Here is a 144,179-nt window from a genome sequence, read left to right on the forward strand (position 1 = left end):
ACACGCATTCAACCCTTCTCGTGACCAGGGTTGAAATGCCAGGTTGCTCGACCCGGTTTATTTCAACCTGGCCCTTTCACACTGCACAGTAACCTGGATTGCTGCGCGTTCGCGTGGAGCAAGTGTAAAAGGGGTATAACACATATACTTCAGTGCTTTGCAAAGTCTCTAATCTGCACTGGCATATAATATTTCTGACACTTAGGATAATTAGTGCTCTCAATGTTATATTAAATTATCAATGGATCTTTGCATAGTTAGTTACTCTCTAGGATGAATATAAACTATATGATTGTCTTGTGGTTTCCACTCACAGTCGAATACAGTTGCACCTTTGCACTCCAAGGGCTCTATTTACTACAATCCGCATATTGAATGCGGATTGTAGTGTGATATTACCGAGTGAATTCGCATTGCGAATTCAGGTAATATCACAGGGATTTACTATAAATCCCTTGCAGGGACAGAGCTTGCGATAAAGCTCTGTCCCTGCGGATCCCATCCGCACTCTAGTCGCGGTATTTTCGGAAAAAATACCGCGACTAAGAGCACGCGCATGCGCCGACCGACCACCGCTACTACCCCCCACCGACGCTAAGCCCCGCCCCGGCGCTAAGCCCCGCCCCCACGATCGCGGACCCCCGCGACCCCCCCTCCCCCCCCCCGTAACCCCCCCCTCCCTTCATTACACTTACCTGCATCCTCCTGGCCTTCTCTGGGCTTCCCGATCAGGTGATCTCCCATACTGCACTGGGGCCCGATCACCTGATGACCGGGCCCCAGTGCACTGTGGGAGACCAGCTGACCGGAGAGGAGCCATCACCGGAGCCCCGATCACCGGTCCCTGGATTCAGGTAAGTGAAAAAAAAAATGTTTAATTTTTTTTTTCTTTTTTTTACAGCAATCAGCTTGCGGTCTCTTTAGACCACATAGCTGATTACTGGTACCGGCTCCCGCCTCTGCTCTCCCGGTTAGAGCAGAGTGGGAGCCCGGTAACCGGGGGAGACCCTGGATAACGCCACCTCCAGGTGGCGTTATTATCACAGGGCTTCCCCCGGTATTTTTTTTACAATTTATTTTTAGTAACTTGCACACAGATCACATTTCCCATTACAATTATGGGAAATGCGATCTGCTTTACTAAAAATAAGTGATACTGGGGGTTGGAGTAGAATTTTACTAATTCTACTCCAATTGCCCTGTAATAAATACAGGTGAAACTAAAATAATGTGAAAAGGGTGTGAAAACACCCTTTTTCACTTTATTTTAGTAAAAATAATGTTAATAAATAGAGCCCCATGTCTCATAAAGTAGTGGAAGCATAGTAATTATGATGTATCATAAAGCCAGCAGATGTAGAAGCCATAGAATAAACCTATGAGCTGACTTGTGGCTCTGAAATCCTCTATACTCTATCTGCAATTGTAGTAAGATATTTTTTTTATTTTATCCCTACTAAAATGTCTCTCCTTTAATTAACAACACTTGTAGTTCTATTTAGAGCTGCTGTAAACTCTGTGTCTCCTGCTAAATGGATAATTAGTGCTGCAGTAAAGTTTAAAGTTTTACTAGTTAAAGTTGAACTGCATTAACCCCTGAAATTAACAGTTTCCCTAGTGACGGAACACCAGAATGCTTGTCACTGAATTATGCAGATACCCACCAGCCTGTTTTAAGACGCCCACTTGTGCACGTCATGTCCAGGAAGTGTATGCAACCATCGGTACATCGGATGCTATCGCAGCGCTTGAGGTTGACCAAACCCTGCCGCAAGCACTGCGAACACTTCAGTGTAAAAACAAGCCAGGTGACGTGTACTATGATGCTGTCTTATAATTATGCACACCTCTAAAACGACGTTGAGATGCTCAGGCACGCCGGCGTTTGCACCTTCACCCCCCCCTGTTTTTAATGGCCAGCCCCTGTTACCACCTACAAACGGCTTCCCCTGTCACTCACTCTGCTGGGCTGTCTATGCGCTGCGAGCGAATGCATTGTGAACTTTCGCTAAGGTATGCACATGCGTACAATGCAGACACTCTGCAAACCATCGGCAGCAGCGAGAGAATGCATCTTAGCGAGCGGGTCTGAATGAGCTCCAGAGTTCAAAACCAAATAAGGATAACAGAAGTGTAATAAAAAAACTAAATACATGTGCTAAGTGAGGACATACTTCAGCTCAATACTGGATATACAGTATCAAAGAAAAAGCTGATGAATGTGCACAAATATCTTTCTTTGGAATGGGTGTATAAAGGGTGAACGGTGGAATAAGATCAGAGAGACCTGGAAACTGGTGAGCCTGCCTGAAATCAACTACTAAAAACTGCCTCCTTTAAAATCTCCCATGGCAATCATTGGCTCTACAGCAACTGTCACTCACCAAAGGCTCACTTATGCTTAAACCTTAAAGCAACATGACATTGCCACAAAATGGGTACCATTCGTCAAAATCTCTGGGTTTAACCTCCATCAGGCTTAATTACAGCCTTCTGTCATCCTTGCAAATACAATTAGCGCAAATACATTTCTATTGAATGGCTGTGTAATGTGTTGTTGAAACAAAAATTTGTGTTATTGTGAAAAAAAATTCCAAAACACACCATAAAGCAATGGAAATAAACAAATATTTAAGCTCTTTGTTGATGACTTTTTGGTATGGTTGTTTTGCTTGAATGCTTAGTATTGTTGTGGTGGTAAAGAATGGCAGTGTCACACTCTGCTCAAATTGTGTAACTTACATTACCATTTGCTGCAGGTACGGATTTCAGCCTGACCATGCACTGACATGAACATCATGCACTATGGGCCTGATTCAGACCCGCTTGCGAGCATTGAGCGCTCGCAAACTCGTCGATGTTGGCCCAGTGCACATGCGCACGATGGAGCCGGCTCCGTCGTGTGCATGCGCAAGACCCGGATAGCGACGGGCAAGCCGTCACTCCGGGTCTCGTACCAAAGGGGGCTTGAGTGACAGCACGTCCCCTTTGGTGGGTGGGCCGGGGGCGGGGCTGGCCAGATGGAGGCACTCCCATGGGAACGCCTACCGTCTAGGGCTGGCCCCACTGACATCACAAGTGATGTCACTGGGAGTGCTTTCGGCTCTGATAGAGCCGAAAGCACTCTAGGGCTTGCGGCAACAAGACCCTACCACAAGGGTCTCGTCGCAAGTTCGATGGTCGTGATGGTCTTGACCATTGCGACCATCTTCCTGGCCGCTTGCTATAGCTGTGGGTGGTCACCCACAGCTATGCGAGCGGCCAGGAGGCCGCTCTAAAACACCAGAGGGCCGGCCCTGATTCAGAGCAAGCGCTCTGTCAGAGCGTCCGGCTCTGAATCAGGGCCTATGTCAGCTGCTAGCATTCTTCCAGTGGGAGTGCACCTGCCTCAGCTGACCTCAGCAACCTATCAGAACTGGCTGCAGATTCATATCCCCTGTGAGAACTCCCACTGGTGCCAGAGCAAAGAGTTGCTTCCCAGTGTTAAATTCAATCCTGTTGCTCCTTTGTGCAGAAAACCATCACTGCCATCTGGCTCAATATCTACAGTTCCTGTGTCCTGATCCTGTGTGCTGCTGTATTCCAGTTTAGGAATCACATGCTGTTCCAGTGAATTTACTCAGCAAACATCAGTTGCAGTCTATTATCCAGCTCAGTGAAATCACCAGCTGCACTGATTAGAGGATTCCTGCAATCAGCTTCTGCAAGTCTGTTCCTGACCCTGGCTTTGTTGCTGACCTGCTTCTGTCTAATCCCTGGTACTGCATTTGGCAATCTGGTTTGACCTTGGCTATCCTCTACGACCTGCACACGTCTGCTCCCTGGTACCTTGTTGTTCGTTTGGTTCTGACCCGGCCTGTTCACGACATTGAAAGTCTTCTCCACTCCATCCAGAATTCACCAGCACCTGTATAGGGGAACCTATTCTGAGGGCCGCGACCTGTGTGACGCAGCCTAGCCCATACCCTCTTGCGAGTGTCCCTGGTGAACACCGTCGGCACATTAGACTCCGTGCTTCAGAAATAGGTCACACCAATCCCCAAATACGGTTTGCCGTCATTTGCCATCCGAGAGTTGTGACAGGCAGTTTTGCTGTTACAATACTTTTATTGTTCGGTAAATAATGACAGTGATGCTTATGATGTTTTAATTGTTCTGGTGCGCTCTCCTTTTAAAATTTGATTTATGCTAATACTACCCTGCCAGGGATCGGTAATACCTCCCAAAATGAAGGTTGTTCACCAGTGTTTGAGTTTTTCTATATGTCTGGGGCTTCCTTGGAGGTCCTTCGCTACATCACCATACTTTGGGCCTGATTTTGAGTTGGACGCAGTGACGACAATGTCTTTAATGCTGTAGCTTCTGCCCCTTTATGCTAATGCCGTATTTGAGCAATTTTAGATGCTGAAATACAACTTGGTTCTTATTAGACGCCACCATCGAATGCACCATGCAAACTTGCAGCAGCCCCATGCTAGGTGCAGATTTGCCGCCTGAGTAGGGCCTCTAATGTGAGCTATAAAGCGTCTTTGTATGCAACCACTTTCAAAGGTACGTCCACGACACTCCCAAAGGATGCAGCATATCCGTTCATCAATTAGCCACCTCCATGTCACCTCCCAGTCTCTGCCCAGCAACTCCCAATACATTTCTAATATATTTCAGAGACCGTGGGACTGAATCAGCACTGAGACTCTGAGCCATACATGCCTACCCTCCTGGAATTCGCGGGAGGCTCCCCTCGCACCCCCGGAAGGGCAGGCACTTCTACCGCATTCTGGCCATTTCCTAGTGAAGTAGGCAGAATGGGTAGAATTTCCACAGCGATCGCGGGTCCCCCGTGTAGGGGACGGGGCTTAATCACGCGATTCTCCATGAATCACGTCATTTAGCCATGCCCCCTATTTAAATGATCACCAATCATGGTAATTTACCGTGAAGGGGGTGGGGCTTAATGATGCAGTCAGGCCCCGCCCCCATCACAACCCACCTATCTCTCCTCCCCAGGCATCTCCCGATGAAGAGACAACAAGGTAGGCAAGTATGCTCTGAGCACTAATAATCGGGACACATACTTGATGTGACTTAAATACTTGTGCAGTAGAAAAACATCGCACCACTGCGAACTGATATCGGCCGTATGTCTGTGCATTCATGGATCAGTGCAGTCGCTGATTCGCACATGTGGGGAGTTCTGTTCATGTATGGGAACTTTAGATCCAACAGAGCGTGCTTCAGGATGACTAATAATTAAAATAAAATTATGGTTTATTGTTGGTAAAACTGGCAGATGGCTAAGGGGCTAATGCACGTAAGCATTGCAATAAAATAACCACCATAGAAGTGACTATGCTAAGATTAAAATCTGGAGAGGCTCACACCACAAAACAAACACCTACACACCTATATCATCAGGCTGAAGTCACATGGTACCAGTGCCAAGTCTGTGCAAAGGTTTCAAAGTAAATGCAAATGCCCATTGCTTAATGGAAGGTCTGCCACAACAGGAAATGTGAATAAAAGGTGTTTATTCCATGTTCCGGAACAATACAAGGAATATGAGTCAAATGCAAGACATAGTTCAAGAACATACATTTGAAATAACAGCTACTTACTGTGAGTAACAACTATAATGTAAATCAGGAATAACAGCCACATGGGAAATACCCAGCACTGGGCAGGAGGCATGGTGGAGGTCCAACACATATAACGTAAACCAGGGGTCCACTAGTAATGTAGGAACAATATAACAGATGCTGAACTAGAGAATGCTACTACAGATTTAGTATTTGTATAGATTAATGTCCTGTTTGTTGTGTCTGGGACATTGTGAGAGCTGTATAGCAATTACTGTCAATGTGTCAATTCTGCAGAATTCAGTGACTATTTGGATCATGAAATAAAGTGAAAAGCAAAAGATCGTTGCTGACCGAATTTCCTTTATGGTGCTGTCATTCTTTGCTAGGAAGAGCTATCACTAACAAAGAAAAAATCTCAACCCTTTCACATTGACCAGATGAGTTGTATACATTCAGAACTATGGGCATTCAATCAGTGGTATCACTAGGAGGTTGTTGGCCTCACCGGGTGACACCATCCAAAGGGGTGACACCAAAATAGCAGAGCTGCTATTTTGGTGTCACCCGCTCGGATGGTGTCACCAAGTAGCGGTGATAGCGGTGATGGATGACGCATTTTACCAACAATAAACAATAGTTTTATTTTAATTATTAGTCAACCTTGAGAGCTGGGGCGAGCCCCCCAGCATGATGAGAAAGGGGGTGTGACACACAGTCACGCTCCCCAATGGCATTCATCAGGGGGGGTGGCTTCACGCCAGGGGTGTGCATAGCTGCACTAAAGAGACCTTCTAGACATTATTCCGCTATGAGTGGCAGCTGGATTCCCCCTTATCTCTTCATTGGCTGCAGACCACAAGGACTGCACTACAATTGCATCTACAGTGGAGAGGCGCGGGTCTTGTCTCCTGGATGACCTTACAGGTGAACCTCCTATATCACACATGGATTTGTGGTGACCATACCATACAGTCATTTAAGTGTTTATTTACAAATAAATTTAATAACAAGCTTCAAAATAATGTAACTTTTTATTTATATATAATCGTACACAGTTTATTTTATAAAGTAGTGTTGTAACCCATACAAATCAATTCATATACTGTATATTATGTTATTATTATGAACACAGCAGTGTTCACATACAGCACATTATTTCAGCACAGCTCTTGAATAAACCCCTTGGTTTAGATTATGAATACAACAAATATATTGCTTGGTAGAACCATATTTTGGAAGAGCATATAGACAATCATGTTATAGGATGACTGTGCAACAAGTATTACTAAAAGGCAGTTATAGACCGGCTTTGTAAGGGTAACACATACATCACCAGCATGTACAGGCATGAGGTAAGACTGCCCACATTGCCAGCTGTTCCAGAACTGCTTCACCATTCATTCGAGGAGTGTGTATCAAGCTTTGGAGAGAGACGTGTGGGGAGGGTGGTTCTTTATGGCAGATATATTGACGATTTGTTTTTTTTACTTGGGATGGGGATGCACAATCTATTGCAGCTTTTGTTGATCACCTTAATCACAATCATTTTGAGTTAAAAATAAAATTCACGATCACTCACAATTCACAATCCATTAACTTCTTAGATATCGCACTAACCATCCATAATGGCCACTTATGTTAAGGAGGTCTATTATGGTAATTAACCTAACTATACAAGTAGCCATTATAAGCCCTGGAAGGATAATATCCGGAAGGTCCAGTTCCTCTGCTTGAAGAGGAACAGTTCAACAACTGAAACCTTCCAAAAACAAGCACTGGGATTATATATATTTAGGCCCTCATTCAGAGCCGTACGCTCTGAGCAGAGCGCACGCTCTGAATGAGGGCCGGGCTCCATTTTCATGGAGCGTCCTCCTGGACGCTCGTATAGCTGTGGGTCACCACCCACAGGCTATACGAGCATGCATTGTGATGGTCGCGATGGTCGAGACCATCGCGACCATCGAATTTGCGAGCCGGAGCCTGCGGTTGAGGTTTTCAACCGCAAGCTCCGGAGTGATTTTGGCTCTATCAGAGCCAAAATCACTCCCACTGACATCACTAGTGATGTCAGTGGGCCGGCTTCTGACGGGAGGCGTTCCCGTGGGAACGCCCCCGTCAGGGAGGCATGCCCCCGGCACGCCCACCAAAGGGGGCGTGCTGTCAATCAACATTGACAGCACGCCCCCTTTGATCGGACACAACGAGCGAAGGACTTTCCTTCGCTCGTCGCGTCTGGCGCATGCGCACGACGGAGCTCCCTCCGTCGTGCGCATGCTCAGTCCATAACATCGACCCACTTGCGAGCGGACAGCCGCTCGCGAGTGGGTCTGAATCAGGCCCTTAATTTCTATGTCAAGGTTATCCTCATACATTATTAGATACAACCCTTGAGTTAGTGAAAGAACAAAATAGATCACCCTTATTGAAAACTAGATTCAAGGATTCCAAACGTACATTTAATGGTAATATAGAGATGAAACAGGTATCATTATTCACTCAATACAATTCCTATGTATATGTAATTAAGAAAATAATCTCTAAAAATGTGTTGTTACTGAAATCTGATAGAATGTTAGGTACAACTTTGAATACTCTGGATAGAGTAGTTTTCAGAAAAGCTCCAAGCTTGAAACATAAATTGGGTCCAAGTTTTATTAATAAATGCATAGCTGAGTATTCTAAACCCTCTAGGTCCTGGATACCACCACAAACCACATGGTTCCTTAGGTGTGGGGGAAACAGGTGTCAGTGTTCAACAAGAAAGACTACGGAAATAATATCCTTTCACACTAAAGAAACATTTCCCATAGAAAGCTTTCTTCACTGCAAATCATCCTTTGTCACATACGTCATCCATATTGGAAAGGGGGCCTACAGTATGTAGGCAGAACTACGAGACCAATGCACATAAGATTTGCAGAACATAGACGTAGTATTGTTAATGGGATTAAAACCCACAGTCTACCCTGTCATATAAATTCTTGTCAGAATAATAAACTTGATGGTATTACAGTAAAGGTTATTGAACAAGTACAAGATACCAAAAGAGGTGGTGATCGATTTCGAAGGCTGTGTAAAAGAGAAGCATTCTGGATATTTCAGTTAGATACATTAGTCCCACATGGCCTTAACAAAACGGTGGAGCTTAATCACTGTTAGTGGGGGGACGTGAGTGGAGGCATGGCTAATCACATTGGGCACATTGGTTCCTCCATCAGCCTTGATGTGATGCCCTGTCCCCACTCATTCCTTTTCCCCCTTTTGACCTGTAGATTGTTATATTAATTTTTATATTTCATTTGACGGTCCATCTTGGCTTAATTATATTTGGATCCACTGTGGGGATAAAAGAGGTATAAAAGATTAAGACAGGGATCATACATCATTTGTGAGTTGATAGCCATATGCTTAAGTCATTTAATTTTTTTTTATATATTATGGTTTATTACCCAGTAAAAAACATAACACATGATGACAAATACATGATTAAACACAATAAATAATTACACAACATTCCAATCGATCATACTAAAAATTATCCAAGAGTACTAGTATATAGATATATTGCACTTCATAAAGAGATCATTGGTTCTTAGATATCCCTTTTATCAGATAATAATGTTAGTAGATAGCATGCGTTTTTTATGTTAGTTTGCTCCTTGCATATGATTTAAGGATAATTCCTTTAGAAGCTTTGTTAGTAGGATTAGTAGCTACTAATCAAAAGAAAAAGTATATAGGATAGTCACTTACATCACCTGGGTAGTGGGTAGATGGAAATTCCCCTTTATTGTGATAAGTATTCTCCTCAGGTGGATGTCCACTGTAATAAGTCCTCTTGATAGAGCACACCTATTGTATATATGTAAATGGATCCAGCCACCAAAGAAGCAGTAAACTGTGTCCTTACTCCAGGCTCTGAATAGACTCCATCAGTAGTGAGCAGTATTATGGGTATGGACATGTCTGAGGAACCCGCTGATACCAGTTGGAGGCGGAGAAACGCGTTACGAAGCCCTGCTCTTGATTTTCTCACTGCACCATTTGATCCAGCACTTTTGGGATTAATCCATTGGCCACATCTTTGTCTATCTGATTCCACCACCAGGCTATTTTCCAATTGGAGGACACAGCAAACACCAACTAAAAGTTCTGTCCATACCCATAATACTGCTCACTACTGATTGAGTCTATTCAGAGCCTGGAGTAAGGACACAGTTTACTGCTTCTTTGGTGGCTGGATCCATTTACATATATACAATAGGTGTGCTTGTCGAAGCTGGATTAGTGGCTGAGACAGAATCAGTGTAAAAATTAGCGTGCGCGACGCCATCTTGCGAATGGCAGCTAGACTGGATCTTAAAAATAAGAATCTGCAAGACGCCATTTTGCGACCAGCGCCATTTTAAGTTACAACTCACGAGCTAAGTACAGATGGCAATGTTTTTGATAATCTTATTAGAAGCCATGACAGGCCCATTCTGGGGACAACCTTGCATAGAGAAATACCAAAACAATTAGAAAAAACAGCCTCCTGAGAAAAGTAAATAGAATAGACAATACACCAGAATACTGTGAGTGTTTTACATACAAATTGGGAATCCCTGTATATAGACAAGTATAGTTGTGGCAATTGTAATATAACCCAGACATTGATCTACACAATTGAATTTGTCTGAATCCTAAACAGGTTTTAGTCTCACTCCCAGACAGAATGGCCCCACTGCCCATAACACATTTGCATTGCAGTTTGACACTGTTAGTAAGGAATAAGATATGTGTGTGTATATGTATATATGTTAAGTAAGTAAATATATATATATGTTAAGTCCATCATAGATAGAATCTCATGCATAAACACCGCACATTATGCACAGTTGCGCTGCTAACATGACGCTCAGTAGCAAATGCACAATAACCTGCATGCGAACGCTGTTTATTAGCTGCATGCGTGCACATCTGCCCCAAATCAGATAAACCTAACTAGTATCTTTTCCCATATCCGTAATACTTACATAATGCACACTTACACAAAAGGTTCCATAGCTATAAAGTAAAAGATCCAAGTTTTATTCATTTATTACAAATGCTGTGAAATAAAGACTATTTTGGTATCTAAGGTTTAATACGTGATAAGTAAGCCGTGTTTGATATTATACTGATCCGCACTTTATCCACAGCTTTCCGGTATCACCGGTGCGAAGATCGGAACATGCGTTCGCAACTTATGGACCGTAAAGACATAAAAGAACCAAAATGTACTTTGTAAAACCAACAGTCTAGATTTGCATGAGGTGGGAAAACGAAGGCAACCAGCTGTTGGAAGCTGGACTGTGGCCATTTGAATCAACCTGTTAAATGCCCTGTAACAAATGCACCCGCACTGGGAACCAATGGGATCAGCAACAAACTCCTCTATTGTGTTGTCTATTTCTGGGGGGGTATAAATATGTGTGCTCTGACCCTGGGTTGCTAGTCTATTCTGCTGATTGCTGATTGACGGAGGTGTCTTGCTGATGCCGGAATCTGGGCCCAGAGCGCTTGCGTATGTATGACTGTATCTTGGGTCTGTATAATTCTTTGCGCTAAATTGTACTTAGATCACAGTGTGTAACTGACTGTACTTTACTTGAATAATACTTTGTGCTTTGGAACACATGTTCAAGGTCTAAAGTCTTTGTTTTACTGTATGACTGCGTATGCAAATAGCGTCAATTTTAGAGGTTTATAGGCAGGGTTTAGAAGGTATAGGTAGGTGCGTATAGAGGATGAAATCCAGAATCCTTATGCTCTATCAAGAGAGGACTTATTACAGTAGATGTCCACCTGAGGAGAATACTTATCACAATAAAGGGGAATTTCCATCTACCCACTACCCAGGTGATGTAAGTGACTATTTTATATACTTTTTTTTTTGATTAGTAGCTACTAATCCTACTAACAAAGCTTCTAAAGGAATTATCCTTAAATCATATGCAAGGAGCAAACTAACATAAAAAACGCATGCTATCTACTAACATTAGTCTCTGATAAAAGGGATATCTAAGAACCAATGATCTCTTTATGAAGTGCAATATATCTATATACTAGTACTCTTGGATAATTTTTAGTATGATCGATTGGAATGTTGTGTAATTATTTATTGTGTTTAATCATGTATTTGTCATCATGTGTTATGTTTTTTACTGGGTAATAAACCATAATATATATAATTTTTTTTTAAATAAATGAATTATTAATCAATATTTCTGTGAGTTGTACAGTGCTCTCTATTTTTTGAAGGGTTATACCTTCATAAAATTTGCTATTTTTTTGTTTATTAAAAGGTCGACAATACCTTTTTGTTATGTTCTGGGTTGCTTGTGGACCCGGGGTGGTAGCAGGAGCGATCACAGAAGCAGATTTGAAAATAAAACTAGGATTTTTAATAAGTGCTTAAGTAGACATATAATGGCAGTAAATAAAAGTCCAGGAAAATATAAATGTGCACAAGACTTCTGTGGTGGGAGCAAAAGGGTTAATGTCCAGGTAGAAACAATTAGAGCTGTCCAGGTGTGCAGGTAGTGAAACTGAAAATAATCAAGCCAGGTTTGAAGGTAGTGAACTGAAAATAATCAAGCCAGGTTTGCAGGTAGTGAACTGAAGCGCAGGATGTCAGCAGGCTCAGGCACTCAGGTATGGGCAAGGGTGGTGGAGTTAGCGGGGTAGTCCAGTGGGAACTAGGAGCTGACAGGCAGACTGGCAGACAGCGAATTCACAGGAACAGGAAAGCACAGAGAACTCCCTCTCAGCTAGGCTGAGATACACGTTGCACTGGCAAAGAAGGAAGGCACTGACCCTTCCTAAATACCCCATGCCGTGCTGTTACTGGCCGGAGGGAACATGTGACTCACCAGGATTGGCCAGCCGCATCACATGGCCAGAAGGCAAGATGGCGGCACCCATGCCAAACGGAACGGAGACGCCGCAAGGCCTCACCAGCGCAGAGTGACAACAGGGCCACACAACAACGCGCGCAGCCAAAGCCCCCCGCTAGACACCAGCTCCGCCACCAGACAGCCCGCGCCGCAATGACCTCACAGGTAACACCCGCCTAGCGCCATGCTGAAATACCCTGGCCGTGACAGTACCCCCCCCTTTTGGGGTGGCCTCAGGACACTCACCAGGCTTCTCCGGATGGGCAGAATGGAATCTCCTGATGAGCGTGGGAGCGTGGACATCACGAGCATCGGTCCAGCAACGTTCCTCTGGACCGTAACCTTTCCAGTCCAACAAATACTGAAGATGACCTCTGCTCAGACGAGAGTCCAAGATCTGGGCAACTTCAAACTCAACTCCTCTCTCCGTCTGGACTCGAGGAGAAGCAGGTAGAGCATTATGGAACTTATTCAGGACTAGGGGCTTTAATAAGGAAACATGGAAGGAATTGGGAATTTTTAGGTATGGGGGTAGCTGTAAACAGTAGGCCACTGGATTAATGACTTCTGTTATGGTGAAGGGACCGATGAAGCGGGGTGCGAATTTCATAGACGAAACTCTTAGACGAAGGTTCCGAGTAGACAACCAGACCTGGTTTCCTACTTGCATGCGTGGAACTATTCTACGCTTCTTATCGGCCTGGGTCTTATAGCGAGAGGATGCCTTCAACAAATCAGACTGTACTTGAGTCCAGATGGCAGCAAAATTTCGCACCGTGTCCTCCACGGCCGGAACATCGAAAACAGGCAGGCTTCGGAATTCGGGAACACGAGGATGAAGGCCATATACAACCTGAAATGGCGTTTGGTTAGTTGACGAGTGGTAGGAAGCATTATGTGCAAACTCAGCCCACGGCAGCAAGGCAGCCCAATTGTCCTGGGAAGATGACATAAAAATTCTTAAGAAAGTCTCTAGATCTTGATTAACTCTCTCGGTGGAGCCGTTGCTTTGCGGATGGTAGGCCGTGCAAAAGTTTAACTTCACTTGAAGAACAGAACACAAAGCCCTCCAGAATTTTGCAGTAAACTGCACACCACGGTCAGAGACAATTTCAGCAGGAAGGCCATGTAGACGAAATATGTGTTGGACAAACAACTGTGCCAGGTCAGGGGCAGAAGGTAACTTCTTCAACGGTATATAGTGGACCATCTTAGAAAATCGGTCTATTACAACCCAGATAGTGTTGAAACCTTGAGAGACTGGCAGGTCTGTGACGAAATCCATGGAGAGATGTGTCCATGGACGTGATGGAGTAGGTAATGGAAGCAATTCCCCAGCTGGAGCTTGTCGTGATGATTTATGCTGGGCACAGGAGGAGCAGGAAGAGATAAACTCCATTATATCTGCCTTCATAGAAGGCCACCAATAGTGTCTTTTCAGGAACTCCAAGGTCTTCCGAGTGCCTGAGTGCCCTGCGAAGCGAGAGGAATGTGCCCAAGTGAGAAGCTGCTTCCTTAATTCCGGGGCCACAAATGATTTTCCCGTAGGAGGCTGAAGTTGTAATGCGGTGAAAACTCTTGATTCCAAGACAGGGGTATTGCTTTGATTTTCAGATTGATCATCACAGAGGAGAGATCTCGATAGGGCATCAGCCTTCTGATTAAGTGCTCCAGACCGGAAGGTCAGGGTGAACTGAAACCTGGCAAAGAATATTGCCCAGCGGGCCAAACGAGGACTCACACATTGGAGGTTTTTGAGAAATAGGAGATTTCTATGGTCCGTAAATACAGTAAATGGAAACTTGGCGCCTTCTAGCAAATATCTCCATTCCTTCAACGCCAACTTTACAGCTAGTAGTTCTTGCTCACCTATGGCGTAGTTCCTTTCGGCAGGAGAGAATTTTTTAGAAAAGAACCCACACGGATGGACTCGGTTGTCCTCATAACGTTGAGACAAGACTGCTCCCACAGCTTCAGATGATGCGTCTACTTCCAACAAAAAAGGCCTGTCCAGATCGGGTTGTCGAAGAACTGGTGCTGAGATAAAGGCCTGTTTTAGAAGATGAAAGGCAGACTCTGCCTCAGGTGACCATTGGGCAGGATTAGCACCTTTGCGGGTCAAGGCTGTAATGGGAGCCAGCAGTGTAGAAAATCCCTTAATGAAGCGTCTATAATAATTTGCGAAGCCCAACAATCTCTGGATGGCCTTCAGTGTCTGAGGTCGGGTCCAATCCAGAATTGCCTGTACCTTCTTGGGGTCCATTTCTAAACTGGAGCCAGATATTACATAGCCGAGAAAAGGTACACTGGGCACTCCAAAGACGCACTTCTCCAGTTTGCAGTAAAGGTGGTTTTCTCTCAAACGGGTCAAAACTTCCATGTTCTTGATGTTTAGCCACAGAGGGTGAAAAAATCAGTATGTCATCCAGATAGACAACAACCGAAACATATAACAGATCCCGGAAAATCTCATTAACAAAACTTTGAAAGACAGCAGGGGCGTTACACAATCCAAAAGGCATTACTAAATACTCGAAATGTCCATCTCTGGTATTAAAAGCGGTCTTCCATTCATCGCCAGCTCGGATACGAATGAGGTTGTAAGCCCCTCTTAGATCTAATTTAGAAAAAATGACAGAGCCCTTGACCCTATCAAACAACTCAGTAATCAGGGGAAGAGGGTATCGATTCTTTACAGTAATGTCATTAAGGCCTCGATAATCGATACATGGTCTTAGACCACCGTCCTTCTTGCCAACGAAGAAAAACCCAGCTCCGGCAGGTGAAGTAGAGGGGCGAATGAACCCCTTTGCCAGGTTGTCCCGGATGTATTCGGTCATGGCTTGAGTCTCAGGCAAGGACAGCGGATAGGTACGACCACGAGGTGGTATCTTATCAGGTATCAATTCAATTGGACAGTCCCATTCCCTATGAGGGGGTAAGATATTTGCTTGTTGTTCAGAAAAAACATCGGCGAACATCTGATATTCCTTGGGAATGGCAGAAGAAACTAATGGAACTGTCTTTCTCACAGGTCGAATTTTTGGAAGACAGGATTTCTGACAGTCCATACCCCATGACAGAATCTGCATAGAACTCCAATCAATCCTGGGATTATGTTGACGTAACCAGGGTAGACCAAGAACAATTTCTTGAGAGGCCTCTGATATCACCAGGAATTTTAAGGATTCAGAATGAAGTGCCCCAATTCGGACCAATACTGGTTGAGTTTCTTTGGTGACTATCCCGTTAGTTAGAGGGCGTCCGTCTATAGTGGTCAGAGAGATGGCATGGTTGAGAGACAAACAAGGAATCTGAAATTTATCTATGAAACTAGACGTTATGAAATTTCCGGCTGCTCCCAAGTCGAGTAGAGCAGTAGCAAAGACAGGTTTGGGTTTAAGATCCAAGGCTATGGTAATCGTGAAATCTTTAATTTTTGGAGACGGGTTCATAACTCCTAACTTGATATCTCCAGGGTCAGTTAGGATTTGGCATTTCCCGGTTTACAGGGGCAGGAGATCAGCAGGTGACCGGACTCTCCGCAGTACAGACAGAGGTTCTTTTGCATTCTTCTCTGACGTTCTTCTTTAGAGAGGTGTGTATGATTCACCTGCATAGGCTCCTCTTCAGTAGGGGAAGGAGTGGGACGGGTAGAAATGGAGGGGGTAAATGACCTTTGCCGGTCAGTTGTTTTTTTCAGCCTGACGTTCCCTGAAGCATAGGTCAACTTTGATACACAACGAAATCATGTCGTTCAGATTAGTAAGAAGCTCTCGAGTGACTAGATCATCCTTTAGTCGGTCTGACAACCCATGCCAGAAGGTCGAGGTGAGGGCTTCCTCATTCCTTTTGAGCTCTGATGCTAAAATTTGAAATTGCACTGCATATTGACTGACAGGACGGACCCCTTGTCTCAGTGTCATGATGTTTGATGATGCTGATACAGTACGCCCAGGTTCATCGAAAATCCTCCTGAAGGATGACACAAAGCCTGCGTAATTATCCAGCAGCGGATCTGAGCGCTCCCAGAGTGGGGAAGCCCATTCCAAGGCCTGGCCGGATAACAGAGAGACTATATAAGCAACTTTAGTTCTTGCAGTTAGAAAGTTGTCAGGCTGCAGGGTAAAATGTATGTCACACTGATTTAGGAATCCTCGGCAGAGTTTAGGATTGCCGTCAAATTTATTTGGTAAAGGAAGACGTAAGCGGGGAGATGATCTGCCTCCTGTATTCCCAGACGCTGATGTGGATGTAGATGCTGGTACTTCAGGGGTAGAAAAGGAAGTTTGCAAACTATCCTGTCGCTTGGACATCTCTTGCAGAAATTTTGCCATCTGATGCTGCATGTTTTCCAGATTTTCTAAACGACCAGAAATGCACGTGAACAAATCCACTCCTGACTCCTGATCCAGGAGCGATCACAGAAGCAGATTTGAAAATAAAACTAGGATTTTTAATAAGTGCTTGAGTAGACATATAATGGCAGTAAATAAAAGTCCAGGAAAATATAAATGTGCACAAGACTTCTGTGGTGGGAGCAAAAGGGTTAATGTCCAGGTAGAAACAATTAGAGCTGTCCAGGTGTGCAGGTAGTGAAACTGAAAATAATCAAGCCAGGTTTGAAGGTAGTGAACTGAAAATAATCAAGCCAGGTTTGCAGGTAGTGAACTGAAGCGCAGGATGTCAGCAGGCTCAGGCACTCAGGTATGGGCAAGGGTGGTGGAGTTAGCGGGGTAGTCCAGTGGGAACTAGGAGCTGACAGGCAGACTGGCAGACAGCGAATTCACAGGAACAGGAAAGCACAGAGAACTCCCTCTCAGCTAGGCTGAGATACACGTTGCACTGGCAAAGAAGGAAGGCACTGACCCTTCCTAAATACCTCATGCCGTGCTGTTACTGGCCGGAGGGAATATGTGACTCACCAGGATTGGCCAGCCGCATCACATGGCCAGAAGGCAAGATGGCGGCGCCCATGCCAAATGGAACGGAGACGCCGCAAGGCCTCACCAGCGCAGAGTGACAACAGGGCCGCACAACAACGCGCGCAGCCAAAGCCCCCCGCCAGACACCAGCTCCGCCACCAGACAGCCCGCGCCACAACGACCTCACAGGTAACACCCGCCTAGCGCCATGCTGAAATACCCTGGCCGTGACACTTTTAGAGTGCAGCAGTACACTTACACTGTTGGATCCGCGCCCTTTTTTCTTTGTTTATATGCTTAAGTCCTTTGAAGATTGTATGTACTTTTTATCTTTCCGAGCAATTGAGATATATATTGGCTGTTTCAGATATCTCTTCTCTATCTCTCTTCTTCCCTCTTATTTCTATTTTATATTTAAGAGATTATCGCATTAGCTAACCACTAAGCAGCATGTGTTTCATATTTATTTTGAGACAAATTTTAAACGAAATGGGTGTTTGAGGTTTTTATTCTTATTTTTATTTCCTTATTTATATTTATTTTTATTTATTCATATATGTGGGGTTATATAGGTCTCATCTAACTGACATTCACCATATGTATTCCAAAAATGGGAACCTTTTGAGTATTCTACTACATTTTTTATATATAAGAAATTCTCTTTTTTGTTTATGTGATGTCCAACCTTAATCTGAGCTATTTTTATGGATGATTTGTATATTTATACACATAGATATGTTATTGGGACATATCCGTTTATATAATAAATTGTACTTGAAGCAGGCAGAGCATTCACTGCCAAGATCGTAGTATCATTTACTGATACAAAATTAGATACACGCTATGACCAATGAAGATTCTGCTGTGTGTGTATATATACCAGACACCCAATCCAAGCCTTACTATGCCTCTGATGAAACGGCCCTTCTTGGCTGAGAACCGCATCAGTTGACCCCAATATCGAGAAGTGCTGCTAGATCCGTGGGACGGGAGGCACCGGGGACTTGTACTGCAGCACAGCGTGACAGCCGCAGACCACAGCATGGGCTCTGTCCCTACCAGCCAGACATTGAGCTGCTGTGACCACAAGGAAGGCTTTTCTCCTCTTGCTGACTGGGATGCCGGTGTCAGCCTGCAACAAGGTGGTATTTGTACCTTTTAAATGGGGGATTTGTACCAGGCTTAAGATACATTTACTCCATGAGGGGTGTACCCATAACATATGAGGTACAAGATATATCTTGCATTCCTTCAGTTGGGCGCTTACGGCACTATCTTTTTCTTTTAAGCCTGCACATTGAGTATCTGACTCATTTTGCTTGCTGCAAATTGTACTGCTGTCTGTATACTAACTTATATGCTAGCTGCAAATAATTATTGAACTGCTATTGGAGACTGACACATGCATGCTTGTTGTTATTAACAATTGGACTGCTTCTAAATACTTTCATTTACATGCTGTTTTCATTCAATGGAACAATTATGTCTGTCTCCACACCCGCAGTACAGCCCTAATTTGGGCACATCTCCTGCCTGAGGGTTTCAGGATCTGATACAATTATATTGTGATTACTTTTATAGGCAGTGGCATTTCATTGATTTGAATATACCTATTCTGTGTGCACACAGACCTTTTAGTTTTTTTTTTATCTTGTACACCATTGACTGAAAATACAATTTTAGGTTCTTTTTGGTATGTGAAATAATTTTATATGGTTGTTATTGAAACTATTTAATTGTGATTTGCTCCAGTGCTTCCTTTTTTTTCTGTTTTTGTATGCACTTTTCGAGGGGTACAGCACCCTCTTGTTATAAAGTGAGCTACAGGAACAATATCACAACTGATTTATTAGCTCGTTTTAGGTTGGACATACTTATTCTTCAGCGCCTGTTTTTTTATATTTGATGCATCTCCCTCTATTGTCTTTTCTGAGAATCTCTTACCTCTCTACAGACACAACAAGGCGTAGTGGAACCCACCTTGGACAACAATGATTAGATGTGTCAGCTAAATGATCTTTCTCCACCTCTTCCCCTTCCAGACTTTAGAGTTTCTCTGCATAATAGAAAGTAGAATTAATAATTGCTTCCTAATCTGAAATGTTCTGGAAGGAGATTAATTAATTTTAGTACTTCCAGAAATTAGAGTGAACAAGATGGATATGAGGAAGGAGAGGGTCATACGCAGTTTCAGTCACATGCTGAGCTCACTTTCTGTCTGCTCCCATTGAAAATAATGCTTTGAACTAGAAGTGACAGGAAACTGCAATAACTGCAATTAAGAGCTCTACTAGCTCCATCATCATATAATTACAAGCAGGGTCTGATTGGAAAGGTCAACACTTCTCTCTCTCTTTTTTAACCATCTGTCTTCCTTGTCTCTATATATTTTCCTTTCACTTCCTTGCTATTTCTCTGTTCTTCTTTTCCCTACTTTCTTCCAATCTCTTTTCCTATATCTGTAGTAGGGTTCAGTGTACTGGTGCAGTCACTGGTTCTGCTACTGTGCACGCTCATCATCCACGCCTGGGAGGTTGGGGTGTCGGGGCTCAGAGGAAGCAGCAGGCACTGCAGTGGGTCGGGTTCCTGGCCTCGGAAGTGCCTGGGACTGGCGGCAGCCTCAGGCATGGAGATGCATCTGGATCCTGGAGGATCCACTCCCCACTGTCCACTAAAGCAGAGCGAAGTAGCAATCCCAGGGGCAGTGGTGGTGGGTCTTCTGCCATCACTGGCCCCATATCGAGAATGGCAGTGGGCCCTGCTAATCACTGGGCAGTATTTCAAATTTGGCACCTGCTGCAAGTCAATCACAACTCACAGATCGGCCTCCAATCATGGATGGCTGCGGAAAGCCAGTCGCAGCTCGCTGCGTCATAGCCATGCCTCCTGAGCCTAGAGGAAGTCTGCCAATCAGGTGAAAATCAAAGAACCGACGTCCGCCAGAATTGGTGTTGGTGAAGACACCGAAAGCCCTGAGGCAGCAGTGTATCTTACAAAAGAGCTAAGGCCAGCCACTGCTCCTCAGGTGAAGGCTACCTCATATGGTGGAAAAAACCTACTGCTGGTCCCTTTAAGTAAGAAGGCATATTCATTTCACTGTGGGTGTTGGGGGAAATGAAGTCTCTCCTGTGTGAAGAAAGAATATCAAGTTTGTAGAAACAAATGCAAATAATTCTCCTTTACAAATCCAGCCAGTCCAGTGTTATTGGGCTACAGAGGTTAGATGATACAATTTTCAAACCAAGAAAAGGACTTCCAGTCCTCCTCTTCTAACACAGGTAACCCCTCTGCAGTCCATGAGTAATTGATGGCCTGTGATATGAGCCAACAGATCAGAGAAAACAAACCCGTCCACGAACCAAGCAGTCGGTAGTTTTTTTTAAAGGTAAAATTCATTTTTTTATGTAAAACTAAAAACGAGTCTGTAAAACAACGTACAGGTTGACATTTTTATTTTTGTATATGTATATTATAATATATCAAGAAGAGAAATCAGGAAACAATAATGTAACATATAATTTATTAAGATTTAATTAAAAAAAATATTCCTCTAAGGATACACGGTGCCTCTATGAGAGTTAGTTATAAAACTCTGTCATCAAAGTACAATTTTGCACTGTAAAAAGAAAATCCCAGGTCGACTGAGTCAATGGGTTATGTTCAAGCCCAAAGAAAACTATATACTGCGGGGATTAGTCTACAAAAGTAGTGCTAACATGGGCCCTGATTCAGAGCCGGACGCTCTGACCAGAGCGCTCGCTCTGAATCAGGGCCCACCTCCATAATTATGGAGCGTTCTCCTGGACGCTCGTATAGCTGTGGGTCACCACCCACAGCATATACGAGCGTGCAGGATGATGGTCGCGATGGTCTTGACCATCGCGACCATCGCCACTGCGAGCCGAAGCCTGCGGTTGAGTTTCTCAACCGCAAGGCCCGGAGTGATTTTGGCTCTATCAGAGCCAAAATCACTCCCACTGACATCACTAGTGATGTCAGTGGGGCCGGCTTCTGACGGTAGGTGTTCCCTTGGGAACGCCCCCGTCTGGGAGGCACGCCCCCGGCACGCCCACCAAAGGGGGCGTGCTGTCAATCAACATCGACAGCACGCCCCCTTTGATCAGACACAACGAGCGAAGGAAAGTCCTTCGCTCGCCGCGTCTCGCGCATGCGCACGACGGAGCTCCCTCCATCGTGCGCATGCGCAGTGCAGACCATCGACCCACTTGCGAGCGGACAGCCGCTCGCGAGTGGGTCTGAATCAGGCCCATGGTCTTAAAAAAATGCTTTAAATATTCAAAGTTTTTTGTAAAAATGTTCTGTTTAATAAAGACATTTGCAAATGTATAAACCCAATTCTAAATAATGGGTCTTACTGCGGCAGTATTTAAAAGCGTGGTTTGATGTTTATTACTGCTAAAACTTGAAACTTTTTTTGGTGTTATTCTGTTGTTATACACTTGTTGTATACTGTATATACTTTTGCAGATGAACATAAATATCTGACTTTCAGGATGTTTACTAGTAATATAAATAACTATTTTTTATTATTTCTTTTTACATTTCTTAACAATGTTGTACTCCATTTATTTGCAAGGAACCCACTTTTGTACAACATACCACCATGACAAAGTAGTTGAAGTTTCCTTTATGCTAGAAGTTTATATTCGCAGGCTGGATACTGTTAGATAGAGGAGAGCCAGCTATTGGGCAAGCTGCAGTATACAGCAGTGTGCCTGCAATAAGGTTGTAATGAGCTTGTAAAAGGAAGGACAGCAACTTGTCCACTAGGTGTACCTCCATATTAACACTATTGTTAATGCTAAAGCCGGGTACACACTATATAGTACAATATCTAGTGTGCCCGACATCTTCAGCAATAGGACCCGGTGGGGGAGCCGGCATCGGCAAGTGCATACACGCTTGCCGATGTCGGCAGCGATGGCTCAACGGCAGGGGCCATGCTGCGTTTGGCAGCATGACCCTAGCTAACGCCATCCCTGTCAGACCTGCATGTAGGTCCGACAAAGGATGTCGCTGACAATGTGAGGGAGTGTGCAGTGGGTACACACTAGACTATGTGCCCGATATGTTGCTCAGATCCGCCGGATCGGACCACATATCGTCTAGTGTCTACCGAGCATAAGATGTAATTCAGTGGTACTCATTATGCAGTCTCAAAGTCAGGAATAAATTATTGATGTAGGGGCTCTCAGTCACGCGGCCACTTCAGGGAAGATTAATAATGGGTGGGCTACTGGGCACCGCTACCAGCTATGTAACACCTACCTGCATCATGTGTGCCCTCCTGTGCCAGCACTGCAACTTCTCTGGTGCCCCAATCCTTTGCAGTGGTGTTGGGGGGGTTATCCATTGGGCCAGTCTGATGGATTGGGGGCACTACATGCAACAGCCCCCCGGCGTGTAGGAAGAGCAGCTGCGGATAATGCTAGGTACACACCTGAAAGATTTCACTCATGATGTGACCGACTTAACGATTTTCCGATTGATGAAACGATCTTTACAACTTCTGATTTTGAATGTACATACTAGTGATTTATCGTTCCGATCCGAACAATTATATATCGGCAGAAATTTTGGACAGATGATTGCAAAATCATACACACTACAAAATGTGTATGATATCGGGTCATCATTTTGGAGAAATGTCGTACAGCAGAGGAAACCCAATCATCTTATTCAACTTCTTTTGGAATGATAAACGGCCCTGGGTATTGCATAAACACTTTGAGATTGGGCCAAGCTGATCGGCCCAATTATTGTATAGTGTGTACCTAGCTTATTTCTCAGACTCCAGCCTTAGCTAATCCCTATGTAATTAAGAGTTTGCAATCTCACACTCTGGAGCGCTGGAGTATCTACCCCCAGCCCAATCATTGATTTCTTATGCACTCCCAGTATTTTCAGAGGTTACTGTCTTCCCATAAAAAACTATTTGTGGTTCTTGACAAATGTCTTATGAGTACCATTGATCTAATATTACAACCCGATAACACAGATGCTTATATAGTTAACATAACATACCATAAAATGTCAGAATACTTCCATAAGGAGAACCATATTCCAAAAAATAGACAAACAGTATAGATTTTTATATATATAACTCTTAAGTTACTGATTAAATATATTTTTTAAAATTAAAAATATAAAATAAAAATATTTTGTTGCTCTTTATGTTGAGAGAGTGGCACTTCCTGAACCTACACCTAAGAGTAAGATAGCCGGAACCCATCTAAGAGCAAGGGATCCACACCACACATGAGTACAAGGTAACTTTCATAATGTCGACATGAAAATATCGATATGGTCATAATGTAGACACTGATGAAATGTTGACATCTTAGTATGCTCCTGCTCCTGGCAGTCATGTTTCCATCACTTCCAGGGCAGACCAGTGAGCCCCCTGCATTCTGGTAATAATTCTCTGCTATCCCTACCCCTAAACCCCCATATAGTGCCTATCCCTAACCCCCCCGCCTATGTCTAACTACGCCGGCGGTCTAACCCTCCTGGCCTGCAGCCTAACCCTAATTTTAGCAATGTTGACATTGTAAATGTTGACCTAATGACCAGAGCCTGTGGTGCCCTTTGCCAGAAAGACCATTGGCGCCCCCTCATTAAAGGGAAATAATGCACCCAAAAAAGGGCCATGGCCTCATGGGGAAGGGCAAGGGAAGAGATAGGGGAGGCCAGGATGCTGGGGATGAAATAAGAGGAAGTTACAAGCAAGAATGATAATAAACAGAAATTTGACAGGCCCAAACAGCGCCCCCTGACCTGCGATGCCCTGTGCGATGGCACCGGCTGCACTACCCTAGCTACGGCCCTGCTAATGACAATATCCCACTGGTAAGGTAGTCAAGTCCTATTAAGAAATATTAAAAAAACCTGAATTTTCATACCAAACCTTTAAATAGGGCACTTGTCAACAGTTGTACCAGACCTCCAGAATATGTATAGCTATGAAATAACTGCCTACAAATTGTAAGGGAAAGAAAGCAACAATGACAATAATGATAAAGGAAATAGCAGGAAATGCAAAAACATGATCTCATTCACGATATAACGATTTGATCTTTTTGTAAAGGAACGGAATATTGTCATGAGTGTGACTGTTCCGTTAAGCTGCTTCTTGTCTCTAGATCTTTAAGTCTTATTCATATTACAGATGTGTTCACATACATCTATTCTCCGTGCGCTACAAGTCATGTCACACATAACATGGGAGCGTCGTGTGACTCTGTAGCGCAACTTTTTACCTTTAAATGCGTCCGATTCACACAGCGATGCAAATGCAACTCACACGCAGCTTCTGCTGAGTAAAATGATATGCGGCATGCCTATGTTCTGTGTGCAACTGTGGGTGTATCTGCATGCAAAAAGCTATGTTACAGTGTCAGCAGCTGTGACACTAATGTAGTGCATGCAGATACAACAAACATAGGCATGCTGCATATCATTTTAATCAGCAGAAGCTGCTAGTGTGTTCTATTCACATTGATGTCCAAATGATTCATATTTGAAGGTAAAAAGTTGCATGAAAAGAAGCTCTTTGCTACTGAGTCACGCCATGGCATGGCTGTTTAATGCTCAAGGAGGCTAGATGAATGTGGACCCATCTGTACATATACAAGAGAAGAAGCAGGGCATATTAGTTCCATAACAACTGGGACTTCTTAATTCTGGGAACTGTTTCTAGTACAGCATACAATCTACCAGCCTGAGCAATAGGAGGAGGTCATATATAAAGTCAATGATATTATATTACATCTCATACTCACATATAACTATCTATATCATTGTGTGTATTTTACATGGCCACATAGCACACCACTATAGCTGGATTCTGTGCCTGTGGGCCATCTATGGTAGGTAAATGCCCACCAACAGGTGCAGCAGAGTACAATGAGTCAATTCATTAGTGTTCCACAGCAACAATATTTCTATTTTCTTCTCATTTTCACGCTGGGTTTCTAGGGGGCATAAAAATTACATTTCGGGAGCGGAGGTAAACTATAGCCATCCAGGATGCCTCTACTCCCTTTTCAGAGCAGGTGTCCAGGCATTTCCTTGTTCTACATTGTAAAGTTCTCTCTGCTTTGATGTCTTCATAGTCACCCCGGTTCAGTACACGTTTGGACATCAGAAAATCGATGAGTTGATTGAGGTGTCCTTCTGTCATGCTCTTTAGGATGACCTCTCTGTACTTTGCCAAGCTCTCAACAGAGTTCATGCTCCAGTCAATATGAGGATGTGGGGTCTGATCTGAAAAACAAAAACACTCAGGAGGCCAGACAAAACAAATATTTAAGAGCAGACGGTTATGGGCCTGATTTAGCTAAATTACTAATGCAGCATGAGATGTCTGTAGGAAATAGACACCTCCTGCATGCATCTGCAATCCGAATGCAGCGCCCGTAAACGATACCTCGGATCACCGATCGCAATGGTTGCTACTTTGGCCAGGCTGCGTAAGAGAAACTTACTCAGCCTGGCTGTTGGAACTGGACAGCCGGGTCCAGCAGTCTGTGTCTGATGCCTCTGACCCTGGGCTCAGCATGCCTGCAAAACAGGTGCGATATGCTTCCATTTTGGAGAACAGTCCTTGTGTCCGTCCCCCAAACGCCGCAGCTTGTCAATCATGCTTTGGCTAACGGGAGACTGTGAGCGATCACGCAGAACCCATTCTGTGCATGCCCAGACCCATAACTATTGTACACAGATCATCGGGTTTGCGTACATCTATGAATAAAGCCCTATGTCAGACAAAGTGTAAATTCTACTAGGAGAAAAACTATTGTGTTTTAAACATTGACTATGTAAGCTGTGATGCACACCTCCTGTAATCAAAAAGGATAATTACAATAACAAACATACAAGCATGCACCCAATCACCATTGATGAGTGTCACCTCTTCTGTTGTTAGAACACAAAAGTAAAAATGATGGTATCTCTGATGACAAGACTTTACACTGATGGTGTGTTCTAGGTACACGCCAGCTGCATACACTGAAGCTGCTAGCATATATATGCTGATACGCACTGACAATTGACTTTAAAAATAAAACAAATAAATAACATGAAAGAATAGCTGTATAACAGTATTATAAAAATTCCCTAGCATTAAAACTTTTAGGATACATTTTTCACTGTAATCTTGAAATAAAAATGTTAAAGGTTTTGTGGACTGTAATGCTTCTGCCATGTCCATAACCTTATCATTCCTCACCAACATTTAGTACACCCAATCCAACTCATGTTCAATGTACGTTCTTACCATGTGTCCATTTCACTCCATGACTTGGAGCTGGTAGGCTGGCTGAGGGAACAAAGAAATTAACAGAATACCAGTGAGCAATTTGTTAAAATTTAGCAAATAAATGTAAACAGCATAAAGACAAAACTATTTTCTGTCCATAAAATACCCACTGCACAGGAGATGCAACTTTTATTTCCCATACTCAGGGCCTACCATAGTGGAGGCAGCCATTTTGTGTGCTGAACCAACACAGCCCATGAATTTCAGAAGATGTTGTGACATCACTAATGCCTACTGTACATGAATGCAGCTCAGAAGGCTTACTCTAACACCTATTTACATTGATTAGACAGAATTGAAGACTAAATATACACAAATCATAAACCCTGACACATTTGTCAGTGGGCATAGCCAATAGAAACAATAGAAACAGGAATGCTGCAGCTAAAACAGAAGCCATATTATTTTGTCTAAGCTATGAAGGCTAATCAAACTATATTATGAAAACTGTAATCTGAAAGTAAAAGAAACAAAAGAGTTATTTTCAGTCAATAATTCTGTGCAATATAGTCTTGAATATTGGTTTATCCCATAAAATGGCTGTCTTTACAATATGGAGCTTGGTGATGTCAACAGTGCTTGTGAAGGCATGAGGCCAAATGTAATAGCTGGAGCCGGTGTGATAGTCATCAGATTTAACCCTTTCACTGCGGAGTGGGACTCTTCATCTGTATATACACATAAACAGCGGAGGACAAGTCCAAATGATGTGTCCCCTTACTAGTTATTGTCTGGTGATCACACTTGATCACCGGACAATGTTACCATGCACTACGGAAAACATACATTTTCAGCATATGGGTGGAGGGCACTGTGTGCCCCCTCACCCCCATAACGACACCAGCAACTTTGTGTGCACTCATATTTGAAAGAGGGGAGTCCGCTCTTTCAAATTATTTGGCCCTCTAGTAGCTACAGTACTGTTTGGGGTTCACCTTTGATCACCAGACAATATTACCTACACTATGGAAAATATGGGTGGGAGGCTAACAGACTAATGTCCTATCACGCCCTTAATTACGCCGGTAATGTCACCTAGTGCTACAGAAAAAAATAGTTTCCCATAGATTGTGTAGGGAAAACTGTGCCCTTCCTCCCCTATACCGGCCCACACACACATGGAGGCACCCTGTCATGAACGAGGGGAGTCTCCTCTTTTAAACAATGTGCCCCCTTAGTATCACCAGACAATAACTGAAACAGTATACAAAAAAATAACATTTTCCACAGATGTGGAAATCTAAAAAATGCAATGCAGTAGGTTCAGGGGCGTATCTATAATGGGTGCAGGGTGTGCGGGCAGTGGCGGGCTGGGCCGGGGGGCAGGGTGCCATGTGCCCCCCGGGCCGCAGCGTCATGCGGGCCACGGGCCGGTGGCGGTGCAGTCTGTGTCACTGTGACACAGACTGCACCGCATGTGTCCGTTCGGTCAGCGCTACACTGACAAACACAGAGCCGCCGGCTCCGGCAGCTGTGTGTTTGTTGTAGGCAGCAGCCAATGAGAGTCTGTCAGACTCTCATTAGCTGCTGCTGCTGCTGCGCCCACTGCGGGAGCTCGCTCCATCTTCCGGCTCCCGCAGTGGGCAATGGGAGAGACGTCATGATGTCATATGACGTCTCTCCCATAATGCAGAGCGGCCCGGCCCGGGAGGACAGACGGAGGAGCAGATGGCGGCGGCGGGAGCGGGGATTCAGGTAAGTGTTTTTTTGTATTTTGTTTTTTATATTATGCTGGTCTACTGGTGGGGGGGGTCTGGCACTACTGGGGGCACTACAAAGGGGGGGGGGGTCTGGCACTACTGGTGCACTACAAAGGGGGGGTCTGGCACTACTGGGGGCACTACAAAGGGGGGGATCTGGCACTACTGGGGGCACTACAAAGGGGGGTCTGGCACTACTGGGGGCACTACAAAGGGGGGGGGTCTGGCACTACTGGGGACACTACAAGGGGGGTGTCTGGCACTACTGGGGGCACAACAAAGGGGGGGTCTGGCACTACTGGGGGCACTACAAAGGTGGGACTACTACTACTGGGGGCATTACAAGGGGGGTGGGAGACTACAACTACTGGGGGCAACTACTGGGGGCACTACAAGGGGGAGGAGACTACTACTACTGGGGACTACTACTACTACTGGGGGCACTACAAGTGGGGACTACTACTGGGGGCACTACAAGGGGGAGGGGACTACTACTACTGGGGGCACTATAAGGGGACTACTACTACTGGGGGCACTACAAGGGGGGTGGGGGACTACTACTGGGGGCACTACAAGGGGGGTGGGGGACTACTACTGGGGACACTACAAGGGGGGGGACTACTACTACTGGGGGCACTACAAGGGGGAGGGGACTACTACTACTGGGGGCACTGCAAAGGGGGGGGACTACTACTACTGGGGGCACTACAAAGGGGGGGGACTACTACTACTACTGGGGGCACTACGAGGGGGGGGACTACTATTGGGGACACTACTGGAGGCCTGCATAAGGGTGTTCTCTCTTGTGGCACATGGGGGCACTGCATATGGGCACTATGACAGGGGGCTGCCCTAATCTTTATTTTTGCCTTACATTAATCCCATCTGGACCCGCCTCCTCCCTGGAACACTTGAGGGGGGTGGGGGGGGGGGGCGCCGTAGCACGCATATTCTTCGGACACCCTGGCTACACGCTACTCCCCTGCCAGGGCCGCCTGCATGCATTTGCCCCCCAGGCTAAAAGTTGCCAGCCAGCCCCTGTGTGCGGGGAACACGGGCCCCTGGGTCCAGGGGGGCCCCGCTCCGCACAAACTGCACCCATAATATTACTTACCTCTCCGGAGTCCCACGTCAGCGCGGGTGTCCGGCGCTGTAAAACGAGTGGAAAATGGCCACGGCGGCCATTTTCCCATCGTTTGCGCATGCGCAGTACAGGGAAAATGGCCGACGCGGCCATTTTCCCGGTTACCTGTGCATACACTATAGACTCTGGGCACACTCTAGTGCCCAGAGTCTATAACTCCGGGGATGGCTGCACACAGCTCAGTGCACTGCCGGCCGCCGGGCGGAGAGGAGGGGGTCCGTGTCGGAGACTGCACACGGGCCCCCTCCTCTCTAGAAATGCCCCTGAGTAGGTTGTCTAGTTTATAAAATGTTAGGCCTTGTTGGCCTACCGTATTCTTCCTGCACATAAGAAGCAATTATATGAGACAGTGGAAAAAAAATGCATTTTAATTTTTCAAGTGCAGATATTTTTTTTTTCTTAAATCCTAGGTGAGAGTTTTTAGAAGTGGAGATGTTGCCCCTAGCAACCAGATTCTAGCTATTATCTTTTAGAAGGTGCTAGTTAAATGTTTAGTAGAATCTGATTGGTTGCTATGGGCAAAATCTCCACTTCTAAAAACTCTCACTTTAGTAAATATACCCCATAAAATCCTGCTTTTTACTATTTTGGAAAGGTGGATTTTTGGCAAAACTAGAACCACAAAGTATTTCTTTCTGGTGTTTTTTTTTTTAAAAAAACAAACAAACATTTTCTTTTGGTTCCCTTTCTTGAAACTTCAATAAAAAACACTTTTTTGGCCATTTGGGTTAAACATTTTTGACTTGTTAGAATAAAGTAAAAAGACTAATGGTATTTTTTGAAAAAACAAAAGGGCTTATGTAATAGGTTGCGAGCTGCAGCTGCTGCGGGAATTCCTGAGAGTCTTCCCATATTTTTAATGCAGGAATCATTTTAAGAGTAAAACCAAGCTGGTTTTGCCTTTAAGATGATTGCCACATTAAAATCTCCAGATATTGGGGAGAAGGAATTCAAAGATGATCAAAAGGATGGGGAAGATGGGACGAGGCATGCTGAGAAAGATGAGGATGGAATGAGGAGGGTCTGTTGGGATGTGATGTCCAGACAGATGGATTCTATCTTGGTTGTGAAGTGGATGGTGACGTCAAGGAGTGGGTTTAAAGTGGCAAAAAGTTTATGGGGTTGGAGGACTGGGAGGAGATAAGTGTCTTAAAATAAGACTATTTAGAGAGGGAAGAAGGCAGCACTGTATGTCAGAAGCATATATTTGAAATGGAGGACTGCATTGGAGCGCAATTTTAACCACTGACCTCGGCGATTCATTACCATTTTTGCAGGTATCTGGTGTATTTGGAATGCCGAGGTTGAGGCGATTATCTGCAAAGGTGGGTAGTGACCGCTGTTGCAACAGAGTCTATGGCACAAGTACGTGAGACAATGTAAAGGGAAACAGCTTGGTCAGGGCATGAAAAAGACATTGAGGGCAAGAAATTAGTCAAGCATGACATAGTGTCAAAAGCCTTGAGGTTACGCTTGGTAATGGCAGCCTTGGGGAGCAGAGGTGGAGAAGGAGTGATGGATAAGTTAAAAAAAGAAGATGATGGTCAGAGAGAGGAACTGAGTAATTGGTAAAGTCAGAGATATCACAATGGTGAGTGAAGACCAGATCAAGTAAGTGTCCACGCAAATGGGAGGGCGAGGAGACCATTGATAGAGACCAAAAGATGATAGGAGGGTAAGGAATTTAGAGGCAGAGGGGTCCATGGGGACATCTATAGGAATATTTAAGTAACATAAGACGAGGGAGGGTAGGTCTGAAGACATGAAATGGGGGAGCCAGGTAGCAAAATTGTCAAGGAATATGGAGATAGGGCCAGGGTGACGATAGATGAAAGCTACTTGAAGGCGAACAGGTAAGAAGAGTGAAAAAGCATAAATCTCAGAGGAAGAGAATGAAAGACACAGTTCTGAGGGTATAACTTGGAAGAAGCAGGAGGGGGATAGAAGGACTCCTACACTACACCATGCTGACCCCAGGGAGGGGAGTATGAGAGAACATGAGTCCATGAGTTGGAAATTGATTGATAATGGGTGGGGACTAGTTTGGACATAGTTAAAGGAAGAGATGTAAATGAGATTATTAGTGTTGCTGGTTTGTGGAGGTGAGATTGATTTGGAGCATGGGAATGAAGAGAACATTGGTATAGTACAGGCTACTGATCAAGGAAGGTGGTGGGCAAGGCGGGAGAATAGTGTGACGTGAGTGGAGGTGAGGAGAAGTGATTTGGAGAAAAGGTAGGGTGCAGGGCTTAGTGGTGGGGTAGCAGGACCATGGTGGGAGAGAAGTAATAGAAAATGGAGTAATGGGGATGCAGGTGAGCAGTAGGGAGACAGATGAGGGGAGAGAGGTGGGGAGGTGGGAGGAATTTGGGATTAGTAGGGACACAGCTGAGGGGAGAGAGGGGGGATGGAGGAGACTACGGAGGTGGAAAGAGGAGGGAACAAGTGGTTGAAAAGAGGACTATCTAGCAGAGTGAGGGGAGACTTAAAAAAAAATAGGGAAATTGTGTAGATAAGGGAAATAGGGGATGTAAATTTGCAGGGTTGGGTATATTGTTTAGACAGTCAAAATGTAAACATTTAAACAATAGACACCATAATGTCGATAAATACAATATTAAGACAACCAAAATGTCGACATGGACTATATGACAACAAATAATATGTAGACAGTCAAAATGTCAACCGGTACATTATTTACACATAATTTAAACATTCAATATATAGACAGTTTGAAATGTCAACAGGGTCAAAATGTCAATAGTCAAAATGTCAACATCTAAAATATAGACAAATTAAAAGGTTGACAATAAAATGTTGACAGGTTCAAAATGTCGACAGTCATAATAAAATAACACATCCACTGTGGGTCAGACATGTGTGAGAACAGCCATTGTTAGACGCAGCTAAATAGTTTTCCCCCTCAAATCCGTAACTCAGTAAATCAGAAAAGATGTTTTTTTAAATAAATAAGAGTCCTGGTAAAGTTTGGCAATAAAAAGACTTCTCTTATCAGTGATGCCTCATGGAATTAATACTGACAATTTACTCAGATAAGAGAAGTCTATTTATTGCCAAACTTTAACAGGACTCTTATTTATTTTCAAAAATATCTTTTCTGATTTACTGAGCATTCTTTTAAACTTCTATGCTAAGACATTTTATCTTATGAATTCCTGTTTTATATATGTCTTCTTATCCTCCCATTGTGATAAAAAACTTTATTTACACCCCTCTTAGTATCTGTATTTGTGTGTTTTTACCTTTTATAGATATTAGTATTTTTATGTGTCTTATATGATCGATTATGTCAAATATACATCACTGTTTTAACTTTATGGTTTAGAATTTAAATTTATATTACTATATGAATTTCCATATTTTACTATTATTTACTTCATTGGTATTTATTCACTTGCACTTTGTTACCTAACTAGTGTTGATACATAGGAATCAGTATGAAATACCGTCGGCCGCGGCAGCCTGACATCAGCAGAGTTCCCGGCAGCGGAAGCCTGACAGTGCTGGAAATCCTGATCGTGGATAGGTAAGTATTCTCTAACCTAACCTAACCCCCCTAACCCTCCTTAGGGGTGCCTAACTCTAACCTCCCCCCCAAGTGCCTGACCCTAACCACCCCCTTCCCCGCAACCTAAACCTAAATCCCCCGGGGGGGTGCCTAATCCTAAGTCCCCCCCGGGGGTGCCTAACCCTAACCCTCCCTCCCCCTAGCCTAACCCTAAACCTCCCGGGGGGGTGTCTAACCCTAAGTCCCCCTCGGGTGGCCTAAACCTAGCCCTCCCCCCCTGCGGCTGTCCGCTTGCGGTGCACGGCATCACTACGATCGGGATGCCGGGCGCCGGTCTCCCGGCGTCGGGGAAATGCCGTGCGTCTACATCTAGACGCCCGGCATTTCACCCTCGCCGGGATATGACAGTCGGGAAGCCGGCTGCCGGTATTAAGGCAGTCGGCTTCCCGATTGCATACTGATACATATCATAATATTGATATTTATTTATCATCCAGTGGTGTGAACTCACATGTTAGAAACTTGACAGTTGCTCTAAACAGTACACCTATCTTTATGTAGTTGTGGTGGAGTCCATAGTCCTCTCTGGTAGTGGGGACAAGTGGAGTAATTGTCACTTAGGGGGTCGAGGCCCGAGCACACTCCTTCTAATAAACTCCTTATCTGCCAATAGTCCCAATAACAAAACTGGGATATACATGCCGACGTATCCAATATGACTTGCTCACGCTCCCAATCTACAGACCATGTCCATTTTGGTAAATACAGGATTGTTGTGTGGTATAAAAGTGACCCAAGATCATTAAATAAACATTATAAGAGACTGGCTCATTCCTCTAAATTAGAGTATCATTATTGTAAGACACTACATGGTACTACACAGGACTAATTCATAGGAACTACCCTCTTACCGCTCCTCTGTTCTTTCTTCAGTTCCTCAGGACAGAGTGAGGATGCGCCAGTGGCCTCTTCGGGGGCACTCTGTGTGCGGATCCTGCTGCTGTCGGATGTCCAGCAATCCTGCAAAGTAGAAATGAAGCTTACTCTCAGATCCATATAGAGAACCTGTGGATGAAACACTTAGAGCCGATGTCTCAAACTGTTGTCTTTATGGGTTGTCTGTAGAAGATTAATTTGTCATTTGTGGCACTAGGCTTTCATTTAAGTGATGATGGCGCAAAATGCTTATCTATTATCTGTTCTAAGACAGTTTTTAAACCAGCTTTCTGGATATATTATCTAAAATTATTTCTCTAAAACACAATTATTCAACATAAATTTATAGGCTTATAATGCGTGATGTGGGTTTGTTATATTTTGTTGACGTTCACCATGGCAACATTTAGAATGTCGACATGTTTAGCATGTCAATAACTACAAGGTTGACTTGCAGTATGTTGACACTGACGAAATATCGACATGGTGACAATGTCGTCGAGCAATCATAACCCTAATACTAACCCTAACATTTCTGTTCTTGGCATTTTTATGTTGACATGTCGTAAGGCGACACTTTAGGAGTGATGCCATGTTAGATGTCGACATTTTAACCATACAGACATCATAATATTCAACATTCTGAAGTCTGTCAACATAGTAAAAGTCGACGTGCTGTCTGCATCCCATGGCCCTCTTTTAGATTCACCATGTTGACATGTGTAATAATGCATAATAATCCATGTGGTTGGCAAATTTCTTCATTGAGGTTTTATAGAAGCTACATTCCGGTTATGATACAAAAGCCAATATACTACCATAAAGTCAATACAATGTGATAAAAATACAGACCTATACAACTAGACATACATTCTGTATACTGTACTAGCAACAACTACAAAACTATTATCATTAATAGTAAAGTGACCCAGGTCATCTCAGCCTGCCCCCGCGCTCCTCCCCACCCACTGCTCCCCTCCCCCCCCCCCCCTTACTGCTCTGCTCTGTCCCACCTCACGATTTCATCCAGGTTATAGACATGGCATCCCGACGCTTAGAATCCATCCCGAAAGGAGTCAGATTTAATGCGGCAGAATCCCCGGGGCTGCGATCCCAACAGTAAGTATTAGGGTTAGGTTAGGTTTAGAGTTAGGGGTTACGTACAGACCTTATGAAATTATTATTATTATCATCGTTATCAAGTTTTGTGTGACTTTTGTCTGGGAAAAAGTTTTTCACGGGAAACCTTCCTCAAAAAATCAGAGTGAATAATTTATTATCTCTATGTTAGACCACAAGTAAAAAACATGTTCCTCATAGTAAAACTGAATACATGATGTTTGAAACTAAGTTTATTTTCATTGAAGAAAGCACATAATAAAACTTTGAAAGTAACTATAATATATCCTTCCCAAATAATGGGTGCAGGGTGTGCAAGGCACACGGGACCCTGAGTCCAGGGGGGCCCACATCGCACACCCTGCACCCATATTTATAATACTTATCTTTCCAAAGTCCTACGTCGGCGGTATCAGCATTGTAAAAATCGTCTAAATCTTCAGGAAAATGGTCGCCGCGGCCATTTTCCGGGCGTGTCGCACATGTGGAGTAGGGAAATCACCAGGAAAATGGCGCGGCAGCGTGCATGCACAGTAGACTCTGGGCACAGACTAGTGCCCAGAGTCTACTGCAGAAGTGCTGTTCTAAGTGCGCTGCCCGCCACCGGAGAGAGAGGGAGCCCCGGGCCCCCTCCTTTCTTAATACGCTCCTGGTACTTCCTGTATAATCCCTGTACTGTTTTCAGATATATATATAGCCCTATGGGGCTGCAAATACAAATCCTCGAGTCCGGCGATAATGTAAGTGTGGCATACAGCCGGATTTACTCATGGCACGAGGAGAGTCATGGCTAATTGGATTGCGCCCATAGGATATTATAATAAATGATTCTCGTTAAAAGGTTTAGGGGGAGATGTGTCAAACTTTCCAAAGAGGACAAGTGAAGAAGTTTTCCAGAGCAGCGAATCAGCTTCTAGCTATCATTTATCAAGTACATGCTTTAGTTAGAAGCTGATTGGTTGCAATGGCAACTCCTCCACCTGTCCTCTATAGAAGGTATGATAAAACTCCCCATTAGAGTGAAGAACAGTGTTTACTCATAGAGTTTACATTACATGAAAAGGCCACAATAAAGTGATATTGGGCAGGATGCAGCAACCTGAGAAATGCAGTCTAACCCCCAAAATACACCAAGCCCGGGAATGTGATGCACGCCAGGGGTTGGTTGCAGTGGGTAACACCGTCTTCCTGATGGCGTTACCCATAGAAGCCTATGGGCTTCTTTCGGGAGAGTGCTGTAAGAGGGATCCCTCCCAGCACCCCCCGCGGCGCATGCGCAGAATGACGCCAGAGGGGCTTCTGGGTCATAGAGCAGTAAGTCCCTCCATCGCAAAGGGCCTATCTTACCGAGACAGCGGCTCTTTGCGGTGCTGGTCATACATACCGGCGTTATCAACGCCGGTATGCATGCGAAGGGATGCGTCATGCATCCCGCCCAATGTCATTTAGGGGGAATTCAATTAGCCACGGTAATGCGATAACTTAATGTGTGTTAAGTTATCGCACCCTTTGCGTCTTTTTGTGAGATAATTTTGCGTATCTTGTCTATGTGCGCATCTGTTTTTGGCTATTGGTGACAATTAAAGCCACTTTTAAAAAACCTTCAAAAAAATACCTCTAACACCCACCTGCAATCTTACAAACACCTGTCCCATTTATGCAACACACCCATATACCTGTCCCACATCAATTAATCCATTGTTCTGCACTTTTTTACCCCAAAAATTGCGTCATTGGCTAAATTAAGCTAATTAAAAAATGATTTTGACCTAATTAGTCATTAAGGACTGTGGGCCTGATCCAATATGGATCACAATTGCGATCTCAGCTGTGTAATCGCACACAATGAAGCTGCGAAAATATGCTAATGCCTGCCACCACTCAGCCAGCATAGAGATGCCCACTGCTGCCTTCTCACATCTGTAATACCTCGCAGTTCTGCGTACACATCGGTACCATTGAAACACATCAGCCTGTCATGCACAATTACAGTCTGGCCAGTCGCAGAAACTACAAGTCTCGTCACTCACAGTGAGTACTCAGGCTGTGTATGCAATCGCAGTGGCTAATTTATGCACGCCCATGCAGCTGCGTTCGAACGGACAGGCGCGCCTGCGTTTCTGAAACCACTCCCCCATCACCGCCCCCAAACGCTCACGGGCTGTCACTCACTCTGTGATGTGTAATCACAGTGTGATCGCAGCACACACGCAGTGTGGTGCATGCGCATTACGCAACAATCGGCCGATCTGCGAACATAGTTGTAATTTGCGTACGCGGCTGAATCAGGCCCCAAATCCCAACATTTTTAGCTAAAAACAGGGGTTGTGCAAAACTTATCACCTAGTCAGAAGGTAGTGAATAATAGGATTTGGCGATATGCATTTTAGGTGAAAAGTTTTCACCGGTGAAAATATTTATAAAAAAAGTGGCTTATCGAGGCTAATTGAATTCCCCTCTTAAGTCTTAGAGCCCTATTTATCACAATCCGCATCTCAGACTCTGATGGGTTCATATCGCCAGGATTCACAATGCGATATTTGCATACATTGCAAAGATGTATCAAATATTGCATTCAGGGACAGAGCTTGCGAGAAAGCTCTGGGCCTGATTCAGAGGTGCTTGCAAAAAGCGAACGCTCGCTCTGAATCAGGGCGGGCGCAGGTTTTTTTAGCTGCGGCCTCTATTGCGAGCGGCCATGATGATGGTCGCGATGGTCAAGACCATCGCGACCATCGGGCTTGCGACGAGATCCTTGTGGTAGGATCTCGTGGCCGCAAGCCCCAGAGAGCTTCTGGCTCTCCTAATGACATCACTGGTGATGTGAGTGGGGCCGCCCACAAACGGCAGGCGTTCGCATGGGAACGCCTCCGTTTATGAAGCCACCCCCCCGTCACGCCTACAAAATGGAGCGAGCTGTCGATCGGCATCGACAGCCGCCCCTTTTGTAGTGAGTCCCGGAGCGAGTGCTTTTTGCGCTTGCTCCGGGGCTCGCGCACACGCAGTGCACACGCCGTGCACTGGGCTACCATCGACCCGCTTGCGGGCGCAATGCGCTTGCGAGCGGGTCTGAATCAAGCCCTCTGTCCCTGCAAAAACTCTTCACACACTTTTCAGGGTATTTTTCACAAAAAATACACTCACAGCTGTACACTTACCTGTCTGGTGATCGGTGCTCCGGTGAGGTCCTCTGGGACTCCGGTCAGCTGGTCTCTGAGCTCTTACAGCTGATCGGGGTCAAAGAGCAAGATCTCGGAGACCAGCTGACCAGAGTCCCGGAGGACTTCACCGGAACACTGGTCATCGGTCTAGGGGCAGGTAAGTGATATATATTTTTTAATCTAACTTTTTATTTTTTTTTACACTTTGATTAGGGCTGCAGTCTATCAGACACACAGGTTGATTACAGAAGCCTACTCCAGGCTCTGTTGGTTTTTTTTGGGGGAACCCTGCTTAACACCATCTCCAGGTGGCATTATTATCCCAGGGTCCCCACCCCTCGGTATTTAATTACAATTCAACTTTGGTAAATTTGAAGCAGATCGCATATCCCATTGAAAGTATGAGAAATGCAATCTACTTACTAAAAATATGCAAATTAAAGGGCTTGGAGTAGCGTTTTGCAAAAACTGCTTAGCATACATTCGCAGTCCCACTGCACAAAAAAAGACATAGTCGTGGCTGCAATAGCGTCTACCTCCGAATCGGACCCAAAATATCTACTTTGTATTTTTTTAATTTAGAGTCAAAACCAAAGAATGCTTTCTCTTATCATTCAGCCCCCTAACATTCCAGATGAGCAGACGGAGCCTATTACCAGCACAGTAAAAAAAGGCTTTACAGTGACATTAACTTCCTCTCTGAAAACCATTGTTCAATAATCAACCAAGTAAAATACATGAAAAGAGGATTTCTCACATCTGGCATCATCCTTTAGCAATACCAGCTTCCTCCAGACCAACTTGGCTCCTAGTCCACAGTTAGGGAAAGGGTTTCAAGGGCCTCTACCCTCCTATAAGATTTATTATATAGGTGGTCCCTACCAGGCAGAACAGGAAAATACAGTTCTACCTCAGATCAATGTTGTGGGGTGTGTGGCGATGTTGGATTGTTTGTTCACATCTGGCGGTCCTGCCTAAGATTTGTACGACTTTGGGCCAAAAGTACTCATTTCCTCAACAATGTCCTTAATATGCGCATCTCCAAATCTCTTTGTTTTTTACTCCTTGGCTGACCACTGGATGTCCACAAGAAGCATGGTGACAAATATTCCGTACAAATCCGCAATGCTGCTCAGTGCTTGGTGGCCGGACACCAAGATTTTTGGTTGATTTTGTATTTCAGGGTCTAAATCATACATTTACTAACAGATGGTGTTTGACATAATTTTTTTAAACAATGTCAAAAATGATCTGTAGTAACTGTGTGATTTAGGGGTATATTTACTGAAAGTCGATTTGGGTTGATTTTTGGTCGATGTTTGGTGCTTCCTTCCAACTTGGTGACAGCTTCTAAACAACATTTGGCAGGGTGCAACCATGGATAAAATATCCTCTTATTTCATTACAAGTGCCATAAATATGTCTGGGCCTGGAGCAATTGGCATATTTACAGTAGTTCCTCATCCATCCCAGGACCTTTTGGATCTTTTGTTATAACCCTAACAACAGTGATACACCTTAGTTTTGCCATATGCTGTCCATGAGCAGACCCCCGGGATGTAGCTATGAGCTATGAGACCGGCGGCCGCACGGCCGCTGGTCTCAATCCCGACAGCGTAATCCCAGCAAGGGATTTAACATAGGCATCGAAATACCGACGCCTATGTTAATCCCGACGCCGGACCGATCATCCTCTCTGCCGGATAAGTATACACTTAGCCCGGGGATGGGGGGGTTAGGTTTAGGGACCCCCTGGGGGAGTTAGGGCTAGGCACCCCCTGGGAAGGTTAGGGTTAGGCTAGGGGAAGGGGGGGTTAGAGTTAGGCACACCTCCGGGAGGGTTAGGTTTAGGGTGCGGGGAGGGGGGGGTTAGGTTTAGGCACCCATGGGGGAGAGGTTAGGGTTAGGTACTACGGGGGGAGGTTAGGATTAGGCACCTCTAAGGGAGGGTTAGGGTTAAGGGGGGAGAGGGGAGGGTTAGCATACTTACCACCGGGCATCAGGATCTTCACCTGTCGGCCTGTCACTGTCGGGATTTGAGTCGCCGGTATTTCAATCCCATTCCCTTACCCCCCTAGCTTTAATGTTCTACTTTAACTTAGTTATAGGCTTTTCCTTGGCCATATTGTTATTGAGCTCAGTTTATACATGTATTCTTTAATGTGTTGTTCCTAAAATTACGTTTTCAGCTTGGTGTTCTTTTTCATCTCCTTTACGTATGCTTTCTTGCAGCTCCAGTAGCCAAAGTGGAACATTATTATTTTGTATTTTACATTACTTTGTATTATTATTTTCTATTATTAATTCTTGTAACTTTTCAATGTTTATGAAAATTAAACAAAATTTTTTTTTTTTTTAAAAGGATTTTTCCTAGAAAGTAAATACTTACATCTAAATACTTGATATTAAATTCTACTTCACGTGTCTGGGAGCGCTGTGTTGCCCTCTCCTGGAAAAAAACAGTAATTGCAATTAGTCAATGCTCCTGCTATAATATGGTGAGATCATATCTAAATGTTTGAAGACAGTTTCATCTGTCAATAAACACAAACTTAATTTACCAAAAGTCTGATTTTCTCTTCTGATACTTTATATACAATAATTATAAGATTCTAGGTATAGCGATCACCTCCAGAGAAAAATCCCTGATTTCTAGGCTCCTTATGATATTTCTGTTTTCATTGTTACTGTTACTATTAACATAAACTTGTGATATAAGATGATTCAGTGAACAAAAGTTTTCAGTGAACACAATATTTAAAAAGAGTTGAAATTCTGCTATGCAATTAGACTCCATACATTTTTTTTCGATGTTTCCATTTTAATGTTATATAGTATCACAATAGAAGTCATGGATTGAAAACCAGTTTATGAATGATCATTAAGAGGTGTCATATCAGTCATGCCACATTTATAACTTTTTACTAGCCATCATTGACGCACTTGGGGGTCTGTGTACTAAGCCTTGGAGAGAGATAAAAAGGATGGAAATAAAGTACCAAACATACTATGGGGTCTATTTACTAAGCAGTGTTAGGAGACAGAGTGAAAAGTGATAAGGTGCCAGCCAATCAGCTCACAACTGTAATTTTTCAAACACAACCTGTGAAATAACAGTTGGGAGCTGATTGGCTGGCACCTTATCACTTTTCACTCTGTCTCCTAACACTGCTTAGTAAATAGACCCCTATGTCTTTCCAGTGGCGTCCCTACCTTGCATTGCACCCGGTGCGGGCAGGGACGGGGAGGCTGTATTCTGTGCGGCAGCAAATAAGGGGCGTGGCCTTGCATGTGGGGGCAAGGCCTCGCAGCCCGAACCCCCCGTTTTTTGTAAAACCGTGGGTGCCGGAGGTGCAGGCTGCCCCCGGGGACCAGCCTGTGTGAAGTGCCGGCTCCCTCACTGTGCTAGGAGCAGAGTGCTGCATGTAATGCAGCACCCGGCTCCTGTCACTGAGGGGGAGCTAGCACTTTGGTGTCACCCCTCGGCTGGTGACACCCGGGTGCGGCCTGCAACCCCCGTACCCTCCTTGTGACGCCAGTGTGTCTTTCATCTCTCATAATTTCCTAAGCTATTGTTTTCACCAGGGTAATAGTGAGGGCAATGTAACCTATGCCACCGCCCAGGTCCTCTGCCTTGGTTTGTAATGGTGCCCAACTGCCCATATGTTATAGGAGCACTGCCAGTGAGTGTTTCCCATTACAAGACACAGAGCTGCCAGCACTGGCTACAACACATCCTGGTCTGCCATAGCAGCTAGGAGCAACAGCAACCTAACATGCTGTTCCTCCTATTCCCGTCTTTCCCTGTTTACTATTGGCCATCTCGGAATTATGGATACATCTCAATGGCTATTGGCTTGTGCTCACTCAGATGCAGATGGCACTGCCATTTAAGCCACATCTCTCCCAGTTTTCTTGCAAGTGCCTATGGGGCATTTACATCAATTATTGGTTTTCAGAACGGATAATTGTAATTTCTTATCGCTGCTATTCACGGCAAAAAGAAATTAGATACCACCCGAATGTATCAAATACCACATGCATCCTGTAAGGAGCCAATCCCTGTGATGTGTTCGGTGTGCATTGACCACATCAGCAATCTCTTTACTCCTCTATTGGTACCCCCAAGTGCTACTGTGCATGCACAGTTTACTGACCACACATGTGTGGCGGCCATTGCCGGGGAGGGTTCTGGAGGAACTCTCTCCCAGTAATTATTCTGAAATGTAGCCCATAGACTACAGCAGCTATTGCTATCTTCAGATGGCGTTAGCTGCAAACAGCATTTTCGTCCTGTGTGCAGTCTCGACAAAAGGATGCTGGGTGGTGCGGAGTTCCTCTCATATACGTTGATATGTTATTTGGCATATTACTGTAACTGTGGCAACATCAAGTAAAGTTCTGTCTATGCTTGGTTCCATTATAAGCCATAGTCATTCTATGTGGTGTATTTTACTGCAACATAAACTGCTAAGACTGGACACTGGGCCTGATTCTGACCCAGACGCAAGCGCTGTGCGCTCGCAACCGGGTCGATGGAGAGCCAGTGCGCATGCGCGAGACCCGGATAGCGACAGGCAATCCGTCGCTCTGGGTCTCGTACCAAAGGGGGTGTGCTGTCGATGTTGAGTGACAGCACGCCCCCTTTGATGGGCGGGCCAGGGGAGTGGCTGCCCAAACTGAGGCGTTCCCATGTGAACGCCTCCGTTTGGGGGCGGCCCCACTGACATCACAAGTGATGTTAGTGGGAGAGATTTCGGCTCTGTTAGAGCCGAAATCTCCCTGGGGCTTGCGGCAACGAGACCCTACCACAAGGGAACGCCTCCGTCTGGCAGCCACGCCCCCGGCACGCCCACCTAAGGGGGCGTGCTGTCACTCACCATCGACAGCACGCCCCCTTTGGTGCGAGACCCCGAGCAACGGATTCCCCGTCGCTCGCCGGGTCTCGCGCATGCGCACGACGGAGCTCCCTCCGTCGTGCGCATGCGCACTTAGGCACCATCGACCCGCTTGCGAGCGTACAGCGCTCGCGAGCGGGTCAGAATCAGGCCCAGAGTTTGAGAACCACTGCACTAGATGATATATTGGACGTTTTGAAAGATAACGATATCATTATCGTTCATCATCCACAATATTGTTCACTGTGTATGCCGTCAACGCTTTCATTGCCTGTACTTTCAGGGCAACCTGACAATATTGTCAGTTTCTGCAAGTACGGGGATGAGGGAGGGTGATGATGTCACTGAACGATATCGTGTACAATCTCATTCAGTGTGGATGCTCAATATTGCAGGGCAAACACTAGACGATATCGCATTCGCTCATGGAGCATATTGTCTAGTGGATACCCACATTAAGGCATTTGAGCTCAATCATTTCACAAGAGCCATTCAATTGTTAGCAAATCTAGGAAAGTTCCCTGGATATTAAGTAGTGAAACATGAGAGCCTGAGGAATGTAGGTTAATAATTATCTGCCTCCACAGTCAGCAACAATGGCTTTCGGGAGAAACTTCCTTGTGCTGTTCCAGGTGCTGCTCTTCAAGTATATTATGGGTTGGGCTGGATTTAGGTATAAATAAAGGTCATAAAATTGTATAAAATGTCCCCAAAATTGTAGATTTTTTTTTATTTTTTTACTAACACATTTTAACTAATTGTAAATAATAGATAAACATTATTCAGTATATATTTTTGTAAACAAATATACAGATGTATTAATAAATGAATACTGAATGAAGTTTAAATAGCTAAGACACACACACACACGTTTTCGTTTTATCACAGGGTTTTTCTTGCCTATCTCAGCTGGTGCGGTGTTGCCTGGGAGAGGGAGGGGGTGTGGCTGCACTGTAGCAGGAAATCTGTTGCACACTGTGAGCTATCCTATTAGAATTGTCTTAGAGAGCCACCTGTGGCTGCACTGACCTCCTATAGCTCAGGCTGCAGGAAGATTGCCTTCCTGCAGCCAGAGGCCCCTTTCCTGCTGCCCGGCCAGCATGAGGAGGCTGGGGAAGAGAGGCCGGCCGGGTGGGCTGAGCCCAGCGGCTGCCGGAAGATCAGCTTTCAGCAGCCTCCGACAGTTGGGTTTGGTATAAAAAATATACAGTAATTAGCTAGACAACAAATGTTAAACAACAATAGGTTGACAGGGACAAAAGGTCAACATGGATGACGGTCGACAGGTACAAAATGTCTACGAGGTTAAAAGGTCGACACAAAAATGGTTGACACAAAAATGGTCTATTTTTTTCCTAACCCTAAACTTCACCCTAACCCTAACCTTCCCTTAGTGCCTAACCCTAACCCTCCGGTAAGTGCCTAACCCTAAAAAACATAAAAACATGTGTCAACCATTTTTGTGTCAATCTTTTGACCCGGTCGACCTTTATCCATGTCGACCTTTTCTGTGTCAACCTTTTGTCTCTGTCGACCTATTGTCTGACTAACATCTGTGTCTATCTAGACAGTGTCTATCTAATTACTGTCTATCTATTGACTGGAACCCTGACAGTTTCCCTGCCACATGCAACCACACCAGGTAAGTGGTAAAAGATGAGAGAGGAGAATCCTGCATTACATTTATCAAACATAGATTTGGTGATTTAACAACATTTTTTTGCGAGAGGATATTGTTTATATTAGATTGACCCAGGGTCATTTCACCTACCAATGCCACCTGTGCTTACCACTTACTGTAAAAGTACCATCCCTCCCTTGTGCCTCCATCCCCCCAGTTGTCAGTCACCTCACAGAGTAATATATTATTATTATTATTTATTTATATGGTGCCACAAGTGTTCTGCAGCGCCTTACAAAGTACATAAACAAATAAGTAACCAGCGATTTACAATACAATACAATGCAATACAATACAATAACAGGACATAGATAATATACATTGCTACATTAGCGACCATAACACCCACATAAGCAGATGAGCAAAAGCAACCAAGTGTTAGGTGCCCTAGTGGTGAGTAAGAAGTAGATGAAAGTAAAGTAGGGAGAGGGCCCTGCTCGTAAGAGTTTACATTGTAAAAGGGAGTGGCAGACAAACAGGTGTGACATAGATGGGATTAGACGGGGAGGAAGGAGCATGGAGCAGCGAGTTAGGATGACAGCTGGAAGGCTTTGATGAAGTAATGTATTTATGATTGCAGGAGGGAAGCAGTAACTACCACCAGGCATTGGGGGAGATGTATCAAAACTTCTACAGAGGACAAGTGGAGGTGTTGGCCATAGCAACCAATTAGATTGTAGCTAGCATTTTTCTAGTACATTCTATAAAATGATAGTTAGGAGCTCATTGGTTGTTCCCCCACTCATAGAGGCAGCAATGGCCGCTTATGTCAGGCCTAGGAAGGCAGATTTGTAAAGGGTGGCAGACTGCTCTTTTGCTTTATTGGTGCATCACTATTTGCTTATGTACATTTACTGGTACATTAGGTTCATTTTATACACTCAGGGCTGTGTGCAGATTACTGAAAAGAAACGTGCACGGAAACTAGTGTTCATTTTCTATGGTTTTAATGTGAAACTGTGCAGTTAATAGTAATGAAAAGAACATATCTCACCTTTTCTAACTGGAGGGTTTGAATTTCACGTTCAGTCCTCTCATTAGAAAAAGTCTGCTGGACACTTCTCAGACGGGACAAGCATTCTGTAGATAGAACATGAATACATAGTAAATTAGCCTTCTGTAGGAGCCTTAAAGGGGAGCTATGAAAGTGTAAACTCTAAAGCTGGGTACACACACAAAGATTTCTGTCCAACCATCCAACGATTTTGTTACCAATGATTTTATGAACGATTTTTAAAAGTGTAATGAACGATTTTTTTGAACTACAAACGATTTTTGCATATTCCCTTAATGAAAATCCTTCAGTTGGTCAGTCAGAATGAACTACAAACTACAAACGGGAACTCGCATGAACGATAATCGTTCATCGTTATAACTCAGAAACTGAACGATTTTTTCAACTATTGAACGATAACGACGTTGTTATAGTTAAATCGTTAAAAAAATTGTTACGTGTGTATGCACCTTTAGTCTTTCCTGGTAGGTTTTGTGATGTAGGCCATGCACCATTTAGTTGCCTTTCTTTGTACAGTCTCTAATGTATTTATATCCATCTAGTTTTGTGTTGTAGATGTTGTAGAACTAAAACTCTCAGCATGCCAAAACATCTGGAGAACCACAGATTTCCTACCTCAGCTCTACGTTCTACCTGTCCTAAAGTTTGGCAATAACTAATACAGGTTATATATATTTGAAGATGAGGGTGTTTCATACTTTCCTACCCTCCCGATTTCCGCGGGAGCTTCCCGACTTAATGTGGGAGCTCCCGCTACCCCAGAAAGCAAACAGAATCCCCCGGTTTCCATACTGCCCCGTAGAAAATCCAGACTGCGCATGCGCGAGTATGGATGCGACGGGGGCGGGACCTAGTTTGGGGATGTCAAGCCACGTGACTTCATTTCACTGAATAGGCCGACCACCGCGGGATAGTGGATAGCGGTGGCTGCCTAGTCCAGCACGAAGTTACCTCCCCGTCAGATCCTGGTGCCAGCGACAAGCGGCAGTAGCGTGTCTCCTCACACGAGTACAAGCTCTTTTAAAAACGAAATGTAAGTACTATAGGGACTCGGGAGAATGAGGGCTGGCTAGTTACTGCTCTTCTCTGCTAGGTGGCTCTTCCTTCTTTACCGTATAGTCTTACTTGCTGTATGTGGTGTTAAATAGCCAATTACAACATAATAAACTCTTGCAGTATTGTTAGTTGTCCCTAATAGTCAGTTCAGCAATGACTGCTCTGCTGCAAGGAGGTGGAAAAGAGAGGGTCTGTGACAAGGTCGTAATGTATCCCATTATGTCACACACCCTCTCATTTCCACCTTCTTGCAGCAGAAGGGCCCTTAGAGGAATTTACTGTGATAGCCTGCCTATATTAAATATATATATTACCATTTTATGATGTTTATTGTGCCCATTGCAATGCAGTGACTATATTGTTCCCAGAATATTCAGTCCCTAGACATTCTCACATATACACACTATGCCCAGCAGGACCCACAACCTACAAATTGTCACCAGCAAGGACACATTTTAACCTTAAAACATATAAATACACAAATCCAACCTATTGCATGAAATTCATGGAATAAAAGTCATTATAAGGTAGATTTTGAAATTGAGTTTTTAGCTTCAAACTGCATGCTATATAATTAACTGGTAATAATATAGTACTACAGTATTCACCTTTCACTGCAGGACACACCCGACTGGCAATAGATGTGCGAATAGGTGGATCTAACCATGCCCTTTGGGCGGAGCTCAGGGCCGGATTAGGGTCTGTGGGGGCCCCTGGGCAACAAACTTGTGGGGCCCTCTATGTGACCGCTATATAATATACACACAGTATATCTGTACATATAGTATATATAACTATACACACACACTCATATATAGGTGGTAGTGTATATCTAGACACATATACATATACTGTGTGTGTATATATATTTATATATACATATATATATATATATATATAAAGAAAATTACCTTGATATTCCAGTAATTTTAAAGCAAATGTAATATATATATATATATATATACACACACACACATACAGTATATATGGCTATATATATATTATATATAGCTATATATACTGTGTATGTACACCCGCACACATAATGTGTATGTATATATATATATACACATATTAGGGGTGAGCGGGTTCGGATTTCTGAAATCCGAACCCCCCGAGCCCCCCCGATCCGAGGCCGATCCGAATCAGGCTCGACTTTTCCCGCCTGACTCGGATTTCAAATCGAGGCAAAACGTCATCATCCCGCCTTCCGGGTCTCGCGGGTTTTGGATCCTATATAAGGTACCCGCGTCGGCGCCATTTTCTCACTCGGCTGTGGACAGTGAAGAGGGAGGGTGGGAGTTAGGGCTGGCTGGGCTGTGTAGTGTAGTGTAGTGTAGAGCAGAGTAGTGTTGTGCTGTGCTGTGCTGCGCTGTGCTGCTGTTGTCCATAGGGGCTGTGTCCACTACTTCAAAGTCCATAGGGGCTGGCTGTGTTGTGCTGTGCTGCTGTTGTTAATAGGGGCTGTGTCCACTACTTCAAAGTTCTTAGGGGCTGGCTGGACTGTGTTGTGCAGTCAGTCCTGTGCAATGTCCCAGTCCTAAAGGGGTGCTGTAGTGTTGTCCAGGGGGTGCTCTGTCCATCAGGGGTGCTCCCCCCAAGTGCTAAAAAATAATATTTTTTCTGTGTTTGTGAATTGTGTGCGCAGTAGCCGCACGTGCATCAACAAAGTAGTGCCAAGCCTGCGCCTGTGTCATAAGTAAAGGGCCGGCTGGCTTGACCGTTAAAGGGTGCTGTAACCCCCAAAGTACACTCCAGTCCAAACCCCAAAAAAATATATTTTCTGTGTTTGTGAATTGCGTGCGCAGTAGCCGCACGTGCATCAACAAAGTAGTGCCAAGCGTGCACCTGTGTCATAAGTAAAGGGCCGGCTGGCTTGACCGTTAAAGGGTGCTGTAACCCCCAAAGTACACTCCAGTCCAAACCAAAAAAAAAAATATTTTCTGTGTTTGTGAATTGTGTGCGCAGTAGCCGCACGTGCATCAACAAAGTAGTGCCAAGCGTGCGCCTGTGTCATAAGTAAAGGGCCGGCTGGCTTGACCGTTAAAGGGTGCTGTAACCCCCAAAGTACACTCCAGTCCAAACCAAAAAAAAATATATTTTCTGTGTTTGTGAATTGTGTGCGCAGTAGCCGCATGTGCATCAACAAAGTAATGCCAAGCCTGCGCCTGTGTCATAAGTAAAGGGCCGGCTGGCTTGACCGTTAAAGGGTGCTGTAACCCCCAAAGTACACTCCAGTCCAAACCAAAAAAATATATATTTTCTGTGTTTGTGAATTGCGTGCGCAGTAGCCGCACGTGCATCAACAAAGTAGTGCCAAGCGTGCTCCTGTGTCATAAGTAAAGGGCCAGGCTGGCTTGACCGTTAAAGGGTGCTGTAACCCCCAAAGTACACTCCAGTCCAAACCAAAAAAAATAATATTTTCTGTGTTTGTGAATTGTGTGCGCAGTAGCCGCACGTGCATCAACAAAGTAGTGCCAAGCGTGCGCCTGTGTCATAAGTAAAGGGCCGGCTGGCTTGACCGTTAAAGGGAGCTGTAACCCCCAAAGTACACTCCAGTCCAAACAAAAAAAAAATATATTTTCTGTGTTTGTGAATTGTGTGCGCAGTAGCCGCACGTGCATCAACAAAGTAGTGCCAAGCGTGCGCCTGTGTCATAAGTAAAGGGCCGGCTGGCTTGACCGTTAAAGGGTGCTGTAACCCCCAAAGTACACTCCAGTCCAAACCAAAAAAATAATATTTTCTGTGTTTGTGAATTGTGTGCGCAGTAGCCGCACGTGCATCAACACAGTAGTGCCAAGCGTGCGCCTGTGTCATAAGTAAAGGGCCGACTGGCTTGACCGTTAAAGGGTGCTGTAACCCCCAAAGTACACTCCAGTCCAAACCAAAAAAAAAAATATTTTCTGTGTTTGTGAATTGTGTGCGCAGTAGCCGCACGTGCATCAACAAAGTAGTGCCAAGCGTGCGCCTGTGTCATAAGTAAAGGGCCAGCTGGCTTGACCGTTAAAGGGTGCTGTAACACCCAAAGTACACTCCAGTCCAAACCAAAACAAAATATTTTTTCTGTGTTTGTGAATTGTGTGCGCAGTAGCCGCACGTGCATCAACAAAGGAGCAGCGCCAAGCGTGCACCTGTGTCCCATAAGTAAAGAGTCGGCTGGCTCATTTCTTAAAGGGTGGTGTAACCCACAAAGTGCACTACTCTCCAGCAAAAATAAAAAAATATTTTCTGTGTTTGTGTGCGCCTTAGCCGCATGTATATATCAATATAACATAAATGGAGGACCAAACTTTCTCCGATAAAAATAAAATAGGGAAAGATCAAGAACCACTTCCTCCTAGTGCTGTTGCTGCTGCTGGGAGTTGTTCATCATCCCAGAGAGGAAGTAGGAACATCACTACTTTTACTAAACAATTGACCCTCCAACAGTCCCTAGCGATGAGGATGAAGTACGACAGCAGTCATCCTGAAGCAAAACGTATAACTGAGGCCTTGACTGCTATGTTGGTGTTAGACGTGCGTCCGGTATCCGCCATTAGTGCAGTGGGATTTAGACAATTGATGGAGGTAGTGTGTCCCCGGTTCCAAATCCCGTCTAGATTCCACCTGCATCCTCAAAGCAGCAGCGACAAGCGCGCGTCTGTCTGTTAAAGGATGGTGTAACCCTCAAAGTGCGCTCCACAAACAATAAAAATATTCTTCTTCTTTTTTCTGTCTTTGTAAATTGTGTGGGCTGTAGCCGCACTTGCATCCTCAAAGCAGCAGCGACAAGCGTGCGTCTGTCTGTTAAAGGGTGGTGTAACCCTCAAAGTGCGCTCCACAAACAATAAAAATATTCTTTTTTTTTCTGTCTTTGTGAAATGTGTGGGCTGTAGACGCACCTGCATCCTTAAAGCAGCAGCGACAAGCGTGCGTCTGTCTGTTAAAGGGTGGTGACACCCTCAAAGTGTGCTACACAAACAATAAAAATATTGTTCTTTTTTTTTTCTGTCTTTGTGAAATGTGTGGGCTGTAGCCGCACCTGCATCCTTAAAGCAGCAGCGACAAGCGTGCGTCTGTCTGTTAAAGGGTGATGACACCCTCAAAGTGTGCTACACAAACAATAAAAATATTGTTCTTTTTTTTTCTGTCTTTGTGAAATGTGTGGGCTGTAGCCGCACCTGCATCCTTAAAGCAGCAGCGACAAGCGTGCGTCTGTCTGTTAAAGCGTGGTGACACCCTCAAAGTGTGCTACACAAACAATAAAAATATTGTTCTTTTTTTTTCTGTCTTTGTGAATTGTGTGGGCTGTAGCCGCACTTGCATCCTCAAAGCAGCAGCGACAAGCGTGCGTCTGTCTGTTAAAGGGTGGTGACACCCTCAAAGTGTGCTACACAAACAATAAAAATATTCTTCTTTTTCTGTCTTTGTGAATTGTGTGGGCTGTAGCCGCACTTGCATCCTCAAAGCAGCAGCGACAAGCGTGCGTCTGTCTGTTAAAGGGTGGTGACACCCTCAAAGTGTGCTACACAAACAATAAAAATATTCTTCTTTTTCTGTCTTTGTGAATTGTGTGGGCTGTAGCCGCACTTGCATCCTCAAAGCAGCAGCGACAAGCGTGCGTCTGTCTGTTAAAGGGTGGTGACACCCTCAAAGTGTGCTACACAAACAATAAAAATATTCTTCTTTTTCTGTCTTTGTGAATTGTGTGGGCTGTAGCCGCACTTGCATCCTCAAAGCAGCAGCGACAAGCGTGCGTCTGTCTGTTAAAGGGTGGTGACACCCTCAAAGTGTGCTACACAAACAATAAAAATATTCTTCTTTTTTCTGTCTTTGTGAATTGTGTGGGCTGTAGCCGCACTTGCATCCTCAAAGCAGCAGCGACAAGCGTGCGTCTGTCTGTTAAAGGGTGGTGACACCCTCAAAGTGTGCTACACAAACAATAAAAATATTCTTCTTTTTTCTGTCTTTGTGAATTGTGTGGGCTGTAGCCGCACTTGCATCCTCAAAGCAGCAGCGACAAGCGTGCGTCTGTCTGTTAAAGGGTGGTGTAACCCTCAAAGTGCTCCAAAAAATAAAAAACTATTTTTTTAATGTGTTTGTGACTTGTGTGCGATGTAGCCGCACGTGCCTCAACATAGTAGCAGCGCCAAGCGTGCGCCTGTGTCATAAGTCAAGGGCTGGTTTGGACATCTGGTCCGGACTGAAGGACGTGCCAACAATTTCTGACAAGTCTACTGTCACTGCATATGATACTGTCCTCAAAGCAGCAGCGACAAGCGTGCGTCTGTCTGTTAAAGGGTGGTGACACCCTCAAAGTGTGCTACACAAACAATAAAAATATTGTTCTTTTTTTTTCTGTCTTTGTGAATTGTGTGGGCTGTAGCCGCACTTGCATCCTCAAAGCAGCAGCGACAAGCGTGCGTCTGTCTGTTAAAGGGTGGTGTAACTCTCAAAGTGCTCCAAAAAATAAAAAACTATTTTTTAATGTGTTTGTGACTTGTGTGCGATGTAGCCGCACTTGCATCCTGAAAGCAGCAGCGACAAGCGTGCGTCTGTCTGTTAAAGGGTGGGTGACACCCTCAAAGTGTGCTACACAAACAATAAAAATATTCTTCTTTTTTTTCTGTCTTTGTGAATTGTGTGGGCTGTAGCTGCACTTGCATCCTCAAAGCAGCAGCAACAAGCGTGCGTCTGTCTGTTAAAGGGTGGTGACACCCTCAAAGTGTGCTACACAAACAATAAAAATATTATTCTTTTTTTTTCTGTCTTTGTGAATTGTGTGGGCTGTAGCTGCACTTGCATCCTCAAAGCAGCAGCGACAAGCGTGTGTCTGTCTGTTAAAGGGTGGTCACACCCTCAAAGTGTGCTACACAAACAATAAAAATATTGTTCTTTTTTTCTGTCTTTGTGAAATGTGTGGGCTGTAGCCGCACCTGCATCCTTAAAGCAGCAGTGACAAGCGTGCGTCTGTCTGTTAAAGGGTGGTGACACCCTCAAAGTGTGCTACACAAACAATAAAAATATTGTTCTTTTTTTTTCTGTCTTTGTGAATTGTGTGGGCTGTAGCCGCACTTGCATCCTCAAAGCAGCAGCGACAAGCGTGCGTCTGTCTGTTAAAGGGTGGTGTAACTCTCAAAGTGCTCCAAAAAATAAAAAACTATTTTTTTAATGTGTTTGTGACTTGTGTGCGATGTAGCCGCACTTGCATCCTCAAAGCAGCAGCGACAAGCGTGCGTCTGTCTGTTAAAGGGTGGTGACACCCTCAAAGTGTGCTACACAAACAATAAAAATATTCTTCTTCTTTTTTCTGTCTTTGTGAATTGTGTGGGCTGTAGCCGCACTTGCATCCTCAAAGCAGCAGCGACAAGCGTGCGTCTGTCTGTTAAAGGGTGGTGACACCCTCAAAGTGTGCTACACAAACAATAAAAATATTCTTCTTTTTTTTCCTGTCTTTGTGAATTGTGTGGGCTATAGCTGCACTTGCATCCTCAAAGCAGCAGCGACAAGCGTGCGTCTGTCTGTTAAAGGGTGGTGACACCCTCAAAGTGTGCTACACAAACAATAAAAATATTATTCTTTTTTTTTCTGTCTTTGTGAATTGTGTGGGCTGTAGCTGCACTTGCATCCTCAAAGCAGCAGCGACAAGCGTGCGTCTGTCTGTTAAAGGGTGGTGACACCCTCAAAGTGTGCTACACAAACAATAAAAATATTATTCTTTTTTTTTCTGTCTTTGTGAATTTTGTGTGGGCTGTAGCCGCACTTGCATCCTCAAAGCAGCAGTGACAAGCGTGCGTCTGTCTGTTAAAGGATTACATCGGTGACAGCATCCAAGTAGGCATGTCAGACAGTCCGTACCTGTACTGGCAGGAAAAAGAAGCAATTTGGAGGTCCCTGTACAAACTGGCTCTATTTTACCTGAGTTGCCCCCCCTCCAGTGTGTACTCCGAAAGAGTGTTTAGTGCAGCCGGGAACCTTGTCAGCGAAAGGCGTAGGAGGTTGCTTCCACAAAATGTGGAGAAGATGATGTTCATAAAATGAATTATCAACTCTTCCAGGGAGACCAGCCTCCAGAACGTACAGAGGGACCTGTGGTTGTGGATTCCAGCGAGGACGAATTAATACTCTGTGAGGATGAGGATGTGCACAACACTGAAGAGGGTGAGGAATCGGTGGATGAGGATGACATCTTGCCTCCGTAGAGCCAGTTTGTGCAGGGACAGATTAATTGCCAGCTTGTTTTGTGGGGGCCCAAACGAACCAATCATTTCAGCCACAGTCGTGTGGCAGACCCTGGCGCTGAAATGTTTGGTTTGTTAAAGTGTGCATGTCCTGTTTATACAACATAAGGGTGGGTGGGAGGGCCCAAGGACAATTCCATCTTGCACCTCTTTTTTTTCTTTGCATTATGTATAGTTTGGGGCCTAGTTTTTCAAACTGCCATCCTGTCTGCCACTGCAGTGTCACTCCTAGATGGACCACGTGTTTGTGCCGCCCACTCGTATCTCTTAGCATAGTCATCCAGCTACCTCGGTGCAACCTTTTGGACATAAAAACACTATTGTGAGGTGTGAGGTGTTCAGAATAGACTGGAAATTAAGGTTATTGAGGTTAATAATAGCATAGGAGCAGAAAAACCCACAAATTCTGTGATTTTAGCTGTTTTTATGCTTTTTTTCAAAATAATACAGATCCTAAACACAAAACCCAGAACCCAAAACACGGAAGGATGGTTTTGGCAAAACCAATCCAGATCCAAAACACGAAGAAAGATCCAGATCCAAAACCAAAACACGAAAAGTGGCCGGTGCACACCCCTAATATATATATATATATATACACACACACACACACACACACACACACACACACACACACACACACACACACACACACACACACACACACACACACACACACACACACACATTATGTGAGTATATGCACACAGTATATATAGCTATATATAATGTATGCATAGCCATATATACTGTATGTGTGTATGTATGTGTGTGTATGTATATATATATATATATATATATATATACACACATATATATATACATGCACACTAAGGGCTACAGTACCTGCCTGTCAGCGCTCTGCACCGCTGAGGTGCGCCAAGATGGAACTCTTCTTTATATTGGAGCATCAGCTCCCTCTGTCTGTTACTGACTGCGGCCATGGAGGAGCTTCCTACAGTCAGAGTCTCGCGAGATGATGACGTCAAATCTCGCGAGACTCTGACTGTAGGAAGCTCCTCGGCGGCTGCTGTTAGGGAACAGCTGAGCCGCCGACCAAGACAATACCTTCACCGGCGCCAGCTAAATGCTGTTAGTAGCAGCGGCGACTCTGGGCAGTGTGTGGTGGCCCCTTATGTGTGGGGGCCCCGGGACGACCGCCCCCTTCGCCCTCCCTTTAATCCGGCCCTGGCGGAGCTGGTCACGCCCCCTCACCGACACTACATGCACCACTTTCTACTACCATTTATAATCTCCCTCAAGCTAGGTTTCAAAAGTAGGCAAGTATGGGGTGTTTTGGTGGTGCTACAGTGCAGGTGTGCTTGTAGTCTGTCGTGCATTCTGTGGGTATAGAGGTTAGTAGTATAACTAATGATTCTAATTGTGGTGTATCTACTGTACAGTACTTGTGCATCTGGCAGGCTGGATAGACATGGTACTGACTGTCCTTGTAGGACACTGCTTGATAAATCTCCCTATTACTCTAGGCCAGTGGTTCTCAAACTCGGTCCTCAGGACCTCACACAGCAGGGGCATTTCTAGAGAGGAGGGGGCCCGTGTGCAGTCTACGTCACAGGCCCCCTCCTCTCCGTCCGGCGGCCAGCAGCGCACTGAGTGGCGCGTGGCCAGCGCCACACTTATAGACTCTGGGCACCAGAGTGTGCTCAGAGTATATAACGCATGCGCAGGTCACCAGTAAAATGGCCATGGTGGCCATTTAGCCTGTACTGCACATACGCAAATGACGGGAAAATGGGCGCAGCGGTAATTTTCTAGCCATTTTTACAGCGCATACACCGACGCCGACGTGGGACTCTGGAGAGGTAGGCATAATATGGGTACAGGGTGTGCGGTGCGGGCCCCCCTGGACCCAGGGTCCGTGTACACCGCACTCCCTGCACCCATTATGAATACGGCCCTGTTGCACAGTTCACGTATTCCAGGTCACCCAGCAGGTGCACAGGTGTAGTCATTACTCACTGACACATTTTAAAAGATCCACCGGTGGAGCTAATTATTTGACTTGTGATTCTGTGAGGAGACCTGGAAAACATGCACTGTTTGGGGTCCTGAGGACCGTGTTTGAGGGCAACATTCAGAGGCGGTCGGAGGATGCAAGCGGTCGCTCAGAAACTGGGCGGCCGCTTGCATCCTGACCGCCCGCCTCTATTTCGGTCGTTAGGCTGTGGGTTAACACCCACAGCTCTAACTACCGCTCCGGTGATGGTCGCGATGGTCAGAGACCATCGCGACCATCGGGGCTTACGACGAGACCCTAGGGTAGGGTCTCACTTGTCGTAAGCCCCGGAGAGCTTCTGGCTCTGTCAGAGCCGAAAGCTCTCCACTGACTAGTGATGTCAGTGGGGCCTCCCCCAAACGGCAGGGAACGCCTCCGTTTGGGCTGCCACCCCCCCGGCCCGCCTTCCAAACGGGGCGAGCTGTCAATCAACATCGACAGCTCGCCCCCTTTGGAAAGAGACCCGCTACGACCGGCGCTGTCGGTCGTAGCGGGTCTCATGCATGCGCACGAGGGAGCCGGCTCCCTCGTGCGCATGCGCACTGGCCAAACATCGAGGCGGCCGTGCGGTCGTAGACCGTACGGCCGCCTCTGAATGAAGGCCTGAGAACCTGTGCTCTAGGCTCTTCCTATGTTTATATCGCTTTTTTTGTGTTCTGCTTTTCCTTGTTTGTGCTCATATGCATGAAAATAGATTTGTGTTAAACTCTTAAACGGTGAAGTTTTTTCCCTTGTGACTTTAAGCATCATCTGTGACATATATCCTATAGGGATGAAATGCGCTGGATCTTTTACACAGCCCCAACATCATGGGCACCAGCCACACAGCCCCAGAGCCCTTATCACACCTCCAAACATTTGTATCATATTTCCTGCATATTGCAGGAGCCACTACCTGGGAGTAAGAGGGACGAAGTGCCCCCAGCTCCAGACCGAAAACATAAACAATAGTCCAGATCATCTGCTCTTGCCAGAACACAGACATATTATTTATCACCGCTAGCAATATTATAACTAATCACAGACATCCATAGCCCCCAGCCCCATCTTAGACCATTTTAATAGTAGAGTTTATTAGGATTATTTTGATTGTCATTGTCCTTAGTACTCAGGGTGTGCACCTGTGTTCTTTGTCACCCATCAGGAAATATAAGATTCCAGACCTCCCCATACGGAAGTCACACACATAGCTTCATCTTAAATATTCACACCCCTCAAGCCCCCCCACCCCATTTACATGGGAACTGCCTTACTCCACTTGACACAAGTACAGAATACAAATTATAAAGAGCTTTAGAAGGGATACACGTATCAGCAATCTAGCTACAACATTACTTAGCATCTCCAATTGCATCAGAGCTATAAACTGTACACAGTGGAGCTTAAACACACAACAAGACCAACAACCTCATCGCAAAAAAGCTTACACACTTAAAGGCTCATTCACACTTGCCGATAAATTGAACGATATGGACAATAACGATATCATTATCGCTCATCTCGTTCAATATCGTCCAATGTGTATGCAAGATATTGTTAACGATGCGTGCTCCCGCGAATCCTTAACGCCTGAATTTGCAGGGCAACCGGACGATGTTGTCAGGTTGTGCATGTTCGGGGATGAGGGAGGGAGCCGTCACTGAATGATATCGTTAATGATATCGGTCAGTGTGTATGCTCAATTCGTTCCCAACATTGAGCCCGGCAGTGCAGGGAAAACACTTAACAAAATGCTATCGTTAAGTGTGTATGCGAGTTAAGAGTAATCCAAACATTTAAATGTAATCCAAAACTAGCCCCCTATGATGTCTGCTTGTGCTCCTAATGTTATTATTATTACTATTATATAATACCTTGTACTAAATCATAATGAACAACTGAGCTGTTGTTACACTTTAGCTTTTTCTTAAATAGTGTTGGGTCAGATCTATATATATCCACATGGACAGCAAAGGGTGAACTTACCAGCTGCTGTCGGCCTTGTGTTGGGGTTCGGATGCCAGCACAAGTTGGTGAGCTGATTTAGGTTTGTCCGATGGCTGTGTGGGAGATCCGTTGCCTTTAGGATACCCTCCATGTTTGGTTGCGGTCTGATGCCTCTAATTATTTCAGTTTCCAGCTTCAAAGAAAGTTTTTCTGTGACAGAGGTTAAACAATATTAACAGAAGCATGGGGACATCATGGCACATTCACAATTTGATCAAAGTGTAAGGGATTGCAGCTTTTCCATGTCAATATGAACAAGGAGTGCTCAAGTTTGCATATATATATATATATATATATAGTATATATGTCTGGTTGATATGCGTTTGCTGAATGGGCTCACACTGAGAGTCTGAACTACTGGATAGGCACAAATGTATGAGTTGGCGAATTGTAGACACAAGCGCAATTTCGACCATACATCCGCTAGATTTAAAGCAGCAATTAGTTTTAATACAAAACCAGGCTGTTACATTTGGTTACAGGCATTATTAGAGGTGACGGTGGTAGCACTAGCAAAGAACACATTTACATGTCTCTAATGAATGAAATGAGCAATATCACTGTTAGTCAATGTTGTTCTATAATGTATGGAACACTAGTATTGTTTTATCAAGGCACTATCTTCATGTCCAAGCTTGTTAGCTTACATTACCCCTAGCCCAAGGATTTTCTATTCTAATTATGAAAACAGGTCATGTTTTCAGCATTTTGGAAACAAGTGCAATAAATAAATACTGACCAAATTAAATAGACGGCATAAGCAGAGGAGACTGCTGCTGCTCCCTGGCCCACTGCAGCCCAGCATGCAGCAGCATGGGCTGGGGAGAGAAGCTGCTGCAGGTAAGAGGGAGGGGGGGCAGCAGTGGAACCGGGCCCCCACCAGCCTCTAGAACAAGCCTAGACCCAGGTAATTAGTACCCGCTCCTCCCCCCTCTCGACACACCTGGTGATTAACATGTGGTCAGACAACTGTATCACAAATATCGATGACCAATTAAACGCGCTTGCTCCCCAAACTTCGGCATTACAGTCCAGGTTTTAAGGATATCCATGCTTGAGCACAGGTGACTTAATTAGTACCTCAGTCAATTGGATTTCACGATCAGAGACTGATTGCAGCAATCGTGCAATTTGCAATCGATTGTGTATAAAAATCTTTCCCTTTTTCAATCGATTGTGGCAATTCTGCAATCTGCATGAATAGCCTTAAAATCTGGACTGTAATGGCAGAGTTTAGGAAACTCTGAGTTAGAAAGATATGATTACTCAGGGATCAGGTTGATCTGTTTGCAAGGGGCCTAGTATTGACAGATGACTTGACACAGATGTCAGTGGTGTCATTGGATCACTAAAACTGCAAGATTATATCTATCCGTTCTGATGTAATTTGGCACACTCATGTTTTCATTTCAGTTTGAAACAGGATAAATATTCTGCCATCTGTGCAGCCAAGGTAACTCTGTCATGTCTTTACAATAGCACTACCTGTCTAACCGGAATCTGTATGTAATGCCGTCAGGATCCCGACTGGGGCTGGTAAGTACCCTAACCCTCCCCCCCTCCCCCTAACTCTAACCCTCCCTTAGTGGTGCCTAACCCTAACCTGCCCCCAGTGGTGCCTAACCCTAACCCCCACTTCCCACACACTAAACCAAACCCTCCCAGGGGGTGCCTAACCCTAACCTCTCCCCAGTGGTAGCCTAACCTTAACCCTCCCCGGGGGTGACTAACCCTAAGTCCACCCGGGGGTGCCTAAAACTAACCCGTGGCTAACAGCCCCCAGTTACCTTTGTTCGGGATGCCAGGTGTCGGGATTTTGGCGTCTGTCTAAAGATAGGCGTCAGTATTTAGATGCCTATCTTTAGTACAGAGTCGGGCATTCCGGACTCCGGTAAATAAACTGCATCTCGTCTATCAAACTCCATATCTAACCAATACTTCCCTTAGTTAAACTGTTGGTTCTGTCTGTTTTCACTTACTATAAAGCTGCACTGGACCATTAGATGTGCTCAAATTAGAAATAAAAGAAAATGAATTCACTCATACAGACATAATACATACAGTTATATAATGAGCTATTTATCCATTAAACTGAATAGAGTACTGTAGACATTTTTTAATATGACAATTATTACAAACGTTATATTATGTTTGGCTGCTAAAGAGTTAAACAACAAAGGCACCATAGAGAGGTCACATAAACCCTATGAGCCAATCTCGGACTTCCTCTTCCTGTTGCAAAGAGTGAGGAGGGTTTCCAAACTTAGAAAATACTGTTTATTAACACACACACACACACACACACTATATAATATAGCACTGCGCAAAAGTTTTAGGCGGGTGTGGAAAATATGCTGCAAAGTAAATATGCTTTAAAAAATTTAAGTGCTAATATTTTATTTTTATCAGGTACCAAAATGCAACAGAACAGAAGAGAAATCTAAATTAAATCAATATTCGGTGTGACCACCCTTTGCCTTTGAAACAACATCAATTCTTCTAGGTGCACTTGCACACAGTTTTTGAAGGAACTCAGCAGGGAGGTTGTTCCAATCATCTTAGAGAACTAACCACAGATCTTCTGTGGATGTAGGCTTGCTCAAATCCTTCTGTAATCCCAGATAGACTCATGTAAGCTCTTATGAGCAGGGCGCTCTAACCAGTGGCGTAACTAGGGTATTTGGAGCCCAGGGCAAATTTGAAAAGGGAGCCCCCCCCCCCATGTGCGTGGCAAAAAATGGTCGTGGTCACTTAAAAATGGGGCGTGTCAACATGACACACCCCTTTATTTTCAAAATGAACATTCCTATCCATATGCACCTTAACCCCAGTAGTACCCCCAGTATGCAGTTGTGGTCCCTCTCATGCAGGCCCATAGTAGTGCCCCTTATACAGTATCCCCAGTAGTGGTCCCTCTTATACAGCCCCCAATTAGTTCCCCTAACTCAGTACCCCCAGTAGTGGCCCCCCCAAATGCAGTGCCCCACGTAGTGTTCCCCCTTATGCAGTGCCCCCATTAGCAGTCCCCACAATGCAGTGCGCCCAGTAGCGGTATCCCCTTATACAGTGCCCTTTTATATAGTGCCCCCAGCAGTAGTCCCCCCCATGCAGTGGTCCCCTTATGCAGGCACCCTGTAGTGATCCCCCCTATCTAGTGCCCCCTGTAGCATACTTGCCTACCCTCCCGATTCGGCCGGGAGCCTCCCGAAAATCGGGTGCCGCTCCCGGCCCCCCGGAAAGGTAGGCAAGTCTCCCGGCCCCAGCGACCCACCTGCATAAACCCCGGCAGCGGGAGGGGCCGATGACGCGATTTGCGCTGAATCGCGTCATCGTAGTCCCGCCCCCTGCATCACAATGCCGATATTAATGGCATTGTGATGCAGGGGGCGGGGCTACGATGATGCGATCTCGCTGCCCCGCCCATGCCCCGCCCCCAATGACGTGTCATCATCATAGCCACGCCCCCTTTTCTCCCGCAACACGCCCCCTTTTGGCCGAGAGACTTTCCCCTGTGATTGCCCGACAGCTCCCTCCCGGAAGGAGGGAGTTAAATGTCGGCAACCCTGCCCTGTAGTGGTCCCCGCAGTGCCCCTAGCAGTAAGCCCCTTATATAGTGCCCCCAGCAGTAGTGTCCCCCCCTCCCATGCAGTGCCCCCAGTAGTGGTCCCCCTGATGCAGGCTCCCAGTAGTGACCCCCCCCCCTATCCAGTGGTCCCTGTAGTGGCCCTTCCTATTATTGTCCCCATTAGTGGTCCCCCGAGTGCAGTGCCTCTAGTAATACTAGGCCCCTTTTAGAATGCCCCCAGTGGTAGTCCCCCCCCAAGTAGTAGTCCCCAGTAGAGTAGCCCCCCCCTCCCAGTAAAGGTCCTCCCAATGGCACCCCCAGTAGATGTCCCCCCCCAGTAGATGTCCCCCCCAGTAGTAGCCAACCCCTCCCCCGTTGTACAGATAGGTAAGGTTTAAAAATAAATAAATATATATAAAAATATACTTACCTGATTCCACGCTGCTCCTGTCCGCGATGCCGATCCCGCCCTCCAGTCCGCCCGGGCTGGCGCGCTCAGCATTATGGGACTGACGTCATGACGTCAGTCCCATTACCCACTGCAGGAGCCGGACGGAAGTCCGGCTCTTGCAGTGGGTGCTGCAGCAGTCAATGAGAGTCTATCTGACTCTCATTGGCTGCTGTTTAAACACACGCATCACCGCGTGCGCGTGGCGTGTGTTATGCACAGCCTGAGCCCGCCTCCTGGTGCTATTGGGCAAGCGCTCAGGGGGAGGGAACGGGCTCAGGCGTGCAGCACAGGACCGGCGCTGGAAGCCTAGCGCCGGTCCTGTGCAAATGTGTAGCGCTGACCGCACTCATTGCGGTCGGCGCTACACTGGCTATCTAGGGCGGGCGGGCCGTTACCGTGGCCGGCGGCGCCCCCCCCGCGCCGCCGGTCCAACAGCGCCCAGGGCACGAACCCCGCTCGCCCTGCCCTATTTACGCCACTGGCTCTAACCTCTTGTACTTCTCCCTACTTTAGTTTCATCTACTTCTTACTCACCACTAGGGCAACTAACACTTGGCTGCTTATGCTCTGTTGCTTATCTGGGTGTTATGGTCACTAATGTAGCAATATATATTATCCATGTCCTGGGTCTCTATTTACTACAATCCGCATATTGAATGCGGATTGTAGTGTGATATTACCGAATGAATTCGCATTGCGAATTCAGGCAATATCACAGGGATTTACTATTTACTTGCGATAAAGCTCTGTCCCTGCGGATCCCATCCGCACTCTAGTCGCGGTATTTTTGGAAAAAATACCGCGACTAAGACCCCGCACATGCGCCGACCGACCACCGCTACTACCCCCCCACCGACGCTATGCCCCGCCCCCCGGCGCTAAGCCCTGCCCCCGCGATCGCGGACCCCCCGCGACACACCCCCCCCCCGCGACCCCCCCCTCCCTTCATTACACTTACCTGCATCCTCCTGGCCTCCGGTGATCTTCTCCGGGCTTCCCGATCAGGTGACCTCCCATACTGCACTGGGGCCCGATCACCTGATGACCGGGCCCCAGTGTACTATGGGAGACCAGCTGACCGGAGAGGAGCCATCACCGGAGGCCCGATCACCGTTCCCTGGATTCAGGTAAGTAAAAAAAAAAATGTTTAATTTTTTTATTCTTTTTTTTACAGCAATCAGCTTGCGGTCTGCTTAGACCACATAGCTGATTACTGGTACCGGCTGAGTCACGTGGCCTTGTGTCGAAGGTATGGGTTTTTGGACGTAATTCTTCCATGAAAGCCACTTCTGGCCAGATGTCTCTGAACAGTAGATGGGTGTACCTGGGTCCCAATGGTTTCTTCCAGTTCTGAGCTGATGGCACTGCTGGATATCTTCCGATTTCGAAGGGAAGTAAGCATGATGTGTCTTTCATCTGATGCTTAAGTTTCCTTGGCCGACCACTGCGTCTATGGTCCTCAACGTTTCCCATTTCTTTGTGCTTCTTCAAAAGAGCTTTAACAGCACATCTTGAAACCCCAGTCTGCTTTGAAAAAATTGCCTGGGAGAGACCTTGCTGATGCAGTATAACTACCTTGTGTCTTGTTGCTGTGCTCAGTCTTGCCATTGTGACTGTGACATGTCACTGTCTTCCAGAAAGTCACCTTTGTAGCAGAGTTTGTCTGTTCCTCACCCAGTTTTAAGCCTCCTATACAGCTGTTTCTTTTTCGATTAATTACTGTGTTTCAACCTACAGTACATATGAACATGATGATCATTATCACCTGTTTGGTATGCTTGGTTAATCATATATCTGACTATAATCCTACAATCCTAATGGCAACTATATTAGCGGGACCAAATAGAAGACTGTTAGTGGCCATAAGGAGAATACTGGAGGTTTTTAAAAGGTGTGTACTGGCAGGTAATAATTTGGCTCGTAATTTACTTTCAGTAAATTTACCAGTGTGCAGTCATCAGGATTGGTGGGAAAGAGGAGATTATTAACTAGCAAAAGAATAAAAATGGGCGGGTTGGGGGCTTCCTTTTGCTCAAAAAAGAGCAATGTATTTGCAATGTATCTGCACTATGCTCTACTGTATGTCTGGCAGACTTCCTCAAGCTCACAGAGCAGGAGAGCTGAGAGTTATAGTGGAAGCCAGCTCTCTAATAGCCCAACTTCCTGTCTTTTGTGGCAAACTCAAGTTCATGAGTGTGAACCTTGTACTCAAATCCTCCTACTGTACATTCCTTAAGGTATAACCACTTAACCAGGGGCATATTAAAAGAGGAGAGGGCCCATGGGTGTAACTACCATAGGTGCAAGGGGTGCAGTTGCTATGGGGCCCAGAGTTGAGGTGGGCCCATCTTCCTTGTCAAAGTTACATGTGTTATATACAGTGGCTACCTCAGTGCAGCCCGTGACTGAACTGGCTACACTGTGACTGGCAGTGGCTTCCTATTGGAAGCGCTAGCTGCCAGTCACATACACAACATGCAGTCTCAGGGGGCGGTGTCTCCTCCCCCTGGGACTGCCAGTCCGGGCTGCTATTAGCAGAGAGCGGCTTCCCTGCCTTTCCAACAGCCCTACTCGGCTGTTTCATTGTGCAGGCGCTGAGACCCGGCCAGGAGCCAGTAAGTTTTGCTCCTTCTCGGCAGCAGCAGCCCCCCTCATCTAAGAGGGTAGGAGCCGCCGCTGGTTAAAATACATATATTTCATATTGGATGGTACATAGGGGCCTTTACAAACTTTTACAATGGAGCTTTCAAATACCTAGTTACGCCCCTGAGGGGACCCATGTGTAGTCTCTGTCTGGGCTCCTTCCTCTCTAGCTGACGGCGCAAGTGAGTGATTAGATTCTGGTGCTGTCAGGGGTGTTTTAAGAGAGAAGAAGGCCCGTGTGTAGGCTTGGTACCAGAATATCTGTGGCATGCGTGGGTCTCCGGGAAGATGGCGTCTGCGCATTATACCTGAGACCATCAGTACTGCACTTGCACGTGTCACCGGGAAAATGGTTGCAGCCATTTTCCCTGTGATTTCTGCTGCTCTGCAGCACTGGCCCAGTGTTGGAGCACTATTCAGGAGCACTGCACACCCTACACCCATTATAGATACGCCTCTGGGTGCTAGAGTCTATTGCGCATGCTCAGGTCTCATGGAAAATGGCTGCAGCTCCATTTTTCCGGGGATTTTTACAGTGCTGTCAGACACAAAGATTTGCCTTAAAAATAAAGCCAATTTATTATCATGAAAAATTATGAAAAGGTATGGTGACAACCAGTGAGAATGGCACTAAAGCACAAAACATCCAAACACACAACATTCATTGGTGAACCACCCTCCCTTAGTTAGAAACATCTTATGGTGCATCTGTCTGGTAAGACAGTTTCGCTGTGCCCATCAAGGTCTGTCAGCATCATCAAACTAAGGGAGGGCGCACCCAACAATCCTTATAGAACTACAAAAAATTACACACCTATACACCAAAATCACACCAGGACACCTTCACCACCTCCACCAGTGAACTCAAACTGACAGAAAACAAACTAGAGAGGACAGGAGGGAAACTTCAGGATGCAAAGAAATGGAGAAAGCTATCAAACATCGATTTTTCTGAACCATCGATGGTATATGAACGATGTTGAATACTTTTACCATCAATGGTTTAGAACAAGATGGTTTCCCGCCATCGATAGCTGTGGGTCTGAGGTTTCTCTTTTTTTTTCGCCACTTACAAAGGGCTGCTGCTGCACAGAGCTGCCAGGCTGTCAGCCAGCAGCCCTGTGCAGCCCCTGGCTCTTACACAAAGTGTTTTGTTCCGGGAATGGGATAGCCCACTTCCTTGACAGGCTCAGCTGTCAGTCAAACCCCAGTCCGGTGGCGTCACTATGGGGGTGTTGGCCGCACCCAGGTGTATCACTTGGAGTGGGTGAGACTAAAATGCCGACTACTCCTCATTGACAGGAGCCGGGTGCTGCAGTGTGACATTATCCTGCAGCACTTGGCTCCAGTCACAGAGGAGAAGCTGACAGTGCAGGCACTAGTCTCCGGGGGTAGCCTAGCATCTCCTGGGATGATGGACACCCCCCTGAAGTGATGCAATCGCGAGTTCCCTTTAAGCCACACCCTCTTTTCGGACATGCACAACTCCACCATGCAAGAGGGGTTATGGAGTGCCGCACTGGGTGTCACCAGACCCAGTGACGCCTCTGCCCCAGCTCTGACCCCCTCTTCCCCGGCTCTTGCACAGAAGCTGCAGCGCCAGCCTCTCTTCTGCGCATGCTCAAAAACAGAATAGTTAGCTACCTCAGTGATTTCTGCCACAATTGCCATCAATGGTAACAATCGATGGAAGACACACCGTTGGCCATCCCTACAAAGAAGATCAGGAAGGGCTGTCCCTTATACAGTCAAATATCCAGACTTCTCCCCAACCACAAACACCAACCCCTTACTAATAATCTCAGAAAATTAAACTTTAAATTTTTAACTTATTGCACCACCAAGGTTACTCACACACAACCGGTTTTGAGATCTAATCTGTCTCAGTCTTAATTAATCGTTCAGCTGTTCTTCACATTGCACATTGAGTATTCCTGTGCTGATTTCCTGTATTTCATCATTCTCTCAGCTCTCTATGTACAATGGCAAAACAAAAGCATAGCACCTGGTGACAGGTCTTCTTTAATTATTAAATCAGAGCATCCTGCTTTCCAGAGCCTAAGGACAGTTATAGACTGACGCTAAAAATCATTATTTTACTAGTCTTTTTGTTGAGGTGGAATCTGTTGGTTCCAATGACTCCAAAGCCACTACAGTGGTGGCATTGCACCGTTTGCACGCTGCCTATCCTATTCACTCTCAATGGAAGTGATGTTTGTTTCCTTTTACCACTCTGAAACACCTCCTCTTACCTATCACTGCCTGCCTGACTAGTTCTTCTGCCTGCAGACAGACATATGTTGTTTTTATGTGTGCTTTGTAAATCATGCGATATACTAAAGGTCACATCAAGCCGCATTATTCCAATCCACCGTAGATACAGATTGTGGGATGCACTATGTGGGATGCAAATGCGGTCAATCTTCAGGAAATGCCATTCTTCAGAGGTTTGATCGCATTTCCTGTATGCACCAAGCTCCGGAAAGTAAAAATTTCCTGAGCTCGGTCCCAATAGGCAACGCCTATTGGGACCTAATAGATAGCCTAATAGAAGCCTATCAGCTTATTTTTTCAGAGTTTTCATCAAGAGGCATCTTATACATAGTTGCCGACTTTCTGGCTGCTCCTTCCGGGAGGGAGCAGCCAGATCGGCAGGGCAGCGGGGGGCGTGGCCGAAAAAGGGGCGTGGCCGGATGGGTGCCTGTCGTTTGTAGGTGTCACGGGGGCGGGGTCACATGATCGCGTCATTTTGGCCCCGCCCCCGCTACACAATGCCTATAATGTAGGCATTGTAAGGAAGGGGGCGGGGCCAAAATGCCGTGAATCGCGTCACTGGCTGCATTCCCAGCGGGGGTTAGAAGTAAATTGCAGGGGATGTAGGGGGGATCGGCGGCCGCCGGGAGGCTTGCCAGTCTTTCCTGGGGGGCGGGCGCTGCACCCGATTATCAGGAGGCTCCCGCCCAAATCCGGAGGGTAGGCAACCCTGATCTTATATGATCTCTGCAAGGGTCCACTGCGGCTCGCACATGCTCAGAAGGACTCCTGGGTCATGATTCCAGAAGTTCCCACAACGCAGAGGATAGCATTTATCAGGAGAGCGGTCCTTTGCTTAGATCATCATACGGTGTTATTAAATGCTGGTGTGCATGGATGATTGGCAGGATGCATTGCATCCAAAATGCCATGATTGATTAATGCATCCAGTCCAAAATGCTACCGCAATACTTACACATAGAAATGATAGACAATGTACAATTTACCATGCTGCAGTTTGTGAAACATGTCAAACTGCCAAAAATAAGGCTGACATTTCAGACGTGGTGTAAATGGATGCTTTATAATAGTAGTGGCAGTAACAAGGGGAATTAACTATCTTCTGTAGTAGAAAACTATAATAAACGCGATAAGGAGAGAGGAAATCGTGGTCATGAGCTTACCCGGGAATGGCCGTTTTCTGCTTAGGGTCTCATATAAAACTATCCCGAAGCTGCAAGAAAAAAATAATTGTTGACATAAATAGTAAATATGAATATCAGTTACATTCAACAACAAGGGGTATATTTACTAAAGATCGATTTTAATAGTTTTTAATCGATTTCAAATCAATCTAGATTGATCAACATCGATGTTGTGTTTCTGGGGCTATTTTTACTAAAACTTAAAAAAAACAAATAAAATATTGTCCATTAGTCAATGTGTGATTTAGCCCCGGAAACACACCCTCGATTATGATCGATTTAGATCGATTTTGACTTTTATTCCCTATATGGAAACAATAGTAAAATATGTTACAGTCAAGATTATTTTACTACCAGATTTATTATTCTACTTGTATTAGTACGTGTTTGTGCATTTAGGGGCCTATTTTTCATATGGAGAAAAGTCCATAACCCAGCAAAAATTGGATAGGGCTCATATTGAAGAAGCACCTGGGCGACCATAGGCAAATGCAGGGGGGGTTTCCGTCTGCCTGGAAACCCCCCTCTCCAGCCCACACCATGACCACAATAGAAATAGTAATATAATAGAATGCTACTAGTGCTGCATGTTCTTCTCAGTATCACAAATTAAATGATTAGCACCACCTGTGGATCTTCTAAAATGTGTCAGCCAGTAATAAATATACCTGTGCACCAACTAGGAGATGTGGAAAACATGCACTGTTAGGGGTTCACTGCTATAGACCATTAATAGTGTTAATTATTAATACTGCATAATAATACACTATCCAGTACATAAGGAGACCAATATGTACATATGCCCATGGCAGTGCTAGGCTCTTCTGCTGCTCCCTCAGACTCCCGGACTAGCTCCCATGCTCTGGAATGGTGCCCACATCTGAAAAAAAACATTCTGCACAGACAGGATGGACCTACTACAACATCTAATGGCTTACTGTGATCGCTGGTCCTGTATATGCTGGAATTATGACACACAATATACTTTGTATGTAACATATTGAAGCTGGATAAGTCCTAATTATGCCTCTCTTCATGGACTGGCCACACTTACTCTAAAATCAAGCATTTGGAACCCCCCCTCTAGAAATCCTGCATTTGCCACTGACGGCGATAGCCAGGGCAGCCTTCAGGGGGGGGGGGGGGGGGGACCGCCGGGCCTCAAGTCCTGGGCCCGGAGGAAGGAGAGAGAGAGGGCGGCCCGGCGGGTAGCAGCGCCGCTGCAGCAGCAGCAAGTGACAGCAGGGAGGAATATACAAGCAGGGTGGCCGCAAGCCAGCCCGAGATCGCGGAACGGCAGCCAATCAGGAGCGGCCATAGCGGGCGCTCCTGAGTGCCTGCCGGTCCGCAAGGTGTGATTGGCTCTGCAAACGTCGGCTTCCTATTTTCTCTCTGCCGTCCTGGCTGCCGCTGCAGCACCGATGCCACCCGCCAGGCCCCCCTCTCTCTCCATACTTAAGCAGCAGGGCGGATTCTACCTGGCTGGCTGCACCAGCGCAGCCAGCTGAACGCACCGCTAATCAGGTACACCCTGACCTTGACATGTTACCCTCCCTAGTTCAGCCATCCTTCCCTGTCCACCCACCTGTTCCTGTGCCCTATGCCTCCCCCCCCTTGTCCAGTCAGCCTTCTCTGCACTGCCCCCTTTCCTGTTACAGCCTTCTCTGCCCTGTACCTCCCCCCATAGTTCAGCCAGCCTTCCCTGTCCACCCCCCCAGTACAGCCAGCCTTCCCTGTCCACCCCCCCCAGTACAGCCAGCTTTCCCTGCCCAGTCCCCCCCCCAGTCCAGTCAGCCTTCTCTACCCTGTGACTCCGCCCTAGTTCAGCCAGCCTTTCTTGTCCCCCCTAGTCCCGCCAGCATTCCATGCCTTGTCCCTCTCCCTTGTCCAGCCAGGCCTTCCCTGCCCTGTGCTGTACACTTCTACACTTACCCTTCCTTCTGGCTTTGTATGTGGATCCGGCCTCTTTAGTGTATTTTTATGTGGGTCTGATATATATATATATTTATATATATATATATATATATATAAATATGATGTGTGTGTGAGTTTTACAGCAGTTGTTGAACTGGTTTACGTACCAATTGATGCCCCCCCCCCGTCAACTCTGCTCCATCCATCCCGTGGGGGGCCCTGCCTATTTTGCCAGTACTGGGCCCCAGGATTTCTGATGGCAGCCCTGGCGATAGCTGTTGCTGGTGGTAGCTTTTGTCTCAAATGAACTACCCCATGTCTGTTTTAACAAGGACAGCTGCTGTACACATGCACAGGCACACACGCCATACTTACCGACATATGTTATCTACTCCCCGAGGATGCCCAGAGAGCAGACACAGCTGGCCACTTTGGGGAGCGGGGTCGAGTCACTATGTCATTAGGCCCCGCCCCGTCATGGTAAACTGCCGCGAATCGTGGGAGCCCGAGGAGGGGGGCTAAATAACACAGTTTTTCATCATTTAGCCCCTCCCCCTTCATACGGAGCCGCAATTCTTGGCAAACATCTCCCTATCCTGCGCACTTCACTAGGAAGTGGTCAGGATGCGGGATACTCTTCCAAGGGTGCGGTGGGGCTACCTGAAAATTCGGGTGCCTCCTACAACTTCCGGGAGAGTAAGTAAGTATAACACACACACACTTTATAGGCTAAGGGCATACTTATTAATTATCGAGTTTTAGACCTTATAATTGTGATTCCTTATTGCAGAAATAAGAAATTAAGGATCGCTGAGCTCCGATAGGATATAAAAGCAAAGTTCTTTCACTTTCCTGGTTAGGGGGGCTGACCGTGCTACTGCGTATGCGATGTCTTCTGACTGCGCATGTGGAAGTGGCCATTGTTGGGGAGAATGGTTTACGATCCATAGCGCACAGCCTACAATAGCTAACTCTAAAATCTGAAGATGGCGATAGCTACAAAAGCCAAGCTCCGGGTGCAAAGTAAATACAGCATTTTAGCAGCCCCTAAAGAAACCTATGGGGGCAGCTTTTGCAAACAAAATTGGGAAACAGCAGCGGTCTTCCATACATACATTCAGGGGATCCTTAATATTTGTAGGTATCGCCTTATTCCACATGCACCTATACCAACACACCCTATCAATATTATTTTCAGAACTTTAACACTCAAGCACACATTTAGCCAAGGTACCATTTTTAAATAAAATATATATATAATATATAAAACCTATTCAGGGCTGTATTCAGGGCCGTAACTAGGGTAGTGCGGCCTGTGCCATGGCACAGGGCACCTCAGGGCAGGGGGTGCTGTTGGACCTGTCAATTTTGTTTATTATCATCCCCACTTGTAGCTTCCTCTTCTTTTATCCCCAGCATCTCCTGGCCTCCCCTATATCTTCCCTGGCCCTTCCCCATGAGGCCATGGCCCTTTTTCAGGTGCACATCTTATGTCACTATTTGAGAAATAAGGGGTGGGGGGCGCCAATGCTCTTTCTGTCACAGGGCGCCAAAAAGTTTAGTGACGGCTCTGAACCTATTCCACACAACATTAATTGTAGAATAGTTTGTTGAGCTGAATAATACAACATTACAACTAGCGTTCTGGATTGCACAACTAAATCTAAGGGCCGTATTCAATTCTTTTTGCACCCGCGATACTTTTTCGCATTCCGGACTTTTCGCCGACATCGCCAGTTTTGCATGCGAAAAAGTATTGCGCGCGCTCCCGCTATTCACCGTATTCAATTCCAAAGGACGCAAAAATGCTTCCCGGCAAAACTAACAGGCAAAAAGTGTTGGCAGAATTGGGGAAATCAGACTGACACACCCTAAAAGATGCACTAACATTGGGGATCAATCTAGATGTCCCCGATTAGCCTACTGAAGCTATTTGGGGTACTTAAGTGCTGTCAATTGCTCCAAAATAGCGGCTTTGCACAAGTGGTGAAGAATAGCATTAAGCAGTTTTTTTGGGTGAAAATAAGTAGTCTGTGTCAAATTTGGGGTACTTGAAAATGGGTGCAAGCATAGTTAAAAAACGCTAAAGTCAAGTTTTAAGTGCCGCAAAAAACGCACCTTCAGCAAAGACCTGCAATAAAAAAAACACCTCCCCCATACTTGCAGACCCCCCAAAAGTCTATTTCGCTAGTTTTTGCATTTGTACCCCCACTTTGTACTTTTTCATTCCCAAATGCTTTTTTTTTACGCAGTTATCCTTTGCGGGGCTGTCCAAAGAGTGCAGAGTGGTTTCTGCACCTTTGCACCACAAAACCGCAATTAAACACTTTTTTCCACCGGGTATTCATAGGCAAAACTTTTTCGCCTATTACATTGCAATGACTTTCCACGTACCCAAAAAGTCTTTGCAATTGAATACGGCGATTAGTTTCCTCCTGGCATAAAGCCGCAATCGGCGATACTTTTTCGCCGATCACGGCTTTTCGCACCTAATTGAATACGGCCCTTAATTGGCAAAAACCACACCAATGAAACATACGGTTTCATGCATAGAACATAGGGGGTCATTCAGACCCACTCGCGAGCGCCAGTACGCTCGCAAGTGGGTCGATGGTCCCCACTGCGCATGCGCACGACGGAGGGAGCTCCGTCGTGCGCATGCGCGAGATCCGGCGAGCGAAGGACTTTCCATCGCTCCGGGTCTCGCACCAAAGGGGGCGTGCTGTCGATGTTGATTGACAGCACGCCCCCTTTGGTGGGCGTGCCGGGGGCGTGCCTGCCAGACGGAGGCGTTCCCATGGGAACACCTACTGTCTGAAGCCGGCCCCACTGACATCACTAGTGATGTCAGTGGGAGTGATTTTGGCTCTGATAGAGCCAAAATCACTCCTGGCCTTGCGGCTGGGAAACCCGACCGCAGGGTTTCCCTCGCAAGTCCGATGGTCGCGATAACCATCTTTTTGCACGCTCGTATATGCTGTGGGTAGTGACCCACAGCTATACGAGCGTCCAGGAGGTCGCTCCATATTAATGGAGGAGGGCCCTGATTCAGAGCGAGTGCTCTGGTCAGAGCGTCCGGCTCTGAATCAGGGCCATAGGCAAAACTTAGTGAAACAGCAAAATTACCCTTAGATGCATAAGACTGACAACTACCTGTGTTTTGCAGGTCCACAGCAATATTGACCAAAATGAACAAGACAATATAGCAGACCAGCCAGAAATTTTGGGGAAAACGGAGCAGACTCACGGTAAATTTTAGAGGAGGAAACCAAAACATACAAAAGCCTACTTCAGCCTATTCGAAGAGACTCCAGGGCAAGCAGGTCAACCCCTCCCCGCATGCCGCCCATATCCTAGTGAAATGGGCAGGAAGAAGCGCGTTATCATGGCCTCCCCACATGACTAATGTGAAAGCAGCAAAACAGAAATAAAACCCAAAAATAGATTGGATGCAAAATAAGCAACCTGCAGCTCCACAAATGCACAAATCCCCAAAAAACACAATACAAAACACTAGATCACATCTGGCAATTGGAGAGAACAAAAATGCTTTATTATTAAAATAAAGCATTTTTTTACTATTCAAATTGTATTAAAATATTTTTTTCTATTTTGTAACAATCTTTACAAACACACACACACACACACTGCATATATCATAAAATACATTACATATATATATATATATATATATATATATATATATATATATATATAAATTGCTACGATAAGTGGTGATAGATAGACTTTATTATCCACACAAAATTATAAATAGACCCCTTTATTTGTCTTTGTAATACACTTTCTTGAGATTCCTCATGAGAGCAAAAGTATTTTTATTTATACCCTAGCATTAAATCATTAGTATTAGCTGCTGTAAAGGAGTTGGTTGCTTGTCTAAAACAATATCCCAAATGACAATGAAAGTCATGATTAATAATAAGTGCCTAAACCTAATCTCCCCCTCCCCACACCCTAATCCTAACACTCCCTACCCGATGCCTAAAGCCTGGTGCAAGCCATGTTTAAAATTAATTCAATACTTGGCTGATTTCTGCGGCTCACAAGTACATAGGTTAAAAACAACTCACTAGGGCAGGGGCGGCCAAGCGAGGCACGCCCCCTGCTACAATCTATCTCCCCAGTTTGAGATTCCTCAGGAGCTACGGACACCTCTATCTGGAGGTGGCAAATGCTTGTGTGGCCCGTTTACATCACTGCCGAGCTAGTCCAGTCTGCTCTGCCCCTCCAATCCGTGGTCACTGGAGTCAGTGGCAGTACAATGGCCAATGTTGAGCGGATGAACTATAGGAGCCAGAAAGATATGTTCGACAGGAGGACGTTTTCATTGATGAAGGTAACATAAGGGGGGCTCTGAGCTGGCATATAAAGAAATAAGGGGGGTTGGGCTCTGGGCTGGCATATAAGTTTCTTAAAGGGGGCTTGGGGCTGGTAAATAAGATCATGATAGGGAGGCTCTGGGTTCGCATAAGTGGGCCTCTTGGCTGGCATATAAGATCATGAGAGAGGAATCTGGGCTGGCATATAAGATCATGAGGGGCTATCTGGGCTGGCATATGAGATCATGAGAGGGGGATCTGGGCTGGCATATGAGATCATGAGAGGGGGATCTGGGCTGGCATATAAAATCATGAGAGGGGGTTTTGGGCTGGCATATAAAATCATGAGAGGGGGCTCTGAGCTGGCATATGAGATCATGAGAGGGGGGGCTCTGAGCTGGCATATGAGATCATGAGAGGGGGGGCTCTGAGCTGGCATATGAGATCATGAGAGGGGGAATCTGGGCTGGCATATGAGATCATGAGAGGGGGGCTCCGGGCTTCATTGATGAAGGTAACATAAGAGGGGCTCTAGGCTGGCATATAAAGACATAAGGTGGGTTGGGCTCTGGGCTGGCATATAAGTTTCTTAAAGGGGGCTTGGGGCTGGTAAATAAGATCATGATAGGGAGGCTCTGGGCTCACATAAGTGGGCCTCTTGGCTGGCATATAAGATCATGAGATGGGAATCTGGGCTGGCATATGAGATTATGAGAGGGGGATCTGGGCTGGCATATGAGATCATGAGAGGGGGATCTGGGCTGGCATATGAGCTCATGAGATGGGGATCTGGCTGGCATATAATATCATGAGAGGGGAATCTGGGCTGGCATATAAGATTATGAAGGGGAGTCTGGGCTGGCATATAAGATCATGAGGGGGGGGGGCTCCGGACTTCATTGATGAAGGTAACATAAGGGGGGCTCTGGGCTGGCATATAAAGACATAAGTTTCTTAAAGGGGGCTTGGGGCTGGTAAATAAGATCATGATAGGGAGGCTCTGGGCTCGCATAAGTGGGCCTCTTGGCTGGCATATAAGATCATGAGAGGGGGATCTGGGCTGGCATATAAGATCATGAGAGGGGAATCTGGGCTGGCATATAAGATCATGAGAGGGGAATCTGGGCTGGCATATAAAATCATGAGGGGGGCTCTGGGCTGGCATATAAGATTATGTGGGGGGATCTAGGCTGGCATATAAGATCATGGGAGGGGGATCTGGGCTGGCATATGAGATCATTAGAGGGGGATCTAGGCTGGCATATAAAATCATGAGAGGGGGATCTGGGCTGGCATATAAGATCAAGGGAGGGGGATCTGGGCTGGCATATAAGATCATGAGAGGGGGCTCTGGGCTGGCATATGAGATCATGAGATGGTATTCCGTTCAAGTTTTTATATACAGACTCTGCACTATACAGATGCTGGAGCATTTACCCATCAAATTTTAGAAACATTCTTACTGTAAAAAACTCTCTCCTCCTCACCCGAATTAAGATACAAAATAAAAATAAACTCTTCAGTGTTTTTTTGCTAAATAGAAGAACCCTTTACCCTCTGGGGTCATGCCTACTTTACAGCCACGGCCAAAAGTTTTGAGAATGACAAGTATTGGTTTTTACAAAGTTTGCTGCTCCAGTGTTTTTAGATATTTTTGGCAGATGTTACTATGGTATACTGAAGTAATATTACAAGCATTTCAGAGACCTCTGCAATTCACCCTGGCATGCCGTCAATCAACTTCTGGGCCACATAGTGACTGATGGCCGCCCATTCTTGCCTAATTAATGCTTGGAGTTTGTCAGAATTTGTGGGTTTTTGTTTGTCCACCCGCCTCTTGAGGATTGACCACAAGTTCTCAATGGGATTAAGGTCTGGGGAGTTTCCTGGCCATGGACCCAAAATTTCGATGTTTTGTTCCCCGAGCCACTTAGTTATCGCTTTTGCCTTATGGCCAGGTGCTCCATCATGCTGGAAAAGGCATTGTTCCTCACCAAACTGTTCTTGGATGTTTGGGAGAAGTTGCTCTTGGAGGATAATTTGATACCATTCTTTATTCATGGCTGTGTTCTTAGGCAAAATTGTGAGTGAGCCCACTCTCTTGGCTGAGAAGCAACCTCACACATGAATGGTATCAGCATGCTTTACTGTTGGCATGACACATAGTAGCGCTCACCTTTCCTTCTCCGGACAAGCGTTTTTCCAGATGCCCCAAACAATCTGAAAGGGGATTCATCAGAGAAAATAACTTTGCCCCAGTCCTCAGCAGTCCAATCCCTGTACCTTTTGCAGAATATCAGTCTATCCCTGATGTTTTTCCTGGAAAGATATGGCTTCTTTGCTGCCCTTCTTGACACCAGGCCATCCTCCAAAAGTCTTTGCCTCACTGTGCGTGAAGATGCACTCACACCTGCCTGCTGCCATTCCTGAGCAAGCTCTGCACTGATGTTGCCCCAATCCCACAGTTGAATCAACTTTAGGAGACGTCCTGGCGCTTGCTGGACATTCTTGGGCGCCCTGAAGCCTTCTTCACAACTATTGAACAGTTCTCCTTAAAGTTTTTGATGATCCGATAAATGGTTGATTTAGGTGCAATCTTACTAGCAGCAATATCCTTTCCTGTGAAGCCCTTTTTGTGCAAAGGAATGATGACTGCACGTGTTTCATTGCAGGCAACCATGGTTAACAGAGGAAGAACAATGATGTCAAGCTCCACCCTCCTTTTAAAGCTTCCAGTCTGTTATTCTAACTCAATCAGCATGACAGAGTGATCTCCAGCCTTTTCCTCAACAACACTCTCACCTGGGTTAACGAGAGACTCACTGACATGATGTCAGCTGGTCCTTTTGTGGCAGGGCTGAAATGCAGTGGAAATTTTGTTTTTGGGATTAAGTTCATTGTCATGACAAAGAGGGACTTTGCAATTAATTGCAATTCATCTGATCACTCTTCATGACATTCTGGAGTATATGCAAATTGCCATCATAAAAACTGAAGCAGCAGACTTTGTGAAAACCGATACTTGTGTCATGCTCAAAACTTTTGGCCATGGCTGTATACTACTACTATAATAAATATGTAGATGTGGTGACCCAAGGTCTAGGAGAGAAGAGTGTAGAACATACAAGTAAAGTCACTTATTTGGGTAAACATTGACTCCTAAATACCTTACTACAGTGTAGCAGTGTCACATCTCTTTTTACTAACCTATAAATATCGTCTTCTGTGGTTGGGACTTGGTTCTGTAGTCTTTGAGGCGAACGATACACTAGAGAATCATTATCATCCTGGTCTTGGGCAACGGAAACTTTTTGCAGTTCTGGCAACCTGACATCCGAGAGCTGGAAGAAGGATTTAGAATGAGCACATTAAAAACAGTGATCTGCAGGCTGATATGGGAGTATCTGAGTCTGAAGAAGACTAGAGGCAAGCACAGGACTGCAGAAGATGTGTAGAAGAGTGGAACATATATACAGTTTGTTACAATAAATGACATAATGTGCTGAGCATGCAATCACTTACACTTCACAATGATATGCTACACATCCACCTTTTTTTAATTAAAAGCCCGGGATCGGTGCTTTCCTGCGGGTGTGGATTAACAGACACTAAAAGTTCAACATGTAAGAAGGTCGACATGTACAAATGGTCGACAGGGTCAAAAGGGCGACATGAAAACTGTTGACACATTAATTTTTTTTTTAGCCCCAATCTTCACCCTAACCCTCCCCTTGGTGCCTACCCCTAACCCTCCCTCCTGGTGCCTAACCCTAACTGTTGGGGTAGGTGCCTGACCCGATCTGTCCCTTCTAGTACCTAACCCTCCGGTAAGTGCTTAAGCCTAAAAAAAAAAAAAAATAAACCATGCGTTGACCATTTTCATATCTTTTGACCCTGACGACCTTCTTACATGTCGACCTTTATTGTGTCAACCTTTTGTCCCTGTCGACCTTTTATCCCAGTCGACCTATTGACTGTCTATCTAACATTGTCGACCTTTTCACTGTCTATCTATTGTCCAGAACACCTTTCCTGCAAAAATAGTACTCAAACACAAAAAGTTAAAAAAACAAACAACACAAAAATTGCAGAAGGCGCTGTCGAACCATCGGCTCTCCTCAAGGGACCCATTAATTATTTATTTGATTTAAGACCTGATAATTCGAAAATCTTATCAACACTTTTTGCAGCAAAAATAATTACTGTACCGCCCGGATGTTTAAAAAAAATCACATCCAGGGACAGGGGTTCCAATAGAAGGGCCTCCCTGCGATGTGTAAAGTAAAGTGATCTCATCAGCGATCACTTTACTTTGTGCTGCAGGACCTTGCGCGGCCTACTGTGCATTCTCGTCATCAGACAGCTCAATATATCAGACTACACCAGTCCAGCGAATTAAGTGACAGCCCATCACCTAATGGGGGTGCCTTTAAGCCCCAGAGAGTACGTTGGTATTAACCCTTGATCTTAGCCAAAGTGCCAAGAAGTGATACACATTCAAACATTGCTGGCTCCAGGGGGGCTGGCTCCACTGAAATCGGGATGTTGGGGAGGGGTGCGCCCTCTATGGGTGGCGGCCCTGTTCGACCGCACTGGTCGAACACCCCTAGAGCCGGCCCTGCCTCCAAATGCTCTATACAATGCCAGTAAATTGACAAACATCATTGGTAAAAATAAAATGAAATCGTGTTTTGGCTGAAACGAAGAGTATTGTCCTTTGTGGATTTTGATTTAGACTTTGTTTCTTGTTAATCTGATTGTTTTCATTTTTTTAGCAATAGGCTAAGGTTTGGATGTATCAGGAAAAACCAGTAGTCAGTATAGAAGCAGTGACTAAGATAAATCTCTACCACATATACCAGTAAATCACACTGCTGGTGAGGACAATGTGGGAAGGAGGTTATTTGGGAAAGCAAAAACGCCTTAAAGAAAACCAGTCACCAGTCACCAAAGTAGCATGTATCTGTAGGATCATTAAACATAACCTACAGTATATGTCTATGGAATACTGAGCAGAGCTCCCTCTCAGTCCCCTCCTCTACTTCAGCTATATTGTGGCTCTAGACTAGCATTGGCAAAGTATTTCTATGAAGAGAGCAGCATCCTTGTTTTATCTTTGTTTTTGCAGGTCAATGCTATTAAATAAAGGAAGTCACTCAACACAGTCTATATGGAGAGTTCAAGGAAGCAGTGGGTCACAAATACAGTATGGTTTGGGAAGCCCTGGCCTAGACCTATAAGAAGCATTTGGGGCAATGATGTAGGGCATGAGAGTACAGTAGCAGTGACCGATCTATACCCAATACAACAGAGCTCTGCTCAGACACTGCCCTAAAGTAATGGGCCTATTTATTATTTACTAAGCTGAGAAAAGCTCTTTTGTCCAATATTTTCACTGTAGAAAGAGCTTTTCTCAACTTTTCTCAATGTATTAAAAGGCTAACACCTGATAAAAGAGATGTCTCCTGTGCTCACCTATTTAGTACCACCCCACTTTCCCACAAGGCTGGAAGGGAATTGCTTCATCCCCACCAGGTCAAACTACTAAGTGGCCACTTCCCACACATTGTACTGTGACCCTTTGAAGGCAGCATTATTCTGCCAGTGAAGGAGAGAAATGCGACGTAGAGGTGCAGCGATACAGATTAGTTACATCTAAATAAATAAGTAGACCCCTAAGTCAGCATTATAGATCAGTGCGGAGCATTATGAGTATTGACTTAAGAGAAGAGCCAAAGGTACAGAGACCACGCTATGCTTAGAATTATCTGAGTGTCCAGCATACTCTGCTGTGCAGAACTTCATCTCTGTCTTTTTGTCCTTTATCTCAGCACTTTTAAGGCTGGGTACACACTGGGATGATAGATCGGCCGCACGGCCGATCAGCCATCCTATATGACGATTGGTAAGGGCATACACATTAACCAATCTTGGACATGTTGTGTCGTGACTGACATCACAACTGGGTGGGCATTTACATGTAATTGACCAGTTGAGCTGTTAGGCACCGGCGGCCTCTGACGCAAGTGTACGGGCCGTTGGCTGACCACCCATACATACAGCATGATGCACCAATACATCTGCAGATATATGCGATATGTCTGTGAACGATATATATCGTGTGGCCGATGCACACACGATATATCAGCCGTTCAAATGAACAGCCGATATATATGTACCCAGCATTACACGTATAGACAACAGCTGGGGTTGAGGAGAAGGTGCCAAGCAACCAAGTTCAGTTATCCCCATACTGTGTGCGCTATGAATTGGAGCCTCAGCGGATGGGTGGTAGCATTTTTTATTTTATTTTAAAGAATTTAGTCTAAAACAGTGGTTTTCAAATAGGGTCCCACAGCACACTTGCAGGGGTGCTGCAATCGGCTCCCAATTATTTGGATTGTCTTCTTTTCAGACTGGCAAGGGTCACTGTCTGATGCCAGAGAGGCTGCAAACTGTTTAATGTGCAACTGTGCTCCTGCCTGCACTTTCCCTCCATTCTCCTCCTACACACAGTCCTGGCAGACCGTAAAGAGGGCCTTGATAAAAAGAACAGTGGACTATTGTGCCCAAATGACTATATTACGTTGAGGAGGAAGGCCGTGAAGCACCCCAGTCAGATTAGCGTGAATGAACGTAGGAAGACACAGGGGGAGATGTATATAGCAATGGAGAGGGATAAAGTAGTAACCAATCAGCTCCTGACGGTCATTTTTCAAAAACAACCTGTATAATGACAGTTAGTAGCTGATTGGTTGGTACGTTATCTTTCTCCACTTTATCTCGCTCCAAGGTTTGATACATCTCCCCCATTGCCCCACCCTGTAACTGCAGCAACCAGGTAATAATGCATACTACTTTTGGTTTCCGATCACAGCTGTGTGATGGTGAGTGTATGAAAGTGACAGTTACACTGTCCAACCTTGATTAACTATTTTTGCGTGTACAATTTACTTCAGAACATCAGTGTACTGTTTGTGCTGATCTTGCTGCCACGAGAGTGAATAGCTGCCATTTTCTATTTTGTCATATGCCCAGTCGATGGTATCAGTATTCTTGTTAAAGGGGCACATCCACTAGGCGATTTACTCCCTGTCCAATCTCTAAACGATTTTACCTTGATTTTTTCCCTTGAAATTTTATCTTTCAGTCAGAACGATTTGCAAACGATTTGTAAACTATCTTTAATAGATCAAGTGAAATTGACCTGCATGTTCAGTCGACTGACGAGACGATGAAACGACCAGCGGGAGCGCGCATCGTTGGTCGTTAACGACCAAACACTGCACAATTTATAAACGATTTTTAAATGATTGAACGATAACGACGTAATTGTCGTTCAATCGCCTGCTAAAATCGTGTAGTGGATGCCCCCCTTAAGAGTTTAGGCATCAGCTTTGTGTATGAATCATCACATTCATAAACATTTCCTTACTGAAGGAAATTAAAAGGGGCATATTTAAATATAGGCCTGCACAATTATTTGGTGGTCATGCAGACACAAATTACATTCTATTTAGATGGAAAAAGGAGAAAGTAAAATATAATCTTTATAGGAAGTCAAAGTACTCAAACTTTAAAGACAAATTGCATCACATGGATGGATAAACCTGTTGCATAAGTTTGCTAGTTGCGATAGGATTGATGGCATTAGAAAAACTGGTGTGTTTCCTTTTCTTACCTTTGCTCGGTATTGGGCATCCAGAAGGATATTGCAGGGCTTCAAGCGTTGGTGCATTACAGGAGGGTTTAAGTGGTGTAAGAAATGCAGGCCCTCAGCAACGTCTGCTAGGATTCCGATACTTATACTGAGTGGAAGCTCTCTGTACACTTCACACTAAAATCAGACAGAATAATTCATTAGATAATGAATATCTTCAGTACAAAGAAAGAAGAAGTAGCTCAGATTGTAAATTACAGCTTTTATTTACAGCACTGTGCAAGAGAAACACAAATTAGCACATTGATTATCATATCTGCGCACACTGAAAGGAGCACTACTATTTCAGACAAAATAAATACATTTTCAAATAATTAAGACTGTTTTTCTAATGGCCCACACACAGTGGTCAATTTGTACATTTAGAAGTGGTGGAATGGTGGAGGTACAGTTTTACAATCAAAGCAGTAAGGGAAGTGGCAGTAACGGAATGGCCCAGTTCATCCACTGAATATATATTGACACGGACACCTCAAAGATGATGCTGACAAGTATTTCTGGTGAAACAACCTGGTGATTTATTGTAAGAATGTCAAACAATCTTTACACACACATCCAATTTCTCTTTCTAGCTGGGGGTGGGTGGGGGTGCTTTAATGGAGCGGGTACTACTTATTCGGGCCAGGGTTGGTTGGAGGGGCCCGAGTCAGTGATCTCCCCCACTGCTCTGCCCAATGCCTTTCTGACCGGGCAGTGATAGAGATGCGATAGAACATAACTCAAAGAAAGTCTGGATGACACTGTAGAGGTGTCAGATCTACAGTTCTACATTCGCCTGAGGCCCTTTCTCTAGATCAGCGGTTCTCAAACTTGGTCCTCAGGATCCCACACAGGTCATGTTTTCCAGGTCACCCAGCAGGTGCACAGGTGCATTCATTACTCACTGATACATTTTAAAAGATCCACAGGTGGAGATAATTATTTAACTTGTGATTCTGTGAGGAGACCTGGAAAGCATGCACTGTTTGGTCCTGACGACCGAGTTTGAGAACCTGTGCTCTAGATGATCTTTGTCAGATAGGCTCTATATGAATTTATTATTGTACTTGTGTTTTTTAAAGAACAATTATTATTATTACCAGTTATTTATATAGTGCACACAGAGAATATTTGGCTATTCACAGTCCCTGCCCCAGTAGGAGCTTACAATCTATGTTCCCTACCCATGCACACTAGGGTTAAGTTTTTGTTGGGGGCCAATTAACCTGCCACTACATTCTTGGAGTGTGGGAGGAAACCGGAGTACCTGGAGGAAACCCACGCAAGCACTGGGACAATATGCAAACTCCACACAGGTATAGCCATGTTGGGAATCGAACCCACGACCTCAGTGTCTGTACTGCCAATTAAATGTGTGTACATGAAATACTATAAAATATAGATAATTTTTTTCATTTCTTCTGAATCCCTTTCTATTTCAGTAATTATATTGAAGAAAGGAATGTCCCCCACGCCTTAATTATTCCTTCCAAGAATTGTTATAATCGGGCTGCTCTGAAAAGGGATCTATCTAGGCATTGGAAGGACATTAACTATAATGGAGGACAGTACCTGTCGTTAGAGATGTGTGTGGGGTAAATTAATTTACTCAACAACACAAATTTCAGGGCCGTAGCTAGGGTAGTGCGGCCGGTGCCATCGCACAGGGCACCACAGGTCAGGGGGCGCTGTTTGGGCCGGTCAAATTTCTGTTTATTGTCATTCTTGCTTATAACTTCCTTATTTCATCCCCAGCATCTCCTGGCCTCCCCTATCTCTTCCCTGGCCCTTCCCAATGAGGTAATTCCCCTTTTTTTAGGTGCATCATGTCCCTTTAAAAAATGAGGGGGGTGCCAAGGCTCTTTCTGGCACAGGGCACCAAAAAGTCTAGCTACGGCTCTGACAAATTTATATATATATATATATATATATATATATATAGCACATACTGTACTGTGTCATGTGTGTGTGTGTGTGTGTGTATGTATGTATATGCATACACAGTTGTACTGCATTGCTTCATACTGTAGATGTAAGAGTCAACCCAAGAACTATACCTAGGAGTTAGAAAGGTCAAAAGGGGAAACTAAAGAAAAGCCACATTTTCGAAACTGTTACTCAAAATATTTCCCTTATTCTGTTTGGCCGCAAAATTTCTCACGTTTCACTGGTAAAATTTGGCCTAAGTCTTACACCAACCCACAGGCAAACGCAGGGGAAGGGTTCCGTCTGCCTGGAAACCCCCCTCCCCAGCCCACACCATGACCACAATAGAAATAGTAATATAATAGATTATTACTAGTGCTGCATGTTCTTCTCAGTATCACAAATGAAATAATTAGCACCACCTGTGGATCTTTTAACATGTATCAGTCAGTAATAAATTGTGCACCAACTAGAAGATCTGGAAAACATGCACTGTTAGAGATGCACTGCTATACAGCCCAATATGTACATATATGTCCAGGGTAGAGCTAGGTTCTTCTGCTGCTCCTCCAGGCTCCCGTACTTGCTCCAATAGTCTGGAATGGTGCTCACATCTAAAATAAAAACATTCAGCTCAGGCAGGATGGACCTACTGCCGCATCTAATGGCTTACTGTGATCACTGGTCCTGTATATGCTGGAATTATTACACACAATACACATTGTATGACGCTTAATAAATCTGGTTAAGTACTAATTCTGCTCTCTTCATTGACAGGCTACACTCGCTCTAAAATTAAGCATTTGGAAACCCCCCTCTGGAAATCCTTCGTTTGCCACTGCAACCATACCATACGCCAGAAATAGCTGACTATTGTCCCTGTTCTATTCCTTCCTGGTAATGTAAACGTACAAATACAGGACCGAATGGCAAAGCTAACATTGCTGAAGCTTTGCTCCTCTCCCAGACGCATTATGTAACCCTGATTAGGGTTACGGAGATATAAATATAATTCATATATACAATTGAAACAGGTATACATTTTCAGTCATCTATTTACAGCAAAATGCCATTTATGTGGTAAATGTTAAATATACTGAAGGGATATATGTGATGTGATGTAAATATAAGTAAATATGTGGAAATGTATGTACCCTGTGCATGTTAGATATCTATGATGTCAGTGGACTTTAGTGCTTCATGCTGCAGATATACATTTCACAGACATTGGTGATAGTTGCAGAAGGGGGCGGAGTAATATAGATGGGAGTGAATCGGTTCCTGTCAGGAAAATAGGATCCGGTGAGGGAGAGGCTATATAACAGCTGTTAGTAGCAGCTGAGAGGCAGTCTCCTGATCCCTCCCTCCAGTGCCTGCCCTCCTGTGACCTGGGCAGCCGGTGAGCAGCGATGAGCTGCCAGGCGCAGGGGGGCAGAGCCGGAGAGGGAGCCCAGCTTGAGCTGGGGAAGCAGGTGGGACAGCGGTACTCACCCTGCCTTATTGGTGAAGCAGAAGAAGCTTACCACTGATAAGAGGCAGTGGAGCAGCAGGGGTGGTCCCGGCAGCGGAGCAGAGCAGCAGTTACCAGAGGCATTTCCTGAGGGAGGAGGTAACTGCAGGGGCTCGTCAGTGGCTATAGCTTGACAGCTGATCTGCTGTCAGAAGGAGGGGACAGACGCCCAGCACCACTACCTGTGAGGCAATGCTGGCATATACAGTCAGCTGTACAGAGAGACCGGCTTCAAGGAGGTGGTGAGAAATCTTTTAATGGAGCAGACTTACACTTAGTAGCCACAGTTACTCTGTAGTTTATACTACATCAAATAGAGAGGCTGTGTAAGGGACCAGCAGCCTCCTGGCTGCCCCACAGCTAACAGGCTGTGATAAGGGGATGTGCAGCTGATAAGGAGAGAGGGATGACCTCGGCCAGTGTGAGGATATCAGTGTGGAATTCCTGAGGCAGCGTGGAATATTCTGACAGCAGTGAGGAAATAACCCTCTCTGTAGCACCACACAATGACTGGCCAGCTACTACAGTACATAGAAAATAGGAGGGCACATAGAGCTGTAAGGGATCTGTCAGTTGGGACAGTTATAAAATACCCATGCATTACAATGTACTGTCATCAGGATACAGCTAGAATTGAAGCTTGGGGGGAGCATGTTCTATATTTTTTTTAGTAACAGAGGAGCAAAAGCTAAAAAGTAACTTATTTCAGCTGCAGCCAGATAGGGAATATTCTATGCTATGTCAAAGTTTACAGCCTAATACTCTGGCTTCTGTGTGGCTGTATATATGAGGTATCGTTAGTGTCCAGCTCATAGGCTATTAATCCTTAATGAACTTTTAGCTACATAAGTGGAAACCTATATGAGAGGGATACTTTGAGTGTTCACCTTGGATACTATTCATACAGGAGATTCAGCGAATTGACAATTTGGACCAAATGTATTTAAGTTGTTAGGAGTGGTATATTCCAGCACAATTGAAGGCATATTTACCACCATATAGTATAATGGAAAAAGAACATTTTATTCTTCCGGATTCCAAGCATAACTTAATTTATGGTGATAAACTGTACATCTGCTTAAAACTGTACAATTTGCTACATTGTTCAGTTAATATTTATGTATACCTATATGTATATGAATCTGTGTATGATTTCATCTCTGAGTGTAAAGGAAGTATTTATTGCCATATTATATTGTTGACACATAAAGATGTTAAAGCTATAATTATAGTGAATTTTATTCCTGGAGGAGTCTGACAGTCCTTGGGTCTACGTGAATGAAGAAGAACAGGTCATATATATAGATATGTATGTGATGTTACACTGTAATATTATATGTCATTTCAATCTTCATACACAAACATCACATTACACTATCAGGACCTTATTAATATTATAGTGTATAACATGGCTTACCCAGGCAAGCCTTAGTTAATTAGCTTGGGTGGAGGCACTGGATTAATGATAACATAAAAGGTACACCACCTAGAGAGGTTAAGGGTGGGTGCATTATACAACATAGGAGTAACAAAGGTGGTAGTAACCTGGTGACCCTTTAGTGGTAAAAAGGGGGGTTACATTTATTTATGTCAAATTTCTCTGAAATTTCTAGGGGCAACCAGGAAAAAGACAGGAAGAGGAGGCTTTCCAGACCTCTATAATAAAGGAAACCATATACCTAGATATATAGATTATAAACTGATCCAATGACAGTAATGAGGCTTTCTTGGCCCATTCATGTACCAGATTCTTGATCAATATATAGCCTGCACTGCCAGGAATATTTGTCCAAGCCAATATTTTACACGATTTGGCCAATTCCGACGCATCGTCAGTGGCAAACGCAGGATTTCTATAGGGGGGTTTCCAAATGCTTGATTTTAGAGCGAGTGTCGCCAGTACATGAAGAGGGTATAATTAGCACTTAACCAGCTTTAATATGCATCATACAAAGTATATTGTATTGCATAATCCCAGCATATATAGAGGACCAGTGATCACAGTAAGCCATTAGATGCAGCAGTAGGGCCATCCTGTCTGAGCAGAATGTTTTTTTTTTTTCAGATGTGGGCATCATTCCAGAGCATTGGAGCCAGTCCGGGAGTCTGGGGGAGCAGCAGAAGAACCTAGCACTTCCCTGGACATATATGTACATATTGCTCTCCTTATGTACTGGATAGTGTATTATTATACAGTATAAATAATTAACCCTATAACAGTGCATGCTTTCCACATCTCCTAGTTGGGGCACAGGTATATTTATTACTGGCTGACACATTTTAAAAGATCCACAGGTGATGCTAATCATTTCATTTGTGATAATGAGAAGAACATGCAGCACTAGTAACATTGTATTATATTACTATTTCTATTGTGGTCATGGTGTGTGCTGGGGAGGGGGGTTTCCAGGCAGATGGAAACCCCCCCTGCGTTTGCCTCTGCATCGTGACGACAAATCGTGTAAAATATGCCCAAATCGTGAGTGTCCACTCACGATCACGATGCCGATGCACCTCCCCGCAGTTCGTACATTGCATCTTCAGATCTGCCGTGCTGTAGGGCAGATTTGCCAATCTGGGACACGATGCACTGGAAAAAGTTAAGAATGCACGATAGATCGTTTCTCACACTGGACACTTTTTACACCAAATCGTGTGCAGGAATGCGGAGGAGCTGCCGGGGGACAGTTCAAGGGGAAATCGTACACTATGTCAGATCGTGAGCACATCGCCAAGTGTGTAGGCAACTCTGTGTAGGCAACAGGTATGCTTTCAAGTAAACCGTCATGACAGATGACTTTAGTATTCTCTATACTCAGCCCAACCTGGTAAATGAGAGAGTGCAGCGAATTGTTTGGCATCCACTCCATCACAATACCAATCATATTTGGTGTCTGATATATTCCAATAGTTTCTGTCAGACGCTCTGACTTTATCCTGCCGATAGACTTCACCTCTTCGAGGATTGCTTGGCGTTGCCTACAGAGTACAGATACAAAATGTTACATTTAATTACTGTAAAAACACACACACAACACACATATGGACTGCACTGTTCGTGTGGTAGGCACAGACCATTTCATAAACACACACATAAATATATACTAGAATTTTGGCCTGTGATTTGCCGAGTTGCTACATATTGTGCCCAGCATTGCAGGTATTTTTCTCTGCCTTCCCCACCTTTCCATGTTTCTATTTCATTTGTTCCTCCTTCCACCTCCTACCCCCGTCTATACCTCTCTCTGTCTCTCATCTCTGTCCCCTTTTCTCCAGTCTGTTTCTCTTTCACCCCCTACCCCTTCGTCAGATTCTCGTGGGTTTTGGATTCTATATAAGGCACCGCAGCCATGACTCTGCACCATTTCACTGTCAGGCACGCTGTTGTATGCTGCGTTGTACTCTACTGTATAGGCTGTCCTGTGTCCAGACTCACAAGTGGCTGTGCTGCTCTGTATAGTCAATGTGTATAGGGGGGCACACTGCTGTATGCCTCGCTGTACTCTGCTGTATTGGCTGTGCTGTGTTCAGACTCCAGGCTCACAAGTGGATGGTCAGTGTGTATAGGGGCACGTTGCTGTATGCTGCGCTGTACTCTGCTGTATTGGCTGTGCTGTGTCCAGAATCACAAGCTGTGCTCTGTATAGTCCGTATATATAGGGGCACGCTGCTGTATGCTTCACTGTACTTTGCTGTATTGGCTGTGCTGTATCCAGACTCCAGACCCATTAACAAGTGGCTGTGGTCTGTGTAGTCAGTGTGTATAAGGGCACGCTCCTCTATGCTGTGCTGTACTCTGGTGTGTATTGGATGTGCTGTGTCCATGTAAAGTGGCTGTTCACAAGCAGCACTACATTGTGTATTGTCACTGTCATTTGCGAAAAAAGTAAAAACCCTTTTTTTAAAGTTAAAAAATGTGAAATAAAGTAATTTTTTTTTATTATTTTAAGTTTAAGTTTGCGCTGTACCCCTGTGCGTTATTATTCACGTACATAATAAAATAAAACCCCTTTCAATTGCCACAGGGAGAGTTGAGCTATGAAGTGAAAAATAAAGATATTCTTCCTTCTATTGTTTGTACTTTACCCTAGTGCGCTTCGTTCACGTGCATATATAAGCCCTGTAACGCCACACAGTGTGAGCCACGTGCCATGTTTGAAGTTGAACTGCCACATGTTTGTGCCATCCACTGCTGTCGCTTAGCTTAGTCAGCCAGCTAGCTCGGTGCAACCTTTTGGCGTAAACTGGATGACAGCAATATTGTGAGCTGTGAGGTGGTCAAAATTGACTGGAACTAAGTGGAAATTAATGCTATTGAGGTTAATAATACTCTTGGGGAAAAAAAGGCTCAAATTATGTGATTTGAGGGGTTTTTTTTGCCAATTTTTGGAAAAAAAATACAAGACCAAAACCAGTCATGCCAGTTTGGCAAAACCAAAACCAGCAATAAATGTTCCGATGCACATACTTTTTAATAACATTGCCATCATATCTTATTGACAATTGTATTACTAGGGGTCTCCACAAACCTTAATCTGGTCCTAACCACACATTTTCATGCTGCATTGGCTTAATCAGCAATAACTACATTTTATATTTTTACAGCTTATGGAGCATACACACGGTCAGATTTGTCAGATGAACGATTGAACGATTTGAACGATTTTACCAAAGTTTTGAACGATTTGAACGATTGAACGATTTTTGACTGCATTAAAATGAATGGAATCGTCCAAGTCTGACTGCAAACACATCTGATGTCAGATATCGTTATCTGACAAACGGGAACGCGCATCGTTCATCGTCCATCGTTCAGGCATGTCAGATATGTCAGATTTTCCTTCAGATATGAACGACTGAACGATTTTTAAATCGTTATCGTTCATATCTGAAGGAAAAATCTGACCGTGTGTATGCACCATTAGACAGGTTATTATATTTTTAATATATGGACAGGGGCAAGAAGTGAAAGGAATTCTTTTTTTAAATTGTATTTCATGCTCATGATGCTTCTCTCAGCAATTTTCAGAAAAATGAAATTAACCCCTGGAATACACCCCTTTGGTTTTAATAAAATTTATATACAAAATGTGTTGTTTTTTTTTTCTTTCATTTTTTCTTTTTTAAATTAGTTTAACTTTTTTTTTTTAACCACTTGTTTTTTTTTAAATGTGTACTGGTAAAGACCGTTGTCGGGTAGCAAGGCCATATCCACATACTACCAAATATTACATGACCCTTGGGATCTTATGAAATCACAGGCAGGAATCTTCTCTTGGGCGCAGATTTTCCCAAACCTGACAATAGATCTTCTTTTGAAAACTTTTAACTACTCTATACGAACACTATCTTCTTCAATGTATAGGGAAATGTTTTACAACATATTTCATAATGGATATTTTTCCTCACATCGCAGATTTTTAATTGGGATTTCTGACTCTGGGGCTTGCCCAAAATGCAATAGCCCAGATGCCACATGTATGCATTGCATGTGGGATTGCCCACTTATAAATAATTTTTGGAAACAAGTTAGGCGATTCGCAATGACCTATCTCCTTAGCGATTTGCCTCTCTCAGCAGAATGGGCAGTCCTGGGATTTGTATCCCTGACAACTAGAATGTTACAGGGAAGTAAAAAGTTGATGCTTATAATCTCTGCAGTGGCTCGCGGATGTATATTACACCAATGGATTCACCGGGATCCCCCTTCTATACTGTTATTCAAAGACAAAATGTTTCACGTGTTCCACATGGACTGGTTGGAGGCCTCTCTACATAAAGAAGAACGCACTGAAAAGTTTTTTCAAATTTGGGAGGGGTTCATAGATTCCTTATCAGGAGACTTAAAAAATGAATTGCATAAATGTTTCCACTCCATGCAATGGTATGTGACCAGATCGCTGCTTGAAGATCCATCAATTAATATGCGGACGACAGCTCTCTAGGCCTGACTGAAGTGCCGGCCACTCCTATTGATTTTCATTTTAATGTGTCTCTCTCTACACAGTTGGTTCTAGTTTTAATATACTATGGGCTCTATTTATTAACATTATTTTTACTAAAATACAGTGAAAAAGGGTGTTTTCACAACCTTTTCACATTATTTTAGTTTCACCTAAAGTTACTAAAGGGCAATTGGAGTAGAATTCGTAAAATTCTACTCCAACCCCTAATTATCACTTATTTTTAGTAATCAGATCGCATTTCCCATAATTGTAATGGGAAATGCGATCTGCCTTGTAGGTACCAAAAATAAATTGTGAAAAAAATACCGGGGTAAGCCCTGTGATAATAACGCCACCTGTAGGTGCGGAACACTTGTGGCGCCATATAAATAAAGGATAATAATAAAATGGTTGAAATATCATGGCTGTTTCTTTTTTTTCCCCTCATAACGTTATATTGGAAAGTGTACAATCTTTGTGCCTTTTTTGCTGTTTCTTTCTAAATAAAAAATGTTATAAAAATAAAAATGTGTCCTGGGAAAACGTGTTATCATGCAATACCATAGGCTGGCTATCAGATAGTGTAAACACATGTTCTCACACTATGTTGCTGTAGCAGAAATCCTGTACTTACTTGACAGCAGATTCCCCTTTATAAACAAGACACTTGTGATCACATGACTTGTGCATGATCACATGATTTAAGCAATGTCACCAGGAATGCATGTATCCTGTGATCTCGCTGTCTCAAACACTGCGGCTCTCCTGACATGCTTAGAGCTCTCATCAGAGCCGTGGCTAGACTTTTTGGTGCGCTGTGCCAGAAAGAGCCTTGGCGGCCCCTCATTTTTTAAAGGGACATGATGCACCTAAAAAAAGGGTAATTACCTCATGGGGAAGGGCCAGGGAAGAGATAGGGGAGGTCAGGAGATGCTGGGGATGAAATAACAGGAAGTTATAAGCGAGAATGACAATAAACAGAAATTTGACCGGCCCAAACAGCGCCCCCTGACCTGTGGTGCCCTGTGCGATGGCACCGGCCGCACTACCCTAGCTACGGCCCTGGCTCTCATGCTGCAATGGCTAATATATGCACACCCATGACACGGCATTTAAACGGTCAGACATGCCTGCATTTGCCTAGTCACCCCATGTCACTCACTTTGCGAGTAAATCCACTGTGCAAGTGTAATCTCAAATAAATAGCAGCGCTCCCACAGCATACCTCCCAACTGTGCCGCATTCAGCGGGACAGTCCCGCGGTGGGGGGAAGTTGAGAGAGCACATACCACTGCAGCGGGTGTGCAGAAGGTGAACAGATTCCGTGTGCATGCGCACGGCATCTGTAAACCTGCGTAGGGAGAGCCTGGGGGCTGCCCAGCATCTCAGAGAGTGCTGGGCATGCCCCCTATAGTGACATCATTGGGGGTTTCTGTGAGGCGCCGCCCTGTTTTCAAGAGGCCACGCCCCTTCAAGCTAAGCCACGTCTCCTTTTTGGGCGCACGCGGCTCTGGCGCGCGAAGCGTCCCTCTTTGTGGGGATCAAAAGTTGGGAGGTATGCCACAGTGCGGCTTTCATGCTTGCGCAATAGCAAACAGTCGCTCGATCTGCGTAAACATCAGCATTTGCGTGCGGATCTGAATCAGGCCCTTACTCAGAAGCTGCGTGGCTGCCAGATCTGTGTCGATATCCCGATAATCACGCTTGTTGCACGTCATCAGACGGATATGAGAAGGCAGCAGTGGGCTTCCCTTTACTCCAGTAAGCTGAAGAGACATTAGCATATTTTCGCTATTGCAATCTGACATTAGCATATTTTCGCTATTGCGATCTGTGTGCTATTACGTGCTAGTCACTCGTATGGAACCTGTCTTTTGTCTGTTTTACCCGGATTGTGTACTTTTCATCAACTTCGCTATTTTTTCCTTCATTGTGCTTTTTGCTAAATTTTGCATCTTACTTCGCTTATAGAGCCTGATTCAGATATGGACACAATACCAAAATTTACGCAGTTGAGCGATTATTGTTCAACTGGGCATGCGTCACGTTCGCACTCGGCACGCGACAAGATACCTTAGTGATGCCGCTTGCGATTTATTTGCAAAGTGATTGACATTCAGGGACCATTTCGGGGCGGTTACAGGGAGTGGCGGCAAAAAAGAAAAGTGAGTTGTGGCCGATTGTCAAAGGAACTGCAACCTCTGCTGCGTGTTTGTACGCACTTTTTTGGATCTACAAAGCCGCCAGTACATTTCCAGGTGGCTGCATGCATTAGCATATTTTTGCACAACAGCTGCGTACGGGATCGCGGTTGCGAGTGCATTAGCGTTAGGGATGTGCAGGCTCGGATAGGTTCGAGTTTGCACGTGGAGTTCGGATTTTTCCCTCCAAAAAAACGGAACTCAGAACGAGGCAAAACGTCATCTTACATGGACGAACATCATCATTCCTGGTCTTTTGTCCAGGAATGATGATGTTCGTCCATGTAAGATGACGTTTTGCCTCGTTCTGAGTTCCGTTTTTTTGGAGGGAAAAATCCGAACTCCACGTGCAAACTCGAACCTATCCGAGCCTGCACATCCCTAATTAGCGTACATATCTGACTCAGACCCATAGTGTAGTAGGAACTTTATATTAGTGTTTTGGCGTGGCTAAGTAGCCGTTTTGAGGATAGGTGTATTTGGACACATCTGCAGCGCTAGCATACACTGATTCACTTTACAATTGGGAACAAAACAATAATAAAATGAGACTGGGTAACAACAGACAGAGCTTTTTTTTTTGTAGGAGTCCAACTTACCTTGTATTTCGGTCAGCCAAAGACAAGAGTTTTATGAAGACGCAGCGGCCGGTGGGTTCGTAAGTGGATTTACAAACAAATTCTGTACTTGTCTTCACTATCTGGTAGGTCTTCAGGTCTCTTTGTTTGACCTCTGGCAAATCCATTTCAGCAGAGCTATTGAAATTCCCTAGCGCACAAGTTGGTTTCAGGTGTTTTTTCTACATGAATCACACCTGGTACACCTGTCAAACCGTAACGCAGGTGTCCTAAGGTGAGCTCAGGGAGGACAGAAACCTCCCGTGGAGCAGAAGGTTTCTACCAAGAGAGGCCTAAAACCAAGAAAAATGTCAATCATTAATTATGTAGCTAAAAAGAAACATGCAATTCATATTCATCAGGTTATAAATGCCCAAATAAATATTTTTTAGGATATTTTTTGAAGTGATGATCACAATGAGTTAGGAAAAACGATTAATGGACAAACGAATACAGACAATTTTAATTTGTGTGCTAGACCTATCTTTTCATCATCTACAAGTTCAGTTTTTGCCAACTACAGCAGATGCCATTACTGACCACCTCTATAAATTTGCCCTTATATGTGTGAATGTTTCTGTGAGGGGATGTAGTCGGCATCCCGGCATGCGGGATGCCGATGGTCTGAATACCAGCGCCGAAATCCCGACATGTCAGGATCCTGGCACCAGTATCCCGACCGCCGGCCTCCCCGGAGGTAAGTATCGGGGTGTTAGGGGAGGGTTAGGTAGCAGGGTTAAGGTTAGGCACTAGGGGAAGAGTTAGGCACTGGGGAGGTATTGTTAGGATTAGGGTGCGGGGAGAGAGAGGTTAGGTTTAGTCACTAGGAGGGAAGGTTAGGCTTAGGCACCGGGGAGGGGGTGTTAGGTTTAGGGTGTTGGGAGGGGGAGGTTAGGTTTAGGCACTGGGGAGGTAGGTTAGGGTTAGGTACCAGGGAGGGTTAGGGTAGGGGTTAGGAGGAGACTTACCATTAGTTCTTATGGGTGTCAGGATTCTGGCTGTTGGGATGCCGCTGTCAGTATTCTGACCTGCGGCATCCCAACAGCCGGGATTTCATATCCATATCTCTGTGACAATTGCAATGTTTTGCCATTCATTAAGTAAATAGATTTGACCAGTGGAACTTTTCAAATGTGTCAGTGAGTAATTAATACACCTGTGCATCTGCTGGGTGACCTGGAAAACGTGAACTGTGGGCCTGATTCAGAGCCGCACGCAAAAAGCGTGCGCTCGATCTGAATCAGGACGGCCGCTTTTTTTTTTAAATCCGGCCTCCTGGACGCTCGCATAGCTGTGAGTGACCACGCACAGCTTTTGCAAGCGGCCAGATGATGGTCGCGATGGGCTTGCGACGAGACCCAGTGAGCTTTCGGCTCTAATAGAACCGGAAGCTCACCCACTGACATCACTCATGATGTCAGTGGGGCCGCCCCCAAACGGCAGGCGTTCCTTCGGGAACGTCTCCGTTTGGCCAGCCACCCCCCCTGCCCGCCTCCAAAACGGGGCGAGCTGTCGATCAACATCGACAGCCGCCCCTTTTGGATGCGAGCACCGGAGCGATTGCTTTTTGCGCTCGCTTCGGGGCTCGCACACGCGCAGCAGCGTGCGCACTGGCCCACAAATGACCCGCTTGCGAGCGGGTCTGAATCGACCTGTGTGTGCGGTGCTAAGGGCCGAGTTTGAGAACCTCTGGCACAAAAGACATTGAAGCCTATAGAGAGGACATTTCCTAAATATTCCTCTTGTGACAGCAACAAAACCTAGACCAGTAATTGCTAACCTCAGTCCTCAAGGCAGACTAAAGCTGGGTACACACCTTACAGATATATCTGCAGATGATGGTTGTTCATACACACTGACCAACCGTCATCTGCAGGCCCGCCAAGAGCCGCGGCGGGCCCGGGTAAAAGGGGGGGTGGCCTAATCGTGGCCCCCTTAGGTAAAAAAAACAAAACAGTTTTGCAGAGCCGCTTCGCATAACCAGCTTTGGGGCGCGATCAGCTTGATCGCTCCCCCCACAGGCATAGGAGACTGCTGTGGATGCTTCTTAGCAGCCGCGAGCAGTTTCCCAATGCAGCCCAACACACAGCAGTGTGTGCTGGGCTGCTGTGATGTCAGACGGTTGCCAGACCCGGGCCCCCGCCAGGCCCTTCCAGCAAGCCCGGGCCCAAGGTAATTAGTACCCGCTCCCCCCATCTCGGCCCCCCTGATCACCTGTCTTCTGGCTACGGGTTCTGCTCGGCCCGCGAACACCGCTGCAAATGTACGGGCGGACACACAGCACGATGCCACAATTTATCTTTTCATATATTTTGTGCGTCGGCTGTGCTGCACAGCCGACGCGATATGTCTGTAAACAACGTCGTTCACAGACATATCGCTGGTACACACTGGCCGACGCACACAAGATATATTGGCCAATCAATTGATCGGCCAATTTATCTGCCAGTGTATACCCAGCATAACAGTCCTGGTTTTAGTGATATCGATGCTTGAGCACAGGTGGTAAAATCAAAATAACTGAGGTACTAGTTTTTTGGAGTGGATATATGCTTTATACTATTCCTTTTTAATTATATTCTCTATTAAAAGTTATATTTTACTATGTGTTACTTGGGTATATATTAATTAATCAACACTGAACTATCTACTATAAAATAACTAGACTTTTGTCCTTTTTTTTGCTCTCTGTGCACATATATATAATAATATATATAATGCATACAGTGGTGTAAGTGGTACACTGACAAACAGTGATAAGATAAGCTTACAGCCGTTTGTTAAATACTGGAAGGATGACATAACTCCTTTAGCTTGTTGTTAAATGGGGCCCATGGTCTTCACAGAAATAAAAACACAGACACTCACAGGACATATAAGCACCCACGGGAAAAAAACATATATATATTAGGCACCCACAGGAAAAAACACATATACATATAGAGACACCCACAGGAAAAAAACATATACATATAGGCACCCACAGGAAAAAAACACATATACATATAGGCACCCACAGGAAAAAACACATATACATATAGGCACCCACAGGAAAAACACATATACATATAGGCACCCACAGGAAAAACACATATACATATATAGGCACCCACAGGAAATTGTACTCACAGGTTGCTTTTGTGACCTGTCTGTCGGTGGTAGAGAGGGATCTAGATGTGGTGTAGGGAAGCTACAGGGGTGGAGATTAGGAGTGCAGCCACAGCACAGAGAGCGGAGTTCTGTCCAGCCACAATTACATGGGAGCCAGGAGCAGCAGCTGCGGAAATCGAGGAGGCGAGAAGGTGGAGTGACTGAAGGCTCCAGCAGCAGGGCTCAGTAACCGCCGCGGCTGGTATGAGGGGCATTACAGCCACCCGGAGCACTGGTCCTGGGGTAAGAGTAAACCACCTGACCTGCTCAACATTCAAGTCACTCCCCAGCAGCGTGCAGTCGGCCTCTGTTATTCTAGCCCTGCAGAGAGAAGCAGGAACAGGAGGAGCGTCGGGAGCAGCCAGCCAGTTAATGTCAAGACCGGAGACCGTGAAATGCTGTACTCCTGGATCCAGGTATTGTGGGGGCCCTTTAGGTGTGGGGGCCCCAGGACGACCGCCCCTGTTGCCCTCTCGTTAATCCGGCCCTGTCTGTGCAAAATATGTGTTGTGTATTACACAAAGTAACTTTGGGAGCACCACCAACCTAAATTCCATCCAAGATGGCCTCGATAGATGGACTGTAATGTTGGTTATAGCTAATTAACCTTGACATAACTTGACTGGTGCGGACTCTAAACCTATATTTCATGTACTAATTAAGTCACCTGTGCCCAAGGATGACTATCCTTAAAACCTGGATTGTTAATGTGCCTTGAGGACCGTGGTTGGGAACCCCTGGCCTATACAAATCATAACAAATTAAAATTTTAATTAAAATGATAAATGTGCTTTAAAAAGTAAAAAGTATACAGCATAATAAACAATCTAATTAATATGATCTACATGCAGAGCTGTGGCCTGTATACTGAGGGGGCTCAGCTGCTAGTGGTCCAGACCCCTCCAACAAGCCCAGGCTTGGGTAATCATCAGTAAGAACCCCCCCACCCCTCTATAACTCATAACACAGAGGAGACTATTGTTTTTAATTGGTGGTGACAGTAAAGGGGGGCATCCACTACACGATTTTAGCAGGCGATTGATGATAACGACGTCGTTATCGTTCAATCGTTTCTAAATCGTGCAGTGTTTGGTCGTTAACGATCAACGATGCGCGCTCCCGCTGGTCGTTTGATCATCTCATCAGTTGATTGAACATGCAGGTCAATTTCACTTGATCTATTAAAGATCGTTTGCAAATCGTTTGCAAATCGTTCAGACTGAAAGGGAAAAATTCAAGGGAAAATCGTTTAGAGATTGGACAGGGAGTAGATCGTCTAGTGGATGTGCTCCTTTAGTGTGTGAGGTTATTGTTAGACAATAACAGGAGAAGCTCTGTGATGAGATGAGATGCAGCTGATCACTTTGGGGGCGGAGTTCTTTACGTCATTAGGCCCTGCCCCCTGCCCATTAAAAAAACGTGATTCGTGGTTCTGTGAGAAGGGGGCGGGGCTAAAACAATGTGATTCACATCATTTAGCCATACCCCCTCCATGCAGAAAGGCGATTCCCCGTATTATCTCTCCCAATCCTGCGCACTTAACTAGGAAGTGGGTGGGATGCGGGAGATTCTCCCACTCTTCCCAGTGGTGTGCGGGACTAGCCAAAAAATCTTGAAACTCCCACACCTTCTGGGTGAGTAGATAAAAACGCAGCAGTATTAGCAGCTTCCAATAATAAGCAACAAAGCGCAGAGCCGTAACTAGACTTTATGGTGCCCTGTGCTAGAAAGAGCATTGGCGCCCCCCCATTTTTAAAATAGGGACATAACGCACCCAAAAAAGTGGAATGGCCTCATGGGGAAGGGCCAGGGAAAAGATAGAGGAGACCAGGAGATGCTGGGGATGAAATAAGAGGAAGCTACAAGTGAGAATGATAAACAAAAAATTGACAGGGCTGAACAGAGGGCCTGATTCAGCGATCGCTTGCGGCCAAAAGGGGCCGGGTATGCAAATTCAGCGATTGCACTGCGTGGCGCAAGGACGCCCTCTGTCTTAGAGAGCGACGGCAGTGAGCGAATGTAGGTGTTTAAAGACGCCCACTTTCCTTTCTTAACATACGTCATCTCCAGGAAGTGTATGATTAATTGGTAACATCGAGAGTCATCAGAGCTGCATGCAGCACTTGAGGTAGACCCTACGTGTGCAGCTTTCGTGCTGCACATGCACTCTTGAGTCAGACGGAAGTAACTGTGTGCATTTCCCTTTAGTATAGGGATGGACATCGGAAGCCACCATCAAATGATGGCTGGGCTTCCACCATCAAAACTTTTGATGCGATGGTAAGTAACTATCGCATCAAACAATATATTCGATGTGGTTCCTGTGATGAGATGTCCGATGCTGAGAGCTGCAGACACGGACAGAGCAGCTCTCAGCATTAAAAAAAAAGTAACCAAAACAAGACCATCAAATCATTACCATTTGATGGCGGCAAACATTGGAATGCTGCCATTGAATGGTAAAAACACTAAGGCCCTCATTCAGAGTCAGTCGTAAGCGGACGCTCGGTCGTACGCCTATTGACCGCAAAATTGAAAAAGGAAGCGATCGCACGGCCGGTCGTCGCAACCAAAGTGACGCCCATACGTGAACAATGCACCTCCTCTAACTAGCGAGTGATAGCAGCTAGCGATCGAGAAAATCGTTGTCAGTCATTGTCAGTCGCTGTATGTTAATCTGATGGTTGCGGCCGCTTGTGTTGTGTGCAGATTACACCAAAAATTAACAAAAAACGCATAGAATAAGCCATCCCCGTGAAATATATTTATTCTTATTATTCGCTAATGCAAACGCAGCTGAATCAATTACATGCCAATTAGCAGTGTTATTAGCTACAACAAACGATTATTAGCTGCTTGCATTGTGTGGCTCAAAATAGAAACATCACTCCTAACATCAGTATCATTCGATAGTATCGATTGTACTCTGAGGCTTGAGAGAGCACGTACCCAACCTCAAGCTGTACGATCAGCCAGGCCTCGAACCTGCTTGCAGAGTGATGTTTTACTAGTTCCAGCCTTCTATATCGGTCATAGCAGGTAATTTATGTACGCCCCTAAAACGCCCTGAAAACGGTGAGAAACGCTTGCGTTTTCAGACCACCACCCCCGTCAACACCCACAAACGGACTTTCATGTTAATCAACTCTCGGAAGCCACTTCCTGCTCGTAAGCCATACGATCGACAGCATTTTGGATCGCAAGGGCTCGTACGCACATGTGCACAACTAACCGTACGCATGCGTGGTTTGGAAACATCGGATGCGTACGACCGAGCGGCCGCTTACGACCGACTCTGAATGAGGTCCTAACATCACGAGAAAAACATTGCTGCTTGGCAAAAATCAACCATCGATGTCCATCCCTACTCTGGTATGATACTTCCTGCTGGAAACAGAGGGCCTGATTCAGACCCGGTCTCAAGCTCTGAGCGCTCGCAACCGGGTTGATGGTGGCCCAGAGCGCATGCGCATGTTTGAGCCGAAAGCTCTCTGGGGCTTGCAGCCACGAGACCCTACCACAAGGGTCTCGTCGCAAGCCCGATGGTCGCGATGGTCTTGACCATCGCGACCATCATCATGGCCGCTCGCTATAGCTGTGGGTGGTCACCCACAGCTATGCGAGCGGCCAGGAGGCCGTTCTAAAAAAAAATAGCCCGGCCCTGATTCAGAGCGAGCGCTCTGTCAGAGCGTCCGGCTCTGAATCAGGGCCAGAATCAGGACAGCTATTCCCGCTGTCTAGTGGCAGCTGCAGCCAACAGGGAGGCAAGGGAGTTAATAGAGGGGGCCAGAGGTGTCTAATGAGAGCAGGGGAGCCATTCATGTGCAGTCTCCGACTGGGCTTCCTCCCTCACGCTGGCAAGAGCAGTGTAGACTCTGGCCCAATGCCAGCGTAAACTGCACATGCTCATAGCTCCGGAAAAAAAGGCGTAGGAGCCATTTTCCAGCGGATTTCTCTACTGTGCCTGCTTTTATGCCTGTGAAAAATGGCGCCGGCGCCATTTTCCCAGAAATTGCACTAGGAGCTTGCTAGTTGGGCCCATCCTATCACCCCTATTCTTAAACAAGCACAAACTTATTGCTATCACCTTTCCTTATGTATGATTGCAGCATGAGGAAAGTGTTTTTGTTTTGTTTGATCTTTATTGAGAAGTGACGTTTTTTTTTTTTTTAGCTGTCAGTAAATTCACTAACGTATGGACAGATTTACTTGTCTCAATTTCCCCAGCCCTGAGGGAAGCCCTAAAACTAACATCATGATCATACATACAAAATGTTGCCATGTTTACACACATAACGCATATGCCAATGTAACAGCTATATGTTCTGCCAATTCTAAACTCTAAATGAAACTGAGCATCCGATTCGCAGACCTGCTAGTCATAAGTGTCAGCACCTTGTGATTCATTTCTGACGTCCCTGCTGTGTGGCTTTGTGCTAATACAACACAAACTGAAAGAACAGGAAAATCTGCTTCTTGTCCTGATAACCTCACTTGCAAACAAATACTGTATAACTGCCTGTGCCCTTGATGATTCATCTAAGCTGCTGTCCTGGCTAATAAATATATCAGTCCTACAAGGGAAATAAGCACCTATTTTATTTTTGCAATATAAAAAAGAGCTCTATATCTAGATTAATGACAAAGAAATTATAAATGAAGAAAAAACATGAGACATTTGCCATATAAATATTCTGATCCCCCATCATTTTTCTTGAAACTTGTACATGCATTACATTTATATTGCTTAAATTGATCATAAAAAACATTTTTACGCCTACTGTAAATATTTGCTAATATGCCACGCCCCCCAGCTGGCAGAGGGCCTGATTCAGACCCGGTTGCTAAGCCGCGAACAGTCGCTAGGGGCGATCATCGCACATATGCGTATGCGTCCTAGTATGCATGCGTGAACCAGTCACTGGTCGTGCGCTCGTAGTACACAGACTGGACGCTACTTTGAGTGACAGCGCCATTTGTGGGTGGTGACAGGGAAAGGTGCTTGTGAAGGGGGAGTGGATGTGCGAACGCAGGCGTGTCTGAGCGTCAAAACGGAGTTTAATGGGTGTGCATAATTAATTAGCAAAGTAGCGTCATTGTACACGTCACTTGGTTGTATTTTAGCCTGAGCAGTGCTTGCGGTGGGGTAGGGGCTACCTCAAGTGCTGCGTGCAGCTCCGATGGGTCTCGATGTTACCGATTAATCATACACTTCCTGGAGATGACGTCGCCTTCTAAGACATTAGAGGGCGTCCTTAAGCCAGACAGTGCGATCGCGGGATTTACATACCCGGCCCCTTTTGGTAGCGAGCGAGCACAGCTTAGCGACCGAGTCTGAATCAGGCCCAGAGGCCATACATTTCCCAGGACTCTGATAGTTCTGCAAAACACAATGCTATTTGCCACTTTAATATGGTGGCAACAGGGTGTTTAAACAGGATTATTTATCACAAGCCATATTGACAAGCCGCTATTTATTGTCTTGTAAATATCCCTCCCATTCATGCTCACACTCCTGGGGCTTCAGAAAAGGGGAGGAGCACTTCTGGGGGTGGAACGCCCCATCTGTTCCACTGAGGGGTAGGTGAAAATAAAATGATTCACAAAAAAAAAAAAATTATAATAATAACTAACATCTTAAAAAATGCAACACAAAGCTGGGGTGAGTCTCTCTTCTGCATAAAGTACTGTACCACAGGTGCACATCAGGCAGTCATGCAGCATTTACAAGTCTGACCAGTTGAAAATACTGCAAGTCTCCTCACACGCAGAGAGCTCTCATGCTGCATATGCAATCGCAGTGGCTAATTTATGCACGCCCATGAAACAGCGTTCAAGTGGACAGACTCCTGCGTTTTCCCGACCACCCCCACATCACCACCCCCAAATGCTAAAAGCCTGTCTGTCACTTAATGATGGATTCCTCTGTGTATCCGTAATCGCAATGCAATCGCTGCGCAGTGCAGCTTATATGCTTGTGCGATGGCAAATAATTGTTCGATCTGCGTCTGTAATCGCCATTACAGGACCAGTATCTGTAATTCAAAGAGCTACAGTAGCTGCCAAAGAACACCACTATATTCTACATTCCTTCTACAATTACCTATGAAATATTTGTCTTAAACATAAACAAAAGCTTTTGAGTTCATATTGGTCTGACAAAAATATTTAGCAGGGTTGACAACAGAAGCTGTAACCCAGGGGTGGGGAACCTTTTTTCTGCCGAGGGCCATTTTGATATATAACATTATTTGCGAACCCGGTGCAAGCCACGCCCACTCCATGTGATGTCACACGGGACGGGGCAGCAATCACCAGTGATTACAGCAATGCCTGGAGCATCCTGAGGATGCTCCGGGGAGCTGTAAGGGCAGTGGTGTGACCGTCTGAAGCATCCTAAGGACGCTCCAGGTGGCACTGCTGTATAGATTCTGGACACAGGGTTCCATTGTAGGCACTCTGCTATCCAGATAAGGCTAGCAGAAAAAAGCTCAGAGGGCCAAACCAAATGATTCCGGGGGCCTTATATAGCCCCCGGGCCTGAGTTTCCCCATCCCTGCTGTAACCCATCTCTCATAAATGGAGGAGCCTAAAAAACTTTAGTGTGCAGTTCCCGAGGCTCTGCAAAAGGAAAAGGAGCATTTTATGAAGTTAAATGATAATGGTGGTTCAGGAATGGATATCACACAGGACCCCACTTTTGCAAAGGATGGTGCTGATCCTAATGGCTGAATGGCTAAGATTCAGATAGTAGAAGTTTGGTGGAGTGAAGGAATTCCTAGCATGCCGAGGAGGCGATGCGGGTTGCTTTTGTTTTGCTGAGCAGTTCAAAAGGGATACGTTTAAGGTCGCAATCCTGACCCCCGGCATCTAGAATCCTTAATCCTGGCTACGGTTAAATGACAGGCGTCTATAATCCAGACGCCTGTCATTTTCCCGACGCCAGCACACCGGCGCCCGGCATCCTGATCTAAGGGATGCCGGACGCCACAAGCGGACAGCCGCGGTGGGGGGAGGGTTAGGTTTAGGCCACCCGGGGGGGACAGGGTTAGGCACCCCCCCGGGAGGGTTAGGCTAGGGGTAGGGAGGGTTAGGCACCCCCCCTGGGTCTTAGGGTTAGGCACCCCCCCTGGGATTTAGGTTTAGGCATTGGGGAAGGGGGGGTTAGGGTTAGGCACTTAGAGGGGGGAGGTCAGGGTTAGGCACTTGGGGGGGGAGGTTAGGGTTAGGCACCCCTAAGGAGGGTTAGGGGGTTAGAATAGAATAGTTTATACTTACCTTTAGACGATCAGGATTTCCAGCGCTGTCGGTCTTCCGCTGCCGGGCTCTGCTGTTTTGTCGGGCTGCCGCAGCCGGGATTCGAACTTCCGGTCATGCTGCAGCCGGCATTCCATACCGAATGCGTTCAAAAACATCACTTAATTTTGTCAAGAAAGATGATTGAAATAAGATAGAGCGGTGGAGAAGGCACCTTTTTCAGGGGTTTTCCACTCTGCAATTTTGTACTAGCTCAGAAGTGGCAGTCTTGGGTCTTATCCTAGACTTATAACTGCACTGCACCTGTTTTGTGCTTATGTAATAAAAAGTTTCACAGTTACACACACAATTGTAACATGTAGTACTGCAATACTGATATCCTTTGAATTAGGGTCGACTATTGATGGTCGATGATTTTAAATCATCTTTTAGAAACCATTGAATAATGATCCATCGATGGTTTAACTTTGTACATGCACAGACCAGACTGTGGCCTACGTTAGCCGTCGATGGTAAAAGTAGTTACCATCACTATCAGACCATTGGCGGTTGCTAAATATTGAAGTTTGTTGGCCAACTCCATGAATAACTGAAGCCATACATGAGGCTAAACTAAGCTGTACTGTAAGTATATCTGCTGGGCAGTCCACATAGGATAACCTGTGCAAATCTAAGGGGTCCATGTACTAACCCTCCACTCCTGCTTTGCCTGCTATTGGTGCAAATCAGGAGGCGGCTACTGCGCTGTGTACTAACAATGCTCCTGCTGAAGAGGATGAATGGAAAGTTACTGCCTCGGCTGTGACAGCAAAGACACTTAGGGGCCTATTCATCATCACTTAATTTTGTCAAAAGCAGGTGAAAAAGCACATTTTCACCTGCAATTGTTAAAATTAAGTATTCGGGCCATTCATTAAGAAGGTGAAGCAGGAGATATCACAGATATCTCCTACTTACCTTCTGTTTTCGGAATGGCCCGCTGTCCCCATACACTAGTATGGGGACAGAATTCATCAAGCTCCGAAAATATATTTTCGGAGCTTGACTGCGGGGGCATTCGCCATCTTCAGCTGGCGAATACCCCCGCTTGTTCTTCGCCGCCCGCTCTTCCCTATGGGAAGAGGGTCCGGCTTGCGAGAAGGGATCCTTTCGAATCCCTCCACCCCTGTCCGGCTCCTTCCGCCGGACGTCGGGGCTCTTGTGCGCATGCGTAACCTGTAGGTCACGCATGCGCACTGCCGTCACTGCTCCGAAAAGGAGCAGTGAAGCCGCTCGCGCACTGCCATCACTGCTCCGAAAAGGAGCAGTGAAGCCGCTCGCGGAGGCAGCTGATTTCACATCAGCTGCCACCGCGCCGCAGCAAAGATGAATTGCTCCGGTGGCCGCTGCGAATTAGGGTGTTAATTATCGGGGTCCGTTCAGACACCGATAATTAACATCAGGAATAGGCCCCATAGTGCATCCATGATGAGGTTTTCTGTACTGTATGCTGTAGTGTATGCTGTACTGTATGCTGTACTGTATGCTGTACTGTATGCTGTAGTGTATGTTGTAGTGTATGCTGTACTGTACGCTGTACTGTACGCTGTACTGTATGCTGTACTGTATGCTGTAGTGTATGCTGTACTGTATGCTGTAGTGTATGCTGTACTGTATGCTGTACTGTATGCTGTAATGTATGCTGTACTGTATGCTGTAGTGTATGCTGTAGTGTATGCTGTACTGTATGCTGTAGTGTATGCTGTACTGTATGCTGTACTGTATGCTGTAGTGTATGTTGTAGTGTATGCTGTACTGTACGCTGTACTGTATGCTGTACTGTATGCTGTGGTGTATGCTGTACTGTATGCTGTACTGTATGTTGTAGTGTATGCTGTACTGTATGCTGGACTGTATGCTGTAGTGTATGCTGTACTGTATGCTGTACTGTATGCTGTACTGTACGCTGTACTGTATGCTGTACTGTATGCTGTGGTGTATGCTGTACTGTATGCTGTACTGTATGCTGTAGTGTATGCTGTACTGTATGCTGTAGTGTATGTTGTAGTGTATGCTGTACTGTATGCTGTACTGTATGCTGTAGTGTATGCTGTACTGTATGCTGTACTGTATGCTGTAGTGTATGCTGTACTGTATGCTGTAGTGTATGCTGTACTGTATGCTGTACTGTATGCTGTAGTGTATGCTGTACTGTATGCTGTAGTGTATGCTGTAGTGTATGCTGTACTGTATGCTGTGGTGTATGCTGTACTGTATGCTGTACTGTATGCTGTAGTGTATGTTGTAGTGTATGCTGTACTGTATGCTGTAGTGTATGTTGTAGTGTATGCTGTACTGTATGCTGTACTGTATGCTGTAGTGTATGCTGTACTGTATGCTGTACTGTATGCTGTAGTGTATGCTGTACTGTATGCTGTAGTGTATGCTGTACTGTATGCTGTACTGTATGCTGTAGTGTATGCTGTACTGTATGCTGTAGTGTATGCTGTACTGTATGCTGTCTCATGAATTCCTGTGAGAACAAGCACAGCTCAGCTGCTTTATCCCTTAAAAAAAAACTTTATTGACTACTAAACAAAGCAACAAAGATGACTTCTCTATCTCAACTCTTGCAGGAGGCAGATGATGCAAAGGCCAACTATCTACCTGCCCCTTCCAGGACGCAGAGCGAGGGGGCATGAAGGAGTGATTGCATCATTGTGGCCCCATCCTCCTCTTTAGAATGGCGAGATTACCGGTATTGTAAGCTGGGGGCGTGGCTACTCTGACACGATTCAGCGCAAATCGCGTCATTGGCTGCCCAGTCCGGAAGTATGAGATAACGGCAGCTAGAGTTGGTGATGACGGTGCTGGAGAAGACACCCAACGGTATGTGACTTCTCTCCTTAGTAACACCTGGGTTATTTGCCATAGCTGCCCAGCGGCCCATACATGGGGCGATTTTACACACGATATGCACGATTTTGATCGATCGCAACGATCAATCGTGCATATCGTGTGTGTTTTGGCATGCTGTACGACAGCAATGCGCGTCCCCGCCGTCGTACATCGGCATTGTAGAATTTAATGAAAAACCATAAGATCTGCGATCCATCATGCTGTTAAATAGGTAAACGAAGCATCTTGTAAGATGCATTCTTTACCAGTCACAGCAGCATGCGATGCATCGGGCTGAATTTGAAAACATACCGAGGTGTCATACGTTTTCAAATCGCATCGTCTATGGGCCGCATATGACAGCGCGATATTCTAGCCTGCACTGTAGCTCTGGCAGACAGAATCAGATAAATCCCTTTAGTACAGAAGTGATACGTACAGGGATTTTCTCTGCCTTTACTGTTTGCGTCCCTTATCTCCCCTTAGTAGTTAGTACATGGACCCATTCATTTTGAGGTACACATTTCTTAAATGACTTCCAGTGTATTCCTAAACCGGCCAACAAAGCAATGCACCTGTAAATCATTATTCATTTATTAATTTATTAACAGCTATTTACATAGCGCACACATATATTACGCGGCGCTTTGCCGAGAATAATTAGTAATTCACGTCAGTCCCTTCCCCAGTGAAGCTTACAATCCATAGTCCCTAGAATACAGGTGGGTTCTCGCAAGTAAGCGAAGAGAAAAGAAATAAACCTTTTTGTGGGCACTCTTTTGTTGATAAATGAAGACTAATGGAGCATACACACGGTCAGATTTGTCAGACTTGTCAGATTTGTCAGATGAACGACTGAACGATTAAACGATTTGAACGATTTGGACGATTTGACCAAAGTTTTGAACGATTTGAACGATTTGAACGATTGAACGATTTTTGACTGCATTAAAATGAATGGAATCGTCCAAGTCTGACTGCAAACACATCAGATGTCAGAAATCGTTATCTGACCATCGGGAACGCGCATCGTTGATCGTCCATCGTTCAGGCATGTCAGATATGAACGATTTTCCTTCAGATATGAACGACTGAACGATTTTTAAATCGTTATCGTTCATATCTGAAGGAAAAATCTGACCGTGTGTATGCACCATTAGGGGTAAATTTACTAAAGTGAGAGTTTTTAGAAGTGAGTTTTAAAAGTGATGTTGCCCATAGCAACCAATCACACTCTACTTAACATTTAACTAGCACCTTCTAGAAGATAATAGCTAGAATCTGATTGGTTGCTATGAGCAACATCACTTTTAAAACTCTCTATGGAGCAGCAACTAGAGTGTTTCTCTCCAAAATCTAACCTAGGTGAGTCCTCTTTAGTATAGATATAGGATTAAATGAACATCATATTTTCATTTAGGCAAAATATTCCAAAAAGTGAACACTTGTGCTAAATTGCTTGTGTGCACACTGACACAGCGACAACTGATAACTTATTCTATTATATTCATCATATTTTGCACCAAGTAAGAGCAGTCTCAGTGTAATATGGATACTCCTAACAGCTTATTCTTTCACATTAATTAGAATATATAACAAATTCTGCTAATGCAGTATATAAATTTTCCATTTTTGGATGTGTCGTGACAATAAGCCAGGACCAGTGTGCGCACTGCGGGAGCTGGTTCCAGCCGATAACGCGCGTTTTGCCCACCCGTGGCTGTGGGCTTGTTCACAGCAAACCTGTATTTACTGGATATATATTTATATGAGACTCATCATTGTCTGCTTTATTTGAATGAAGAATGTATCACAGAATTTTCATTCTCATACTGAACCCTGGTATAGGTATGCAACAGTGACAGAGAGAATACTATGTGGCTCATGATATGATATATTTGTATATATGCGGCATTGGCCATACACTACAAGTTGGTTAATGCTGAAGTTGTAAGAACGTGGAATGTTTATATCATATTATAATCGGTGGATAAAGTGGCACCGCTCAGTTATCATATGTTGGAAAATGGATGTACTGCATTAGTAGAATTTGTTTTATATTATAATTAATGTGAGACACTAATAGCAAGCTTTTGGAGAAACAAAACCAGATTATCTTTATATTTATATTTAGTACTTTTCGCCAGGTCCGAATTTGCCGGGTGCCATTTTCGCTGATTTCTAATTGAATACGGGGATAAGCGGGGACGCTCGCGATACTTTTCCGCATGGAAAACCAGCACCTAATTGAATATGCCCCTAAGTCTTAATTTACATTTAAAAAGAATAAAAGGATCAAAGGCGATATAGATAATTTGACCAGCAAAGAATGATTATAATAGATTCTAGACCTATGACATTTAGAGTGTGGAACACACAGGGCTCGATTCAGACCCGCTCGCTAGATGCGTACGCACGCAGCGAAAGTATGCAAATCCGCGATTGCACAGCAAGGCATTAGCACGCCCACCTTGTCTTGGCGTGCGATCGCGGTGTGTAAGCAGACACCCACCAGCTTGTCTTAAGATGTCCACTTATGCATATCATACCCTACCACAAGCAATACGAGTGCTTCAGTGTGTAAAACACCCATGATATGTACAATGACGCTGCCTCTTAATTATGCACACCTCTGAAACGGCGTTAAGACGCTCAGGCACGCCTGGGTTCGCACCACCACTCCGCCGTTTCCATCAACCATCCCCTGTCACCACGAACAAACGGCTTCGCCTTTCACTCATTCTAGCGAGGTGGCTATGCGCAGCGAGCGAACGCTTCCTGATCGCATGGACTAGTACACATGTGCAGAATGCAAACATCGGCATGCTGCCTGCAAACGCAGCCTAGCGAGCGGGTCTGAATCGGGCCCACAGTCCTAATTAAATCAAATTATACTTATACCATGGGTCTTCATATGCACTGATTTTGTTAACTTGATCGAAATTTTCAATGATGGTCAATACATGAAAAAAAATGAGAAAACAACAAGAGACAAATGTATAGTATCATAATAGATTCGAGTAACAAATTTCCCGTGTTGTGTGGAAAGGAACAGGACGGTGAGGCAGATTTTCACAGAAATAGAACAGATCCTTTCCACCACTAAACAATGAGGTTCGGCGTACCGAAAAACTCACTTAGGTGGTATATGGGAAATGCATATATGGGTATCTTTATATCACTATGTTTTGCCTGCAATAACACCCTTAATACTAACGTACCGCAACACACATGGAATCTATTAAGGGGATATAAAGGTTTCTTTATTTGCCAGATGGCGTCCATCACGAATCTCACAACAATATTTGTAAAAGGTATTTTATTCCAAAAAGTTTCTGTATATTTAAAAAAGGCTTATGGGAACAACAATCAGACCAGGAACTTGCATATAAAGTCATAGGTAGAGGCCAAATCACAATGGGACAGAGAGGTGAAAACAAATATGCAGAATAACTCCCATGAACAGGTAAAAAAAGGTCCGGAACGGTAAAACCTGTGTCTAGAAGCAATGCATACCTCCAATGAATGCCAATGGTATAGTCCCTCTGATTGTCAGGGAATAGCCCTCAACTCTCAGCACCGCAGTTTTAATCCTTCCTGGATCTCTTTCACCTGTATTCTAGTCTACAGTTTACCTTGGGGAGCACCACCAACACACTAGCATAAAAGTTGATTTACACGTTTACTAACTACAGTTGGTCTATATTCAATACTAATCTAGTTGTCCTGTGCAGGTCTCTTCCCTCTTTTCCCTATATACAATCTATAGTTTCTACCACATGTACACACAAATTTACACTACGTTGTTTTTTTTTGTCCGAGTCAATGAACCTACAGTAAGGTAACAGTATGTGTTTGGATTATAGGAGGAAACAGGCGTACCCAGAGGAAACCACACTCAGTTATGCCACTGCTGGTGGTAATCTTTGCTAAATCGAAATACATGCAGCGGTTAGCTTGCTGACTCACAGTGCTGTGGTCATGAGTTCAATTCCCAACCTGGTTGTGTGGTTTTTCTCCAACACTCCAAAAAATATACTGGTAGGTTAATTGAGTTCTGTCTATAATGTCCCCAGTGTATGTGTTAGTATGTGTTAGTGACTTTAGACTGTAAGCTCCAATGGGGCAGAGACTGAGCAATAGTTCCTGTACAGCACTCCATAATATAATGGTGCTATAAACATATAAATAAATAATAATAATAATATTAATGATAAACCCTACTATACCTCCAGTGACAGTCCCCTTAATTCACATAAAACATAAACAAGATTGTCCAAGAAACACTGACATGATTAAAGTGGGCGATCCTAATGTAATATCCACTTTGAAGTTATGTTTTTTACACCATCCATGATTCACATTTCAAGCTGGTCTCACAACCCATCAAAATGTTGTAGAGAACATATTGGGAAGATACAAGCATTTCACAAATACACATGTACACACAAGTACACCCAAAGGGATCAAGGGGCATATGTATCAAAGCTTGATGTGAGATAAAATTGTGAGCTATATATCACCAACCAATCAGCTTCTAGCTTACATTTTGCAGGCTGTGTTTAAGAAATTATAGTATGGAGCTGATGGGTTGGTGAGATATATTTCACAATTTTATCGCACATCAAGCTTTGATACATATGCCCCCAACTCAATTAGGAACAATGCTAAATCGCTTCTTCCAATGTGATATGAAAGCGATGTGAAGTGTGCACAAAACCTGTACACACGGTAGGCTTAATTTATGCATTTTAATAACCACCCCCATGGGGATTCAAACTAAAATGCACAATGTATGGGCGAAGTACGGGCGATCTTTGGGCAATGTAGGGTGCTGATACTGGCACTCAAACAACAGCACAATGCTGGCATCACCCAGGCAACAATCCTAATTGAATTGACTACAATGTCTCTCCATCATTGGTTGAATTAAAAGTTGCATTGTGCTCTGGCTGGGACTTGTAGTTCCACCTTAGCTGGAGAGCCACACATAGCCTATTTCTGCATGAAATAACAAACGAAAAAAACCACAAAGCCAAAAATGTACTTACATTGGGTTCAACATATTTTCTATCAAGTACATACATATCATATATACGTGTACCGGAATAAAGTGCATACTCTAAGAGAAATATAAAGTTTTATGCACTTAGCTAACCTGATAATCTGCACTATATACTGTATGGATAAATGGCTATTACTTAGCAATGTCCAAGCCTTGTAACCTGCTTGCAAATGCTTCCAATCAGAAATATATTTGATATATAATGTAACCGCCATGTACACAGGTCCTAATACTGCGGTGTGTCCATTTAAGCTGTTAAAAACACTGTAAATGATTGAAGTGTAGAAAGTGGAAGTAGTTTATGACTGTAAAGAGAGGATATTGTTAATTCCTGCTTTACTGAGGCATAATGCAATTACTGTAGTGTATTGTCAGGGGTGTTCCAACGGGGACTCAAATCCTCTTGTGACTAGTAGGGAAAAAAATCACTGTGCTTATTAATTGAAATAACTCTACAATATCTGTTCTAGTTTGATTGCTGAAGCTACATTACTACCTAGCACCAGTAACATTTAGCAGAAGGTAGAGAGAAGTTAGTGCAGTCTTACCCAGAGAGAGCCGTCACAGAGTCTGCAGTATCCAGGCACAGAAACTACTGAAACACACCCACTGCCTGCTGAGAGCAAAAATCCCCTAACATTTTTTCTGTGTATTAAAGCCGCAGTGTCATAAATAGAAATAGTGACCAGAGGCCACTCCTAAGCCAACCCTGCATGCTGCGAACTACAATATTCTTTGATGGGAGAAAAAGTTGTGGTTTGTTTAATACAGCACAAAATGTATCTCATGCAAGTTACTTAGGGGTCTATCTCCTAGAGAAATAAAATGGAGAGAGATAAAGAACCAACCGATCAGCTCCTGTCAGTTTATAGGCTGTGTATGAAAAATGTAGGTAAAATACAATGTATTTAATACTTGGCGCTTTACCCTGAAGATGATTCCCTTCAACACAGCCTCAATAATACTCGGGGAATATGAACCCTTCTAGAAATATATAAGTATTTCCTTACAATTAGTGTGAATTTTCTTGCAATATTTTTATTTCACACCATAAAAACACATGAAAAATGAATGCATACATATGCATACTGTACATGTAATTAATCACAGACCATACATTGGATAACATATAAGCATAATTCCATAAGGTCCTCTCTGAGGAAATCTTACCCTTGCTGGAGATTGCGGTGGGCTAGCTCAAAAAGCAAGTATGGTCCAGAGCACATAGCATGGCACCACCGGAATTCAACCCAATTCAGGATTCAGCTTGTAAGTGTTAGATATCCAATACAATGAACCAGGTTCTGGCATATATCCACACAACGCGTTTCGGAAAGCCCTTCATCAGGAGTGCATAGCATACATCACCACTCCAGCGGGCGCCCGGCTCCTTCCTCGCAGAGCCAGCTGGAGGCTGGAGCTCACTCCTGAGATCCTGCTTCCGGCTCCCACAGTGTGCACTATGGGAGAGACGTCATGACGTCTCTCCCATAGTTCAGAGGAGCAGCCAGGCGCACCAGACGGCAGCGGACTAGGGAGCGGGGCTTAAGGTAAGTATTAGTTTGTTTTTTTGTTGTGTAAGTGGCTCCACAGTGCCCGCCATTACTACTGAGGGCACTGCTACAGGGGGCATTACTCAGGGGGCACTACTACTGGAGGCACTCAGGGGGCACTACTACTGGGGGCATTACTCAGGGGACATTACTATTGTGGGCTTTACTCAAGAGGCATTACTATTGGGGCAATACTACTGGGGGCATTACTACTAGGGGCACTACTTTTGGGGGCACTATTACAGGAGGATTACTAATGGGGGCATTGCGTATGGGGCACTGAATAAGGGGCACCACTTCTGGGACACTATTATGTGGCGTAATGTGAATCAAGATTGTGCTACTGTGTGGCGTAATTTGAATTGGGAATACTATTATGTGACTTCTCCCCTTTCTTCTGAGACCATGCCCCTTTTTATTCATGCCTGTGTCGCATGCAGTCCCTTTATTGAAATAGCACCTAGGGGGGGGCAGTGAGTTCCACCACTTCTCTAGGACCACTTTAAGCACTGGCTGTATGCAAAACATCGGGTTTACGTTGAACACTGAATAAGGCCCCACATATGTAGCGTCCTTGAGAATTTCTGACCCAAAAGTAGTAGGGGAATGCACATTAGGGATGGCCATCGCAAAATTGCCATAGAATAGTGGCATGTAGTCATCGTAAGGTAACCATCGATGGTTTAACTATGTATGGTTATTTGGACATTTGAACAAAGGTGCTGTGCTGAGGACACGGCTTCCAGGTCTCTGCATCCGCAATGAAGTATTGCATCATCGGATGATCGTTGGAGAAAGTGCATGCGATGGTGGCCAATCATCGCAATCCTGGCATCGAATGCCAAAAACATTTTCATTGAGCCGAACTTTGATGGTTGACCAGCAGCTTCCAATGCACGTCACCAATGCACATGACAGTGTTCTATAACAATCTCATACACCTCCCAACCGATTACAGTGGTACAATCTGATTTGAGGGTATTGTCCCACAACACCATGTCCATTGCGCATAACTTCTACTTCTATTTGTTGTACTACACATTAATTTGTGCTTGTATGTTATTATAATTTATATTCATGCTTTTGGATTCTGCTAAATTGCAATAATGTGTGCGACTGTTCAGCAATGCAGAATTTCTGGAGATTATATATAAACGAGGATGATAATATACAGATATTTTTATATATTTTAGGTAATGTCAACAGAAGCATATTGAGGCAAGCCAGTGTCAAATTTACCAACTGAAATGTTTACACTATAAAATGTTTCATTGTAAATGAAGAACAGATGTGTTGTTATGTGAGACTGCAGTTTCTGATGGGGATGTAGTCAGCACCGACGGACGAAATCCCGACGCCATAATCTCGACCGCCGGCATCCTGAAGGTAAGTATCAGAGGTTAGGGGGAGGGTTAGGTTTAGGCACCGGGGAAGGTGAGGTTAGGGTTAGGCACTAAGAGGAGAGGTTAGGGTTAGGCACTAAGGGGGGTGGATTAGGGATAGGCAGTGGGGAGGGGGAGTTTAGGGTTAGGCACTGAGGGGAGGTTAGGGTTAGACACTAAAGCGGGGCGGACTAGGGTTAGGCATCGGGGAATATGAGGTTAGGGTTAGGCACTGAGGGGAGGTTAGGGTTAGGTACTAAGGGGGCGGATTAGGGTTAGGCACCGGGGAGGGGGAGTTTAGGGTTAGGCACTGAGGGGAGGATAGGGTTAGGCACCAAAATGGAGAGTATTAGGGTTAGACACCGGGGAGGGGGAGTTTAGGGTTAGACGCTGAGGGGAGGTTAGGTTTAGGCACCAAAATGGGGAGTATTAGGGTTAGGCACCGGGGACGGGAAGGTTAGGGTTAGGCACTAAAGAAGGAGGCTAGGATTAGGCACAAAGGGGGGCTGATTAGGGTTAGGCACTGGTGAGGGGGAGTTTAGGGTTAGGCACTGAGGGAAGGTTAGGGTTAGGCACTAAGGGGGGCGGATTAGGATTAGGCACTGGGGAGGGGGAGTTTAGGGTTAGGCACTGAGGAGAGGTTAGGATTATGCACCAAAATGGGGAGTATTAGGGTTAGGCACCAGGGAGGGGAAGGTTAGGGATAGGCATTAAAGGAGGAGGTTAGGATTAGGTACCGGGGAGGGAGGGGTAGGGGTAAGGGCTAGCTTACTTACCTAAGGGTGTCAGGATTCTGAGTGTCGGGGTGCCGCTGTCTGTATTCTGACCGGCAGCATCCCAACCGTCGGGATCCCATACCCAATCCTAAACATGTATGTACACGTATGTAGACTAATTATTTCAGGCACATAGACACTGCTGTTTATTGATACTGGGGAAACCATTTTGTCAGACATACATAATGGAGTATTTGTCATATTGACCCCAAAAGACAGATTTTCTATTGCCACCAATCTTGTTGATAGGAACATTTTTGGCAGTGCCGATTTGTATATTTATTTTTAAATCGCCAGGAAAGCTAAGCGATGCTCACTTCCCCGAATATACATCCAATGGAGATTCGATAACACAAATAAAAAACAATTAAAACACAGCTACATAAATAAATATAGTGTAGAAATTTAAATTTTTTTTTATTTACTAATGAAAAAAAATTATCTTTTTAGTAATTACCTATTTTTCCAACATCGCTCCTCACTATCACCAGCGACATTGATCAGAGGATACAGTTACCGTCACTGTCATTGCTAAATCGTTGACATCTAGCTTCTTCGTAGGGAAGCTATAGCAGTAGAGGGTGACTTCCAGCAATAATGGGCAATACCCCCTATCTGCAGGCAGCCCTTGGTAAATAGCAAAAAGCATGAAGTAAATGCATTTTAGGGCTTAAATATACATTTTAATTATGGCCTTATATAATGCAATTATTGTAATGATAGCTTCCAAAATAATCTGCTTGGGTTTTATCACCTACTGGTTATTAGGGAAGTGCAAACATTTTCTCCCTTTAATGTGTGGTTTCTGAGTCGGAGATGTTTAACTGCCAACTTCCTTCTGCCTGGCATGTATTAAATATGTTGAAACTCTTGCAAGAGGTTTTATTTGCTTCTAGATGGCAAAGAAAAGTGGTTGGCAGTAATGTTTTGGGAACTATTATGGAGAATTAGAAGAATATATACAATTATATTTTCACTGTGCATGCAAGAGGAAAATGTATTATCGTAAATTAGAATGCACAAAATGATGATGTGTGTTTTTTTTAATCAAGTACGTCTATATAATGTTCACTTTCTGGAAATACATCTATCCAAAAATTGCAAGGGCCATGTGCAACCATTTGTGAGATTGTCAGATGTGAGTGCACATGATGGAAAATGGTCATTCAATGCCCCTCAATGAATGTACGGCTAGTACATAAAGATTATTACAGTCTCATTGCTCTCATGATGTCATTACAATGAAGAACACATGTATGGTGTTGATTATAGCAACATGAGCCAGGCTATTTGAGTGAATGATGTAAACTGGCCATACACCTAAAGATTATCATTCAAACCAAACAACTAGTTGGCTGGTGGGCACGGGAATCAGGTAACATATGAAAGCAAATGACAATTGGCTGTTCGCTCCCAAACACTGAAAAATGGAGGAACACGGACACTCAGACAAGTTGGTTAATCAAATGGATTTTGGGTCTGATTCAGAGATGCGCGCATATCCAATTGTGACTGAGATTCCATAAGCAGCGGTTCTGCGAAAATATGCTAATTTCGCAACTGCTGGGATTTGTATAGAGACGTCCTTTGCCGGCGTCTCCGTTCCACTGCTTGCGTACAGAGATGCACCATTGGTCGCAGATCGGTTGCACCATCTTCCCTCTAAACAACAGTATGGATGCTCAGAATGTCCGTCGGTACTAAGCTGCAGTCAAGGCTGAGACACGTCCCCACAACAGCCGTGACAGGTCTGCGTTTGTCTCACCACTCCTCTGTTACCTCCCACAAACAGTCACTGATTGTCCATCACTCTGCGTCCAAATCATCACTGCTGCCACTATTGGTAATCGAAGTTGGCGCGTACACAGGCCAACTCTGATGCATGCGCAGTGCAAAAAACATTGCTCAACTCGGCATTGCGTTCACTTCTGAATCATGTCCTTTATTATATAAAGATACTGCAAAAGGAAACGTGTTTAATACTTACTGAGAGGCAGTGACTGGGAAATCCCGTTTCATTACTTACGTTCGTAACTAGAAGCATTCTTTTATCTGAATCTATTTTAGTTGCCCGAGGTAATGAAATAACATACTAGAAGTCAAGATGTTTCTACCTGCTTTCGTCACTGCTCCTTCAAATATTTGGTCAAAGATCATAGCCTTGTGTGAAATAAATTCTGTTTCACAAAAAAAAAAAAACACACCATGTAGCAGTTATCTGTTATATATAAGTCACTGATAGAATGTTTCAGAGAAAGTCGTCATATCTGCACCTATGTCTATGAAATCTGCAGGAAAACATCACATCTTGCCACCTGGGAGAGTTGGAAAACGTATTTGAGAGGTATGAATGGTCACCATGCCTTGTTGTCTTTCATTTGGGGCTATTCTTTGCTGGGAAGTTGTAGGACAGTTGTTCACAGGTGTATTTTGGGGCTTGCTTTGCGTAGGGCAACCCAACTTCACTGAGGGTTCCTTGGTGAGGAAGGCTCTCAAGGACTCAGCATGGGTTCTTCTGGGGCCCCCAGGATTCTAGGTGTCGCACTGATTTACAGCTCCTTTTGAGTTTAATGGGGGTTTTAACTGATATGGCTTCCTCCCGCTTTAAATCGCTCCTGGTTAGATTGCTGTCTGTGCTGGCTTTCCATGTGCAAATTTGTGGTCCTGTCTAAGGCTGCAGATGCCTTTTGGGATGTAATTTTGAGTTCTGCGGTACTTCTTTTTAGCTTGCAGTGTTCTAAGATGAATTAACTGGGTTGGAGGGGCAGAGGGGGGTGCTGGCTTACTTTGCAGGCATGTAGTGACTGTGTCTGAGGCTTATTTGGTGTGGCACCTCATTTGGTGTCAATTTGGTTGCATTTTTAAGTGTAGGGCTTTCTCCTGAGTACGGCATCCAGTCATTTCACATTAGCGCGGCTACTTCCACTGTGATAGGCGCATCTGTGCAGAACATTCAGGCATTGGACATGAGGATTCTGACTGCTATAAGCACTATGGGCTCGATCCAATTAAGAGCGAATTACTCGCAGTGCAAGTAAGCGGTATGCCACACTTACGGTATTGTCGGATTTGCACATTTTTGTTAGCAGTCCATTAGGACTGCAAGCAAAAATTTGAGAGCCTGGGGTGAGATTGGGCTGCGACAGAGGCAACAACGCCAACTCGCCCCCTTCACACCTAAATGGATCAATCCCTATGTCTGTTTTCTGCAGGCGCCTGTTGCTTTTTCTGACTCGTTGACTCTGTCATTTCCCATTTTCCATGTAGGTGCTTTTTTAGATTGTAGGCCTATTTGAGTATTTGGTCACTCCTTTGTGTGCTGGCATCTAAGTCACCCATTGCCTCAAACACTACCCAGATCCACTGGTGAGGTTTCATAGGGTTGTACTGGGATGTTTCTATAGGAAGTTGCTTGAGGTAACTGAACATTTTGGGTTCCCTGAGGTCTTTGTTGCTCATTTAGGGGGTAAAGATTGGGGTAGATAGATGTTCTTAGCCTTAAGAGATGCCATCATCCAAGACATGGGGTGTTCTCCAGTTTGTGGCCTTGGCTCTGTCTGATGTGGCCATAACCTAGTGGTTTGATGTTGCTGTAGTGAGGGTGATTCTATTGATACGGCTTTTATTAAGGTTATCCAAGATCTTGCCCATTGGTTAGCCTCCTTGGGAGGTTTATCGTCTGCTATGTCAGGATTCACTATTGGAATGTGACATGATTCGCTATTGGGATGCTCACCTTTACCCTCTTGAAGGAGTACACTTGACTGCTGCTCATTTTCTCTTTTTTGTCAGCTTTGTTTAGGGTGTAAGTTGGCCTTCTTTGGCTAGTTTTTCCAGGAGCTACTACTCATGGAAGAAGCTTGCCTTGGTGGGGTGGTCAGGCATAAGAAAAAATTATGGTGCATAGCTGGTACATTATTTTTCACAGTGGCATTTGGCTGATAGCCTCTAGCCAGTGTCCACTGTCCAATGACTCCATCTAGCCGGATGGCTCTCGGTTAGACATGGTATGGAGGAGAGGAGTTTGCTTTTTGAGCTTTACACATGGGAGCTAGACGCTGACCACCTCTTTCTCACCTTTTGAGGCTGCTGCAGTGGCAGGACCTGTTAGTCGATGCTCTTGGCCCCTTTTCCTCTCCACCATTTTTCATCTATCCTAGTTTAAATACTAGTCAAATAATTTTGATGGCCTAAATTTTAAACGCCAAAATTGTTGTCTTGTGTTGTTATTTATTGGAATGAAATTTATGTTTATATAAGGGTACAAGCTGGCAGCTGCTATTAAGTAGTTTATTAGCTATACTAAGCTCTCTGTATTCTTCATCTGCTCTAAAACTGTACCGCATGCATTATATATCTATGTTTGTACCTGTAATGTCTAATAATTGCATTAACATTTTTCCTCGGGGTATTTGTCCACATAGCAAGCCATAAACATGTAGATATTTGCCAACCAGTTGGTGATAGGTATCTTCTCCAATTCCCCTTACGCGTGCGCGGCTTTAAAGGTCTTATTACTTTCGGCAGTACTGTTAAAAACATCCACAAACTGACCAGGACGGATCAGGTCACCCATTCACCTGTGAAAGTCATGGAGAACCATGCTGCAGGCTTTGTGGTGTATAAACCCTGGATGCACATAGTAAACATTACAGATACAAAAATAGGGCCTGATTCATTACGGATCTCTATTGTGATCACAGCTGTGATTAAGCACACAGGTCTGCTGCATAAATATGCTAATGACTGCAATCGCAAAGCTATTATAGAGAGACGCCCAAAGCCAGCATAGAGACGCCCACTACTGCTTTCATACATCCATAATACCTTGCATTCCTGCAAATACATCGGGAACATCGAGTAACATCGGCCCCTCAGGCACAATTGCAACAGATCTGACTGACTGACTTGTCGCACGCAGTGAGTACTGAAGCTGCATATGCCGTCGCAGTGGCTGAATTTATACACGCCCATGCCGTCACCACCCCCAAACGCTGACATCCCGTCCCTCTGTCTGCAATGGCTTTGTATCTGCGTGGGTGAATGCAGAGCAATCACAAAGCTAACTCGCGCACTGCGATGCATATGCATGAGCAGTACGCACCATCGACTGATCTGTGTACACGGTTGCAATTGCAATCCGTAATGAATCAGGCCCATAGGTATATAATGCATGTCTAAAATGCAAGAATGCATGCAGCAATGGGTCTGATTCCGATTCGGACGCAGCAGCGATGTCGGATGCAGTGGAGCAATGCATCGGAATTGTACAGCGCATGCGTCTCAATTTTTTTTTTGGACAGAGTCACAGATCAAATTTAGATGCACTGTAGACACCGGGGCGCAGTGTTAAAAGTCCAGAAAAGGAGACTCACAGTTAGCGGTCCTGCTGCAGTAGTTGTGGGATCTTTGTCTAAGCAGCGGTCAGTAAATGTTTCCTCTGAAGAAACAACCGGTGTTTATAGGTTGAGAAACGCGTTAACACCGCATCCTGGGGGCTGCAAAACACAGACGTGCGATCATTGGATGTGCAGGCTTCAAAATAGGAGCTCGGCATATGAATATCAGTGTCACGTCCCGAGAACTGCTGAATACAGCCATCTGATGTACGGGCTCATTTACAGGAGCTGATCCAGACCCGGCAGGCGACTCCGTGCACACAGCTCCGGCTTTCTTAGAATAACCAGTGGGGGCCGCTGACAGATATTTTCACTACACAATAGCACAGGCAACAAATTGTTCTAAATTTCCGTGGAATTAAGACCTGTATAAATATTGGATTAAAAGCAAGCTTTTTTGCATAATTTACTATCAGCAGTGCAGGAACCAAGGATTACCTCATTATTGGTTTTCAAGTCTGTGTCACCAGACTACAAACCAAGGTCCTTTCACAGCCAAACCTTGAATGGTTAAAATGTCAACATCAAAAAACTGTCAGCGTTATTCTTAGGGTTAGGGTTAATGTTAGGGTTAGAGTTATTGTTAGGGTTAGGGATATCTCTAAACTGCAATGTCAATATTGTGACCATGTTGACATTTCATCAGTGTTGACATGCTAATTGTGGTCATGGTGAATGTTGACATGTTCATCATGTGGACATGTTTATGCAAATAGGATTTAGGTGAGCATGGATATAGACGCTCATGCACCTGTATTTCTTGTGGCAGCTTGTCCTCTGGTGCAAAATATGCCCTGATAACAATGATGATTGGCTGATTGCATCTGTACCCATAGGCGCAGGGTGTGTGGCTGCTATGGGGACCGGTCCATGGCCCTGCACTCCCCCTCCCCCCCTCTCCTCACTCCCCTCTCCTTGACTTACCTGTAGCTTGCTCCATGGTCAAGCCCCCCCCCTCTGTGGTCGCGTCCTCCCATCATCAGTCAGTGAGGAGATAGAGATGGAGCCAACCGGGAGTGTTCCTGCCCTGCACAGGATGACCACGCAGCAGGTAAGTCCAGAAGAGGGGAGTGAGGAGGGGGGGAGGGGGGGTGCAGACCTAGAGGGGCCCTTGAAGTCGTTGCTATGGGGCTCCCCTAGTTCTAGTTATGCCCCTGTCTACACCCCTTTCACAGTACCTAAATCATTAGTGTGACTGCTTTATTATATGAAGTTGTTGCCATCCACTCACATAACTTAATTAATACTTGCAGTCGGTGATTTTTTAAGAGGAAAACAGATGTTTCTGTTTAAATTAATTACTTATGTATTTATTGTATTTGTTTCATTTGAATTACATGGTAAATTCCAATTTAACATTTCTTAGTAGCCTTGTCCATTTTTCCATCTTCATTACATTATTATATTGTCAGTGACACACTCAGGGAGGTTTTCCGTGTACCCTAAACACTCTCCCCCTGAAGGACCAAATTTGTTTTAGATGATGACAGCTTTGTCTCCATCCCTACAGACTGGCCACCATTGGAGTTGCTGTGCGTATGTTGCAGCTCTTCGAAACGAGACCTCTGCTAGGCAGAGCTCACTAGCACAGGCCAAATAAAGAAGACAGCACAGGCCAAGTAAAGGAGACAGCACAGGCCAAGTAAAGGAGACAGGCATTGCTGCCTGACATTTTAAATTAATGTTATGGTTGGTTTAGGAACCAATGATTTGTTTTTAAATTCATTTATTATCAATTTTACAGCCAGGGGCTGCACCAATTAATTTCTTTTTATTAATTATTCAGCGAGTGGCTGCACCCAATGAATTGTTTTTTACTTTTTTAATAAAATTATTATTAATTATTCAGCCTGGGGCTGCACCAATGAATTGTTTTTTAATTCATTTATTATCAATTTTACAGCCAGGGGCTGCACCAACTATCAATTCTTCAATCCTCAAGGGTATCCCAACCATCATCTTTGCACAGTCCTCAACTCTATTAATAATTATATCAATCAGTTTTGAGCTAGCAAACTGGCTCAAAACCTTTTGGCCCTTTAACTAGATTAAAAAATCAATATTGTGAGCTGTGAGGTGGTCAAAATTGACTGGAAACAAGTGGAAATAAACGTTATTGAGGTTATTAATACTGTAGGAACAAAAAAAAGCCCATTTTATGTGATTTTAGCTGTTTTTTTTATTTTTTTAAGAACAAATCCAGATCCAAAAACAAAACACGAAAACAAAACATGGAGGTGAGGTTTTGGCAAAACCAATCCAGATCCAAAACCAGGGGAGATCCAGATCCAAACCCAAAATACGGGGGTCGGCGCACGTCTCTAGTCGCTAATGACTGTGGAGTCTATTCAGTAAAAATGAGACAATAGTGTGAAATATATAGCATATTATCGCCACATAGCTCAAAACTATTATTGTGCAATTTAAATGAAATTTGATTCCAGTTCAGACCTTGCGCTAAGTGCCTTTCCCAGCAAAGGTCCCAGAGATCTACCTCACTTACATGCGCATGCGCCAGCCCATCCGACGTGACAGTGTGCACAGCAGACAGGGGCTGGCTGATAACTTTTAGCCTGGGGGGCAAACACAAGCAAGTGGCCCGGCTTTTCTACCAGCACATTGTGGAGCTTGGCCCCCGATAAGGTAACGCCATCTCCATATGGCGTTACCCTATAGTAGCCTATGGGCTACTATTCTTCTGGAGAGGGGTGCTCTGGATCCCTCTCTGTTGGCTCTTGAGAGCCGCTCAGCATAGTGTGTGCCGAGGACCCGAACCAGAAAGCAGTGTGATAGCGTTACACTATCACATTGCTTCCAGCTCTTCCCCAGGGCAGGATCTTATCGGAGCCCGTCTCCTGGCAAGAAGATTTTAGTAAATTTGCATGAAAATATTAATTAACACATTGCGATTCTGGCCGTAAAATATTTATCGCATCTACATTTAAAATGTGGATTGTGATAAATAAGTCACATAGTAACAGACCTGCCACCCTTAGGTTCAGTTTTGTGGTGCTGAACGCGAAGAGTGGATGTGTATTGGGGAGGAGGGTAGATGTGTATGGGAGAGGAGGTGTAGGGGGGGAGAAGGTGGATTTGTAGTGGGGAGAAGGGTAAAAGTGTAGTGGGGAGAAGGGAGCATGTGTGCGGTGGAGGAAGGGGATTTGTAGGGGGAGGTGGAAAATGTGTAAGGGAGGAGGGCGGGTATGTAGTGGGGGAAAGATGTGGCAGGGAAGCGATAGGATTGAAGGGAAAGGGGGAGGTAAGAAGGGGAAAATAGAGGAGCAAGGAAAAGGAGGGACATTGATAGAAGGATGGAGAAGAGAGTAGGTGGAGGAGAAAGACAAGGGGGCAGATGGGACAAGAGAAGCGGATAGATCCTCCTCCGTAGATGTACCCTGACATCATCAGTTACTGTCCAACTCCATTCCATACTATCCACATGGACATAGAGGGGGATTATAATCCTGTGGTGAGCGAAGTGAGCCCGTGAGGGGATAAGTATATAAAGTATACACATCTATACATACTTGCCTACTTTTGAAAATTAGTTTCAGGGAGATTATAGTTGGTGGTAGTATGTGCCATTGAGGGGGTGTGCCATGCTATGCCCAAAGGGCGTGTCTGCCGCACTGGGATTGGGCTCCGGGGAAGGCACTGTAACAGTGCGAATGTGTGTTAGTGTGAGACCCCTAAGTTTGGACGTCTCTTTAGTTACTTATTAGGGCCCCTTGCCTCATCAAATAGTACACAGGTTAGGGATGAAAATATATATATATCTTGCAGAGATACACTGACATAATGGGGGGTTTATGCAGTTCTACCCCCAGTTATTTTTTTTTTACTTCAGTGTAAAGGCAGCCCTACAGGACCTTATAGGCAGGCTGTGCTGAACATTGTCCCACCCCTGCTCTCCCTCACTCCCTGGTGCCTATAGAGCATGTGCAGCCATGGGGAGAGTTTGTCCTTGGCCAGCAACCCACCTAGCCTGGGAAAGACTGCCCTCACCCATTGGTAGCCTGTGTGGTAACCCCTGAGGCGGTCTGTCACCAATGCCCCTGTTCCACTCAAGACAGCTGGGCCGGACCCTGTATGTGTGCTAAAGAGGGAACTGCAGTATAATAAGTTGCACACTGGTGGTGCCAGCGGAGAATTGATTGCTGGATGGAGTCGGAGGGTGAATTCTGGACTTGCCACCACATAGTGTAGAGATGAGCTTACCACCAGAGGGACACTAACCTGCCCCACTGCGGACCGCGGGGAGATGGACCTCACCAGAAGACACTGCGTGCCGCTGCCGGAGTTCCCCTCCTCTGTCATCAGCAGCTGGGACACTGACACCTTCTCCATGTTGTCTCATCTGCCAGCTTGCCGGAGACCAGAAGAGGAGGCCTATCTACTGGACCCTGCTGAGACTGATCTGCAGTCGCCGGTACCTCCTGGGAAAGCAGAAGGACCCCATCGGCTGCCGGCTGCCTAGAGGAGTGCCTGCGGAACAGAAGACTTCCACTAAGAAGCCTGGTCCCAGGACCGGAGGAAAGACCCACCGTCGCAACGGATTTCACGCTGATGCTGACCAGAGGGACACCCATAAACAAGAAGACCTGCCGAGGAGACCGGAGGGAGAGCCTGACAGCTGCAGGCAGAAGAAGGGCCAGAACATGGAGAGGACCACTGGTAGGAGGATGCTTTTGGGGCCACTGAGAGACCACCATTGCAGCGTCCGCCGTGTCTGCAACAGCCTCCGTCACCGCCAGAGGCACAGTCAAAACAACAATGCCCATAACCCCGCGGTGGCCTTACTGCCGGCTGATGTGAGCCGGCCAGACAGGCAGCCCGGCAGAGGACTGGCCGGCCCTAATGCTGCATAGTTGTACCAGCCCGAGGGGCAGGTGGCACCCTGCCCCCCGGCCCAGCCCGCTACTGACAGCAGGACGCACAGTGCTGCATCAAGGTAATGATAGCTCTGGTCCTGCTGCTGTATCTCTGCTCCCCTGGGTGGGTGTTGTCGCTGCCCTGATGATGGTGTCTTTGAACACTGAAACATGAAACCAGGCCTTGGTCATATTGGGGGCATGGCTGTGCATGTATGCCAGGCCTTGGCATTTTGTACCTACCTGACTCCCATCTTTGCAGTTCTGTGTATAGTTATCTACTGCCTCGATCAGAGGGTTGCTGCGTGATCGCATGCAGCCCCTGCTATGCATCTGCCTGATTGACAAGTAGAGACAATTACTGGGTGGTGCGGGGTCGGGAACGGCTTGCGTTAATGGAAATGGGGGCATTTTCTGGGAGTGGCAAGGCCAGGATCTGCGTCCACGGATTCAGTTTCCTGGCCTCGCAAGTCGGCCATCTCACATAATCTGAGCCTTACTCAGCTGGCCAGCGCCAACCATCTCGGTCGCAGCACTGGGATTGTAAATGCAGCAGGAGTATCAGGCACCTCATGTTGCACTTGCATATTTGCAAAGCTGATTGTGTGCGACTTTGCTATTCTGTCCTCCCCTTAGTGCGGCTATGCTTGTGGTAGTCCTCCAGCTTGGAGTAAATGTGTGCTGGGTGATTTATACATCTATAACATCAGGCTCATGGCTATAAACAGAGCCAGCTGCCACCACAGAGCTCACCAGAGGAAGAGCAGAGATGGCAGCAGCAGAAGCAATGACAGCTGAGCTCACTGGGCCCAGCAGTAGAACTGACATGGTGCCAGCAGATGCACTAAACCACCCTGTTCTGGGTGTGATGACTTCTCAGCATTAACCTGTCATTTCCCACTGATTCCCCACATGTGTCACTGTGTAATGTTAGTGGGAAGATGATGATGTGGGGTATAGGGCAGAGAGCTGATGTGCCGCACGGCCATCGCCAACTGCCACCCGCATGCCACATTCATATGTCCACAGCATTCTCCATGGTCACCCTGGTCAGCGCATGGCCATATCACTGGCATTTCTTCAGTTGACAGTTGCTGGCACTAGAGAAAGGCCTCAAAAGAGACAACTGGTTTGAACACTATTGTATACTACCAGCAAGTTACCGCTGACCGGAGCCGTGTATAATCCCATCTGTGCTGTGTTATTATTTGTGCATCTACCTCTTACCTCACTTTACCCATCATCACCAGCTGCCATGAGCCAGAGGGAGTTGCCCAGCTCATTGGAAATGAAGGTAAGTACAATGTTAGCTCAGTCAATGAGATCTAAGAGCCATTTCTCAGTCTTTAGCAGCTGTATTAGGAAGTGGGAGGAATGATGATAGAGGTGTTAGGTTAGAGTACTGTGTTACTGGGGGGCATCTCCCATGCTGTTACTCAGTTACTGATCAGGAAACACTCAGTCCTCAGATTGTTTTCTAATACGAGAGAGGAATTATGGGTAATATGTTAGGTGAGCTCACAGTAAATCTACATTTAGCTAGTAATGGACATCAAAGGTTGTAGCATTGATGGTTGATGGTTTTAAACCATCATTGGAAAACATTGATGGTTTCCCCATTGATGGCTGAGTGCTGCACAAGTGCAGACCTCAGTAATCAGATCAGCGCCAGCAATAGTTTCTTAACATCGGGCACAACTATCGATGATCTGGCATCTATATGTAGCGGAGCTTTGCAGATTACCTGTGTTCTCCTTCCCCATGTTATACCCTGATGAGCTCTCACAGCCTATAGTGCTTTTGGCTGTGATTCTATCTGCATTTCTCTTCTTAATGGATCTTTTATATATATTTTATATGTTTGATAAAACACAAATATCACACTGACAGGGGCTCTCTGTTACCATTACAGCTAGCAGCCTTTTCTATAGATAACTATATCACAATATTTCCAGTTGTGCTTGGAGGAAAAACATTTGGGACCTCCATCTATATAATTATGGGGAGATGTATCAAGCCTTGGAGAGCGAAAAAAAGTGGAGAAGTTGGCGAAAGCAACCAATCAGCTACTAACTGTCATTTCAAAGGCTGCGATAGATTAAAGGCCCTCATTCAGAGCCGGACGCTCTGAGCAGAGCGCTCGCTCTGAATGAGGGCCGTCCTCCATAAAAATGGAGCGTCCTCCTGGACGCTCGTATAGCTGTGGGTCACCACCCACAGCTCATACGAGCGTGCAGGATGATGGTCGCGATGGTCTTGACCATCGCGACCATCGCCAGTGCGACCAGAAGCCTGTGGTCGGGGTTTTCAACCACAAGCCCTGGAGTGATTTTGGCTCTATCAGAGCCAAAATCACTCCCACTGACATCACTAGTGATGTCAGTGGGGCCGGCTTCAGACGGTAGGCGTTCCCTTGGGAACGCCTCCGTCTGGGAGGCACGCCCACCAAAGGGGGCGTGCTGTCAATCAACATCGACAGCACGCCCCCTTTGATCAGACACAACGAGCGAAGGAAAGTCCTTCGCTCGTCGCGTCTGGCGCATGCGGACGACGGAGCTCCCTCCGTCGTGCGCATGCGCAGCACACACCATCGACCCACCTGCGAGTGGACAGCCGCTTGCGAGTGGGTCTGAATGAGGCCCAATGACAGTTACATGTTAATTGGTTACTTTGGGCAACTTCCCCACTTTATCTCTCTCCATGGGAGCGATTCAATGCAGAGCGCTGTTAAGTCTGCCTAAAGACACTTAAGTCAGAGAATGCTGATTAGCGTGACTAAGGGGGGTATCCAATTAGCCCCGAACATTGTTCGCCGATTATCCCCGTTTTTCTACAGTTTTTTTTCACCCTATCCTATTATGTCTGTCGAAATAATAGAATATTTCTCCCCAAAACACATAGGACCCGTGATAAGGTTGTGGATTATTTTCGGGACACATCAGCTAATTGGATAGCCCGGTCGCGATCAATTAGCAGCGCTACTAATTAGATGCCCCCTTAAAGTTGGGTGTATAGTCATGCCAACCATCATTCTCCAACTAAAGGGCCAGCTGCTGAGCTGGAAAACAGCCTTGCGGCCAGAACTTTAGTCAAATTTCTGCTAGCAACCTCAGGAGGGTGTGAGAATAAATCCTTTAGTCGGGCTAAAAGTGCGGTCAATTGAATAGCTCCGGGAACTCCTTCCTGGGGTTATTCAACATCATGCTGAATTGATTCGCCCCCATGGCTTGATACATCTCCCTCTTATACTTTTGCAGCTGATTTGAGTTATATGTATCCTAAAATAATCTATAAATTGTGTTATTTTTGTAACTCATATGTCAAAATATTAGATTTTTATATGTTACATATGGCAATCTATTATATCTGCAATATATAAAATATCTTTATAGCTGGAACAAACCAGACCACTGTGATATGGCTGAGATCTGGGCGCCTCAGGCCATCCGCAGGAAGGACACCATCAGAAAGGACAGCAGCAGGAAGGACTCCATCAGGAAGGCCATCAGGAGCACCATACTCAGGGCGACCATCCCCAGGAGTATCATCATCAGGAAGTGCAGGAGATGGACCAAGTGAAAGCGATTATGCAGCAATCGCACAGAGAGTAGAGCTTGTTGCACTGAACACCGAGCTGAGAGTCACTCGTCCTCTTTTTCCAACCTACAGAAGATGCACTGTTGGGGAAGGAGAAGCAGGAAACTCCTGTACCATCTGCCTCTCACAGTTTCAAATTGGAGATGACATTGCCGTGCCATACTGCTGCCACGTCTTCCATTTACCATGCTTGAGACGATGGCTTCAGATAAACAATGTTTGCCCCCTGTGCCGCACACGGTGCTTCGACTTTAACAGCTTCACCCAGCGTCATCTGTAAGAGGAAGTGAAAGAGACAAACCAGCAATGGAGACAGCTCCTGCTCTACAGGCCAAGCTATCGGCCACTTGCTTGTTGGCGCTCACTGTTTTGAGATGCCTTATGTGTAACATCTATTTCTGCACTAGGCATTGCGTGCTCGCTCGGTTTGCTTAGACTATGTTTTGGGAACCTGTGCCGAATGCAGATTTGATTGGTGAGTTGTGCCCATTTTATGTCCGTCAGGTCATCAGGCTGGCATGGAGGGCTTAGCTTATTGGGTACTTACTCCCTGAATTTATTGGGCCTATAGAGTGGCTTGGACAGAGTAGTAATTGTTAAATAACAGCAGTGGAATTAAGGTTCTGTAAGAGTGGCCATTAACTGATTCTCTTTTTTGCTTGGAGATTGTATATGGAGGGCAGTGGATGTTGGTTGTAGGCAAGGCATTGGCTGGCAACTAATATTTTCTATATTAGACAGGCGAGGGGAATTTTACAAAAGGTTTTCTATGGTCAAAGGCGGTGAAAGGTTTGGCAAGATTTACTCCCTCTCCTCCTGATTCTAGGCACCCCATTGATCTGCGCTTGCTCCCTCGTCTGCTTGATATTGTGTCTTTGGTTTGTGCGTTTCCCTATGAATCACTGGTTTCTCACTTGTCCTTTGCCATGGCTCTTCATTGTGCCTTTCAACTGGAAGAACTTGTGGCTTTTGCGAGGAAGGCAGCTCCTCCCTCCCTTGTATTGGCAGAGTGTGACTAACATTCTGCTAGGGTTACTGCTCCTGTGGGGGTAAGAAGAAGGGGAGCTGGTAGCATCTTCCAAACTGGTTGATTACACCATGCTCTGCTCAGATGTCCTGGTGGGTGAGAGGTCTGTAGAATACGGTGGTCAAAGACCTACAAAAGTGGTAGGAGTAGGTGGATTTCGTTGGGTCCGTCTAGGGACGAACAGATCTGCCCTGTGGCCCTGGTGACACGTTATGCTTTGCTGCAGCTGGATGTTCCTGGATAGTGGCTCATGCATATGGACACTACTCCGCTTACGAGGTACCAGTTTGGCTGGTTTTTGAAGCAATGTGTGTCGACTGTCGAATATCGGCCTCTCGCCTTGGGATTTCGAAATGCACTCTTTTAGGATTGGCATGGCTACTTCGGCGGCAGCAGCGGGTTTCTCGGTGTTGGAAATTAAAGCCTTGGGACGATGGAAATCGGCCAGCTACGAAAGTTACATTAGGCCTGGTTATTAACTTTGCCCAGGAATTTTGGTTTTTAGAAAAACCAAAGTTATGTGTCAGTCTGACTGACATTGTTATGTTTATGGTCCAATGTATTTTTTATTTTACTGTCTTGTCTTGTCTTGTCTGTTACCCTTGTCCATCCTACTCGGGGATTAGCTGCTCGCCATTGCTGGCAATGGGAGACTTGAGGGATTTAAAATTTTTGCCTGAACTGACGGATTAATTTGGCTAATTTGGCTATTTTCAATTAATTAATTAGGTTCTAGTATGTCCCTCAGCAGGTTTTTATTTTACCTCTTGCCGAGTTCTCTTTTTTTTATCCCAATTCCCCCCTACCCATTCTTTCCTTATGTGTCTTTTTGTTTGTCCCAGCCACTTTAATTAGTAAAGTTGGCGACCTAATAGCGCAATTTTTTTTTTGGCAGATCCCCACTAATTAAACATACTTTTATACATTTACTAATGTTTTTTTCTATTGCCTTTCCTTCTCTTTTAGGGTTAATTTTTGATTTGATTTATGTAGCGTTTGGATAATAGGCCACTCGTATATTTTCTGGGCTTCTAAGTTTATGGCTTTGGATCGAGCTCTGGTTTTTGCAGATTCTGCTAGGGTATTGTGGATAAGTGTCAGAGGCATGAAGTGGCATTCTATTTGTCTTAGGCTGTTGGAGTGTGCAAGACATTTTGTAGTGCCGCAAGTTTTGTTGGTTGAGTTAGGGGGCAATGGTTTGGGTCAGAGGTCCACTTTGGAGTTATGTTTTGCCATCATCGATGATTTGTCGCGATTGCTGTCAGCATGGCCCTTGTGCACACCCGACTGGTCTTTCATTGTGCCTTGCCAGGTGTGGCGTGGGGTTAGGAATTTTCCAGGTATAGATGAGGCCCGAAAAAAAAACTTAATTCTGCAGTGGCAAAATGTGTGGTGGCCAATGATGGCCGTGTGGTTCACCATGTAGGGATCCAATTTAGTTTCAGTTATTTGTATCGGGCGGACAGTGTCCATTTAACGGAGGAAAGTTTCTAATTGTTTGTTGAGGATCTGTTTAGGGACGTTGCGTTACTGGGGTAGGTTTTTCATATGGTGGCGGTGCCGCGGTTCTATGGTCAGAACCTTCCTGTGGCAGGAAAGAATGGCAGGTCACCAATCCGGGTGCAATTGTTTAGTTGAGGTACACTCACTTCGTTGACTGCTAGTTGGCTGTACCAACCTAACGGGGGGCAGTATCATCACCCAGATGCGTGGGTAATCAAGGTAGAAGGTGAGTGGATACCTTTTGTTGCTTATAGGGGTTTTATAGTTATGTTCATGCACTCTGGGCGGTATACGCCTGCTATGCCTGTTGTTGGTTGTGTGTGGGCATTGCAGATTGGCTGATTTCTGTCCGTCCTTTCTTTGCCACCATACGTCCTTAAATAATTAATCAATTAAATAAATAAATAATATTGCTTCAATAAATCGCCATTTTAGTTTCTCTGTCAAATCTACGTCTCAGTGTCTTTATTTCTCTTAGCCTAAGGTTAAGTGGTTTGCACACATGACACACATCATCCGATAGGTTTAATGGCTGCTGACTGACCTGGTGGCGGTGGCTGCAGTCTGTGGGCAGAGGGCAGCTGGCGACAGGTTACGCTAGTGGTTCCCAAACTTTTTTGAATCACGGTGCCCTTGAGTATCAGAATTGTTTTCACGGCACCCCTAAGCCAAAATATGTTATTCAGAAATTCTGAAAAAAATGTAATGAAGTAGTAACGTGAAGTGAATTGTGCTTACCTGTCATCCTTAGGTTCATTTATGTGGTGTTGGACAGGTTTGCGCTTCTGTTTGTCCACATATTTACATTACATTGACCACTTCTTGTTTGGTGCTGGACCACCATCCTGAGGCACCATCCTGAGGCACCCCTGCAAGTGTCCCGAGGCACCCCAGGGTGCCACGGCACACAGTTTGGGAACCACTGGGCTATGCTTTAAGTGTGCAGCAGCAGCTCATTCCATTTCTTGGAACGCGCAATCAGTGGGGAGCTTGATGGTGGAGACACCCCCTCTAACACACCAGCGATGCTAAGATGGATGTTTCTCCATCTGACGTCACCTTTACATATCTTTGTTGGCTGCCAATCTGGGACCCAACCTGAGTGGAGAGAAGTGAGATGCAGGAGAGCACCCGCTAAACATGCCCAGGAGCATCCTTTCCTATATACGTTGAGGTACTGTATAAGTTCCTCCCCATGCATTGACCCTCAAAGATGCAGGACATTGTTCCAGGCGAGGGGATCTAGCGCACGCAGGGGGGTTTCTGAGTACCTACCTAGAAACCCCCCCTGACTAACCATGCCCCCCCCATTACTGTCTGCATTGGGGACGGAGCCAATACGGCAAGCCCCGCCCCCATATCTCCCACAAATCACGGCATGGGGCCTCTTGATATAAGCTGCCCAACCCCATTTCCAACCTGTACCTGCAGTACCTGCTGCATCAAAAGAATCTGAATTGTTTTACTGTGTATAAATGTGTATGCATGTGTTATTGTAATGTGGGTATATAATGTATATATGTATGCATGTTAGTGTAGTCTGTATATATGTTGTGTGTGTATATGTGTAACTAAGCGTTATTGTATATATGGTATGTGTTTAAGTGTTTGTGTGTGTGTACATATGTGTATATAAAATGTATGTGTTAATTAACTTTGTGTATATGTGTTAGTGTTTGTATATATTGTATATGTGTTAGTGTGTATATATGTATGTTTATGTGTATATATGAGTGTATGTGTATACTGTATAGCTGTATATGTGTGTTAGTGTATGTATATATATATAATTATATATATATATATATATAATTTATATATATATATTATATATATAGTTATAGTATACATGTTTGCTACATATTTATTGTGTGTGTGCGTGCGTGCGTGTGTGTGACCCATATCGACCCCCACTTTGTTTCTCTTACCGGCGTAACTCCAGGGATAGTAGAAAAGGGGTAGTGTTTACTAGAGAGCAATTTCTGGGGTTTATTGACTGATAGGTAGAAAGAGTAGAGTAAGGGTATTCAAAGTCCCACTATATTACTAATAGTAGTCCATGCTGTATCTTATTAGAGATGAGCGGGTTCGGATCTCAGAGATCCAAACCCACCCGAATTTTGAGATCCGGGGCGAGAACTAAACGTGCGTTTGGTTCCCCCGCCGGCCCCTGGATCTCAAACCGAGGCAAAACCATAGAGACGAAATCTTGCGGCCATGACAGGAGAGCAAGGCCAAGAACCACATGTTGTACTGTAGCTGCCGCCAGCAGTCATCATGATAATGCAAGGCCGTCAACTTCCTTGTCCTCTATGAAGGCCCATGCCCCAGGGCTTAAGTCACATCATGGATATGGTAAAACTACTTTTATTGTAGTAAAGAAAAAAAAATCGAAAGGCAAGTTGCCTTTAGATAAACAAAAAATTGGCAATATGCCATTCACTAAACGAAGTGGCAAGGAAAGGATAAGGCCATGGCCTTTATTTATGTTGACTGCTGATTCTGATAGCTCTTCTACTTGTAGTGGTGGTGGTACCATAAAAAAATATAAAGTTGTTAAGAACAGTAAGACAGCTCCGGAAAAACCATCTGTGTGCCCTGAGAAATCAAAATCACAAATCCCTGAGGAGAGTGCAAGTGTGTTCACACAAAGATTGGCACTCCTTGGCTATATTTACTAAGCAGCCGGTTCTGGTCGTGGAATTTAAAACGGCAATTACATTAAATTCAAAATGTAAACCACTACTTAGTAAATAATATACTCCCTGGTGTTTCCTGTTGTTTGTCTAGTTACACAGCCTTGGACGGAGATAAAGTGGAAGGAGACAAAGTACCAACCAACCAGCTCCTAACTGTCATTTTTCAAACACAGCCTGTGACATGGAAGTTACAAGCTGATTGGCTGGTACCTTATAACCGTTCACTTTACCTTCATCCAAGGCTTAGTAAATAGACCCCAAAGCTTCCTTTAACCCTGTTCCTACTACTCTTTATATATGCTACCACTGAACCCGAGCCAATGCGACTGTGGTTGTTAAACTTGTAGCAATCTTTGAAGAATGTAAAATCGGTAAAAACATGTCCTTATGTGGTATAGATCCCTGTTCGGAGTAGTACGCAAATGATGTCCCTGCTGCGTCTGTGTATACAGCTGATATACAAAAAATGTTGCAGCCACCTAAGGATGCTCACACATGGCTTTGCAAATCCACGTACTGTATCTGCTTCCAAAGATGCAGCACCAGTCGCAGATCAATTGATTACCGCAGTCATTAGTAACCCTATGGTCCAGCAGAATGGCCGCGGGAACTGAGACGCCGGAGCCATATCTCTTGCATACTGGATCGCAGACGCAGGGCGTGACATGCCCCCATAACGATTGTGATACGATACGCCCGCTTTCTCTGCTGGCCATCCTGCCCAAATGCTCCCTGACTCTCAATCACACTGTGAATAAAAAGTTGCTATGAGTACCTTGATGCACGCACATTGCGACTTAGACGCACGCACAGTTAACTGATAATCGCTCGATGTAGACATCAGCATTTTGTACATCCCTGAATCAGCCCCATTCAGATCCCAAAATTCTAGAATTGTTTTATGAAATATAGGACTATTGGTAGAGTCTGCTCAGAGAACCAGTGAGATTGTCTTATAGCATTCCCTCTCCTTACTGAACTATTTCCAGCACATTGGAGACAGCAATGTATATTACATCAGGGTTTTTGGAATTTCCTGAAAGGATATCTTTGTTACAACAACCAACAGCACTCTATTACAACGGAGAAGGAAGTAGCTCTGTATGATATATATATATATATATATATATATTATATATATATATTACAACTCATGACTTGGTAGAACAATTTTTAAAATCACTGAACCTTAAAAAAGATACAGCACAGCTGATCTGTTGGAAAGTCCCTACCTACAATCCATACTTGCCTACTTTTGAAAAAATATTACAGGAAGATTGTGAGAGCAGCACCTATGAGCGCGGCGGTAAAGTGGACGTGTACTGCTACATCTGAGAGGCGTGTCATAAAAGTGTAAATGTAAATGAGCCCCAAATTAGTTCATAAGATCTACAGTACTTGATGAAAACACACTGATACTTTTCAGGGCTTGCTCATGTATTGTGTTTTACAAGGGGTTCCATATAAGTGTCCACAAGAAACCTTCTATGAAAATGCATGTAGCCATAGGGATCATTGGGCCTCATTCAGCAAGGAACGCACAGGAGAGAACGCACGCACTTGGCCAATGGTTTTGTAATGCGAATGCGTATGCATCGCACTGCGCGTGCGCGAACCAGCCAGTGCGATGGGGTATAACGTGTATGCAGACCCCTGCCGATATTGATTGACTGGAAGTGCCGTTTGTGGACGGTGATGGGGGGGTGGTCAGGCGAACGCAGGCATGCCCTGTGCGTTGGGATGCCGTTTTAGGGGCGTCCATAATTAGGCCAGTGCGGTGACGGACGCAGTGATGAGACTCCGTGCACACAGGGAGTTGCTAAGATCCTGCACGAGGTCTGGTCAACCACTATTATGCAAATGTGGTTCTCGATGTTACCGATGTTTACGCTATCTTGCGTACTGATCAGGCTTTGAGTAAAGGGAGATGGGCAGCTTCATATACAGTAGGCTGGGCGTCTGCATGATGTGCTGCGGTCTCCATGCGTATGCATTAATTAGCATATCCTCGCAGCGGCTGGATGCGTGCGTTCTCTCCTGTGCGTTCCTTGCTGAATCAGGCCCATTGTGCCTTATAAACAATGCAGGGAAATGGCACTGATAATCCCATTTGAATGTGTATATCCCTGATTTATTTATTTATTTTCCCAAGTATATAACAGCTACATATTGGGGGTAAGGTGCAATTAGGGAGATTGCTAGGCTCCTCAGGGAGTCAGGGAGATTTCTACTATGTCAGGGAGTCTCCCTGACAATGAGGGAGAGTAGGCAAGTATGCTACAATCTAGATGTTAGCTAAGACCATATACAGTATCTCAGCTGTATTAAGGGCTCTGGACCTGCTTCATGTTTGTACGCAAATGCCAATGTTTGCGCAGATTGATTGATTATTAGCCACTGCGCACACGCAGTGACTGTTTTGTGATTATGTTTGCACAGAGGATTAATTCGCAAAGGGAGTGACTGGTAGTCTTCTCTATCTACAACAAGAGCACTAACAGTCACATGACTGATGTATACTGTGATGTAGACAGCCAACGTGACTCCTGACCTCTCTGCTCCCTGACTCTAGTCTCTTCCTAGTCAGTGGCTGACCCCCCCCATCCCCTTTCATTTTAGGGACAACTTTTTTTTATCTGACAAACTGCTGGCTTGCACTCACATCACACCCTGTGTGGGGAAGCAGTCGGGAAGGGGAAGGAGGGTTAGGTTTAGGGTTCCCGGGGAGGGACTTAGGGTTAGGCCCCCCCCCCCGGGAGTTTAGGGTTTATGCGGCGGGGAAGGGGGGGTTAGGTTTAGGCACTTAGAGGGGGATTAGGGTTAGGCACTTGGGAGGGAGGTTAGGGAGATTATCACGACTTTCTTCCAGCAATGTGACCTGCTGCCAAGAACCTGTACCCTCAGGGGAGCAAGGGCTGTGTCATGTAGCTTTGCTTTGGGTGTCTAGAAAACTTGCACCGATCCTTGCATAAATGCTTGTTTAAAGTACAGTATATAAATATTGGAATTGTGAGCTATTACTATAAATCAGTTACCTAATGCTCCTAAGGTATTGTTATTTGTCTGTGGCTTACTTTTGAAGGCCTAAGGTATTGTTATTTGTCTGTGGCTTACTTTTGAAGGCCTAAGGTATTGTTATTTGTCTGTAGCTTACTTTTGAAGGCCTAAGGTATTGTTATTTGTCTGTGGCTTACTTTTGAAGGCCTAAGGTATTGTTATTTGTCTGTGGCTTACTTTTGAAGGCCTAAGGTATTGTTATTTGTCTGTGGCTTACTTTTGAAGGCCTAAGGTATTGTTATTTGTCTGTGGCTTACTTTTGAAGGCCTAAGGTATTGTTATTTGTCTGTGGCTTACTTTTGAAGGCCTAAGGTATTGTTATTTGTCTGTGGCTTACTTTTGAAGGCCTAAGGTATTGTTATTTGTCTGTAGCTTACTTTTGAAGGTCTAAGGTATTGTTATTTGTCTGTGGCTTACTTTTGAAGGCCTAAGGTATTGTTATTTGTCTGTGGCTTACTTTTGAAGGCCTAAGGTATTGTTATTTGTCTGTGGCTTATTTTTGAAGGCCTAAGGTATTGTTATTTGTCTGTGGCTTACTTTTGAAGGCCTAAGGTATTGTTATTTGTCTGTGGCTTACTTTTGAAGGCCTAAGGTATTGTTATTTGTCTGTGGCTTACTTTTGAAGGCCTAAGGTATTGTTATTTGTCTGTGGCTTACTTTTGAAGGCCTAAGGTATTGTTATTTGTCTGTGGCTTACTTTTGAAGGCCTAAGGTATTGTTATTTGTCTGTGGCTTACTTTTGAAGGCCTAAGGTATTGTTATTTGTCTGTGGCTTACTTTTGAAGGCCTAAGTTATTATTATTTGTCTGTGGCTTACTTTTGAAGGCCTAAGGTATTCTTATTTGTCTGTGGCTTACTTTTGAAGGCCTAAGGTATTGTTATTTGTCTGTGGCTTACTTTTGAAGGCCTAAGGTATTGTTATTTGTCTGTGGCTTACTTTTGAAGGCCTAAGGTATTGTTATTTGTCTGTGGCTTACTTTTGAGGGCCTAAGGTATTGTTATTAGTCTGTGGCTTACTTTTGAAGGATTCAATAATCCTGTTTAGTAGCAGTTTTTTCTGTCAGTTTGATATTTCTTTAAAAATACAGTCGGCGTGTATTAGATGTGTGTCTGAGATTATTATTTTGTTTTAACTTTTTATAATATGTATCTGAAATTAAGGAAGATATCATCCATTTAACCCTAACTACCCCCTATGCAGCCTAACCCTAACCTCCTCCTACAGCCTAACCCTAACTACCCCCTACGCAGCCTAACACTAACATCCTCCCACAGCCTAACCCTAACCTCACCCCACCACCTAACTCTAACCTCCTTTGTAGCCTAACCTACCCCACGCAGCCTATCCCTACCTTCCCCCGCAGCCTAACTCTAACCTCCACTCACAGCCTATCCCTAACCTCCCCCGCAGCCTTACTCTAACCTCCCCCTGTATCCTAAACCATACCCTCCCGCCTGCAGCCTAACCCTAACCTCCCACTGCAGCCTAACCCTAACCCTCCCACCTGCAGCCCAACCCATATCCTCTCGCTTGCAGCCTAACCTTAACCTCCCCCCGCAGCCTAACCCTAACCCTCCCACCTGCAGCCTAACCCTAACCTTTCTGCGCAGCCTAACCCTAACCTTCCCACCTGCAGCCTAACGGACCTTTCCGCGCAGCCTAACCCTAAAACTCCCGCCCTAGCGTAACCCTAACCTCTCCCCGCAACTTAATCCTAAACCTCCCACCACAGCCTAACCCTTCTGCCTGCAGCCTAACCCTAATCCTCCTGTCTGCAGCCTAACCGATTCTGACAATGTGGACATTTCACCTGTCAAAATTCTGACAATGTCATCATGTTGCCTGAAGACATTTAACATTGTTGACATAATCACTGTCAACATTGTGGTGTTGACATTATGAAGGCTGATGCTGCCATTGTCGATCTTTTTACTATATCCCAATGGTTGAACACTTGCAAGTCTTTACCATACTTGAATATTTTAACAAAGTAAATAAGTTTCCTCATATTGGGGCCTATTCATCATAACTAAAAAATTGATGGGGGTAATTAGGTTTAGAACTCACATGGCGTTCTATCTAATTACCGGAGCAATTCATCATTCATCTTCCCCATAACTATCTATTCCGAAAAGCTGTCATTTTTGCGATGACAGCTTTTGAAAAAATAGATACTTTCCCCTCTCTATTCTACCTTACCGCAGCTGGAATCCGTGCAGACCATGTGCAGCACTGATTACAGCTGCGGTAATTGTGTCCAAAACACTGATTTTTTTCTGAAAGACACTGAGCTGCCATTTAATTAAATAGACAGATGACTTATTATTATTACTGTAATTACTATGGGTGACTTATTAGAAGGTTGATGTTGCTTCTAGCCATGTTTTCTGAACCTCTACCCCTATTATATGTGGTAAGAACAGGGGAAACATATGTCACGGAGAAAGTCTGATAGCAAAAACAGCTGCTAATAAAAAGGGGAAGTTACAGCAAGAAAATATGAGGAAGAATGTCTATAAATAAGACCAGAGCGAAAGGGTGACTTGCTGTCTCTACACAAGCAACTAAGGGCCTGATTCAGAGCCACTCGTAAGCGGCAGCTCGTTCGCTCCGAGCGATGTTTGTCCAACTGCGCATGCGTACGGATCGTTATACGCATGCGCGAACCAGTCAGTGCGGCCGAAATTCATGTGCTCGCAAAATAGCGAATGCCTGATAATTTGAGTGACAGGATGAGGCGTATGTGGGTGGTAACAGGGGAAGGTGCTTGAAAACGGGGAGTGGAGATCCGACCGCAGGCGTGCTTAAAGGTCAAAACGGGCGTTTTATGGGTGTGTATAATTAAAACAGCAGCGTCATTGACCACGTCACTGGGTTTTTTTTAAGCCAGAACTGCTCGCAAAATTGTGGTAGCAAAAACCAACCACAAGAATAGCGAGCAGCTCATACCCTGTTCGATGTACTCGATTAATCTAATAAATAGCGGACATGACGTAGGATGCGAGCGGCCAGGGGGCGTAGTTTCCCAAAAAACGTCCACAAGTTTTGTTCGCTCGTTCAGACCTAGAGGCGTGAACAGACCGCAAACAGCGAATGGTTCATTTGAATAGCCACCCCTATTTTCTGGATGAGCGAGCGCTACTTGCGTCCGGCTCTGAATCAGGCCCTAAATGCCATAAAAATATTACACATTTCTTCATGTTACTGAACACAAAGATATTTGCACGATGGAAGTATGCTTCATACACATAAAGTGTGGTTCAACAATACAATGCATATATTCTTCCATTCCAGTTCTATAAATTATATAACAAGCAAGAAAGTGTGTCTGTCTGCTTGTCCTTTATGCAAGCCCAGATTTTTGGACCTACTGTAGCTCCACGAAATTCGGCATGGTGGTGTAGTTTGACCAGGATTAGGTTTTTGCCTAGGTTTGAACTTCGTTAGGGCCCCACACTGTCACACAGTCCCTAAAAATGGGAACACTCTTAAAATTACCCAGGTTCCAGGGCTGGTTCAAGTGGAAATTGGCAAAAGAATCCTTTTAACCTCAGAGACTGAGTAATGGTGGGTACACAACACACTGGGAGATATTACTGAGCGACTGCACGATTACGACATCGTAATCGTGCAATCGCTCAGTAATCGTGCACAAGTCGTGCACTTTTATGTCAGAAACGACCAGCGATGCGCACTCCCGCTGGTCGTTTCCGACATTATCCATCGCCTGAACATGCAGCACAATCTGACGACCTCGTCAGGTTGCTGCATGTTGGGGAATGGGGGAGAGCCCGGCGCTGAACGATATCGTTAATGATATCGTTCAGCGGCTGTGCTCAATGTCATGAACGACATTGAGCACAGCCTGCCGGGGACACACTACACGATATCGCTCAGGGAGCATATCGTGTAGTGTGTACGCACCTTAAGTGTCAAACTTTGAATCATGCAAGTTCATATTATATCCAGAGTTAGTCCTTTTTAAAGTGACCATATATATTAGTCAGCCCTCCGTGTTTGCATGCAAGGGCGTCTCTAGAACTTTGGGGGCCACCCCAGAGGTAAAAAAAAGCTGTCCCGACCAGGGTCTTCACGGTGTGGACCGCGCAGCGGTCCTTGCTGGTGGGGGCGCTGTGGTGCGATCCTTCCAGTGAGGGAGCTGGCGCGTGGAGACTGGCAGTGGGCATGCGCAGGGGTCTGCCAGCTTTGAGACATCCTGGCAAGGGTAAGTCTAGCAGTGTCTTTGGCATATGCCAGAAGGGCCGATGGCCTATGGACCGGCTCGAGGAGGGGTGAAGCAAAAGACCCCCGCCCTCCGGCTCTGAAACCATTAAGATTTCACAGACCCAAAAGGGGTGGAGGCGTGTATGGGTCGGCGGCGGCTGTGCTGTGCCGAAAAGAGAGAGGGGCGTGCCGCGAGGCCAGCCCCTGCGACTCGCGGCACGCCCCCCTCTACATGGAAGTGCAGGGCGGACTGCCAGGATTGTTATACAGCCCCAGTCCGTCCCTGGACCTACCCTGAACCTGTTGTTCCCAATTACCTACTCAAGCCTGCACCTGAGTTTTCAGCAACTATTACAGCATTTCCGGATTACCCTGCGCAGTCAACTCTCAGCATTTTTGCATTTCCCTTCAGCTATTATCACAGCATTTCCGGATTACCCTGGTTAGCCATCGTCTCAGCATTATCCGATTTCCCTTCTGCTACTAATACAACATTTCTGGATTACCCTGTTTAGCCATCGTCTCAGCATTACCTGATTTCCCTTTCAGCTATTATCACAGTATTCCCGGATTCTCTACCCTGCTATTACCATTGACTTACTGGACTTTTCCTTCAGCTCCACAATTACCTCAATAATCAAGACTTTATTTTAGTTCTGTCACTGATCTAGACATTCATTTGTTGCATCACTATTGTTCCTTCAGTCACAGATGTTAATCAGTATTATTCTTGTGCTTGTCTACTAGTATTTACATTAAACAACCCACCTTTCAGTTTAAATCTGTTCCGGTGTCTGCTCCTGTTTCCACCCTGGGTCCACAACAACACAGATCCAAAAACCACATCCATTTTCCACAACACAGAGTCCCTGATTCAGAGCCGGATGCTCTTTCAGAGCGCTCGCTCTGAATCAGGGCGGCAATTTTTTTTATTTTGAGCCGGCCTCCTGGCACGCCGGAGGCGTCGCATGCGCAGGGGGTAAACATCGACCCGCTTACGAGCGCATAGCGCTTGCGAATGGGTCTGAATCAGCCCCAGAGCCCATTCAGGTTATTCCACTCAGTAATACCCCTTATACACATGATGCCATGCAGTAGTAGTGCCTCTTATACATTATTCCACACAGTAATGCCCCTTACACTACACAGTAATGCCCTTACACATTATACCATACAGTAATTCCCTTTACAAAATCTGACACAAAGTAGTAGTGTCCCATATAACACATTATTCTACACAATAGTA

The 144,179-nt window shown here is 45.1% G+C and overlaps 1 protein-coding gene across 1 annotated transcript; it reads right to left on the reverse strand.

Moving 5' to 3' along the window:
- Positions 1-21,486: 21,486 nt before the first annotated feature.
- Positions 21,487-113,418, reverse strand: LOC148524679 (receptor-interacting serine/threonine-protein kinase 2-like). Its single transcript, XM_088471966.1, has 12 exons — positions 113,393-113,418; positions 94,478-94,788; positions 88,558-88,711; positions 82,279-82,434; positions 77,805-77,938; positions 68,323-68,372; positions 58,206-58,376; positions 45,927-46,012; positions 40,743-40,802; positions 34,049-34,157; positions 26,723-26,764; positions 21,487-25,710 (listed from the first exon to the last, which is right to left on the reverse strand). Exons 2-12 carry the CDS (start codon positions 94,621-94,623, stop codon positions 25,406-25,408), a joined length of 1,413 nt encoding a protein of 470 aa, XP_088328092.1. The 5' UTR covers positions 94,624-94,788; positions 113,393-113,418; the 3' UTR covers positions 21,487-25,405.
- Positions 113,419-144,179: the final 30,761 nt, after the last annotated feature.

Source organism: Taudactylus pleione, unplaced genomic scaffold, assembly GCF_031769625.1.
Source record: "Taudactylus pleione unplaced genomic scaffold, aTauple2 ptg000117l, whole genome shotgun sequence".
NCBI lineage: Eukaryota > Metazoa > Chordata > Amphibia > Anura > Myobatrachidae > Taudactylus > Taudactylus pleione.

Excerpts from the sequence above, each read along its gene's own strand:
- LOC148524679 (XM_088471966.1), bottom strand. The coding sequence starts at position 94,623 with ATGGATTTGCCAGAGGTCAAACAAAGAGACCTGAAGACCTACCAGATA. Across the intron at positions 68,373-77,804 it reads ACAGAAGACGATATTTATAG|CTTCGGGATAGTTTTATATG; the intron begins GTTAGTAAAAAG and ends TTTTTCTTGCAG. Across the intron at positions 46,013-58,205 it reads CACAAGGCCGACAGCAGCTG|AATGCTTGTCCCGTCTGAGA; the intron begins GTAAGTTCACCC and ends TTCTATCTACAG.